Source organism: Myotis yumanensis, unplaced genomic scaffold (genome assembly GCF_028538775.1).
Source record: "Myotis yumanensis isolate MYYU_CA2020_CCGP unplaced genomic scaffold, mMyoYum1.0.hap1 SCAF_1, whole genome shotgun sequence".
In the NCBI taxonomy this organism is placed as follows: Eukaryota; Metazoa; Chordata; class Mammalia; order Chiroptera; family Vespertilionidae; genus Myotis; species Myotis yumanensis.
Window position 1 is genome coordinate 33,324,404 of NW_027223752.1, and position 144,179 is coordinate 33,468,582.

The 144,179-nt window shown below is 45.0% G+C and overlaps 2 protein-coding genes across 4 annotated transcripts; one reads left to right on the forward strand and one right to left on the reverse strand.

Moving 5' to 3' along the window:
• Positions 1-348: 348 nt before the first annotated feature.
• On the reverse strand, positions 349-98,807 carry SUSD6 (sushi domain containing 6). 3 transcript variants are annotated; one of them, XM_070417549.1, is made up of 6 exons: positions 98,531-98,804; positions 52,500-52,699; positions 11,122-11,319; positions 10,007-10,145; positions 6,148-6,575; positions 349-4,252 (listed from the first exon to the last, which is right to left on the reverse strand). In XM_070417549.1, the coding sequence occupies exons 2-6, from the start codon at positions 52,618-52,620 to the stop codon at positions 4,227-4,229; spliced, it is 912 nt and encodes a 303-aa protein (XP_070273650.1). In that variant the 5' UTR covers positions 52,621-52,699; positions 98,531-98,804; the 3' UTR covers positions 349-4,226. The 3 variants fall into 3 exon arrangements, with proteins under 3 accessions (XP_070273650.1, XP_070273633.1, XP_070273642.1); XM_070417532.1 differs by lacking the exon at positions 349-4,252 and having other exon boundaries at positions 6,101-6,575; positions 98,531-98,807; XM_070417541.1 differs by lacking the exons at positions 349-4,252; positions 98,531-98,804 and adding an exon at positions 98,192-98,271 and having other exon boundaries at positions 6,101-6,575.
• A 23,992-nt stretch (positions 98,808-122,799) lies between these two features.
• On the forward strand, positions 122,800-129,579 carry CCDC177 (coiled-coil domain containing 177). Its single transcript, XM_070403671.1, has 2 exons — positions 122,800-123,109; positions 124,006-129,579. Exon 2 carries the CDS (start codon positions 124,034-124,036, stop codon positions 126,134-126,136), a length of 2,103 nt encoding a protein of 700 aa, XP_070259772.1. The 5' UTR covers positions 122,800-123,109; positions 124,006-124,033; the 3' UTR covers positions 126,137-129,579.
• The last annotated feature ends 14,600 nt before the right edge of the window (positions 129,580-144,179 follow it).

A 144,179-nucleotide genomic window follows, 5' to 3' on the forward strand; every position in this document is an offset into this window, starting at 1 on the left:
CTCCCTTACACTTCCCCGATCACACTGTCATCAGGCACCGTTGTAACTGCCTGCCTTCCCAGCACATTAGAAATCCATGCAGGTCTTGCTCACTGCTCAACCCCAGCATGAAAATGGTAGTTGGCCCACTGAGAGCGTTTTTAAAGAGAAAAATGTATTCCCACTTATGTTTGTGGTCTCTCTTCCTTGTGGCATGGACCGCCTCCCTGTCCTATCTCCATCTCCTGCCAGGCACCTCTCCCCAGAGCTGGTGCTTCATCCCTTCATGAGCTCCTACCCACACACAATCTTTTCAACCTAGGGTTTCTATAAAAATTTTACGGAAGGATCACATCTCTCACAACTGCCTCATAAGAACTTTTTTTATTATTTAGAAATGCAGTTATATACATAGAATTAAAATTAAATTAAACTTTGTACAAATATTAAAATACTATCTTCACACCCACTGCAATGTACAGGATACCAAAAAATATATATAAAATAAAGCAAACCCAAACTGACTGACATCCTGCACATAGTCAATGATGCAAGTGTTGTTTTAAACCATTATGTGAGTACCATTCTGCAAGGTTCCATAGTGGTGTGATAAGCCAGGGCAGGGTGTGGTAGCGGCCACACAACCCGCGTCCATCTCTCCTCCCTGCTTGGCAATCCAAGTGCTCTGCCCCTGCACCCTCTCCAGAGAGCTCTGCTGCCTGGCGCAGGGTTTAACTTTGAGGTTTCATTCAAAATTTTACTAGGTTTTCAACAGGAGATTACGAGTTTTCCAGCAAAGCTGAGCCTGCCAAGCGAGGTCCCTCTGAGCTCTTCACTGATCATCAGTAATGTCTGTCCCTATGCTGAGCCCCAGGAGGCCTCGAGAGAAGCTCCCAGCCAGTACATCTGGGGTTCAGCTGGAAAGCCTGCATACCACTTCCCTTCTGGGTCCTTTATTCTCTTTGAGGGGAGGGGGAAAAAAGAGCAAGGATGTAGAAATGTTTGCAGCATATTCTGCTCTTGATGTAAGCATATAATCTGGGAATGGAAGTGACATTGTTACGGGGGAAGCAAGTGGTCTGAGCGCTCAGCTGAGACTGGGAGGGAGAGGCTGAGTGCTATCGTCCCTGTGCCACCACTAACGAACGAGGCAGGAAGAAGATACCTTTGTCAGTCTTGCCATTCCACAGAACTTGGGGGGGGGGGGGGGGAGGCAAGATGAATGGGGAAGATAACATTAGTTCCAGTTTTATTTGCAAATGGAGTGTTAGAACACACACTGAAATGCCTTAACCCAAAAGAACTCACAATTGGCCAGGATTCAGCCCATTTCACAGTTCACTTTGAGTGAAATGGGAACACAGCACACAAAATCCAGAAATGGCAAAAGATAGAGCCTACTTGCTAAACTAAGGCATGGAAAGGGATGGAAATATATGTGATCTTCACCAAAGACTGGCCCTTGTAAGTCACTGGAATGTAACTGCAAGTTGTCAGGACATAAAACCTGCATTGAGTTATTAGCTCATGTGTGCAAAAAATACCTTTTCAAATAAAGTCCTTTGGTGCTGACCATTCTCCTGGGCAAGCCCTCTGCTGGACTCCCCTACAGGTGAGCCCAGAAAAGCCAGGCTATGGACAGTTTTCCCACCCGCTCCAGACTCCTCTGACAGCCTCCTTCCTGGCAGCTATAAAGTCCCTAACCCCTTGCAAGGGACAAAAACCCAGAAGCTCCTGGACAGCAGCAAATGGCTGATGGCAAGAAACTGCTCCAGGGAAAGAGAACGAACAGCTGTCATGGATGCCAGCAGGATGAAGCCTGGTTCCTGCACCCACAGGCCCAGAAATGGGCCTCATCCATGCCAGTGACAAGGGAGTGAGGGGAGGAAGTGAAGAGGAGAGGTGGGGCCAAAACGGGAGGCTCCCATTTACCCTTTTGTCTGTGCCCCCAGGACAGGGTTGATGGCGGCTGGCTGGAAGAACGCTGCAGAAGGAAGGCTTTTCATTTTTCCAAAGCCTGAGCCAGTGACCTATGGGCTGAATAATCCCAAAACAAAAAGTGCAATCTCTTAGGGGAGGGAAAATGCCAGAGTATGCTATAAAAAAAGAGTAAGATCTCTCATTAAAAGAAAAAACTCGGCTAGAATTCAGGTTTTGGATAACTGGGAATAAGTCAGCAGGCTCAGCAGACTCCAAATCCCACACCATGTGCCCTTTCTTTTTTGGAGGAAGACAAGGGCACCCCTGCGGGGAAGGAGAGCCCACGCATAGGGAGGCAGCTGGGTCACGAGGGACCCACCATCCAGATAGGCCCAGAGCCCATGACTGCTGGCAGGCACTCTTCTGGAAATGGCCTCTTTTGAGGCTAAAGGACAGCCCCCTGGTACATTTCATCTCCCTCAAAGGCTCTGACCTCTAGTTTTGGCATCTTTGACAACCTGTTCCATGCCTAACCATGCTGGCCTGGGCTTCAGGCACAGAATTCTCAGGCTCCTGGGTGGGAGAGGGGGGAGGAGGAGTGGCTAACAGGCACAGCAGGCACTGCCCTTACCCTGAGAAAGGAAGACAAGACAGACAGAAAGAGGCCAGGAATGAGCGGGTAGTAAAGTGCGTGTGTGAGTGGAGGCAGGAGGCTGAGAGGAGGTCATTCCCCTAATCTTCCAGGCCACCCACTCCTGGAGCTAGCCTGCTTGGTCAGGTATTGAAAAAATATTGGGCTCTTTATTACTTTTACCACCGAGAGGCTCAAGGAAGGAGCGGAGGGGCAGCATGGGGTGGGGGTGGGACCTCTGAAGTTCCCCAGCCCCAATGTTTCAGAAACAAAAGTAAATGCCACGTTTTTTAAAGATGGAAGCAGCCTGCCTGAGCTTTGCCACCCCAGCCTTGTCAGCATTCACGACGTGGCTAAGGGAGAGCCGAGAGTCGGAGAAGCATCTGGAGCACGGAGCCCACTCCTTCAACACCAGGGCCAGGTGCCAGGCTGCTCTGCAACCCTTCACCCACAAGGATGTGTGTGTGGGTGAGGACTGCCTCTCAGCCTCTCCCCCTTGCCCAAGACAACCAGGGAGTCATCTGTCAGCTGTGAGCAGGAAGGGACAGCAGGGGAGGGCAAGAGTAAGTAAAGCAGCAGTGCAGCAAGCAGCAGGACGCTTCCTGGACCAGTTACTAAGGCACGTGACTGTGGTGAGGAGGACCCTCAGGACTGGGGCTGGAGCTGCCTGCAGCTGCCTGGGGACTTAGTCTGTGCCTCTCAGGTACCCCTCCGTCACCACAAACCCAGAACGGGCAACTTGCCCTGTCAGTAAGCGGATGGGCAGTCCATGGCATCTCAGCGAGCTCCTGACCCAGGGATGATTCCCCTCAGAACTCTGTGGGCAGCAAGGTAGCAGGAGCTGCCGCATAAACCCCAGGTGGCAGCATGCAACTTCCCCTTATACTCCAGAAAAAGAAAAGCAGAGACCAGGAAGCCATGCTGAAGTAGGAGGTGAGAACTTGCCTATTAGGAAGACAACCATTATCAGCCACCTTCCTGCCCTTCCCTGGGATCCCCTGGAAGCTCAACACAGCAGGGCCAGGAACTGGCACCTCTGAGCTGGACAGCCGGTGCTGGGTCAGCTTTGGCAGATTTTCCACATCCTCCGTCCCCAGCCAAGAAAACATGCCACCAGTGTCAACCAAGGGCAGGCCAAAGGACCCACACTCTTGCTCCAGTTAGTCCCTCTTGTCTCCCCAGCTCCCACTCTTGGATCTGCTCCTGATAAGCCCTCAAAGGAAACAAGCCAGACCCAGGCCCACCCCTTGTGTGGCAGGGGGCAGCAGTGCAGCCACTAAGGCTTGTAGGACAGCAACAGACCTGTGTGACAGGGAACCTGGACAGGGTGGGGGGAAGGCACAAGTAAACATAGCGGTTCTCTGGCCCATGTGGGCTGGTTGGGGCAGCCACCAAAGAATTGGCTGGAGGGCTCCCAGAGGCCCAGGAAAAGGAAGGGTTCAGTCCGGCACATTCAAACATGTTCCCGACACAGATGGGAAGGCTGGACCAGGCAAAAAGCCAGTTCCTCCAGCTGTCAAGCAGGCAGATGGCAAGAATCTTCCTTGAGTTTCCAGCAAGGTGGGCCTGCATGCCCTCAGAGATCCACAGATCCACAGGTGGCAGCTCAGCTAGCCGGGTAGGGTGCTCAAACCCACAGGGAGAGGGAAGAAGGGCAGAGAGGACCATTGCAGAGTAGAGAGGCTGGTGGCAAACCTCATGCTTCTTTCAACAGCGGGATATCTACAGGAAGAGAAGGAAGCACAGTGGTTACCCCATGTAGGTCTCTGCAGCACACCAGATCCCACTGTAGGGGCCCTTAATTTAAAGAAATAAAATGCACTACTCATACTCTTCTAGGTAGTCTAAATCCCTTCCCCCAGCCCCCCACCCCCCTTTTTTTAGCACTTTTTGCTCATCTCTCCCCCTGGCTATGTGATAACATCTGAATGTTCAGACTGGTATTCAAACCTTCTGATTTCACCAACCTGAACCCTCCTCTCCCTTAACTGCTTGTCTGGTTGCTTCTCTTTCTGTCCTAATCTCGCCCTGTGGATAGTACTGAGCTCTGTTCAAGTTCCCTCTTCTCCTTAATGTCATTGTCCAGCTGTGTGATAGTGAATAACTGACGCTTCGGGTCCTGACTCCCTATGGTGCTGTCAGTCCCAGACAGCTTGGGCATGGCCTGCAACAAACTTGATAGCCTATGTGTTTTGTTTTCTGAACCCCTCATTTTGGCATGTACTCTAGCATTCTTGGTTCCATTATTTTTTGAGGATAGGCCCCATCTTCCCAGGTGACTGACAATCCAAGCAGGCAGAGAGAATGTTTTCTATTTTTTTGTATCAACCCTGAAATCTAACCTGGCACTAGGCATAAGACGGACTCTCAGAATGCTTGTTTGGTACATGGAACAAAGCTAGGTAGCAAGAAGGGAAGTGCTGGCACCATCTTGGCTCCTTAGGAAGGGCAAGGGCTGAGATTTGCACTTGGACATTTGTCACTCTGTGTGGACACACAGTATATGTGCACTTGGACAGACAGTATGTGTGGCTGGCTGCCCATGGGGTCAATGGTTTCCACCTTTAAACCTTGGTCAACAAGTTAGTTGACCTTTCCTAGCTCTATATCCTAAAGAAGGAAGGCATGTTGCTAATCATTGAGAAACTCCATAAACAGGATCTGCATTCAAGAATTTCCGATTTCCTTGCTTTCATATATGCTAACTGTGCCTGGGATTCCCTGGAAGCATAAAGCTTTCTTGGGGGCGGGGGGAGGTTTGTAAGTGCACAAGTACTTGCTGTCAAAAGGGAAGCATCTAGGTTTTGTCTGTATCCTGAACCACACTGGGATTTCATGTAAAATGATATAGAGTCAATCCCAACATTCAACTCTCAAGGCCCTGGCAAAAGCAGAGATGTCAGGAGGTGGCAATTTCATTCTACAGCTGGTTTGCCACAAAGGACCTGGAGTCATCTGGGAGGCAGCATGGTACCAAGGCTGCCTAAACAGGCTTTGGAACCGATCCACCTGGCTTCATATCCCAGCTCACCAATTACCAATGGACAAGTACCTTAGCCTCTTGGAGCCTCCGTTTCCTCATCCATAAAATGAGGACAGTAGCATGTAATACCTACCTCTCAGGATCACTGTGAGGCTTAACTGAGATAGTGTAAGAAAACCACCTAGCAAAGGCCCTGGCATAGTCCTATTTAAGACAAAGCAGCTGAATGCTATGGAAAAGAAACAGGCGCCAGTTTCTCTGTCATATGACCCCACACACCTCCCCGTAATTTCTGTCCTTTCAGGAATATAAAATTACGTGAGGACAGACCTCATCCTCACCTCCAACCAGCTGTTTACCCTTTGATTTAGCACAGCCCTGTGGCCATGAATAATTTTGGAGACTCCAAACTATCAAAATTCACAGACCACAATGAAAGTCTCCCTATACAGAGCCCAAAGAACCACCTAGAACTGAGGGTAAAATCCTATTTTGCAGGCTAATACCCCAGGTATTATCTTTCTTTGTCTCCCTGCTCCCCTAATACACCAATTATTAGAGAGGCTCACAACTTTTCTTATTCCCAGGAGGGCCTGGAGCTGCTAGTAATTCATGATCGGTGCAGACCACCTACCGTCTGTGTAGTCCTCCGATGTGAGGGATAAAAGGCTTTGTATGTCACTGTTCTCTGAATCCGGGGCTTCTTTGTGTGCCAGTTGGCTGTTCCCTGAGCCGGCCACCCAGGAAGAGGTGGTTGCCTGATGCACTATCACAGTCTCTGAGCCCCGGGAGCCCCAGGCTTCACACAGTCCAGACTGGCCCGGGGCCTCCTCCTCTCCACCTGCAGAGGAGCAGGCCCCCTGGTCCTGTAGCTGCTGCTCCCTTGGCCCATTCCTCCCACTAGGCCCAGACCCCTCTGACAGCACGATCTGTACTCTGGGGTCAGCGGGCGGCACGCAGTGACCGGAACTGCCATACACAGCCTCCTCATATGACGGTAGTGCAACTTGGACTCCATCCACCATGATGGAGACCTGGTCCCCAGATACCCCCTGGTCACGCCTGCATCCGGAGGAGGAAAAGACAAAGGAAGAATTAAAATACACAGACAAATAAATACCTTAATATTGTACTAACAACACTAACCATTTTTGAGTATTTACTATGCGCCTGACACAGCACTAAGTGCTTTATATACTTTATCGCACTGAATCCTCACCTGAGCCCTTTCAGGTAGAGCTTCACCAACAATGCAGATGAGGCTCAGAGAAGTTAAATAACTTGCTCACAGTCAAGAGCTAGTAAGGGAGGAAGCTGGGATTTAAATCCAGTTCCACCTGCTTCCAGAAACTATCTTCTTTACCTCTGGGTACACAGGCATCTAGCCCTCTGGTCCTGTGCAAAACTAGGAACCTAGAAATAAAGCCATTCATTCAGCACAGCTAGAATAAGAAGTGAGAAAAAGATGGCTGCTACCTGTGACTATAACTAAAAACGACTGTCTGTATGCGTAAATGAGTACAGTGAATGATGTGTAAACTGTATCTCCGTGCCCAGCCGGCGTGGCTCAGTGGTTGAGCCACCTGTGAAGCAGGAGGTCATGGTTTGATTCCCGGTCAAGGCACATGCCTCAGTTGTGAGCTCAATCCCCAGTGTGGGGTGTGCAGGAGGTAACCAATCATTGATTCTCATCATTGATGTTTCTATCTCTCCCCCTCTCCCTATCTCTCTGAAATCAATAAAACTATATTTAATATATATATATATATATATACATACACACACACATATATATATGTATACATACCCATAAAGTGGTTTTTATCTATTTTATTTATTTTACTCAACATTACGTTTGTGAGATTTGTTCATGCAGACACTTTTTGGGGGATCACTTGTTATGAATATACACACATACACACTTTTTAAGAAAAATCTGAACCATTTTGAAAGTTGAAGACATTATTCAGTATACACCTCCCAAGAACCTTGTCTCCTATATACAATTATCATTACATCCCAGAAGTTTGACATTGGTATAATACTGTAACATGAATTTCCCCATAAATATATTCATTTCAGCTGTTGTTTGTTTTCATTCAGGACCCGTTTAAGGATCATGCACTGCATTTAACTGCCCTGTCTCTCTACTTATCTCCTTTAGTCTAGAAAAGTCCCCTGCAGCTTTTCTTTCATGACAATTTTTTTTCCTAGACTCCAGGCCAGCTGTCTCCTAGAATGTCCCACATTCTGGACTTGTCTAATTGTTTCTTTGGGATTATGTGCAGGCCAATTTTTTTCCTGGAACACAACATAGGTGATGTGTCCGCAGTGCATTACAATTGGAGATGTATGGTCTATGGCTGGACAGCATTATTACTAGACTATTATTAGTTCTCAATTTCTTCATCTGTACTTGGAGATAAAATCTGTGCTACTCAATTCAAATAGAGTACACACTGTAAGGATGACAGAAGTGGCACTCATAAAGGTACTTAGAGGTTTCTGGAAGGAAGACAAACTTTGATGGCAAGGTGGCATTAGAAGGCAGTGTGTATTCTGGCATGTGCTTAACTTTCAATGTTTAAAATAAATTTTTTGTTTAAAAAGTAATACATGTACACAGTACAAAATGTAAACAGGGTCTCAAATGAAAACCAAATCTCCCTTCCACTCAAGTCAGGCAAAATCAACCAGTTACTTTTAACAGACTTACTAGTTAACTGCAAAAAGGAAAACCTCCCTAATGTGAATGAAATGCCAAATGCAGTTGACTTTATGTGGAAATAGCCGATTCCTTCAAGTAAACAGTCCCTTCCAAATCCTCTTTACTCTACTAACTGCTTAACAACCTTTAAAAATAGTGGTTAGACCATCAGCCCATGCACTGAAGGCTCGAAGGTTCGATTTCCAGTCAAGGGCACATACCTCAGTTGAGGGTTTGCTTCCTATCCCATCAGGGCACATGCAGGAGGCAATCAGTCAATGTGTCTCTCTCACATCAACAGTTCTCTCTCTCTCCACCGCCCCCCTCCACTCTCTCTGAAAAGCAATGGAAAAAACATCCTCCTGTGAGGATTTAAAAAAAAAAAAAAAGCTGCTATGCCCAGCCCCAGCCCCAGCCCCAAATAAACAAAATAAAAAGAAAACCACACGCAGTACACAAAGGTTAAACTGAGCCTGGTCCTTGTCTGTAAATTCCAAATCAGAAGCATTTTATTTAAAGCAGTTTAGCCTGTTGTTTCATTCATTTAGCCTGTGAGTGACAACAGTGACTGATGAAGGGCTTGAATGAATAGAAACTGTTCCCGAGAGAGGGAATGAGCTACTGCAGAGGCCATGACAGCCTGGGAGAGAAGTCCATCCTAAGGGATCCACTTGGGGCCACTCCTCACCATTGGCCAGCCTCTCCCCAACCACACCCACCCAATCTGGAATGTGGCTAATGCACTCAACTGGAAAAAGTCAGGCAAGAAAACACCTCCTGTTTTAGTATGGTATAGTGCACTGGCTCCAAGTCCTAGCTGCACATTGGAACACACTTAGGAACTTCGTAAGACACTAGTGCCAGATTCCCATTCCAAACCAAATAAATCAGAATGGCTGGGGCAGAGGCCCAGGTGTTGGTATGTTTTCAACTCCGAGCAGGAGTCTCTATGTGCAGCCAGGATTGGGAACCAGGTATATTGGGCAGTGACTTGTAAATATGAGCCTGCATCAAATCACCTGGAGGGAGTGTGGAACCCTGGCATTGAGCCTCAACCCCAGAGTTTCCAACAGTTGGTCTGGGGTAGGAACTGAAAATCTGCATTCCTAAAAGTTCCCAGATGACACTGATGCTGCTGGAACCACACTTTGAGAACTACTGATGTAAGAAAAAGGACATGGTTTTGGAGTTGGACATATATGAGTTCAAATCTCAGCTCTGTCATCATCTAGAGCAGCGGTTGCCAACCAGAGGTCCATAGACCAGTGGTGGTCCGTGAGGTCTGAAAGGTTGGCAACCACTGGTTTAAGGAAACCTTTGCAGCAGCGGTCACCAAACAGTGGACTGTGGACCAGTGGTGGTCCACAAGGTCCGAAAGGCTGGCAACCGCTGATCTAGGGCAAGCATGTCAAATTCATGGCTGGCGGGCCGCAAGTTTGACATGCTTGATCTAGGGATGACCTTGAGTAAATGACTTAACCTCTCTGAGCTTCAGTTTCCTTATCTGCAATGCTCCTGTGAAAAATTTTTGAAACAATTTATTGGGGTTACATTGGTTGATAAAATTATATAGGTTTAAGGTGTACAACTGTATAATACATCATCTGTATATTGTACAGTGGGTTCATCCTATGAGGATTAAGATAATGTATGCAAAGCAACAAGCACAGTGTCAGGCACATCAGCGGATGACAGAGCCCGCCCCTTCCCTGGGCACATACAGGCCAGCAAGTAGACATGCCAGCCAAAGGCCAGTCCCACAGTGATGCCTGCCATCCGTGCTCACCTGCTATGATGGAACGACTTCAGCTTTGGCTGCAGCAACACAAACAGCACCACAAGGAGGAGAATGAGTGCCACGGAGCTGGCAGTGGAAGCCACGATGGACAGTGTGGGGACCCCAAATGATGTTTTGGTGTCTTTCTCTACAGAAACAAGCCATCATCAGAAGAGATTTGTATCCAGACAAATACAACATGAGCCCCACAGCTGATCTTATCAAAGGCCCCCTGCATGGTGCTGTGCAGAGACATACATTGGCCAAGGACATTTTTAGGAGTAACAGTGCAAAACAGTTTATACACACAAGAAAAGGGATCATCTCCCTATCCTGTTCCTGAATCTAATATTCCCTTCACTGTGGGCCTTGGAGGGCCATCTGACACCTAAACTCACTCACCTAGAGATCTTACCTTTTTAACCACGTCTGTTACTGTCCCCAGTAGCCAGCTGGTAGACAGCAACCATTTAAATGAACACATCAGTCCACCATTTTAAGTCCCACCTATCTTTTTCCCTATGTGGCAGAAAAATTTTAAGAACTGGGCTATAATAACCTTACCCTGTTCTAAGATCATGCAGTTTTAGTTGTTAACTCTCAGGCTGGTTCCCACCCTTCTCTGGGATGTGATGGCCTCAGAGCCCGAGTGTGAAGCACAAAGATGGCTGTATACTTTCCTGCAGGCAGCTGGATTTTCCCGTCATGCATGACAGGAGGTGGGGGAGGTCTTCTGTCCAGCTGGACTATAGCTCCATAACAAAACAGTTCATTACCATTCAAAAATAATAATATAAAAGAGACACTATAGAAGGTGTTAGCATGGTGCTCTTGTGTTAGCAGAACACGGTCAAAGGTCACCAGCACTTGGCTAGGCAAACAAAAGATCAGGAGCATCAAAGGGATCTTACACAGCCCAACAGATGCCTCAGCAAAGCTACTGAGCTCCTTGGTGGTTCAGACGAACCACAGTGGGACACACACGAGCAACCCCAAAGGAAGGGAGTCTGCAGGGCATCAAAGGGCCCATACTGCCCCACAGCACAGGATGCTCAGGAAGAAGTGGGCACCACTTCCCTTGAGTTAAAAGAAAACAGAACCCCTTTCTCATCTGCCAAACTGACCCTCGTTAAGATGGCAGCTAATCTCCATGGCTGGTTTCCATTCGCCATTCTTACACGTCAGGTATTTGTAATCGCCTTTTAGCATGTAGCCTTCAGCACACAGGTACTCGATGACACTGCCTGAGTTCAAGGGGTCTCTGCAGGGCCGGGGGTGGCAGACGTAGCCACCATTCTCTGGCTCCGGGGGCAGGGAACACACTGCAAAGACAAAGAGAGAGTGAGAAATAGTGGTGAGGTTTTCCAGTGGGAGTTCTCTCAGTGACTCAGAGGACAGTTCCAAACGCTCCAACAAGAAACACAAGGAGTACAGAGCCAGTGTCTTGGAGAGGCTGTTGGCCCAATGTGGAAATGCAGGTTGCCACTGAGAGAGTGAAAGGCGCTGGCAATGATTTTAGTTTGGCTGATTCCAACACTCCTCTCCCCACTGTTCCCACAAGCGAATGGTAGACTCTGACGAAGTCCTGAACTTACAGAGATCTAGCACATAATACGGCTTTAATAACACCTGCTGAAACACACAATGAATCAGTGAAAGGTGGTAAAAAAAACTCTTAACTTGCATGGGGGGAAATGTTAGCCTTATTTCCGGTATCAATACCATTGTATAATAAAAATGTGCCTTCTCGCCTGGCTGGTGTTGCTCAGTGGTTGAGCATCGAACTATGAACCAGGAGATGACAGTTCGATTCCCGCTCAGGGCACATGCCCAGGTTGTGGGCTCGATCCTCAGGGTGGGGTGGGCAGGAGGCAGCTGATCAACGATTCTCTCTCATCATTGATGTTGCTATCTCTCTCCCTTCCTCTCTGAAATCAATACAAATATATTAATTTAAAAAATAGCCTTCTCAGTGGCAGAGGGGATTTCTAATGGATTTCCTGGGTGCACCTCCCACTTCCTGACTATAATAATTCACTGGCATCACTTGTCTCCAGCCCATAGTAAATCTTACATTTTTCTTGTTGGGGTAAGACTGTCTAGTTTTAAAAGCACCTTCCACAATATAATATACAAATGGTATATCTTACTCCTTCTGACAACTCCATGAGGGATTCGTTCTGACATCCCCTTTGAAGATGAGGACAGTGAGGCCCACAAAAGTTAAATAACTTTTAGCCAAGTGTATGCAGATTAAATAGCAGACCTGGAAGCAGAGTCAAGTCTTCTGGTTCTAAAACCTGTGCTCTTTACACCAGCAGACACTGCTTCTGCCCCATTAGCTGAGTGGGCCTTTAAGAAGTGTCAAGTGTATCATTCAAACACTGGGAACCCCAGTGTAGAGAAGTTGCAGTAATGATCAGTCAGAGGAGCTGGAAGGTGGGAGGTCCGAGCAGCCTGGAGGGGAGATTCCATGGCCTGCCCTTCTGACCCTGGACAGACACCGCAGAACTGAAATCCCAGGATGTGGATTAAGTGGTGTACTTAGCCAAAATAGGAGGGGCACAGTGTGGGCACTAAGGGATCATTGTTTGGAAGACTAAGCTGGGGGAGAAGACCCACTGGCTGGATGGCTAGGCACCCACAAACTTTAACTTTCTGAAGCCTTACTAATGTAAGAAAGATAAAAGTTTCCAAAGGACATTTGATTTTGCTAACACCCTGCCCCCTATTCTGAATACCACAAGGACATCAGTATTGAGAACAGGAACTGTGGGTTTCTTGTGGGTTTTTTTTGTTGTTTTTTGTTTTCACTTCCTCTAACAGACTTAGAGTCTCTCTGTCTGTCCCAGATATGGCGATCTCCCATTCAGAGGCCCACCCACTATTCTCTCACTCAGAGGTGCCCTTACAGCCTCTCACCGAATACCACTTCCCTTCAACCTACAAAATGTTCTTAAGCAAGCTGACTGTTGGTGAGGATAGAGGATGGCTCCCTGCTCTCTAGTTGCTTATCACTAAGATGGGGGCAAACTCCATTTTAAAAGAGCTGTTACTAAAACAAAGCTGGGATAGGTGCCACAGGGATCAGGAGAAGTCTGAAACTACGAGATGAGTCCACTAGGAGATGGGTCCACATGTCTCCTCGGTCCCAAGGACACACCTTCCCCAGACTGTTTCCAAGCCACCAGGACGCAGACAGACACCAAACACTCCTTCTGGTGCCTCTTTAAACTTCGGCCAAATAGTTCAAAGAGCTGGCCAGCTACATTTCCAAAGAAACCTCAGCAAACTGCTTCACCCTTTACCCCTTTTGTTCAGGCAACAAGCCTGCCACACAGATGCCTCCAGCTCTCCTCTGACTGTGTCTAATTGGTTCATTTTCTCAGCATAATTAATGCAGAGCATCCCTGAAGCAGGCAAGACCCCCACACAGGTCCAGTGTGTTGGGAAGGATGGTCTCCAGGGAAGAGCTGATTCTAAAGCCACTCCTGCTTTGCTGGGAATTTATGCTCTTAAAGCCCACATCTTCACAGGATCTTTGAATGAGATCCTGAAGGTCACCTAGCACTCATTTTTATAAGTAAAAAAGTGAGGTCTACAAAGAAGTGACTTGCAATTCAATTTCATTTCAATTCAACTAATATTGATTGATTACTGGGTAGGGGTCATTGTGCTATGCTCTGAAAAAGGATAAAAACATAAGGACTTCACCCCGCCAGTGTAGTTCAATTGATTGAGTGTCATCCCATGCACCAAGAGGTCACCAGCTTCATTCCTGGTCAGGGTACATTCCCAGGTTGCAGGCTCGGTAGGGGGCAGGCAGGAGGTAAATAATCGATGTTTCTCTCTCAATGATGTTTCTATCTCTCTCCCTTCCTCTTTCTCTAAAAAAAAAAAAATCAATAAAAAAATATTTTTTAAAAAACACATAAGCACTTCAGATACTTGTAGTCAAATAGGGATATGACAAATAATTACATACATATATTTTGAAAGTCATTTTCTTTATAGCTCCCGAGTTTTGTGTCTTAATGACACTTTCCTTACTCTGAGGTTATAAAAATATTATCCAGAACTTATAGATTGGATCTTCGTTATGCAAATAATACCTTTACAGGGGGAAAACACACAGTAAGAATATATACGTAGTATAAAATTTAAAAACTAAGATGAGTGTAGAGTCAAAAGTTAGCTCTTCTCCTGTCTCCTAGTCACTCAGTTCCTCTCTCCAAAGGCACTGGATGAGTATTCTTTCAAAGATATTCTACACACAGATTTATTCCAAGACATGTCAAAGAATGTGAATGGTGCCACAAGAGAGGGAGCTCAAAGCAGGAGAGATCACATCTTGTGTGGGAGAGATGAGAAAAGGCAGCATTTCAAATGGGGCTTTATTTTCTTGGGAAAGGAGGTGGTAGTTTGAAGCAAGTTCACTGATGTAGGAAAGTGTAGTTGTTAAGCCCAGCCAACATCAAGTATCCCACATTAGCTGGGTTGGATAATAAAAAAATTTGGCCCCCCCAAAATGTGAAGAGCAATGAAACCATCTTGAAGAAGGCCTTGATGGCAACAGGAGATGTCCGCGCTGTAATAAAAAGAAAAGGGGAGCCTCTGCAGGGTCTTGAGAAAGGCAGAGTTATAAGAGGAGCTGAATTTGATATAAGATGGACCAGAGGTAGAGACAGCCTTTACAGTAAGTCAACAGGATAGCTACCCTATTAGGGTAAAAGAAATAGTACAAAAGTTCTTTTATGGTCATACAAAGAAAACAAGAGTATATGAGGTTCACCATCACAAAAAGGCTGTCCCAGGTCCAAGGAAGGAAATAAGGAGGACTCAAGAAATTTTTTTTAAAGTATTTCAAGACAACAAGAACCTAAGGGGGGAAAAATGGCCCCCTTGCCAATTCAAAGAGCAGAGTGGGAGTCTTGGCAAAGGGCAGGTGTTGGAGCAGACCCCCTCAGTGACGCCTGGGATTAACAGGAAAGGGAAGATCAGGAATAGCAAATAAATCATTGAGTGACTTCCTGAAGCTACTGTTTTGGGCAAGAAGCTGACTTAATCTGAGCATCAGGCTTGCTCTCTGACAACCCTGGTCCGCAGAGGGAGTTTCAAGCTCTGTTGTTAACCCCAAGAAGACAATGAACTCATCTGATTTGGCAAAGCTGCATAATTTTAAAAAGAGAGTGAGAAAGCCAGAAGATAGAAATTTTACAGGAAAAAAAAAAATCAATTCTCCTTACTTAGCTTTCTTCTCTGCTTTACATTATCTCTCGCAATCACTTAGGCTTCCAGTGAGCACAGGAAGCAATGAGATAATGCTTCAAGAGGGCCTGGCAGTGTGCCTGACGCACAGCAGTCATTCAGTGACAGACCATCCAACCACTGGTGAGGTGAGTGTGCAGACAGAAGAGAAGCAAAATGATCCGCTGATACTTCTACCTCAATGTCTCTGCAGCCTCAAACTCTCAACAGAGATCAATAAGAACAACCCTCAATCTGCTCTTCAACGTTTTTTGCATTTGTTGTTTTGGAGACCAGCTTTTTTAGGAGGAAGAGGCAAATTAAAAGAGAACAAACCTTCATAAGATTACATAAAAAGCAAATCAAGCCCTAGCTGGTTTGGCTCAGTGGATAGAGCACCGGCCTGTGGACTGAAAGGTCCAGGTTTGATTCTGGTCAGGGGCACATGCCTGGGTTGAGGGCTCAATCCCTAGTAGGGGGCGTGCAGGAGGCAGCCGACCAATGATTCTCTCTCATCATTGATGCTTCTATCTCTCTCCCCCTCTCCCTTCCTCTCTGAAATCAATAAAAAAATATATTTTTTAAAAAGTAAATCAAAACAAGCTGCAGGGAAGACTTGGGCGGGGTGGGGGGGTGGGGGGGGGTTTACAATGTTCCATTTAACAAACTGAACAAATACTTGAGTCCCTTCAAAACGAAGTGTGGGGAGTAGTCGTGTGCAGATCAGCTTGAGGAAAGAAGCAGACATTTAAATACCCAGTGGATTTTAAAAAGATCTCAGTAAAAGAGGTTTCAGGCTGATGACAGTTATCAAGAACACACGACACTCCTGAACAGTGATGGGGGGTTTAAGAAATCGTGTCAGTGCTCACTCACAGGTTTGAAATAATGTAGTTTTAGATGAAATCAGTGCGGTAGAACTCCTGGGCACACAACAACCGTGTGCTGAATAAAAGTTTGGCTGGAGAAAGATTTCCTGGGAATTTAGGGAAGAACAGAGGTTCTCCAAACCAAGCTACCAACATGGCCGTTGTAATCATCAGGGACACAGTTGAGGCAGTATCATAAATGTCCCTATTTGGTTGTAATTCCACAAAATGATTAAAGCAGACTTCTCCACATAAGATACCCTAGGAGGGCCACGAAACTGAATGTGACAGGACTATGCCCTCAAAAAGTTTACAATCCAGGGAGGAAACAAACATGCACACAGCCAAGTCCAACGTAAATCAAAGAAGGAAACACTCAAAGATGTGCTTTTCTTTTTTTTTTAATCCTCACCCAAGGATATTTTTCCCAATGACTTTTAGACAGAGTGGAAGGGAGGGAGAAGGGAGAGAGAGAGAAACATCGACACAAGAGAGTAACATTGATCGGTTGCCTCCTGCATGCACCTAGACCAGAAAATTGGGGATCGAACCCCCAACTGAGGTATGTGCCCTTGAACGAGCACACCTGGGAAGCTGATGAATATTCTATTAAGACCCTATCTTGAGACCTCCCCTAAGATTTCCACCTCTGAGAGAGAAAAATATGCCCAGGTCAAAGGACCCAGTGACACTTTCTCCCTCCAAGGAGCACACTGTGCCATTCCCCAACAGGCACGTATCCCGCAACCTCTAAGGGACCCCATGACACTTGCAACTAGGGAGCAATGGGCAGCGGCAGCTCGTCCTGGGCTAATTCCCTGAATCTGTCTCCAAGGCCCCCTTTTCTCTGACTTCTCAGTGAGCCAAAGCAGCCCAGCCTAGGTTTTCCTGTTGCATCTTCTATGCCCTTCACTGTTTCACTGTCCTAATAAGTATTTTTGCTGCCATCATGGACTCAATACCTTTTGGCTTAGTGCTGTGTAGCCCTTCCCTTGGATATCCCCATCTCCCATAACCTTTTCCTTAAATAAATTCAAGTTTTCATTATTCACCATCTGAGATGGTTGTTTAGCCTCCCCGTGCACTGCCAACTTGAACCTTTCATTTATTATTAATCCTTACTGGAGGACATGCTCAGAGAGAAGAAGAGAGAAAGAGAGAGGAACATCAATGTGAGAGAGAATCATTGATTAGTTGCCTTTCAGAAGCTTCACAATTGGGGATCAAACCAACAACCCAGGAATGTACCCTGATCGGAAATTGAACTGGCAACCCTTTGGTGTGCACGGAACAACACTCAACCAACTGAGCCACTCAGACCAGGCTAAAATGTATTTTAATAATATATTTTATTTAACCCAATATATATGAAAGATTATAGATTACATCTTAACATGCACTCAACATAAAAATTTATTAATGAGATAATTTATAGCTTTTTTCATAATAAGTCTTTACTTAAGGTAGACTAACTATATTTCAAGCACATCTCAAGGCAGACGAACCACATTTCAAGTTCTCAGTAGCCAATAGGGCTAGTGGCCACTGCATTGGACAGCACAAGTGCTCAGTGTGTGATAAGTCTGGGTCAGAGTCACAGGATGAGCCTGGGGATCTAGAAACAGTAGAAAGGGTTCAGAACCACACCACAGGGCATAGAGTATTAGGATAAACAGCAGATGTGGAAAGATAACAGCAATGAGCACTGAGGGTTATTTTTAAAAGCACCACGTATGTGCTTGCTCTCAAAACCCTTTCTTGATATATGAAGGTCCAGTTTCTACTTCTAGTCCTAAATGGTTTGTTAGGAGCAGAGAGAACCAGAGAAAAAAGCAAGGTGAAAACAGAAAAGAAAACAAAAAAGGTGTTTAAATGAGCACATTTCCCCGGGGTGGCAGTGGGGGGTGAGGGGAGGGGGGAGAGGATGGGACATAGACACAGAAGATAATCACTATAGCCGAAACCGGTTTGGCTCAGTGAATAGAGCGTCGGCCTGCGGACTGAAAGGTCCCAGGTTCGATTCTGGTCAAGGGCATGTACCTGGGTTGCAGGCACATCCCCAGTAGGAGATGTGCAGGAGGCAGCTGATCGATGTTTCTCTCTCATTGATGTTTCTAACTCTCTATCTCTCTCCCTTCCTCTCTGTAAAAAATCAATAAAATATATTAAAAAAAAAGAAGATGATAATCACTATAAACAGTGTATTAATGTGCCAGGCACTCTTTATAAATAAGGACAATGAGTCTTAGCTGAGTTGAGTAACTTGCCACAAATCTCATTTTTGTAAATGATAAAGCTGGATTCAATAGGCACTCTGGCTTCTAAGCTGCAGGCTTGACCACTAAGCTAACGTGGGCTGGCTGAGCAGGGCAGGACACCAGGTTCCATTCTGTGGTTCACTCTCTGGAGCTTTTGGAACATCTAGCTCCTCTGTGTGTGAAAGGGAAAGTCATGTTATAGTGTGAAAAGGCTAGTCCAAATGGGAGGTGATCCTCCTTAAGAAAGCCTCCCAAGAAAGATGAGATTGGGCATTTCAGACAAATGCAAACGAGGGACAAGGGAGGAGAATGAACACATATGATTACAGTCAATATGTTTCTTCTGAGGCCTCCTTTAAATCTCAGTTATAACATGTTTATTGACCACTTATTATATGCCAAGCATTAGTCAGAGCACTTTACAAGTATAATGCATTTAAGCTTCTCAAAAATCCCGTAAGCCCTAGCTGGTTTGGCTCGATGGATAGAACATTGGCTTGCAGACTGAAGGGCCCCAGGTTCGATTCTAGTCAAGGGCACATGCCCAGGTTGCAGGCTCAATCCCCAGTAGGGGGTGTGCAGGAGGCAGCAGATCAGTGATTCTCTCTCTCATTGGTGTTTCTCTCTCTCTCTCCTTTCCTCTCTGAAATCAATCTATATATGTAAAAGGCTAATGTGCTAGGTGTCTGACCGTCTGACCGGTCACTATGATGTGCACTGACCACCAGAGGGCAGAAGCTCAACATAGGAGCTGCTGTGATGTGCATTGGTATCGTGGACCTGGTGCTCACAAAGCAACACTCGGCTTCCCCCAAGTGGGACACAGGCCCTGCCACCACCCTGGAGTGACACCCCACCAAATCACAGCCGACACTGCCAAGACCCCATGTCACAAAATGCAGCCCACAGCCCAGCCCAGAAACGGTCACTGTGGATGCCAGGTAATGACTTCACGTAGCAACGTTCAGCTTCCTCTCCCTAGCTACGACTAGCCTCCTTGTAGTTTCTTCAGCCCAGGAACACAACTTGCTTTATAGCCAGGTACAAACATTTTACACTTTAACCAAATGTCTATGAAGCGTTTTCCCCTGCCTCATCTCATTTGATTCTTACAGAAGTCCTGGAGTAGGTAGATAGGAGATTCACTGGAATCCCATTTTCTTTTCATTAGCCGGAAAACAGAGATTTAGAAAGTTTAGAAACTTGACCCGACTGAAAAGAAGAAATGGTGGACCTTGAAAACTACTTCAGGTTTTCTCACTGCACAGAATATAGTCAAACACTGCTGTAGTTAATATTTTACCCTTTGTTCTCCCTGCGTGATCTACAATAATAATCTGCTTTGTGTTGATATTTACTGCTGTGTTGCTGACAATTACCTGAAAGAGAAGTTGAGGTGCTTCACTGGGCTGGAAAAAGTTTAGCTACATCACAAAGCAGGTCTAATTAAGCAAGTTTATTCTATATATATAAAAGGTTAAGTTGACTCGTGTATATGCCATTCATATAAAGCTCTCAGTGGCACCAATCGCACGTGTGTTTTAATCTGTCATTGTCGATTGTGAATTTGGTCGATACTTCTATTATAGAGAAAAGGTGAATAGCGATATTAAAATATTTCTTCTAATTAATTTCCTTTCAATGTGCACAAATCTGTGCACCAGGCCACTAGTAAATAAATAAATAAATAAATAAATAAATATTTATCCTGTAAAAAGAATATTACAACAGCCCTGGCCAGTATGGCTCAACTGGATGGATCATTGTCCTGTGCACCGGAGGCTAACAGGTTCGATTCCCAGTTAGGGCACGTATGGGGGTGGGTGGGATTGATCAATGTCTCTCTCACTGCCTTCCTCCCTCTCTTAAACAAACACACACACACACACACACACACACACACACACACACACACACTATAACATTAGACCAGTGGTTCTCAACCTTCCTAATGCAGCAACCCTTTAGTATAGTTCCTAATGTTGTGGTGACCCCCAACCATAAAATTATTTTCGTTGCTTCATAACTGTAATTTTGCTACTGTTATGAATCGTAATGTAAATATCTGATATGCAGGATGTATTTTCATTGTTACAAATTGAAAATAATTAAAGCATAGTGATTAATCACAAAAACAATATGTAATTATATATGTGTTTTCCGATGGTCTTAGGCGACCCCTGTGAAAGAGTCGTTCGACCCCCAAAGGGGTCGCGACCCACAGGTTGAGAACTGCTGCATTAGACAGATGAACAAATTGAGAGGTGAAGAAACTTGCCCACAGTCACTCAGCAGGGGGCAGTACTTGATCATGGTCATAATGGCAGTGGATAGTAACAAAGAATTTCCAAGCCCAGCTTCTCCCACACTTACATCCTGGAAGGGGAGCTACAGTGAGAGGAGCCCAGTGACAAAGACAATCTGGGCATTGCCTGCGGACACTAGCCTCTCAGGGCCTGAGTTTCAGTACATGAAGGCACTGAACCAGATGACCTCAGTGGTCTCTTTTGAGATTTGCAAATTTGCCTCAAGTTGGGTGGGTGTCTTGGCTGTCCTGTTCTTACCATCTATTTGGGGTTCCTTCACAAAAGTCCTACTGTGGTTTTTGAAATGAGCATAGGGTGTGAGAGATTTGAGAAGCATCCTGTATGTGCAGAAGCTACTGCATCTGTCAGGGCAGGTGGGAGCAGGGGAAACAGGCAGGAGGAGTTCTATTTCTCAAAAGATGCCCAAGGGCTCTTCAGTCCCTGGCTCTCCCTGGCTGCCTTCCTGGTCCTCCAACTCAAATAGTCAAAAGTCTAAAAATGGGCTGCAGCAAGAAAGAAAAGATTTCTCATGCCATTTGCAACCTTCCTCTTCTCTCAGATAAACCTTCCTAGTAGTGAGACAGGAAGCCCATTGTCCAGCCAGGATCCCTTTTCTCATGAGAACTTCCCACACGATGGAGGAGGGCCAGCCTTTCCCAGGGTGTGGCCCTGGGGCAGGGGTGGGAAAATAGAGGGAGAAATCACCCATGGCTTAGGGTGCCCCTGCAGCTCCTCCTAGACCCCACCACCACTTTCCTAAGCCTCCAACTCACAGGAGAGGGGAAATGCCAGTCAGCAGCTGCAGAGCCAACAAGAACAACGTTTTCTTTACTGGGCCCTGGCCCAGACATGAAAACTTGTCACCTGGAAGCAGCCACCAAAGTTCTTAGTCATTTTGGAAGAAGTGTTGTTTCTCTCCTCAGCCTAGAAACCCTGACCTGAAAGCACATGTGGTCAGCTGGAAACCCCACCCATCTTTCAAGATTCAGAACTGTCTGCCACCAAGAAACCCAAACCAACCCAGCGAACACCAGAGAGAACTAAGCAGCACAAGGTATAGCTTACCAGCATGGGCCTAAAATGAGAGTGCCCCGTTGTGAACTGCTTGACAGTTACCCACAGTGTGGGTTTGGGCAGGTTTTCCTACTCCTCAGTTCCCTCATTGCAAAATGGGGATACTAAAGGTGTCTACCTCACAGGGTTCCTGTGCAGATTAACCACAATTTTGCAGGTAAAGTGCCTGGTGTTGGGTCTGTAGTTTTATTATTCCTCTGTGTTCTAGAAACATCTTCTTCACTCCTCTCTGTAAACTATCACCACACTGTCTCTGAAATTACTCACAGGTCAGTCCTTCCCCCTCCTCTCTACTAACCCCCACCCAACACTAACCTCCACCCACCAACACTGTAGGCAGTTGTTTTGCTCATTTTTTATCTCCAGTTCTTTGCACAGAATCTGACAGAGGGTAGATGCTTAGTAGAAAACTACTTAACTTGCAAAATTCTGCCCACATTTCAAGGCACTGTCTTATTTCCAACTGCAAACGATCACATGGTTTCTGATTTGAGATAAGTTTCAAGAACAGAGAACAGCAAAAAGGCCCCAGGATCAAAGCCGGGGGGTGCTGTGGGGTGGGGTGGGGTGAAGTGAGGGATGTTAAAGCATGGTTTTGCATTAGACAGATGAATCTGGGTTTGAATAGGGCGCCTGCTCTGCAACCCTGTCAACTGCCTGAACTCTCTGAGCCTCACTCTTTAACAGCCAATACTCACCTCTATGAAGTATTTGTAAGGACAGATAAAAAACTGCATCATGCCTAACACATACCAGGCATGGATAACTTTTGTACATTTATTTTCTCATAGCAAACCAAACCCTCACCTCTGGTTTTTAGAATGGGGGAGGGCAAAGAAAAGAAAAAGGGCTGTTACAGACATTTCTGGATACTGGAGAAGAGACACTCGGGGGAATCTTGCTTTGCTCTCTTCTTGCTCCAGCCCATTAATATGCCAGCCCCTTTCCCTACTTCCCTTCTCAGCAGAACAGACCAGACTGCTCTTGCTGACAAATGGCTTCCATATGGCCTGTTACCCTTTCACCTCCTCTTGTTCTCAAAGCTCAGGAACTCAGGGGAGCAGGCTGCCAGCTTGGGCCGCACCACCCTTCCCTGCCCCTGCCAACCCCTCTGTTTAACTGCTAAAAGAAGGGCAGGCAGGGAGGACCACTCTCTTTCATCTGACTGCTCCAGGTCTGGGTCACTCAGTGTCTAAATCCATCTACCCAGTGCAGTGACCTACAGAGCACAGCCTACAGTTGTTACCCAGTCTAATCCCTAGGTAGGTGGGAGGACAGAAGAGGGAGCCAGGCCATTCCATGTGCATTAACAAACATTACTATGTTCCTCTTGATAGTGGTAGCTAAAGGATTAAGAGAAAGCAAATGATGTTTATTTACTTCCACATCAGCACTTGCTACTTGTTGGTCTTCTTTCCTTCACCATATCATCTAAGTCAGTGGTTCTCAACCTTCTGGCCCTTTAAATACAGTTCCTCATGTTGTGACCCAACCATACAATTATTTTTGTTGCTACTTCATAACTGTAATGTTGCTACTGTTATGATTCGTAATGTAAATATCTGATATGCAGGATGGTCTTAGGCGACCCCTGTGAAAGGGTCGTTCGACCGCCAAAGGGGTCACGACCCACAGGTTGAGAACCACTGATCTAACTAACCTCTGAAGGAAGGCTCCAGTCAGCTGCTAAGGCACTGTCCAACCTCAAAAGGTAACTGGTGAGCAGGTGATAATTAATTTAGGAATCTGCCTTGGAGTTTAAAACAGGGTTGGACTCTTGGGTACAAAAGTCACAGCTATGGTTTCATTTCCAACTCCACAATCTAACTGTAACTCCTAATGCCAAGTCCAGTGCCAAGAAACACATATTTAAATTTAAAATAAATTTAAAGATGTCTGCTGCTCAACAAGGTAGAAGTGAGGAAAAGAGTTAACATTTATTACCAGGCACGACACTGGACACTTTAAAACTGCCATCCTCTTTAATTTTCCTGCCCTTAGAGGAAAGTGCTATAATTACTCAATTTGCTCAGATTAAGAAATAGGCTTTGAAAAACTTTATTAAGAATCTAAATATAAACTCTGGCTTACCCTTCTCTCTATGATAGGAAAGTCCCTTGTGATTATAGATGCCACTGAAAAAATTTAGCCCAAGTGTAGCATGGGGTAGAGTACATCTGGACAAAAGTTGCAGTGATTCCTGTTGGGAGAAGAATGTGGACTGGTGAGTTTACTTGAGCCCAGAGGACTCAGCTCATATCTCAAGTGGGGCCACATTTTTCCAGAGAAGAGGGGGGGGGGGGGGGGGCTGGGCTGGGGGGAGGGAAGGTAAGACAGTTTCCTTCATTAATCTCTGAGCACTACAAACAATGGAGCTATTCAAGCATTATGGATACCAAAGCTGCAAGTGAGAAAGGTATAGGAGAGCATTTTCAGCTGAGAACACTAGTCTTCCAAGAGGGATATATGAAAAGAAGGATGCGACCTAGACTTATATAGAGGGCTGTTTTTCTGCCAGCTGCCCAGAATATACAGGGTCACTGGAGCATCTCTACCGAAGCCCAAAATAAACAACCTCTGCCATGAACCAACAAAAGGTGAGTCAGGCAGTGTTTTGCTTCTCCCAGATGCTCAAAAGGCCACTGCTTGGCACCGAGGCCTACACAGCTGCAAAGAATGAAAGGAAATAATTGGCAAACTTTAGTTACAGATGGTTGCAGAAATCTGCTGAAGTGATAGCCTAAAACCAGCAAAACACCATGGCTGTTTAAAAAACACCAGTCACTGAAAGGTAAAGGTCCAAATGGAATTTTCTAAAGAGATGTGATTGGGTCTCCTGTGACAGACAGGGTGTATCTAACAGATCATGATACTAAGCCATGCCATGAAGTGATCCCTGTACATTCTGTGGGTGCTTGTATCAGACCTGACATCCCCAGGAGACAGGGACTAGGAAATATAAAAGGGAAAAGAAAATGTGGATTTTGGGGAGGGGTGTGTGAATGAAGTTGCCAGGGCTAAGGGTCTTGGTCTTGCCTTTATCACCTCTGAACCAACTAGGATAAGAAACACTGACAAGTGAGCATGGATAGACAAGTCAAAAGTTACAAAGGCCACTGATCTGGACATCCTTCCTCCTCCATCTTGTGGGGGATGGGGTTCTCTCTTTAAAGCACCCATCTTAAATCACCCTTTCCCATGCAGCCACCACAGGAAAAGCAGCTTGTCACATCTTGGTTTCCTTCTTGAAACCTCCTAGAAGGGGAACTTATCACCCTGTGTTATGATCAACTGATCAAGGGCAGGGAGGAGTCAAAGCCACCCAGGGTTTGTTTTTTTGTTGCTGGTGTGTGTTTTTTTTTTGGGGGGGGGGGGGGGGGGCGGGGTGGTTTTTGCTCTTCCTTACTTCCAACTTTTGGGTCTTTCTAAAGAACTGGACTATATGGGGCAATGAAGGTCAATCAAAGGGCTGCATGCCACAGAGTACTCCTAGCAGATCCCTTTCCTCTACTAAGTAAGGAAGAGCCTCTCCCTTCCTGTGAATTCTTCCCATAGTTTCTCTGAGAAAGCCTTACTTAAGCTTCTTTAAGGAACTTTGAAAACAACAGCAATCCAAATAAACCTGCTGTGAGGTCCAGAGCAGGGCACTTGGCCCTTAAGGTGCTTTCCCAAATGCCAGGGACTTGCTCGCCTTTGATTTTAACCTGTGCATTTATCAGCCTGGCTCTAGCATATTGTTGAGATACCTTAATCACTATACAAAGCAACCTCAAAACAAATAGATTAGTAAAACTTGGGCCTTGATGTGGTTAAAGTCAGCAGTAGACTCTCAACTCTGCCTTCCTCTCTCAATCTTTGGACTCTTGACTCTGGCAAGCCACTTTTGACTGATCAGTACGAATTCCTGGTCAGAAGATGTTGCCTGTTGCAGCCTTACCCATTCCATGAATCAATAGATAACCATGTTCAAATGTCACCCAGCTGAACAGAAAATATACTTTAATCTTTCGTCTTCCAAAGAATGGGTTTAATAACTTTCACCCAGAAGAGAGTAAAAAAACATTTAGAAGTATTGATTCTTATTCTCTCTGAGGTCCACTTTCCTAATAAAAACTCCTTAATTAATTTAACAATTATCTACTGAGCACCTAGCAATGTGCCAATGTATCAGACTTTAAGGGGAAGTAGGATTGTGACTATGTAAAAGATAGTGACTATGAGGTTGTGCCTGTGATAAAGGAGAGTGGGAACATGCAAAGAAGAGATAAGGATAGGAGCAATGGCAGAGAAGCAAAAAGAGGTGGTATGTGTATGGAAACGGGCAAATGATTCCAGGTTTAAAAGGAGAAAGCTGGAAATTTAGAAAATTAGGCTGGCACTAGAATAAGGAGGACCCTAAATACAAGGCTCGGGGATGAAAAATCTTGGTTTCTTCTTTCACAGAATGAGATTTTAAGGACCCTTCCAATACTAAAATGCAAAGTCACATTATTAATAAGAAAGTGAAAGTCCATCCTATAGTACTAATCCAGCTGAAGAAATCTGCCTGGGGACAGGGGAAGGATAGGTAGATTCATCATGTTTCTCAAGTTTGCCTAGGAGTGGCTCTGGCTGGGTAGTTCAGTTGGTTAGAGCGTTATCCCCATATGCCAAGATTGCAGGTTCCATTCCCAGTCAGCGCACATACAAAAATTAACCAATGAATACAAAAATAAGTGGAACCACAAATCAATGTTTTTTTCTCTCAAATCAATAAATAAAGTTTTTCTAGGATAAAGGGGCCAAGAAAGAACTGGAGGGACTGGAGCAGAGGAAAGAAATACAAAGACACCTTGTGGTCATTTTCTTTTCCCAGGGTACCCTCACATGGTAGCAGATGGTCTATGCCTGGAGGACTGGATCTCAAAAAGCAGCTGATTCTAACAGTTGGGGTCACAGGACCTCTCTGCACAAGCCGAATGCCAGAAATCAATGGGTTCCATTGTGCCTCCATGCATGAGTTCTCATATCCAGGCCTATGCCCTCTGCCTGCCTGGAACAGAGGACTGGGGAAAAATAATACTACATCACTTTGAAAGACTGCACTTGCCAATCAATGGAATACATGGTAATTTTATTTAAATTACCTTGATTTTACTAGGAAACTACTGAGATGCTAATAATTTGAGAGATAAAGGACTTGCCCATAAGAGGTCAAGGTGGTGAGGCCTTTGGGCAAAGGGGCAAACCATAACCAGAGGAAAATCAATAACTGCCTCTGGTCTTCCTCTTCTTCCTGCCCAATGCACGGAGAAGTCTGGCTCCACCAAACCAACCAAAAAAACAGGCTGCATGTTTCATGTAAGAAAAGGGGATAAAAATCCATGAAATGATATGTGTGTACACAGAGGAGTGTAAGTGTATGATTACATAATTAGGCACATTAAAGTATTTATACTGCAAAGACTAAAAGCCCCTACTCAAAGGCATTCCACCAAAGTTGAAAGGGGGAAAAGAAAACAGAAAATAAAACATCTAATTGCAATCGTTCACAGAGCCAGACATCCCCATCTGGTGCCACAGCTGAATTCTCTTAATTAACATGTTGTAATGCAAGTATGAAAGACACTGTATGCTTATCAACTCCATGCTTCGGCCAGCCAGCATGGGAAAAGCCCACAACACTGCTATAATTAGAGTTTTTTCTCTTCCTATTCTAATGGTACCCTGGTGTGGGGATTCCCCCCCCCCCTTAAAAACTTAGTTGCTTAAAGCACCAACATACAACAACTCTGTACCCACAAAATTAGGGACTGAGACTGAGAAACATGAAGTTTACAATCTAAGACAGTGATGGCGAACCTTTTGAGCTCGGCGTGTCAGCATTTTGAAAAACCCTAACTTAACTCTGGTGCCGTGTCACATACAGAAATTTTTTGATATTTTCAACCATAGTAAAACAAAGACTTATATTTTTGATATTTATTTTATATATTTAAATGCCATTTAACAAAGAAAAATCAACCAAAAAAATGAGTTCGCGTGTCACCTCTGACACATGTGTCATAGGTTCGCCATCACTGATCTAGGAGCTAGTTTGTTGGTGGGGGTTTTTCTCTTACCTCCCCAAACTTGGGGCTTTACCAGATAGAGAAAGCTAACAATGTTTGAGCAGCCTAACCTTTTAAACAGAAGCCCATCTGACAGCTTAAAATCATAGATTAAATGTATCTAAATGGAAAAAAGGTAACAGAAATTATCATATAAATGAGTACAATGCAGGGGAAAGGCATTACTACATCAAGAGAGCAGGTCAACATAGAATGTATTCCAAAGAACAGACTCTCACAGTTTTGGAGGCCTTGCACACTTAACAAAAAGGGTTTTGTTTTTGCACAACTCTTGGTCACACCAGAACCTGGTTATAGGTAGTCAGTGCCCCCTTTTCCTTGAAAAGGCTCCCCAAAATTAAACAATAGGTTTATATGAGAAAATCATGTTCTCAGAAATCCAAACAAGATCATAAAATGCCTAATTATACTCTGCTTTATAGATACACTCTTGTACAATATAATTTGGGCATTCTATACATTATTCTTTAAGTCTTTCTTTGTCTTCACAACTGAGCAGGGCTATTGTCTTACTGAGTCAGCAAGTGTTCAACTGACACTAATGATTCCCCATGCTCACTGAATTTCAAAATCTTTTCCTCAATCGTATCAACTTTAGAAAACCTACCCTTCTTACAACTACCACCAGCAATGTTATTTTTCCATGTTCAACTCATCCTTAAAAATAAAGGTCCCAAAATTCAAGTTTCTGCTCCAGCATCCATGGCCTTACAGACTGGCCCTGGGGACACTGCTCAGAGTGTGCTGTAGGCTGGCAGGCAGCCACACCTCAAGACTGCTCAAGAGGTTTTCTCAGCTTCTGCACAAAAGTCCAAATTCATTACACAAAGGCGACTGGGGTGTCAATTTACAACATACCAGAAAACAGGTTGTTCCTAAGACAAATGTTTAAAAGCTAACTACTCAGTATTGCTTCAGAACCACCTCATGAACTATCAAGTTTTATTTCTTGCCTCCTCACTCCCCTAGATGCAAAGGTGCAGAATCATTTGGTGAGCCCAGAGAAAATATATTTAATAGGCCCACATAAAAATGAACAATGTGTCCAGAACCAAGGATCTTTGGCACTCAGCAACAAACACACACCTGCATTTTACAAAGAAGCCAGGACTGCATCCAGGGCTCAGAGGTTTGCATTGAACCGAGGGAAGTCAAGCTAGTCAGCACCTGCCATAGGCCTGTTACTCAGCATGACAGCTCATCCTGGGTTTCCCCAGCCTCTACACCAGTGATGGCGAACCTATGACATGTGTGTCAGAGGTGACACGCGAACTCATTTTTTTGGTTGATTTTTCTTTGTTAAATGGCATTTAAATATATAAAATAAATATCAAAAATATAAATCTTTGTTTTACTATGGTTGCAAATATCAAAAAATTTCTATATGTGACACGGCACCAGAGTTAAGTTAGGGTTTTTAAAATGCTGACACGCCGAGCTCAAAAGGTTCGCCATCACTGCTCTACACCTAGTTGATGGAAAAGACTTGTCACCTGTGCAATCAGGAATCCAAGGTCCTTGCAGATGCCTCCAACCAGACCTTACAATAGAATAATGTTGGTAGAACAACAGTTCCTTCCCCAACTGGGAGCAACTTGGCCTATGGGAAACAGAATCAGTGTGCCTCACATACTCAGTGCAAGTGGGTAGTGTCCTCTAGAGCTAGTCCATTTGTACTTGCAGCCCTTCTGCAAAACCAAACGAAAGCATATACCCCACATGGCAGAGAAGTTGCAGAGCAACTGATTCTGGTCTGCTGCTTTCTCCCCCTACCAATCCTCTATCTTCCCAGCTAGCTTAATCTCTCAGAGGGACAGAGAAAAACAAAAGCAAAGACCACTGGGCTTTCTGCAAATGTGAATAGCACCACTGAAACTCAAGCCCTCTTTTAGGAACCACCCTGTTACTCAACTGTAACAAAATGATTTAGTTCAGTTTATCTACCAGCCATCCAGAACAGAGTATCAGGGGCCTTTAGCTTTCACAAAAAGGTAAAGAAACTACTGGTCTTTAAAGGCAGCGACATAAGGCAAAAGCTCAAGATTCAAAGCTCCAAGCTAGGTGTTCCTCACTAGCACCTCCCCTGTGCAGGGGCCCCAAACCCCTCAGCAGAGAGGCTGGCAGTGAAGCCTCTGCCTCGCCTACACCCTGGCCTGGCAACAGGCTGGGATGATCCCCAAAGAGGAATTGCTTGCTTCCCAGGGCTGCAAACATGATGTTTTGCACTGGCCATGTTGTGGGTCTGTGCCAGGGAGTTTGGGGTGGGTCAGCCAAGAGTGGCAGGCTTGGCCTAGGCACAGCAACTGGTATTGAAACTGTCATTATAATTTTCCAGTACCTGGGCATTACCTCCCATGGCAATCATTTCTTTTTCTTTCCTACTGGAAATTAACAGATCTTATGGAAGCATAACACCCCACTGACACAATCTTTCTTAACAAAAATTTATTTTCTCAATTTCCATTTTTCACTAAAAGTAGCCACTAGATAGATACTCCATTAAGAAGAATATATATTTTTTTACTGGTCTTCTTTGATTTTACTAATAACCTAAAGTTACCCAAATTCCTTATTCAAAATTATTAAGGGGATACAGGGCACAGGGGAAGGTGATAATACTGCGCATGGGGGCAAGGGTTTTGGAAACAAAACTCTTCCACTACTGATTAGGTGTGGTTACTGGTGTCACTTGAACCTAAGCAATAATCGCTGGCCAATCACATTCTAAAATGACCAGCTAAAAGCTTGGAACCTACTGCATATTATGCCTGGGCCCATTGGACTCACCAGGAAATATCACCTCTACATTGACGAGGGACTGATCAAAGCTTTACTCCAGGTGGCACAAACAGCTGGTCCTACTCAGCCAGCAACAATCTTATAGCCTGAGTTGCTGTGCCTGCCCGGGGGGCGGAGGGGACGGACTGTAGAGGGCCATAGGCCACACATAATGGGGGACCATGTTTATGCAAGACAGAAGAAGCCTTCTACCAAGCCATTCCTCCCCCTAGTACCTAATATCACAACTTCCTTCCAAGAACTATGGATGAAGTAGGGCTCCCTCTTTAGGGCTCCCTCTTTCTGTACACCTGGAAGCAAATCCAATTTACTCTGGTAGGCTAATATTCCTCCAAAATACATTTTCCCTAATGACACTCTCTTGTCAGAATATTTAAAAGGTCGTCAGTGTCTTCCTACAAGTCTAAAAATGTTTCTGCTGGATATGCAAGGCTCTCCACAATTTGACTTACTCCATTTCTCTATCAAGTCCCACCAGGCTACCCCCACAGACGTCACTCACTCATGATCATGGCCTGAGATGAGTCTCCTGGCTCTTCTCAACTCCTTTTTCTCCCCCTCTCCTCAATATCCTCCACTTTTTCCTCTGTGAACTCAAACCCAACACATAATGCAAGGCCTAATCTTAGTGCTCTCTTCTATAGAAATTTCTTCCTCTGAACTAAGTAGCCATGGCCACACAATTACGTATCATCTGTCCACTGTGGCTACATGTGAGCTGGTCTAGACCCTCCAGGGTACCATGAACATCTCAAAAAGCAGAGAACCCACCCTCACCAGCCTGGGCACATTTAAGGCACGAGACAAATATCTGATGTAGCCAGTGTACAAAAGGACTGATAACCTCTTACAATATGGACTGACTAAATGCTTAAAAAGACCCCAGCTCTTGCATCCCATGGAGTCTCTCTTCTCCACATTCCACTCCTGGCAAACTCTGAGACTTCTGCCTGCATTCACAGCATTCCTGTTAGAGTCAAAGTGGCAGACAAAGGATTTCACAACACCCTCATACCCCCTCAAGCTCCAAAGCTCTTAAAGGGCGCTCTGTTTAAACAAGAGGTGCAGTATATTTTTGGGAAATGATGAAACAACTTCCCATAAGAGGCAAGAAAAAAATTCCCCAAGTGCAAAAAGGCTTCTCGGAAAACAAATAGAACAGCTTCCCTGCCAGGACAGAGAAAGGATTTGACATCCAAGCTCTTCATCCTTGGCAAAGGAGCCTGTTGTGCAGGGCACAGGAGAGATGAAAGTTGCGGGGGGGGGGGGGGGGGGGGGGGGGGGGGATTCTTATGACCAGATGTAGACCTCAGCATAGTTTTCAGAGTTGTAGACCCAACCGAATGCTTCATTCGATACTGCCCAAGGTGCCAGGAGGAGTTTCCCGACGGTCTCTTTCTCTTACACACCTTAAACAACAGATGTGATCCTAAAAACCTGGGTATGAATGCAATCATATTTTACATACCCAGGAACACTTGTTATTTAAAAACAACTGCAGTGATTCCTTTGGTGGATGGTAAAATCCTTTTGCAATAACAATGCTTTTTTAAAAATTGGAGGGGGTATAATTTTCTATTTCATACATTTGGTTTGATTATGAGGATTGTTTTGTCACTTACTCTAGAGTGCCTGGGTTTCTCAGAGGAGAGGGCATGGGCAAACTAAGGTAGATCGTTTTTGCTTGATCTGCAAAATTTATCTAATAACCACTTCTCATGTTACACTTTTAAAACCTACTACTAACCAAACATTAAGCAACATTAGCTACACTCTTCAAATAAGAACAAAGAAAAGCATCACCCACAAAGAAAAGCTCTCAGGTCCATGTCAGTATAAAGACTAATGTCAGTTAGTAACAGCATTTGTGACCATTCTCAAGGAGTAATAAAAGCGCCATAAACAAGTTGCAAAGAAAGTAAATGTTTTCAGGTGCAATAATGATGGGGAAAAGGTTCCTGCAACTGTAGTCTCTGGCTTGGTTCCCCCCTGCAGAGATTTCCCCTTCTCAGTTCTCCACTCCAGCCCTTGTATTGTAGGCCACTTGGGCCTGCCCATAGTCTTTCAAGCAGAAGGAGCCCCTTTTATCCATACCCATGTGGATTCCTGCTATAAAGCTTTTTTAAAAAATCTACCTAATTTCCATCTCTAACAGATTTCAAGGGGTTGTGAAAATTTATTTTTTAGGCTGCTGAAGGGGGAGGGAGGCTAGATGGGAGGAAGCAGCACCATGAAGAACTCTGTCCTCAGCAGGGCTGGAAGCATTAACTCATACATGCAACTCATGCACCACTTTTGAAATATGCCAGTCACTTTAAAATAAATGTCAATTCATTATTTTTCAAAATGAGCAATAACTTAATTGGTGGTGGGGAAAGTGAGGGACTAGCTGTTTCCATCCATAGACTTGAAGACAATCTATCAGATGTCTGTATCATCTCCATAACCACAGAAAAAAAATCCCATTCTCTTGAAGCTACTAAAAGAACTGGCTACAAAATTACTGGGACCAATCCTGTAAATAGAATTTATGCAGAAGAAACTTGTGGGGAAGGGATGTAGACGTAGCAGTTGTCCCTTAACAAAGCCACAAATGAAACAAAGACTAATAAAAATTAACTCTCAGTCTTCATTTTCCTTGGAAAGGCTGAATCAGTTGGGAGACCAAGATGAAAAAGGAACCATCCTCTGCCCTGGCCGGTGCTGCTCAGTGGTCAGAGCATTGACCTGCGCACTGAGGGGTCACTGGTTTGATTCCCAGATCAAGGGCATGTATGTACCTGGGTTGCAGGTTCAATCCCAGCCCGGTAAGGGCGAGTGCACAAGGCAACCAATTGATGTGTCTCTCTCAGGTCAATGTTTCTCTCTCTCCTCCTCACTCCCCTCCTTCCTCTCTCTCTATAAATCAACAGAAAAAAAATATCCTCGGGTGAACATTAACAACAACAAAAAAGACCTTACTGAGTTTTGTGGGGTCTGAGAGTCAAACAGGCTGCCCTTCAACAAGCAAATGGAGAACATTTGTGAGGAAGGGAACAATGTAAGTGAGGCAGTGAAGCACATTCCATGGTGTATCATGAGAATAAAATTCCTGGTAAGGTCCCAGGACAGAAAACAGAACAGGGAAGTGGCTGGGAAGCAAGCTGAAAGCACAGATGGGTGTTATGTTGCTCTGGAGTATGGACCTTAATATAAGCCTTATAAAGAGCCCGAGTTTGTTTACTTTTAAAAGAGAGGAGTATCGTGCTTAGTGTCTGAGGTTTTGAGTTACTATGATAGCAGGTTGGAAGACAGACTTGAGTAGAAGGATGTGGGTAAGACACTGGAGAAACCAATGAGTCCTGTGAGAAATAATGAGGCCTTGGATGTCAGCAGTGTTAGTCCCTCCTTTTTTCTTGGAGGGACCATCATTCATACCCCTGACTGCAGTTAACTTGCTGGCTGGCTGCCCACCCACTGCCACCACTTACCCAGGCCAGCACAGACACAACAGGGACTATACTATGCTTTTATACTAACAGAAGCTCAAGTGTCCAGTGGAAATGAGGGTTTTGGAGAGGGGGTGTGCTTCCAGAATCCCATCACTGGTAAGTTCTGATCTTCTGGACAGCAAGCTGCAATGAACCAATGAACTCAAGGATCCAACATGAGAGTATACACCAGTGGTTCTCAACCTTGGTTGCACATTAGAATCACCTGGGAATCTTTTTAAAATCCTGATTTCCAGAGGATGAGGCCCAGAAATCAGGATTTTAAAAAGATTCCCAGGTGATTCTAATGTGCAGCCAAGGTTGAGAACCACTGGTATACACCATTTCAAGGAGAGTCTTTTGAGAAATGCTAGGAGGCTCTCTTGAACAAATGGGGTCTGGAGAAGGTGACAAAATCCCTGCCTAGCATTCCCTCATCCTCCCACACTTTCCTCCCCCTCCCTCAAAGGAAAAGCTCAAAAAAAAATCTATTATAAGGTTAGGTGTTGATTTATTGATAGCCATTCTGACAAGTGTAAGGTGTTATTTCATTGTGGCTTTAATTTGCACTTCCCTGATGACTGGTGATGTTGAATCTTTTTATATGTCTGTTGGCCATCTGTTTGTCCTCTTGGGAGAAATGTCTATTCAGGTCCTAATTAATTGATTTTTCACTTTAATCTATTTCAGGTTTTCAATGAAAATTTTCATTCATTATATAATACAGACTAATATCATATGTGGGTATTTGCCACTCAGATTAATATTTTGCCATGTTTGCTTCAGATCTCTTCCTCCAGGGGTAACTAGTAGCCTTAGCTGATGCATATCCTTTCCAACCATGTTTCTATGTTTTTATAGATTTACATGTGCATTTACATTTACAGGTTTTACATCTCTAAAAATGGATTCCTAAGCAATACAGAGTACTGTTTTGTATGTTTTTAAATGTATGGAATGTTCCATAGCCTCCTTTTGTTCACTCAGCATTGTTTTTGAATTTAGCCATGTTGACAGGATAGTTTTACCTGTAGTATAGCATTCCATTGCGTTAACATACCAAATTATTTGCGACGATTCTCTCATTGATGGGTATATAGGTGACTTCAGTTTTTCACTGTTAGAAACAATACTGTAAGGAACATCCTGTACATGTATCTTAAGCAGGTATACAAGATTCCTCTGGCATATACATCTCTAACAGTGGAGTGCACCATTTCAACTCTTCATATTGCCTAATAGGTCTCCAGACTAGTTATATTACTTTACACCAGTAGTGATGTAAAAAAAAAAAATTATTAGTTCTCCACATGCTTTGCAACAACTGGTATTGTTAGATATTAATTTTTGCCAATCTGATGAACATAAAATGGGATCCCAATGTGGCTTTAATTTTGTGTTTCCTTGATTATCTCCTCCCAAATTGTAAATTTCTTAAACTTTCTCTATGGCAGTGGTTAGAGTCCTTGAAATCCTTTCAGGAGATTGATGTGGTTCAAACTATTTTCATATTAATACTAGAGGCCTGGTGCACGGATTCATGCACCACCGGTCCCTTGGCCTGGCCTGCGCCCTCTTGTAATCCAGGACCCCTCGGGGAATGTCGGAGAGTCGGTTTTGACCTGATCCCCAGGCCAGGACGAGGGACCCACTGGTGCACGAATCCATGCACCGGGCCTCTAGTATGCATATAAGATCTTTGGTTAATCTCTTCCCTCCCTCCCCTTCCCCCCCTTCCCTCTGAGATTCATCAGTCTGTTCCATGTTTCCATGCCTGTGGTTTCCGCTCCTATGTTGAGTGTCTGCCTCCTGGTGGTCAGTGCATGTCACCGGCTGGTCAGCCAGTCACTTGGGCTTTTATATATAGAGATTAAGGTGATATTTGCCAGCACGTATTCTTTCACAGGTGTGTACATGTTCCCTCTGATATTTACTGTTCTTATTTTTTTAAATGAATTTACAAATAATTTTTTTTCGTTTTATTTTCAACCGTGGTATATATTGATAGATGTAACACACATACAACTCTTTGAAGGTCTTCAAAAATTTTCAGTTGTGTAAAGGGACTTGTGAACAAAGAGTTTGAGAACCACTGCTGCTTTACAGTTTCAGCTTTATTAATATTATTTTCTTTCTGGAAGTACTGTCAAAGCCAGTCATTAAAATCAAATAAATTGATAATGTAAAGAAAAGGGAATGAACCCTCATACACTATTGGCGAGATTGTAAATTAGTGTAGCAACTATGGAGAATAGTATGGAGATTCCTAAAAAATGAAAAATACAGGTGCCACACAATCTAGCAATTCCATTTCTGGGTATTTATCTGAAGAAAACAAAAACTCTAATTTGAAAAGATATATGCACCTCTATGTTCACTGCAGCAATATTAGTAATAGTGAAAATATGAAAACAATTTAGATATCCATCAATAAATGAATAGGTAAAGATGTGGCAGAGCCTCACCCACCCTCCACCTGCTGCACCCTCCCACCTCCTCCGCCACTCCACTCCCGCACATCCTCACCCCTTACTACCACCTCCCACACCCTCCTCACCCAGCCCCACCCAAAAGAAAAAAAAGAAAAAAAAAAAAGATGTGGCGTGCACACCACACACACACACACAGCACCTTCCTGGATGATGTCAGCGTTAATTATCTTCTTTCTAACAGTACTCAGTACCTGAACCACTCCAGGGGAATAAAGATATATTCCATCTTATCTTTGCCCCCAATTAGACTGTGAGGTCCTCAGTTCCTGGCAGAGGGCCCAGTGTATATGTAATAGCTTCTTAACACTTAAGTGATTGAAATAATGCTAACAACAAAGGCATGGGGAAGACAGTATTAAAAGCACACACGTACACGATGTAGTACCAAAAAATTTTGATTTGCATGGGAAGAGCTGGGTGCAAATCCCAGCTTTATTCTTTAATAGCTGTGATACCTTTATTGTGAAGATACCAATATGACATAATACAAGAAAGTGTTTTACATCTCGTCAACTGCCAGTAGTGGTAAGCTGTTATAGCTATTGCTACCCGTTATTTCTCTGATCTCAAGAGGTGGTTCATATTATTTATTTCTCTTTAGAGCAAAGAAAGGAAAGGTACAGAAATAAGCATTACAACCATAAAAACACAGAGAAAGAAAGCCTCAGAGACTACAGTTCCTAAGGTCTGTGGGTAGCCACTACCCGGCTGGAACTTAGTCCTCTGTGCTTCCAACAGGGCAGGGAGGAGAGGCCAGGGAAACATTCAGTAACTGAAACAGTGCCTGGCACATTCCAGGTCTATAAATGTCGAGTGATAAAAAAAAAAGTTGCACACACTGCCCGGGACAAGAGAGCATTCATGGTGACTCTTTCTACCTGCACACCAAGAACTAAGTAAGCAGAGTTTTACAGGAGCAAGGTGAACAGGACCAAGGCTCCTAAGTGAGTGTAAACTTAAGCACAGCAACAGTCTTCACTTCTGGAAGTACTGTCAAAGCCAGTCATTAAAATCGTCTTCAAACCACTCTTCCAGTAAATGAAAAAGCAGAGTGTAGTCTCCAGCTGTCTCAGATTAAAGCAGGGTATGGGGGGAAATGAGAGAGTCAGGATTTCCCATTACTGTAAACAGGGGGTGTTCCGAAGAGAGGAAATTAATGGACTCATCAAAAGGCTGGTGATTTCACTTAAAATGAATTAAATTGATCCAATCTTTCCCTGTTTCAACAAAAACCTCAGGTTAGTCAGTGCTTGAACTGCCTGAAAGCTGCCCAGGAAGGATCAGAGGGGCTAAGTGACCGTTAACCAAGGCTGGAAATCTTCCTTGCGCTCCTTCACACGGAGGCTGGAGAGGTAGGGCCAGACAATGGTTCTGAGACAGGATGTGCTTGTGTCCTTTAGCCTGCCAATACCAACAGCAGGAAATAAAAGGCTGAAAACAGGGTCAGATTCACTGTGAGGAACAGCAAACTTCCCTAAAATGGTGAAAACATTCTGTAACTCACAGATAGCCTAGATAAAGTGGGCCGAAGAGAAAAAAGGAAAAAGCCACCTGGTTGTGACCCTCACACAGATAGCTTAATAAGTAGGATTATTTGTGAACTCCACAGGCACACCCCAACCCTTCACACACTCGATGTACAAACAACAATGGCCAGTTCTGCCAGAGTGCAGAGGACTTAAAGTGAGTGCAGAGGACTTAAAGTGAGTGCAGAGGAAGGAGAGGAGGAGGGAGGGGGAGAAGATGGAGGGGAGAAGGGCAAAGCAGGACAATCATACTAAGTTAAGAAGAAGGGAGAAACTAAAGGAAAGGAAAAGAGGTACATGGATACAACCTTGTATTCCACCCACCCAGCAAATACTGACACAGGCCTACCATGAACACAGGGCCAGGCAGGGGAGAACGTGGAATGACAATCCCCAGCACCCTGGAAATTAGAACTGATAAGACAGCCTGAGAAACCTTCCCGTCAAATGCAAGGATCTGAAGGAAAGGGAACAGGGCGCAACAAGGATGCTAAGTCATTCCTCTCTGGACACAGGTTTTATGGAAACAGCATAATTGCAGAGGCCAGAGACTCTCTAAAAAGAAAAGTTACTCAATTCCCAAATGTTTCTCTAGTTTCACTTTCAGTAAGCCAGTCTCCAGATGGGATTCTGATTCCGTACTGCTTACCAACAGAAGATCTCACATACACATAAAAAATAAGAAAACAAGTAATAAGCAAGCAAAGTTCCTGACCCTGGAAGAGGAAGTAGTCAAAGGAGTTCAAAGGGCCTTGGAGAGCTAGTCCACCCTCCCTTCACCCTTGAGCAAAGTGAAGGGCCTTTAGTTCCTGCTCATTAGAGATGGTACTGGGGCTCATGTCTGGGACCCCCAGCTCGGGGCCCTGTTCTTCATACCATGAGCCCAAGCTGTGGAAAGATTTCCTAAAATGCAGACTTTCAGAGCTTGTTGCTGCCTAAGAGGCAGAATGAGAGGAGGGAGAAGATGCCCAAGGTGACCAGCTAGGGACTCACCAGTCTGGCTCCTCTCTCTGTAGGATAACTGACAAGGACCAAAGCCAGCCCAGAAAAGATAAGAGATACACCTCCCAGCATTATCCTTAATCATTTAATCTTTTCCATTTTCAAATTAGGTTGGTCCATCTGAAGCATCCTACTTCTGAACCACCTCTCTCTCCAGGGGGTTTAAGGCCATTCCATTTCTCTGTCCCCACCTTACCAAACAGAACTTGTTCTGAAAAGGGTCAGATGGGCTTGTTCACCCCAAGTGTAAACTGGTGTCTCAAAGCATGGGCCCCAGATCACCAGCAGCCGCATGTAAGAACTTAGGAGAAATGCAAATTCTCAGTTCTCATTCCAGACCTGCTGAATCAGAAACTCTGAAGGTGGTGTCCAGCAATCTGGCTCCTCCAGGGGATTCTAATGCATGCTAAAATTCGAGACCCAGTGGAGCATATAACCTAGAAGGTTCAGCCTGCTGATTCTCTCACAAGTATGTGACTACTAACTGGCACACTTAAATGACCTCTAGAATTTCAAGCCTAGGAGCCCATATAGCTGCCACTGGATGAAGGAGGAGCATTCCAACTCAGCATATCCTTCTCTTGCTTCCAAGGTTCAAGACAAACTGTCCTTTAAACTTTGACCAGAGGGAGGAAAGCACGGGCTAAGGAAAAAACATCCTGATGACCCTGATGGGCTTCATCTATTAAAGTGAAAAAAGTAGAACCTCTCTTCACCAGACCTTAGAAGGGATAAAGGTGGGCCAACAGGCATAGGCCTCCCCCTGACAGGAAGATTGACATGAGGCCAATCTGTCCAGATGCCATCCTGATAAATGCAGTGCTTGTTCTGCAGTAAAACTGACCTGGGCCAGACAGTCACTTAGGGAGATTCCTGAATCCACCTCCATGGGGTTTCACCATAGGAACTGCAGAATATAGTAAGCACTTTTTGAGTGTCCTACTGACACTTCCTGAGGCACATCAGAGTGGCAGGTGGCTTTCCAATGGTGTGTACCAGGAAGTTGGCACTGGGGTGCAGAATTTGGCACCTCAGGTACCACCAACCACAACCTAACAGAACAGAATGAAGAACTCTTCCAGTCCACTTTCTGCTTCCCTGTTCTTTGCCCCAAACCTGCTCTGATTAGCCCTCTGCTTCTCCAGTTTATACCTTCAGGACTCTGTGGCTTCTCAGTGAAAAAGGGATGTCAGATTTCCAGATCCCTCAATATCCTGACTATGACACCCTTGTCAGGCATGACCAGTTGTCTGTGAGAAAACAAACTTTTTAATGCTCTCCTCCCTTTCGCTTCTCACCTTCTTTATTCTCAGGAATGAGGGATTATCATATTCAGAGGTTTACTCCACAGATTTGGGCTTCAAACTCAAGATTTGGGGCTCTGTTGGAAACTTTAGTTTTTGATCTTGTATACAAAGGAGACTATTAAATGTCAGCCTTCTGCCCAGAGATGGATGAAGGATTAACCAGGTAAGTGTTAACTCAGTGCTTTGAGCAATTCAGAAGAGATACTGACTAAAAAATAGAGCATTATAATAATCCCTTCCACTGAAATAGACTTTTATTGTTGACCTGGCAATTTTACATATCTCACTTAATTCTGTTATTCACAATCTTAATTATTCCTGCAAAGCCAGGGTCTGCCAACTGGCAACCGAATTTCTGAATGCCAGGGAAAGGACTACAAAGCCTCTAAACTGCCTAACAACATGGTACTGAGAACAATAGCATGGAGAACTGGTTCCTTTGCTAAAAGCCACTCTAAAGAACCTGAGACACACCTCTACTGGAAGTCACAACAGTTCTCTGCACCCCTGAGCACATCAAATCACAGGCAGTCCTCACCCCAATGTCTCCAATTACCCTGGCCTGATCCAAGATGAAGAGTCCAGGAACACATCCACGGGCCCTAGATGCCAGCTGCTCCTCCCTCTTCTTCCTTCCCAGTCAATTAGGAACCTCTCACACTCTCTAGGCCTCCCTGCGGAATCTGTGACTCCATCTAAGACCACATAGGATCCTGTGTGGTGTGTCAGACTGGCTGAAGTATAAGGAGTCCTTGTCAGACACACCTCCCACGGGCTTGTTGGGCTGAGGCAGAGGATGAGGGGCCTGCCCTGAGTGTGTCTCTCCCCCACGCAACCTTAGGCAGGCTGGAAAGGCAGCCTCACCTAGCCAGTCACTTCCTGTTCCCTTGGGCAAATAAGAGCTCTACTCCATTCTTCTCATCCTCAATCTTCTCCATAAATTGTACCAAAATCAACACCCTCCTCCAGCCCTCTTTATTTCCCTGTTTGGACTAATTCAACCCTAATCCATTAACTGGTGTTTGTTTTTTCTTTCGCCCTGTGATCTTTAGGACACTCCTGCACAGGGAGCTTTGGTCCTTCTCTTCCTTTCTCCTCCCTCCCCTGGAAACTCTGACAACTCAGGGAAGGTACCTGCCTCCACCAGCAGCACCTCACCCCTCTGGGTGCTTTCCCCAAACTGTGCTTTTGGTGATGTTCAGCCTAATTCTCTGAAATCTTGGGCTGAGACTAGACTTTATCTTTCTTTTTTGAAATGCCAGCTTTACAACTTACTCCAAAGTAGAGAAGACCACTCATTCACCCACCAGGGCGAGAGGCAAACCAGTTTGGGGGATAGAGTATATTGGGCTTCCAAAATTTCAACAGAAGTGACATGGCAAGTTTCAAAGGAAGGGAATGTCAGTGAACAGAGCAGACATTATCTAACTCTCTTTCTCTCCTCCCTCTCGACTGTGCCCAACATGGCCACTGGTAAGGTGCCACATCAATAAAAATGATGGTAACACCACAACCCTATATGGTATGTTATCACCCCAATGTCACACACATGAAAACCGAGGGACATCACCTTTGAGAAACATGTTCAAAATTACACAACATGTTAGTGGAAGAATTAGGATTCTAACCAGCCTGTTTTGGTCCAAGAGACTACATTCCTAACCTCACTATGCCATCTTGTCTCCCCTACTCCCTGGCCCCTAATTTGCTGCTAGGTCTCAGTGTACATTTCTCTCCCTCACAGAAGTCTTCCATGTCCATCCCAATCTGAGTCAGGAGCCCCTCATATGTATATTCCAGTATGGCTCAATGATTCCCTGATCACAGCATGTCTCACACCAAACTGTAGCTGGTATAGTCTTGGCATTCAGCAAACGCTCAACAAGTAACTGAATAAATCACAGTGCTAAACCATCAGCTCTGTTTCTTCCTGGTGTAGAGCACTGTTTCTGGCTCAGGTGCCCTCCTCTCACAGGCTGACCACAAAGACCAAACTACATGTAATAGCTTCCATCAAGATCCAGGCCAGTATCTTGTCCCAGAAAGCTCTCCATGGCATTATGTATCTCCTACTGTCCTCCCTGCCCACCTTATGTCAAGACATACTGGCTAAACTAGTTAATGCCATTTATGAAAATACCAAACCAAACCTGTCCCACAGCAACCCTGGCAACCCTTGGTGGTCATTAGGAGCAAGTCTATAGGATTTGTGTATCATGATCTGCAGAACAAAGGGTTCTGCCTCAGCCCAGTTCCCAAAAGCTGCAATTCCCAGAAGTCTTTTGTTGTTGTTGTTAACCTCACCCAAGGATATTTTTTCCATTGATTTTTTTAGAGAGTGGAGGGGAAGGAGGGAAGGGGAGAAAGGGGAAGGAGAGCAAGAGAGAGAGAGAAACATCGGGTGATTGCCTCCTGTATGCACCCCAACCCGGGGCCGAGGATTGATCTGCAATCCAGGTCCGTATCCTTGATTAGGACTCGAACATGAGACCCTTCTCATGAACAGGCTAATGCTCTAACCACTTAACAACACCAGCCAGGGCCCCATAAGTCTTAATGAGCTGTCCAATCCTTTCAAATTAAAGAGAGTTAAGATTCCTGGAAATAGAATCCTATTTATAGGAAACCTCTCTGACATCTTCCCAAAAGAAAGAACTGAGACCAGGAGCTCCTGCTAATTCTATTTAAAAAATACACACAAAGCCTACTCTTCTTCCTTTAGACCCTGCTAATTCTAGGAGTAAAGGGATGGGTGGTGTCTCACAGAGGAGGTGACTATGAACTGGATCTAAAGGATGAAGGGAATTATGGCAGAAAGGGGAGAAGGCAGGGCACCAGCCACAGGAAGAACAGGGTAAGAATAAGTTTGAAGGTGCTGATGTTCAGGAAAGGGTAAAAAAGGAGTCTCCTTAGCCTTGACATTAGGGAATAAGCTAAAGGGAACTGAGAAGGGGAAGCCCAACCATCCAAGCCTTCCTCTGGCCCTCTCTAGTATCAGGATAGATTTTAGAGCCATCCTGGTTTTTACTAGTACATACATTCCTCCACATAACCTTCACTCCCCATGGGCAATAAAGGTCTACTTTTCCTCCGTCCTCATGACCTAAGAAGACCTGCACTGGGTTCAAAGATCTGCATCCAAGTTGAAAGTTTGTACACGCCATGATAAACTCTTCTGGGCAGCCTGCCAGCCCCACTCCTTTCCTCTCAGAAGAGCCCCAACACCTGCATCCTGAGGCATGAAGACAGTTTCACATGCTTCTCAACTTGCCAGACTCTTATGGGAAACCATCAATCAGAAGGGAGGCCCCACAGGCGGCTGCCACTCACAGGGCTGTGGACTTTTCCTGTTCATCCTCCCATACAAGACAGGCCATAATTCTGCACAATCCTGTCAGGAGTGGCACCCTCCCTTCCCCCAGTACTTTCTCCAGGATGTGCTTGTTGAGTCCACCTGGGGTGATCATTGGTCTAGTTATAGCAAAGTATAAAGAACTTTGTCCCTGCCTTCAAGGAGCTTATGTGCAAACATGAAACCAAGAACATAGAACTAGAACCAAGCCTGAGAGACACATGAATATAAGAGAAGGCCTCAAATATCAAAGACTGAAGGTGTCTACTGTACGAGGGGTGTAAAGAAGAGATCCACACAGCCTACTGAAATCACCAGCTAAATTCACAGGCCAATAATCAGTAATCCTGAGCAACCACTGATGGTTATCAGGAGCTTTAGTGTGGCAGCTTTGGTTCAAGTCACCATAGGGTCCTCTGCATTCTGGCCTCCAAAGTAATGAGATCAACCTGGAAGCAGAAGCATCCAAGGCTTCTCCCCTGTCCGTCCCACATTTCTCTGTGTTTAGCTCAGTGCTCAGTAAACACTGACAGGCAGCACCACACGCCCACTCAGTCCTTATTCATTGTGTGACAATCCCAGCAACATTCTCTTGTACCTCCTACCACTGCCAAAGTCAACAAGGCCAAACTGTCAGAACACAAGCCAGTGACAATAAACACACAGGTCCTGCCCTTTCCCAAGGAGACTTGTGTCTACTACACGTGAAGCACTGATCATCAGGCCCTTTGTATTTAATAAAGTGTCGTTTGTTACTCACAATAACATAGGCTATAGCAGAATTACTTTATAACCCTATTTGTAGTTGGCCATAATTTCCTGAAACACATTTCCTCTACTGGGTTGAAATGCCTAAAATAGTTTTGTGAATTTCAAAAGAAAAAAAGCTTTGCAAAGAAAAAATCTTAAGGGGAATCTGTTTATCTTCTCTGTACTACGTGCAGAATTTTGAATGATTAACAATTGTACTTTGAAATATTTGGCTACTGGGAAAGCTAATAAGTCAAAGAAGTTAAACAAGGGAGAAATATCCACCTTTGAGGAAGCAAATGAATCTAGGTGGGAAAGGCTCTTAAAAGAAGGAATGCTGTCAAATATTGCTAAGAAAAGTAGAAGGAGGCAAAAGACTACCAACTGGAGAAAAGAAGATTTCTTATTTTTTAATTCTAATGTTGTATTCTTCCAGATGTGTTTAGGAATCTTTTGAAATGTAATCCTTCAATCACATCTTGGTGCTGATAAAATGAAACATGTCTTTGAAAGAACAGACCCTTAGCATTCTAAAACTTATAAGGTTTCAAAATGATTCCTAAAGTTCCTAACAAATAGCAGCTTTAAGGAACCTGGGCTCTGAAATGTCAATAAGACAGCCTCACGAAGGGCATGGCTTACTGTGAGGTTACTTAACTGACCCCCCACCATTACTACTCTTTTCTATTTGTCTTCATGTGTGGAATGCTAAGATGTGGCATTTGAGAATTAGAAACACGAATTATGAATAACTCATACAGAATGCAGGATGTATTGAATCAAATCCAAGAGATAACAGAAGAAACAAGGCGCATTTTCCAACCCCGAGTCTGTCTAAACTAGTTAGCTGTGATGTCAGATGTACAGGCTGTACCAACTGGTGCTAGAATTTGATCTTCCAACTTGGGAATTATTCCTTTGTATGCCAGGCATTATCCTAAGTGCTTTACGTATATGTACTATCTTATTCAATCCTTGCAACAATCTTATGCACTATTTTCATTCCTATTCTAGGGCAACAAAGGTAGTGAAGTCAGGATAATTATCCAAGGTAACACAGGTAGCTAGGAGTACAGGTAGTACTCAAACCCAGGCACTATGACTCCCGAGTCCATGCTTTTAATCAGACTACATGCCTCTCTAAAATCCAAGGGATTGGGTTGGAGCATAATGACAGCTAGTTATTATATTCAGCTATACTAGTGATCTCAGTGGCTCCATGAGAACTGCAGGTGCAATTTGCCATTTTAAAGCATTTATTAATTGAATCCTATTCCACTGACAAGAGAAACCCTAGGGTTTTTCAATAGTTGTAATCTCATCCTCATCTTCCAGTGAATTCACATTTCATGCTTTGGGTTTGCTTACAGTGAGGTAGATGAACAGGGCTCAGAGAAGTCAGCAGTCAGCACCTATCGCACTCACACCACAGGTTGTCTCTAAATGCCGCTGTTGCTCTAGGCCCCAAAGCTAAACATGAGGTGAGCCAAGGTCACTCTTGATCTCGCCACAGTCCAGGCAGCCAGCCACACCAGCACAAGCCACCTGGACTAGGAGAGTTGCTCAAACCCTCTGCAGGCTCATGCTTCTGAGTGATGAGGAGGAAGAAATCTTTCAATGGGTAAGAGGTGCTAAAAAGAGTTTATCTGCAAATCTGCCTAGAAATAAATAAAGACTGAGTGCTAACCCTAGTGTTTTTTTTTTTATTAGCACTCTGTGTCCCTCTTTTGTAGGAAGAATTGGGCAGGTAGGAAGGGTTGCTTCCAAGCTCTAAAGTTAGCCCAGGATAGAGGGGCACCTTTGCTTGGCAAATGGAATCTGTGTTTAATGAGGGCTATAACCCACTCAGGTTTCAGGCTGGTGGACTCCTGGTTTCTTTTGTTTCAAAAGTTACAGTGCAAGGTTTGTATCATGCGTTTGCAATGTCCTAAACATGGCACAGCAATTAGCCTGCAGAGGGTAATTTCTCAATGTCTTTTCATGACACCAGAGTGTAACAAGCCCTCTAATGATCTATCCATCCTCCTACCACAATCCTCAAGTCTTTTTATAGTCACAGATAATTACACCATGGAGAGATTACATCACTTTGTCAGCAGTGTTTGCAGCTGACAGGAAGATGCTCTGTGGATGTTTTGGGAACTACATCCTCATTTAGCAAACAATTTGCTGTGGTCCCTATTGATCCTTCCCAGTAATAGAACTGCCTTGGCAAATCTTGTGCCTAAACTGGGAACCAAACAACCAAGGGCAATGGTAAATGAGGACAGAAACAACCACAGAGGGAAACATGGTAACTCCTACAGCCTTTACCCAGAAGAAAAAAACAGATGGTATCTTTCTTTGTCAAAATAATCTTCTGAAGGTTGAGCACAGTGCTCCAATAGAGCAACACAAGGAATGGGTCTCAGAGGAGCCTGCAACTCAGCACAGGTAGTGTGGTTCTCAGCAGACCACAGGACAACAGAGTGACAGACTGGGCACAAATCCCAACCAGTGTCACTCCTACAACTGCCTATCTTTGAGCAAGTTATCTAACCTCTCTGTGCCTGAGTTTCTCACTTGTAAAATGGATACATGATCAGCTGGCTCAAACACACTCTGAGATCTTTAAATGGGATAACACAGAGCCTGACAAATAATTTTTTATATGCATCAGGTTCCTATCTGTCCTCTTCTCTTAGTTCAGTGTTCACTATCTCTGACTCCAGGTCCCTCAGAGATAGGGAAGTGAACCAAGGCCACCTGCCAACATCTTTCTGCCATAGTAATGTTAAGGGCCACAGCCACATCATCCCCCTGAAAGCCTAGTTCTCAACATTTTCCATCTTCAATGAATACTAAGTAACTGGCTTTCTCTCTGCCATGTATGTATAGATGGTTGCTTTCCCTGCCATTTTAAATTTACATTAGGTGCTTATGTGATGTTTAACGTGGTCTAAAGTGTTATGGCAACATTTTAAGGGGAAAAATTCATAAACTAATAAAATACTGAGTTTCTTCAGTAAATATGCTAAGGAGGGGGTGGAGTAAAATAAAAAGCTTTTTATATGGGCCAGCAAGCCAGTTGGGTTGAGACCATCCAACTATGCAAACATAGAAGACAAAGGAAATTCCAGAAATATTCCATCCTTCCTGGTCAAGTTTGACACCTTATCCTCAACCCAAAAAGTGACTTTACATCTTCAATTTGTTTTTGAAAGACAGTAAATTATGTCGTCTGCATAAAGTCTCCTGCCCAACATGACTCAACAGTAGGTCACATACCATTTCTGTTGTTGTTGTTATTTGGGAATTACACCGCATTATTTTATATGTCAAGTGCCTTCCAATTATTTTTATTAGTCTACACACCACCAAACTAGCATCCTTAAGTATCTTGTTTCTATTTTATAGAAGAGACAAAGAGGTCAAGTGATTTGCCTAAGGTCATATAGCAAGTTTCTTAAGATCACAGGTAAAAGAAAGGAGTTGTGAGATCTGGGAGAGGCTGCTACATTAACTGGGATCCTAATTCTTCTCTAGCCCCCCACCCTACCCCCAAGGCAAGTTGGGTAGTATGTGCATAAATCTTATTTTTAATTCTAATCTTCCCCTGTATGATGGACCAGGTATGAAGAATAAGATATGCTTCCTTTTGCCACTCCTAAAAAGGAAACTTTCAATAATTTCTCTCATCTCTGCTAAAGGAATGACCTGGGTGGAATCTAGATCCTATGACTCTCTTATAACAATAAACCCTGAGTTATAGATAAGAGAAACCAGGATGGAAAATTGAGCCCCAAACATGATATAACTTTATTCTAGAACTCTCAAGTGCCTCTTTACACAATTCCTTTCTTCTAAACCTGAGCAAGTATGACCAAGACTAAGGAATGACTCTGGTATTTATGACCAGAGACTATGCAGACAAATTGCCCCCCAGAATATGCCCACTTCCTATGTCCAGTGGGATTCTCACAGTCACGAATGCACAGGTACACAAACATATTCAGGGTCTACTAGAGCCCACTGGATAACAAGGCTGTGAGTTTACAAGCTCCTCATTTAAAATGCCTCTAGAATGGGTGTTCAGAGATAGCTACAGAAGAAGGTTAAGAAATGCAGGAAGAGGAAGACAGGACCTTTCCTGAACTAAATTGCTTTTCCCTAACTTCAGAGTACCTGAGAATCTTAGTTTCTTGGCAAACTTGCTTGACACGTTGCTCATGGCAGGCATGGCCATACAGGTGTGCTCTGCATTTCAGGCCAAGGACTAAGCACCTCCTTCCTCCAGAAACTACTCCAGAGAGAGAGAAAAATATTGGCAGCAACTTCGTACACTAGATCTAAGAAATGGTGAAACCCTTTCCCCTGCATGCACCCTGCTCTGTGCCAATACAGATGTTTTATGGGGATTAGAAAGACTTGGAGGGTGGATGCAGGGGAGGAAGGATTCTTTATAGATGGTAGCAAGGAGGTAGAAAACAACAGAGGCAACTTTCCCATTCTGGACTAAGCACACACTATAGACATGTATTTTCCCACACTGTAGAATAATCCCTTTATCCAGCCAGTCTAGAATCATCAGTCCCTGATATTGATTTTGGACTTTGGATGGAAACTTTGAATGGTGTGGATTTTTGGAAAATGGGAGGGAGGATGCAGGGGGGAAGCCCATAAAAAGGAAGGTGAGGTATGTGTGTGTGTGTGTGGGGGGGGGGTTAACAAAGATAAGGAAACTAAGACTTCAGACACAGAAGGCAGACCCTAATACTGCCAGATAACAAGCCGAGACAGCTTCCCTAACAGAGTCTTGGAAGAGGATGGTCATCATAGGTTCTGGTCCTGGCCCTAAGACCCTGGGCAAGTACACAACCTCTAAAGTCCATCCTAGCTCTGACCAGTCCTAGCTTCCTTCCTTCCTGCTCTGATAAGTCATTTCATTCATGCACATACTTATTGAGCACTATTTGTTCTGGGCTGGAGTAGGATGGCAAATCTCTTCTACAAAGGGCAAAGTATTTTAAAGTGTAAATATTTTAGGCTTTGGGGGCCACACAGTCTATGTCACAGCTACTCAACTCTGCCATTATAGCACAAAAGCAGCCATAGGCAACATATACACAAATGAACACTGCTATGTTCCAATAAAACTTTACTTATGGATACTGAAATGTGAGTTTCATACAATTTTTATGTGAAATATTATTCTTTTGACTTTTTCCCCTAACTATCCTATATGATAAAGAGGTAATATGCAAATTAGCCCTCACACCCTCACAAGATGGCTGCCTATGACCAGGTCGGCAGGGGAGTTAAGTGAGGGATGACCAAACTACTGAACAGCAGGCTGCGTGGGGCGACCAGGCCGGCATGGGGGGGGGGCGGGCAGTTAGGGGTGATCAGGCAGACAGGCAGGTGAGCGATTAGGAGCCAGCAGTACAGAATTGTGAGAGGGATGTCCGACTGCCGGTTTAGGCCCACTCTCCGGGATTGGGCCTAAACTGGCAGTCGGACATTCTCCAAGGGGTTCCAGGTTGGAGAGGGTGCAGGCTGGGCTGAGGGGACCTCCCCCTCTATGCACGAATTTTGTGCATCGGGCCTCTAGTTTAAAGTTATAAAAACCATTCTTAGCTCACAGGCCATAGAAAAATGGACAGGAAGTAGGATTTGGCCCATGGACCAGTTTGCCAACTCCTGCTCTAGAGACACAGTGGTGAACAAGAGAGGGCCTCCACATTCTAGAATGTAACTACCATTCTAGAGGTCTCCTCTGGCTTTGGAATGGCCCTGTGAATGTAGGCCATGCTTCATTTTATTGCACATTGCTATAGGCTGGCCTTCTGTTCCTTTGCAACCTCATATAACCATCATGTCCTAACCATTTGTGGCCCCCTTGGTTGTTCCAGGGGGTCCTCATAGACAATGAGGTCTCAGATTTATAGGAAAGGTTTGGGTTAAGAGTCAGAATGAGGTAAATGAGAGGGATCAGCAGAAGAAATCTGTGTGTGGTGAGGAAAGCTATAACAAAAGAATCAGTAATTGTTCCTCCCAACAATTCAGAAAAGGCAAAAAGAAAAGATTAAATAAGATTTCACCATTATTTGTATGTGTTGGGTAAGTGAGTGAAAGTTGATAGAAAGGAAATGAATAACACTGAACTATGGAGACTCTTAAAAGTCATACTGTATCACACCAGCCTTCCTCCAAGACCCCTTCCAGAATCTAGCTGAGATCCCTCTCCAGAGAACGCTGCCCAAAGAAAACTGTCATATACACATATCTAATGAACTCTGATAGGGACACCATTTCTGGTAAGCTCAACCATAATTGTCTGAGACCCCTACTGGTGTTTGCAGATACTGAGGCAGGTTCTGTAGCATCACCCAGAGGCCTATGATACACACCCAAATATGTCCTTTCTAAAAAGGATACCAGGTCTCGAGGACCAAATGAAGGGAACCTATAGTGTTTTTAGAGCACTGCTGAAGGCAACAAGGACCATACAAACCCTAAAGGGCTCACTGCTGCATTTGTAGTCCATTAAGACTCTTCTAGTTTATAATCTTTAATCAGAAAGTCCTTAGAATCATGAAAGTATAGACTGAGGGAACAAGACCTGACCTTAAAGGTTATCCAGGTCAACTCCTTCATTTGATGCAGAAACTGAGCCACAGAATGGTTAAGTAGCTTGTCCAAAATCACAAAGTTTGTAGTGTCAATGACCAAGTCCTGCTTCACTAAATTACAATACCTTAACTCTGTACTCATTCTGAGAAAAAAACCAGAAAGACAAGAAACAAATAATAAAGAGCTAACAGCCTAGCCAGTGTGGCTCAGCAGATGAGCATCAACTTATTAACCAGGAGGTCACAGTTCAAATCCAAGACAGGGCACATGTCTGGGTTGTGGACTTGATCTGCATTAGGGGCATGCAGGAGGCTGCCAATCAATGATTCTCTCTCATCATTGATGTTTCCAACTCTCTCCCTCTCCCTTCCTCTCTGAAAGCAATCTATAATAATAAAAACATAATATGCTAATTAGACTAGAAGTCCTTCCGGACGAAGCCAGGGCTGCGAGGAAAGCCTGGGTCTGGGTGCCTGCTGGCAGCCAGAGGGAAGCCACGGTCCCGGTTGCTGGAGGGAAGCTGGTGCCGGCAACCATGGGAAGGAAGGCCTACTCTTGCATGAATTTCGTGCATCGAGCCTCTAGTACAGCGGTAATCAACCTTTGGGAGTCTAACGACCCTTTCACGGGGGTAGCCTAAATACATCCTGCATATCAGATATTTACATTATGATTCATAACAGTAACAAAATTACAGTTATGAAGTAGCAATGCAAATAATTTTATGGTTGGGGGTCACCACAACAAGAGGAACTGTATTAAAGGGTCGCGGCATTAGGAAGGTTGAGAACCACTGCTCTAGTAAAAGATATTTTTTTAAGAAAAGTTAACAATCAGTAATGTTTATTACATTCTCTCAGACAATCTTCACAACCACCTTATGAAGTACATACTATTATTTTGCCATTCTGCAGCTGAGGAAACTGAGGTTTTACATAAGTGAAGAGACTTGCTCAGGTCACAGAGCCAGCGAGTAGTAGGGAATGGGCTATGAACATGGGCATCTGGTTCTGAGAACCTGCACCCTTACCTGCACATCATAATCTGAATCCCACACCTCTGTCTTGCCTGATAACTACAGCAGGGAAGAGGGGTGATAATGTCATCACCAGTAGATTCCTACACAACTGTCCTCCATCTGGTTCATTAGGCCCCTTGGTGCCAAACCAGCGTACTGGCTCCCTGCTATACCACAGCACAAAAGCCCCCCACCCTGCTCTCCCTGTAACTGCTTAACAGACAGAAAATTCCCTATCCCAGCTTTTAGGAGAAACAGGGTATTGTGTATTTTCCTTCCCACAGACCAATGGCAGCAGGCCAGGACTCACCTGAGGCAAGTCCGTCTCCAAGGAGGGTGCTAAGGATCACCAGCGGAAGAAACACTCCATGTCCCACAGAGGCCACGGCAGACGCTGAGGTGCTCTTTGGTGCTATCCTGCCATGGCACATCTTTTATCCGTCCAAGTTATTTTAAAAAGAAAAAATTAAAAGCCAGAAGAATTCTAAAGTCAGCCAGGTGTAGATTCACCTATAGAAAACAAACAAAAAACAGACATAAGTGAAGTGAAAACTTTATCCATACATTTACAAGTAGGCATTTTACTCTAAAGAAGCCATAATCATATACAAAGTTGAAAGATTTCTAGCAACTGAATTCCTGCTTTCAGAAGAGACAGCACATAAGTAGCTTTTCAACTCCTTCCTGGAGAAATATCCAGGGCCTGCAGCAAGCTGCCATCAGCGTCAGCATCTAGGAGCCAGATCCTTACGATAGGACAAGGAGACAAGCACGGGCTCACCTGGAGATCTCTGGGTCACAGAAAGGTTTCAGAGACTGCCCTGGCTCTGCTTGGCTGCCTGCCTCAGAGGCTCCAGCACAGAGGCAGAGAGAGGCAGCAGTTGACACAGAACTGCTATACCAGAGTGTGGCTTCGCCTTTGCCACCTGCCCTCAGAGTAAATTCAACTTAACCGAAAGAAAAAGAGAGAGAGAACACGTATCTTAAAGGGAGAACTACACCGCCTAGAGAAGGAATGCAGCAGTGGCAGCCAAGGGCCCCTAGCTTGGCCTGCTCAACTGCCTGAGGCTGGATGAGCCCTAGGATCTGACTCTGACTTAACAGCTCAGACAACACACCTGTGACCCCAGAGGCCATACTTGTTGGCTATACCTGATAATGAGTGGGGGAGGATGGCTACAATTGTTAATTAGCCCCACCATCCATTCTAGTTCAAAGACTTCATAAGAGTAGGAATCAGTATCTTAAAAAAAAAAAAAAAGAAAAGAAAAAATCAGAGTTCAAGACTTCTTTTTTTTTTTGTTTTAATCCTCATTGGAGGATATTTTTCCCATTGATTTTTAGAAAAAGTGGGAAGGGGTAGGGGGAGAGAGGAGAGAGAGACAGAGAGAAACATCAACGGAGAGAGCCACATCAATTGGCTGCCTACCGAACATGCCCCAACGAGGGGGGTGACCTGAAACCCAGGTATGTGCCCTTAACTGGAATCAAACCTGCAATCCTTCGGTTCCGAGGCTGACAGTCTAACCACTGAGCCATGACAGCCAGGGCAAAGGTCAAGACTTTTAAGAAAGCTTTTCTACATGCCTTCAGGGAAGCAGCTGGGTTGATGATACATTATGATATGGATCTTATATTTTACTTAAGTCATTTGATTTTATTTATCCTAGTTTATAACAGGTATTTCAAAAATAAGATTACACTTCTTTTTAAATTTTAATTTCATACACACCTCCGTCTCCATTAAAAAGACCTTATGTAAATAGACAGGGGAGCCTGCCATCTACAATCCTAATAAAGGATGCCCCTGAGACTGTCAGGGATATTGTCAGACCTGACTTCAATCCATGTCTTGTAGCCGTGACTCAGTTCTATGCTCCCCTTATAAAAAGCTACTGCAGCCCTAGCCGGGTGGCTCACTTTTTTTGGAGTATCATCCTGTACATCAAAAGGTTGGGGTTCAATTCCTGGTGAAGCACATACCTAGGTTGCAGTTGGGACACATAAAGGAGACAACCAATCAATGTTTCTCACCTCTATGTTTCCCTCTCGCTCGCTCTTGCTCTCCCCCTCCCTCTCTAAACATATTCTTGGGTAAGGATTTTTTTAAAAAGAGTGTTACTGCAAACAGCAAACAGCAATGAGCTGTCTCAGTCCAAAGAAAAAGCATCTGTCACAGTCCTCAATGAGTAAGACCCAGGGGTCCAAGAACAGAGTTAAACACTGGGTCCTCACCCACTACCCACAAATATTTGTGACTGTAGTCATCCGTCCCTAGTTTTTACCCAGACTCCAACTTGAGCCTTTACAGTTGTAGAACAGGATGGTTCATGAGAGTTCTAGGGGTGGAGTCTGTGAGTGACCCGAAACAGTACACAAAACTGTGGGTATGTAAATGTGTGGAGTATGTATACATTTATGTGGCTAAGAACCATAGAGTCAGAATGCCAGAATTCAAATATTGCTTCTATTATGGCCAAATTACTCTCTCAAGCCTTAGCGTTCTCTTCTGTAAAATAGAGACAGTAACCATACTGTCTTCATAGGGTTGATATAAGGATTAGTATTAGACAAAGTATTTGACACAGTGCCTGAACTTTTCAAGTCCTCAGTAAACACTGCCAGCTGTTGATACCATAATAATAAGATCTGAGCCGTGGGACCTTGGAGGTTATCAGGCTTCACTTCCTCATTTGACAGATACCAAACCAAGATCCGAAGAGGTTAAAGGACATGCCCAGGGCCACCAGCCAGTTAGCAATGGGCCCTCTGGTGCTGCTGTTTTACATACAGCCACAGCAGGTGACCCTACCAGGCAGTCACCTTTCCCTTAAAGGAACAACCAGTGGATCATCAGGAATGACACCTGAGAATGACATCACAGCATGCACACAACAAATAATTCTGCAGTGAATGGACGAGGCTGGATCAGAGTGATGCTTAGATGATCTGTGCAAGAGAGGAGGTGCTGCTAGGTTCACTGCAAAAGGATGTGTCCAATGAAAAAGAAGGGGGGAAAAGGAGATACATACCAAATACAAGCGGATCAAAGCAATGGGAGCACAGCACTCCTGGCAGAGGCTAGAGGCTAGAGGCAGAGGAGAGGATAAGGCGTTTAAACTGTATCCTGAAACCATGTGGAGCTTATGAGGATTAGAAACAGGGAAGTTATGACACCAGATTCATTTAGAAAGCTCACTCTGGCAGGGATTTTAGAGGACTGGGGAGGAGATGCTAAGTGCTATAAATTTAGTATTTTATGATTAATGTAAAACTCCTTGGACAATCTGTGAAAATACACATAATTCTACTTCTACTTCTAAAATCTTTCCTCAGAAATCACATGTGTGCAATGACATATATGCAGGATATTCACTGCATTATTTGTACTGGCAAAAGACTGAAGGGAAACTAGTTAAATAAGTTGCCATACAATAGAATACTATGCAGTAGTTTAAAAAGAACTGGGAAGTTCAGTCTGTAGTAGTATGGAATGACTTCCAAAATTAGTATGTGAAGAAAACCATTTATGTGTATGAGTGTACTTTTAAAGCGCACACACACACACACACACACACACCCCAATATGCACTGAAAATCTCTCTGGTATAATGCACAAGATAATGCACATCTCCTTAAGTGTTGTATCTTGTGCATGCATTACTTATTCAAACAGATAAAATATAAATAAAATTAATGTAGCAAGGCTGTCCTGTAGACCACCTGTTTCCTTCCTCAACAAACTGACATTCAAATAAACCTGACTGCTCCCTCCGCCAGGAATACAGTCATAGTCAGGGCTCAGCAAAGACCATCTTCCTACTCCCTTCAGTAGAACTAACCCCCTTCTTACCCCCAAAGCGCCACTCTGATTGGACTCATCCATTCACTACAGAAATATGTGTTGTGTGTATGTGCTGTGACACAAGCAGGTGTTATTCTTGATGATCCACTGGTTGTTGCCTTAAGGAAACGGTGACTACCTGGTAGGGTTACTTGCTGTGGCTGCATGTGGAGAAGCCAGTATAACTTGGGGGAAAGATGTACACTTATGAACTCCTGTTTTATTTTGTTCTGTTTTAAAGAAACAGCTGGCTCCTTTCTTACTGCCAAGGGACCAATTCCATCACGAAGACTAAGACCTAATCAAGTGCACAACAGATGGGATGATGAAAATGGGGCTTTGCAAAAAAGAGAGAGAGAGAGAGAGAGAAGAGATGAATGGAGGGCAGTCAATGGAGTATTTTTACATGCAAGTCTGAGCCAAGGGTCAGTGCTTCAGAAATAATACAGAGAAAAACGAATCCCCACAACAGGAGAATCCAGCAACTGTGGAGAAAGGGTCACAACATGCATCTAATAATTTAAAGAAAGAATCTGTTTTGAACACAGGAAGGAAGGGAGGGAGGAAGGAGAGGCCAGGAGGGAGGCAGGCAGGCAGGCAGCAGGCAGTCCTGTCCTTGAATTGTGGCTTTACACCAAATCAAAAGAAAAACACTTCAGAACAAATTAAGGCTAAGTATTCATTATCCCTAGAAAAACACATAGGCAAAAACTTAAGAAAAATAAGAGAATACATTTTACTTCAGTATTCCTTTGGCACGTTAGTGACCACTTCCCCTAATTAAAAAAAAAAGTATAATTAAGTAGAAACAGAAAATAGAGTAGTGGTTATCAGGAGGGTGGAATAGGAAGTTATATTGTTTAAAGGGTACAGAATTTCAGTTTTGCAAGATGAAAGAGTTATGAAAATGGATGGTGGTGATAGTCACACAACATTATTACTGTACTTATACCACTGAACTAGACACTTAAAAATGACTGATGGTCAATTTTACTTTATATATATTTTACCAGTTTAAAAAAAAAAAAAGGGAAAAAATTAGGATTAATGAGGGACCTGGAACTCAGCTTCATTTTCAAAGTCTGCACTCACCCACCCTAACAAGGCATATAACATCTAAACTTAAGAGGTGAGAAGAGAGAGGAAGGTCTGGGGCTACAGTTAGTCCCACCTCTGCCACCAACTAGATGGCTGGTCATATCTCTGGCTTCCATTTCCACATCTCAAAAAGGGTCTAAGTTCTCTCTCAGCCACAGAATTCTACATGGCACCCAAAATTCTCTTTATAGAAGCCATCTCTTCCTCCAACAGCCAGTTTTTCCCTCCAAAACAAAGGGTGAGGAGTCATGGGAAATCTGCATTCACCCTTATTTTCTTTCTTGGAACTAGAGCTGCTGTCCCAATAGAATGTGGCAAAGGGAGACCCCATGAGCTAGACTGTCAGCCCCTCAAGGGCAGGGTCTGGCCTTTCCCAACTCTATGAACCCAGGACATCAAAACCTAGGTGACTGTGCTCTGCTGAATGTGATGTCATTGACACTCATTTCCTGTCCACAATGACCCTCCAAGAGGAAGAACACTGCCCTTAAGCCACAGCCCTGATCTTGGGGAAGCCACTTACCTAATTTCTGCCTATGTTTTCTCATCTGTAATTGGGGCTGTTGCTTGCTTTGAGTATCTCTCTGGTCTCTAGTGAGGCTCCAAGAGACACAATATGAGGGACTACTCTATAAACTGGAAAAGACTCAGATCTATTACAGGCTTAGGCCAGAAGCCATAATAGCAAAGGGCTGAGAAACTTCTCATACAAATGATGATGACTAACAGGGTAGGTTTATAGCTTTAAAGAGAACGTGGAACACAAGCCCAAAGTTCACATTGTTTGCTTTCTTGTTATTGCCATAGATGCTTCCAGATTAACTAAAGAGCCTGCTAAGATTAAAGGTGTCCTGGAAGTCATCTTCAAAAATGGCTCACAGCCTGGGAAGACAGCAGCAGTAGGTGGGGCCAGCAATGAAGCAGCAAGGACACCTTGTCCCCCAGACACCCTGGGGCCTAGATTTCCTCAGGCCATGTGCCTGGTTCTCTACCCTGCAGAGAATGTCATAGCTCTGCTAGAGGGACATGGTTGAGTCACACTCTACTGAGCTCTCCTCTGTAAAGGCAAATGGTCCAGACTGTCAAGTTTGGCTCCCAGATCCTAGGTGGGTTTCCCTACAGTTCTGTGAGGTCAGCCTAGGATAAATTAGTTCCTAAACCTAGGCCCGTTTCTCCATTAGTTAGGAGAGGCAATTGGGTCAGTAAAGCCAATATAAATCATTTTCTTATCTCAAACTAGTCCAAAAAGGGGATGGTGGTGGTAGAGAGTCTAGAACAAGGAAGTTTATTACTTTGCTTACTCATCTTCCCTGACCTTATACTTCCATGTGATGTGGAATACAAAGAATAGTTCATGAAGTGTGAACAGAATTTAACAAGTTAATTTACATTTCAGAGTATAAGGATAAGAAGTCCTAACTCTGTGACGTCTAAAGTTCCCTAAAGAAGTGTAATAAGGAGAAGTGACCAACATGCTAAAGAGGTCTTCCCCTTACCTCTCCTTTTCTTCCCTTCAATGTCTCCCCTCTTCACTCCCACCAACCCTAAAATGGCTGGGCCACAGCAGCAAAAGATATCTAAACGTTGATCAAATCCTAATGCCTCCCATTCTTCCCCCCCTTCCCCCCCAAAAAATAAAATTAAGTTATTTTTAGATGTCTTTAGTTTATTTTCCTCCCTGTGGGATAAATGTCTCCTTCCAATCTTGCTCATCTCTATCTTTTCCCTTCTTTTGTGCCACTGAGTGCTTCAATAGGCACAGAGTCTTCTGTTGGACTTGGAGATCAGTGAGAGCCAGAATGGTTACTTTAGCCATTACCTTTTAATCTCCAGTTCCAAAGCCTACAGACACAAACATCAAACTGTTATTAAAACTCACTTCCTACAAATAACTCTTGGCTTTCCCCTAAGTCATCTAAAACATGGTAAAGCCAGGTGTTATAGAGGTTTTTTTGAATTGCTCTGATTTTTCTTGCTCCCAGACAACTGCTCATCACATCCTCTGGTCATCACACTTTCCCCCTACCCTATTCCTCAGGCTTTAGACAGCAGGAACACCAGCAGACACACCCTATCACCCATGGCTAAGCCTCTTCTAACAGTCTCCAACTTCTCTCTTCTAGAACCTAACAGCAGGATGACTGCAGCATGGACCTGAATGTGGAAGGGAGCCCTAAGTCCCAGCTCCACCAACCCACAGTGAATCAGAGGCAAGTCAATCATTCTTCCTGGTCCTGGTATGGGGGAAGACTGGATGACCCCCAAATGCCCTTTCAGTTCTGAGAAATCTGGAATGTCTTCTAGGGAATAGGAGGGGCCCAGAAGTATTTCCTCTGAAAACATAAGTCAATAAAGTTTGACTGGAAGGAAGAAATGTGAAATTCAGCCTCTTTATTCTGCAAAACCAATGGTTTCCCCCCACATCTCCCAAGACACATCCTAGCATCTATCTTCCTCTGCAATGCAGCAAACTAAAAAGATTCCATTTTCCCATTTAGAGCTTTATCAATCCATCAGTACATTTGTATAGGCCATCTGTACACAATGTTCCCAAACTGTTTTCCAAAAATAACAACCAAAACAAAAAAAAAACACACACAAAAAAAAAACCCAGCCTGCACATACTAGGGTTACTGCAGAGCTGTAGTGGTCCAGAGAGAAAGAGAAAAGATGCGAGAGGACAAAAGAGAACAAAACAAGACTGACTCAGAACAGAAAAAGGGAGAGGGAAGGCAAAGTGCCTATGAGGAGGAACTTGGCTCAGGCATAAATTTCCAACCCTGAAGGCAGGATACCACTTCTCTAGGCCCAGCTTCATCAAGGACTGATAGGCTAAATCTAGGACAAATCACTTCCTCTCTCTAGGCCTGTTTCCTCATCAGTAAAATGAAACAGTTCAACCAAGTATCTCTCAAGGAGGCAGCCATTGTGGAATGATGCTGGCAGACTGGGCCAGAATCTCTGGTCTGCTTGGGTATTATTTGTTTGGTGGTTAGGGCAAGTTATTTTCAGTTCCCATCTATAAATTGGATAAACAATACCCACCACACTGAGTTGTTGCTGGCTAGAAATGAAGTAAACATGAAGGATGCAGGACAGTATCTGGAACAGTGGGCCCTTAAGTTTGTGCTAAGAGCCCCTCCCTGCTCTAACAGCCTGTGACTGAGTCCTCACTTGACTCCCAAAGGGCACTCTTCCAGCTGGGATGGAAATATAGGCCCTGAGACTAGGCTCAAAACACAAAGTTAGTTTAGACAAAAGAACAGCCAACAGGTTAAACAAGTGAATTGCCAAGGTTCTTTCCCATGGCTTTATAAAAATATTTTTAAAGAACTTAGCAATCCCTCCCCAAAAGTTAAGTAATTGTGTATATGACTATACTAAAGTAGTATTTTTGTCTCAGGGGACCTAGGTGGTTTTCTAGCCTGAATATGTTGTAGAGAAGAATGAGGGCATGGAGCTTACATGTGTGTTTTACACACACACACACACACACACACACACACACACGTGTGCGCAGAGTTGTTACTTCATTAAATAGGTGCTATTACCCCCATTTTACAGATAAATGGAAGCCAAGGGGCCTAGAAGTCTTTCCTCTTGCTTTTCTATTACAAAGGGCTCCCTGCTCGTTTGTTTTCCAAATACAAGTTAATTGCCTCTCTTCTGGGAAAACTCATCAATTCCGCCCACAAGCATGAATGCTCTTCTGAACCTTTAGCAGAACTACTTGGACCATGAATGGGATAACTAATCATATCCCTCCCCAGGATCCACTCACAGTTACTTAACTGTTGTATGCTGCATTTACTACAGGCAGTAAGTTCCTGGAGAGACCACCAATTCAGCCTCTTTATGTCCCCCAAGGCACTCAACATTTACTTGTTCTCTGAAGGGAGAAAAAAGATAACTCCAAAAGACAATTTGTGTAGGCAATACCAGATGGCAAAGTAGCAGCAGATTTAAAAGAGGAGGGCAAAAGGATATAAATCCTAAAGTTTTGGCCAAGTAGCAAAACAGATGCTTGGCAGAGCAGCTATAATTGGTCCATAGACCCCAGAGATGCATCTATGTGTCATCACACCCCTCTGTTTGGCTCCCATCAGAACTGCCTGGAGCAGGCTTCACTTGGCAAATATGTCTGGGAAGCTGATGTGCTAAAGCTGACTTCTTAGGATTCTGTATTTGCAGCAACTATACTACAATTCAGCAAATATTTATTGGCTGTCTTCCGTGCAAGGCTTGGGTGATCACAGATGAAGTGGGGTATAATTCTCAAGAAATTCACAATCCACATGAGAGGAATTACATGTTTATCTGTATAGCGCTGTGAAATTGTTACTAGGATCCAATAAAAAGGTTTTTAAAAGTGCTATGAGAACACAGAGGAGACAGTAACAAAGACTTTATTTTAGATTAGTAGAGGGAAGATGAAAGAGGAAGATTTAAGCTGGACCTTGAAGATCATGCACATATTTAGTGAGGTCTCAGGACAGTTTACATGCACAGTGCTAATTATAAAGAAAAGGAAATGGAAGACCAACTCACCAAAAGGATTGGGGGGGAGGGGGATGTGTAATAATTTTGTCTGCCAAGACCCATGGAATGCTGCTGTCTGGTAACAAGAAATAAATATGTCTATATACATGGTTACTCAAGGGGATGTTTTAAGTGCTACATTTTGGTTTTCAAAGTACTCATAGCTGTGCAGGAAACACCTCCTCCAGGTCAAAAATAGCGAACCCAAGAGAACTGGCTGGTGCAGTTATGTTTACTTTTTATCATCTCTGTGGATCCTTTCCAAAGGCCTGCAAGTGGGATGGTATAAACAGGTCTGTGTCACTTCCTGGTTCTCAGGCCTTCTGCTACATTCCCAGTCAGTCTGGGAAGACTGCCTATTTAAAAATAAACTTTAAAACCTCACCAAAAACCCCCAATTCTAAACCACTCTTTCCTCCTCTATTTCATTCAATTTCACTAAAATTAAAAAAGACTGAGCAAGAAATGAGACAAAAATGACCAGAGAATGAATTCTCATGTCAAAACAAAATTATATGCTCACTGAGTTCAAGGTCAGAAGATCGGGATTCAATGCATGTCTGCCTCTAACTGGAAAACTTGATTTTGATGAAGCAAGATGCTTCATCTTTCTGCCCATAGCTGCTTCAGCACACTCTTAACACCAATGCAGTTATCCAATCTTTCTGGACCTCTAAAATAGCACTAATAACATACCTCATAGGGCTACTTTAAGTATTATATGAGGAAATGCATATAAAACATTTGGCATAGTACCTGACACTTAATGAGTCATCAAAAATGGTAGTAGGTATTACAGTTATCACCATCTATCATTATTATCATCATCATCCTCTAAAAATGTAAAGGTTGAGCTAGATGAGTGCTATTTTAAGAGCTTCTCTGGCTCCAAAATCCTATAATTCTTTAAGTCACTTTCTGTTTCTTTTCTTTCTTGCTTTTTCATTAGGGGGCTGGATGGAAAAGAAAGGAGATAAACTTGGCAAAGCATGACAGCCACAAACACTTGAACACACTTGTTAAAACACAACCAGGTTAGAATACAACCAGGAAATTCATCAGTAAGAAAAAAGAGTGCATATTACCCTCCTCAATGGAAAAGTCTTAGTCTAATCCTTGCATTAAACTCACAGTATGTGGCAAGTTCACTCACAATACACTACCTCTACTCCCATGAGCACCAAGGACAATGCCCTCCTGGGCCAGCACGAACTGACTTCACCAACTTCATCTTAACTATCCGCAGCTCCTTAGAGCAGCCCTAAAAGATAGCACAGTGGCCAATCCACCCATTTCTAATGACTAATCCTTCCACAAATTATTTCTGTAAGTGCCTTTTCCTTAATATAATGTAAATGTTGCCAAAATCAAACATCCTTCCCAAAAGTTAGCCTATAACAAGAGGTGTTCAGCTTTATCAAAGCCAAGGTGCTAAACTGTAATTAAATTCAGATGAAATTACATTTTCTTTTATCCATTCATTCAATGTCCATGATGTGCCAAACACAGAAGATGCCAAAAACTAATAGGATGGGATAAGTGAGAACAATAAAGATGAGGCCTAAGTTTTTGGCCTAAGTGACTGAGTGAATGGGAAAAGCTACCACAGGAGTAAAAGAACACAGGTGGACAAGCAGATTTTACTGAAGAATGTAATGAATTTCATTCAGGTTATTCTTGGATATGTTGAATTATAGGTACTACTTGAACAAGATTCAGAGAAAAGTCTAGCAGGCAAATCAGAAATGAGTATGAAACTCTGCAGATTACTCAGAGCTTGGGATATAGCCCAGAATTATAAGCCTGTGAGTGGTGGTTGAAACCATGCAAAATATAAGAGCTTGCCCAGGAAAAAGAGAGTTGAGAGAGAAGAGAAGAGAGTCAAGTACAAAATCCAGAGAACACTAACTTTTTAAAGAGGCACATTGGGGAAGGAGAGCCTTGAAAAGACACTCCAAAAAGTACAAAGAAACCAGATGCATCAGTCAAGGGAAGGACAGAGATTCAAGGAGGATGTAAGGCAAGCACGTTTAACTTGTGGCCCGTGGACCACATGTGGCCCACAATGAATATTTTTGCAGCCCAGCCAATGTAACGGTATGTAAGAAATGTTTTAATAACAATTTCATAACTTAATTTTTACAATATCCTGTTCTACATAATTATTAACACACTACAATGTTCGCTAATGACTGATTACTATAATCGTGTTGCGTTCATTTCCCTTACGCGCCGGCGCACCATTTCTCTCCACTAATACTAGCAGCAAATATTTTAGCAGCCAATTGCCATGCCATTAGTCTTGGACTGACTTGTTTGGTGTCCGCAACAGGAAATATTTCGCTTTCAGAGAACAAGAAAAAATAGGTTTATTTGCGTTATGCTTATTAATTTGTGCAGTTATTCAATGTCTGGTAAGTTAATGTTCAAGAAAAAATATTAATTTTTATTAAAATGTTCTATTATTTTTATGTTAACAATTACTCATTTATTTCAGCCCTTTGTATTCAGCATGTCTCTATTGAAATAAACCTACGTTTCTATGAAAATTGAAGCTTTTGTTTTTTTTGTGGCCCACATAAACTTAAACCTTGTTTATTTGGCCCGTGTTAGCCTTTGAGTTTGACATGCTTTATGTAAGGGGTACTTACAGATACAGCAAAGGTCCAGTAAAATGAAGACTAAAAAATGCCCATTGGACCCAGCCACCAGGAGATCACTGGTGACCTCATTAAGAGCAGTTTCATTAGAGTGGTGTTAATGTAAGAAACATTTAAACCTGTAAAAAAAATTGAGTTTATTTGAGCCAAACAATCAACAATTGCCAGGAAGCAGAATCATAATGCATTGAGATAATGCTCTGGAGAATGGAAGCTTTTCACCTATTTTTATAAATTATCATCAAAGGTGGAGACATAAGTGGATTACATGAAATCCACTGGTGAAAGATTAAGGAGGCGGGAGAAAACAAAGCAGGGAAACCTCTGGGATTGGATAAAAAGTAAAATGATAAACACATGCTTCTTTTTCATAGGTGGGCATAGGATAGTTAACAGTCAACAATTAACAATAACAATGAGGGCCTGGCCGGCATGACTCAGTAGTTGAGCATCAACCTATGAACCAGGAGGTCATAGTTCAATTCTGGTCAGGGCACATGCCCGGGTTGTGGGCTCAATCTCCAGTAGGGGGGCGTGCAGGAGGCAGCCAATTGATTATTCTCTGTCATCATTGATGTTTCTATCTCTCTCTCCCTCTCCCTTCCTCTCTGAAATAAATTAAAATATATATCAAAAAAGCAAACAAAAAATCAGTAACAAGAAGGAATTTGTGGTCTGCTCCTCAACGCCATTTGTTGTGCCCTGAGAGGTTCTGAAAAAGGGAAATTACATGTTACCCTGACATTCCACAGGTATGTTATCTGAGATGCAAAAAGACTCAGTAAAGGCTCAGTAAAGATCTTAGTTTATCTTTGTCGGGGAAGTTACTGGCCTGGGACATGCCTACCCACCATAGACTGCTTTTTAGTTAAAGTTTTAATTTTCAGACCATCCTTTGTGGTTACTTTAGGTCTCTTGATTTTACAAGACCACCACACAGGCCTTCCTTGAGTTAGTCAGCTTAGCATGTGGCCACTTTTTGTCCACAATGGTAAGGGCAGATCATTCTGACTTTACCATGAATTCAAAGAGGGCAAAACTATTAGATGGTGGGAAGAGAGTTGGAAAAGAAAGGAGAAGAAAGGTTGGATAATGGCTAGAGGGAATTTATATCTTGTAAGTTGTTCCTTCTCAGTTAACCCAAGGACTTCAGTTAAGACTTCTTGATGGTCCCAGTTTCTGCCATTTCCCTCCTTTCTATTCAAATATCACCCAAGTATTTCCTCATGAGGTTCATTCAGGTTCAGGATTCTAAGAGCATGTTTTTCACCTCCATCTACTGAAGATTAACAGCCCCAATGAGTACGCACTTAAGCCAAACAAGACACCATCTTCTCCATCTTGTATAAGTTCCAAGAAGCCTCCTAATTTATAACCAAACCATGACTCTTCTTGTCCTCTTCCTCACAAATTACCCAAACATCCTGTGAGCTGTCAAAGGTTGTACTGTGAGGCCCCAAGCAAAAATGAGAAGCAGGAACTTGCCCACTATTCCTTCCCCTTTGATTAATCGTATGCCCTGACCCCCAATTGTGCCCTTCCTTACTTAATCCTCAAATTGTACTGAGTCCCTACATCAAAGCCTCTAGTTCTAGCTTCAATCATTGTTTTAGCTCTCTCCATGTGACGCTCTAAATCAGGACCCTAGAAGAAAGGAATTTGATTAATTCACAAGGGATAGTCCCCTAAATCCCCAAAAGTAATCTCAAATTAGTCAAAGTTGAGGCAGAGGTACCAAATGAAAAACTTCATAAAGTCCAGGTAACATCCTGGAAGATATTAAGAGGGATTATGATAAACAAAGCAAATGAGAAAGAATCATAAATTAATGAGAAGGTCTAGTGTTTCCCTTCAGACAAGGCATCTGGACTCATTTCTAATATATATCTTCCTTAAGTAACTTACTGGCGTCATTCAACAATATATTGAGCACCTACACAAGTTAGATTCCACAAAAGATAAAAGATGAAGGAAATTACATGCCATTAAAGAGTTTATAGTAAAGTTGGAGAGATAAGACACATACACAAATAACTACAATATGAGGTAGAAAGTGAAAACACATGGGTGATATATAGCCAAAGCATCAAAGACAAAACAGGAAAGTAAGCTGGAACCCAGAAGAGGGAAATTAAATAGTTAATGACAGGATCAATCAATGTGGGTTTTAGAATCACACAAAAGGGAGTTCAAATCCTCACTCTGTATCTTGCTTCTTACAGGTCTTAGGTGTACTGCACTGCTGTGAGTCTCCATTTTGTCACATATAAAATTGGGGTAACAATATCTACTTCATAGGATTTCAAAGTGTCGGTGATTCACACATTTAAAGAGTTTAACACAGTATCTGGCACAGAGTAAGACTAGGTAAGATGGAAGAGTAACTGCATATAGAATGTTAATGCTCCTTCCTTTCCCCATAGGGCTGTTTGGGCCTAATTAATGGAAAGGCAGCCAAGCACCTGCTATTTGTCCATCAACTATGCTTATCAGTTCAATGAGTTGCCCAAGTTCAGTGGGACCATGGTCAGGAGGTATAGGAAGGAGGTTCAAAGTTGTGTGAGTGTGCATATTCATGCGAGAATAACACCTGGAAACATATGCCAGGCCTTCTGCTAAAATTGCAACATTGGAATATAAGTAAAGTTACCTACCATGTACAGTGTGATACTGAACCATACTAATCTTTTGTACACAGTATGTGTTCAATAAATGTTTGGAAAATTGATCTGACCTGAACCTGGATGATTTCTCAATAAAATCTATCTCAATGGATCCATTTTCAACAAGTGAACACAGGATGAAAAAGTCATCCAAAGTTAAAAATTGATCTGAGGTATGATTTCACTTATATGTGGAATCTAATGAACAAAATAAACTAACAAACAAAATAGAGACAGATTGTGGATACAGAGAACAGACTGACAGCTGTCAGAGGGAGGGAGTTGGAGACTGGATGGAGAAGGGCAAAGGGATTAAACAAAGAAAAAAAAATACTCATGGACACAGACAACGGTATGGTGGTTGACAGAGAGAAGAAGGATGGGGAAGTAGAAGAAGGTAAAGGGGGGATAAATGGTGATGGAAAGGGACTTGACTTGGGATGGTAAACACAACTAGAAAGCTCCATAGAATGTATGAAATGATGGTTTTCAGACATTCAACCATAGGCAGCAGCACAGGGCAGCAATCCTGAGAAAAGGGAAAAGAAATGCAGTGAGCCCTTCTAGTGGCCCAGCTAATTCCCTAAGGAGTTTCCAGGCTACATAGTAAGAAGAAACCTGAACGAGTCCAACAATCTCACTGAGTTGAAGAGAGAGTTGAGAACTTAGGGCAGCTAAGGTGGCTAGAATTTGCAGGGCAAAGTAATTGAAAAGAGGGAGCTGCAAAGAGAAAAAACTCCAATTTGCAGAGGGATCCTCTTAAGTTTTTAACTGAGTACTGATCTGACCTGAAATTGATATGAGGAAATTAGCAAGGTAGGGAAAGAACCAATGGAAAGAGGTAGGTGGTATAACCACAAGGATTCACAAAGAGCCAGAAATAGTTCATGTTTCCACCAGCCAACGTGGAAAAAATCTCCCAATACACAGGGCATCGACAGAATTATTTTCAGAAGGGTTTAGCCTCAGTAATAGAACCATCCTAGCCTTAGACTAAAGACTGTTCTGGACCTATCCTAACAAAACTGGAGAGCAAGCCTTTAAAGGATCAAACCAATTCCAAGTAATTGGACTTGCTTCTGAGAACAAAGCCCAAAATTTATTTAAATGACTATAAAAAGTTCCAGCACTCAGCAACATAAAACTCACTGTGTCTAGCTCAAAAAAAAAAAAAAAATTTAACAGGCATTGCAAAGAGAAAAAAAAAAAAAAAAAGACCATCACTATAATAATAATAAAATAATAGAACAGACCTAAAAATGACACAAATGATAGAATTAGTGGACAAAGATGTTAAAATCTCTATTATATATTCCGTGTGCTCAAGAAAGAAAAGGAAGACATGAGTTTGATGAGTATGATGAGGAAATAAATAGAAAACATAAAGAAGACCCAAAATGGATTTCTAGAGAGAAATATATGAGATAGGATTAACAGATTAGACACTGCAGAAGAAAAAATAATAAACTTGAAAACATAGCAATGATAAACACAGAACATCAGTCAGCAGTGACAGAATATCAAGAAGCCTAACATATGTATAATGGGAGGACAAATACATAGGTACACACAAGAAATATTTTAAGAAATAATAGCTGAAAATTTTTCAAATTTGACGAAAACTATAAACCCACAGATTCAAGAACCCAAGGAAAAGAAGTACAAAAGGAAAATACAAGGAACATCATAATCAAAATGCCGAAAACTAGTAAAAAAATAAAGTCTTAAAAGCAGCCATGGGGGGGCGGGGGGGGGGAGTTAGGGTAAGGAGAGACACACTGCATTCGAAGGAACAAAAAATTACAGCAGGTTTATTGTCAGAAACAATGCAACCAAGGAAGCAATAGAGTATCATGTTTAAAGTATTGGGAAAAAATTGGTCTGACACTGATTAAGGCAATGTTGACAAGAACTATGAAGTTCCCATCACTAATCCTTTTTGTGGTCTGGAATATTTTTCAGGGAGGCATGTGGGGGGGGGGGGGGAAGGGGGGGGGGCTCGGCAACCTTAAAAACTTTTTTAAGTACAAACAGCCTATGAAGTGTAAAAAGGGGTAAAGACCCTTTCTTTGGCTCACAAAAGACTCATTTACCCATGTTTTATGCCTACGTACTCAGAACATTACAGACTGCAGCTCTTATGTAGTCTTATGGCAATGTTGCTTAGCCTACTGGAAAAGATACAAGAAAGGTCTGTTGGAGGATTCATCCCAAAGTAGAAGAAAATCAAGTTAGAAATAAAAAGTAAATCTCTTTAAGGAATGAGTTAAGCCTTACTAGCATTAGGTTTAAGTAGGCCTCCCTTTCTTCAAGTGTAAACATCTATTGGTCTATGTGTCTGGCTGACCTCTACAAATTCAGATAAAATGTTTTTCAGAATGGAAGAATGCTCCTTGATAAGTAGGTAATTATAACTCAAGATATGAATGTGAGAGTTGCTCAGTTCTTAGCTTTACCACCCAAGGCAGCAAAATCTCTTCCTCATTAAGTACCCTGAGCTGGCATCCCATTCTTCAGAGTCCAGCTTGGGCTCTACATCCTGGAAGGACCATTAAGATGGCAATTTATCTGTTCCATGCATTGGTTGGTCTGGTCTCCTCGCTAAACAGTAAACTAAACTGTAAGGTCCCAGGAAGGCTGGGCTCCATCTGTTTTATGCTTTCTTTATAACCCTGAGACAAAGAAACATTTAAAAAAAAACAAACAAAACAAAACAAAAACAGAGTAAGTGCCTAAGAGGGACCGCCCCCACCCCCTCCCCAAATTACTTGTTGTCTAACTAGTGGTTCTCAACTAGGGATAATTTTACAATCCCTTCTAAGATATTTGGCAACATCTGGAGGCATTTTTGAATGTCATAACTTAAGTGGGGTTCTGACACCTAAGTGGGTAAAGGCTAGGGATGCTGCCTTTACCCACACCCCGTAACAAAAAATTATTTGGCTCAAAATGTCAACAGTGCTGCAGTTGAGAATCCTGGCCTAAGTGAATGAATGCTGAGCTGCATCAATAGACGCCTACAGATCTACCTTAGCTGTGCATGTAGTACAAATTCTCTCACACCACTGGAAGGCTTCTTGTTCTACCTCCAGTCATCTAAACAACATTTCGATTCTCCAGTTGTCCCTAACTCAGAGGGAGAAGCTCAGGAGTTTAGACATCTGGCTTTTAATCCCAGCTCTGCTACTGGCTATTTGATTCTGGACATGTCACAAACTTTTCTGGGCCTATTTCCTCCTCAGTAAAATAGAAGGATTGAAAAAGATGATTTAAGAGTTCTTCCAGCTCTAAAATTCTACTTGAAATGCTGTTTGGCTTTATCTATTTACAATGAGCCAAAGAGAAAGAGGAAGAATCCAGTCTTGTTGTATGCACATCCACCCTGTGAAGGATAGAAGTTATTATATTGTGAGAAACCAAACTGGGGCAAGAGGAGCTCCAAAGAAACCAGGGACCCAGGAAAGAGCTCTGTAATCACTGGCTGAAAGACCAAACCAGGCTCTCGGGTTTAAAATATTAAAGTCCTTACTAGTCTCCCTCCTGGCTTTCCCAGGTCAATCTTTTTAATCAGAGTTAAGAGGAGGAGGAAAGCTAGGGACTTGCTATCAATGTATGGGTATGGACTATGGAACAGCAGCACTGACATCAGGGAACTTACAAGAAATGCGGAATCTCGCCCTAACTGGTTTGGTTCAGTGGATAGAGCATCGGCCTGCAGACTGAAGGGTCCCAGGTTCGATTCCAGTCAAGGGCATGTACCTTGGTTGTGGGCACATCCCCAGTAGGGGGTGTGCAGGAGGCAGCTGATCCATGTTTCTCTCTCATTGATGTTTCTAACTCTCTATCCCTCTCCCTTCCTCTCTATAAAAAAAATCAATAAAAATATTTTTTAAAAAAATGCTGAATCTCACCCTTTATCCCCAATGTACTGAATCAGAATATGCATTTTAATAAGACTGTCTAGATTACTCATATGCTTATCAAAGTTTGAGAAGTCCTGGTTTAGGATTTGCTGCCCTTCTATTCCCTGCTTTGTTACCTCTTCACTTGGTACAGATGACTTTTAAAACTGTCCACATTTTCCCCTGATCTGCAAACCCAAAGACATCAAGAGTAATGGGGGTAGGTTATGTTCACACAAAGCCAGAAAGAGGCAAGGCTTGAAGCACAAGAAAAATTAGAGCTCTTCAGAGTAATTCCACCCAACCCTGCCATTCAGATTCCTTAGGGGGAGTGATGGAAAAAGAGGTTGGTGAACCCCAAGGTACAAACTCGGATGAAGAGAGATTCATCATCTGCATCTGAACAGAGACCAATAGGGGTGCAAAGTTTTATTTCTAAAGCTGGTTGTTGTTGTTTTTTTGTTGTTTTTTGCTGCTGCTCTCCTGCATTACATAAAGATTCTTGGGTGCCTGGGCTAAAGGGCAAAGCACACACACAGAGTAAACAAAAACACAGCAAGTGGTGGGGGGAAACAGCTGAAACAAAAGCAAGACCTTGACTGAGAGTAGCTTGACAGAGCCCTGGGAATAGAGGAAAGAATGTGGAAAGAAGGGGGGCTGGACTCTGCCAAATATTCAGAGCAATGAAGGAGATTAGATTGCTGCTCACCCCTCACTCCACCTGCTGTCACAAGCCAACAGATGGCCCAGCCCCAAGCAGCTGGCTGAGACAGCAATCTGCAAGTGCCTATCTGCCCCTACCCCAGAGCTGGAGATGGACAGATGCAGGGCAAAGTCTGGGATCCATCCCAGGTGGAAGCTACACCTTCAAAGAGCACAGGGCAGCATCACCTGATGCTTTGCCACAATGAGAACCTCGAAAACAATTCTCAGCATTATCGGAGGCTCTCTAAGCACCCACACACAGTTTATCAGAAAAGGGGCCTTGGTGAGTTGGGGTTTGGGGGAAGATCAAGAACAACCCCTAGAGTGGACTGGAACGTACTGGCCTCGGAGGGGGTCATTTAATCATTCAACATGTGAGATATATATATGTATATCTCACATTCTAGGCACTGCACCAGCCAACAACTGGGGATACAGCAGTGACAGCAGATAGTCTATGACCTCTGCAAGCTCACAAAAGGGTTAAGAAGAACAAAGAAGCAGATAGTAATTCAGGGGGGTAAGTGCTGAGCACAGACGATATGGCAGCACAAAGGAGGAGTACTCCTACCAGTACAGGCAGTACTCTAAGCTGACACTGACTTTAGGAAGGTGTTAGCCAGGCATAGGAGAAAGAAGTGAATAAAGGGAGAATGAGATATTCCAAGGGGAAGGAAGAACATATGCAAAAGCCTGGAGGGAAAAGAGAACTGAGAACTGCAAGTTCTATCCCAGCCTTTGCTGCCTCTGGTTATCCTCATCAGGAGCAAGCTCATGGGTTTGTCTTGTAAAGTCCATTTTTTTCCATTTTAAGAGGGGAACTGAAGCCTAGAGATGGACCATGACCTGCCCAGGAACACAGGGCTTATTAGTGACTGAACCAGAACTCAGTCCTCCTAACTCTTCATAAGCAAAGTTTGCTCAAATATCTCCCAATCAGAATCTGACCACTGAGCCCTCTCTGAGTGCCAGCCCAGCACTGTTCTGCGCTCTGCTCCATCCATTCTGAGCACCCAAAGGATGGCTCATGTCCAAGCCCCTGTCAGATGAGGAACTCCAACATGGCAGGAGCAGCTCATGAAAAAATAAGAGTGGCCACCTGCCTTTTCTAGAAAGGAGGCAGAAGGCACATTCAGTAATACTCGAGGTAGATTATAGTTGTGTGTGTGTGTGTATTTTAACAAAAATGGGTTGTTCTGAGACCTGAAGGGAACTATCAACCAACATAGAAACAGAAAGTGAGTCTGAGTTACTGCCAAACCAGGCAGGCTTAATTAAGAGTCCTCCATCCTCTTCTCCAAGAAGCCCACCACCTCTCTCTGGCTGGTCACACTAAACTACCTGGAAGAAGCAGTCATTTCAGGGAAGCTGCAGGCCTCCCTGTTGGCCCAGCCACAGGGGACTGATTGGCCATTAGCCAGGGGGCCAAGCTACTGGGCTTCAGGGCACAGCTCCCTTACTGTCACCTCAGTATTCACCTTCAATGGCACCTGCTCTATGAAGGTCCCCCAGACTCTAGCCTGCCACGCACTCTAGATAAGAGTGTGTGCTGAATGGAAGAAAGTGCTCATTAGCTTTTCCAGTGTAACCTCTATAGAATCTGAATAGAAGGCACAGTTACTCAACTGCAAAGCAGAATTCCCCCTCTGCTCATAACAAAGATGCACATCAACAACCAGCTAGCTGGTTAAAACAGAGCAGAAAGAGACTAAGGAGCATTAGGATTAAGCTCATTTACTAAACTCATCCAAATGCCTGGTGAACCTCAGCTCCAAAGCCTTGAAGCATTGGTATGATGAAAACATCCTAATCATCACAAATCTTTCCTGCCCAAAATGTTCTCAGATGTTGCCTCTGACCCCACACTCAAATGCAATCACCATAGACTGGTCCTAGTCTTCAGGGCCAACAACCAGCCCATGGATACTCAGGGCAAGAAAGTGACCTGTCAGAAAAACTGACTGAAAAGCAAGTACAACAAAGGGGCCATAATGGGCACACTCTGTCCTAAACTTCTTCACATCTGTCATAAGCAACTTCTGGGTAGAGGGTGTGTATGTGTGTGTGGTGTGCACTCAGGGTGTAGCCAGACTTCCTTCTTTTTCACCCAAACAACAACTTTTTAGAACTTACCCTCCTGAAAGGCAAATGCAATTCTGATTTCCAAACCTCACTGTTTGAGAGAACTTCTTGTTTTCTCTCTCACTTTTTAAAATAGATGAATGCTTCCCTAGGGGAAAAGCAGCTGTAAATACAGAAGAGGGTAGAAATGAATCCTGCTATAAGTTCCAGGGGAACCATTCTGCTACTGAAAACAAGCTTTTCAAAAGAAGCAACATATCCCAATCTAAATAAACAACACACAACTTCGTTCAAAGTACCTCTCTAAAGTGTAACCTTTGGGCAGATAATTTCTCTATACTCCATGGCTGCTTCCTCCTCTACTCAACACTAAGACCTTCACATTTGTAAAGTGAGTTTCTTCCTGGGAGGCTTAGAAAGAACTCACCTCCCTGACAGGTTTGCTCAGTGTTGAGAGTGTTGGCCCACGGACCGAAGGGTCATGGGTTCGATTCCCAGTCAAGGGCATGTACCTTGGTTGCAGGTTCAATCCCTGGCCCTAGTCGGAGCACAAGTGGGAGGCAACCAATCAATGTGTCTCTCTTTCACATCAATGTTTCTCTCCCCTCTCTCTCCCCTTCCCCCTCCCTTCTACTCTCATTAAAAATCAATGGAAAAAATATCCTCATTCCTGGGATGAGGATTGAAAAAAAAAAAAAAAACTTGCTCACAACTCATTCAGTGTACCTGCTACCGAGTGTCTTATTATGGTGAATGAAAAGGGAGCTATGCAATAAACCTGACAGGCTAAGGGGGGCTATATGGCAGGCCTGACAAATTCAAAGACAGAAAATAACCACACAGGATGGTCTGATCACAAATTCCTAACTTTGGGCAGGTCATAGCAGGTAGTCACTTCCAAGCTTAGGAGAAAGGTCAATCTTTACCTTAAGTGAGCTCTGCCCATTGTTCTTATACATCTAGGATAACATACCTTTAAAATATTAGTAATTGTCTTTTCCAACTCCTCGAAAGCACAAATGGTGGCACCAGAGCAGGAGACCACCACAGAACCACTCATTTTTATCTTGTTCCCTGCATACCATCTCTATCTGCTGTAAATGTTAACTGTTAACTATCCTGTACCCACCAATGTAAAAGTATGTGCTTCTCCATTTTGCCTTTTATCCAATCCTAGAGTCCCCCCACCATGCTTTCTCCTATCTCTTTAATCGACCAGTGAATTTCATGTAATCCTCCTTAGTCCTTTGATTCTAATGTATAAAAGTAAGCTACAAAACTGCATTTCTCCAGAGCATTTCCTTAACCTGTTGAGATTTTGCTCCCCAGCATATGTCACCAGTTTGGCTCAAATAAAATCATAAAATTTCTCTACAAATTTGGACATTTTCTTATGTCAACATCATCATCACCAACACTGAAGGGCTAAACTTCATTACCAAACTATTATAGACATTTAAATAAATTTAATATTTCATGTTTTTAGGCAGACTGAGACCACAGTATTTACTAATTGAGAATAGAATGGGAAGAGGGTATAAATCTGGGATAGGCAGCCTGGCTTCTGCTCTTACTATTTCCTAAAAGGAATAGCATTTTCCAAAGGCTCCAGATTCTGGCTTATTATACCCCTCCATCACAACAGTAAGGAGGCCACCACCCTAATACCCATTTGCCAAAAATAAAAGATCTAAAGAGGTGTTTCAAAGAAAGTTTGTACAAAGAAAATTCAAGCTGGTTTTATTTTCATAGAAGCTACAATGAAATGGCTTTACCTTTGCAACCACACTTCCGACCTAGAATTCCAGTAAGTTTAGATATACCCCACAGATTTAAATTGGATTACAAGGAATTTAGTTGGCTGTAACTGGTTTCAGCCCACAGATGTTACTAACCTAGTTCACAGTACTAGGTGGGTCTGAGAAAAAAGGAGATGGGGAGAGGGAAAGTTGGAACAATGCTTAAAAAGCTGCTCAAGTCAGAAGAGGAAGATATTGCTTTTAATTTCTTGCAAGATTCTATCATTCAAAATAAAATGCAACATCTTATATAATAAAGCGGTAATATGCAAATTAACCCTCACACCCTCACAAGATGGCTGCCTATGACCAGGCCAGCAAGGGGGTTAGTGAGGGACAACCAAACGACTGAACAGCAGGCTGCGTGGGGCGACCAGGCTGGCAGGGGGGGCAGTTGGAGGCGACCAAGCCAGCAGGTGGAGTAGTTGGGAGCAACCAGGCTGGCAGGGGTGGGCAACTAGGGGCGACAAGGCCGGCGGGGGGGGGGGGGGGGTGGGGGGGGGGGGCGGCAGTTAGGAGCAACCAGACCAGCAGGGAGGGGGCAGTTGGGGCGACCAGGCCGGCACACAGAGGCAGTGAGGGGCGATCAGGCCGGCAGGGGGGGCAGTTAAGGGCAACCAGGCAGGCAGGCAGGTGAGCGATTAGGAGTCAGCGGTCCAGGATTATGAGATGGATGTCCGACCACCGGTTTAGACCCAATCCCCAGCAGTCAGACATCCCCTGTGGGGTACCGGATTGGAGAGGGTACAGGCTGGGTTGAGGGGACCCCACCCCATGCACGAATTTCATGCACCGGGCCTCTAATAAGCCTATAAGCCTCATCAGTGACAAAGGAAAAAAAATGTTTGTATTTGCAGAATACAATCAAATCCTCAAACTTCCCAGAGAAATCAATACAAATGTCATTAATACAAATAAATCAAAATCTCAGTCTGACATGTCTGCTCACTATTGCCTCTTAATTATTGTTCCCTTAAGCTATAAGCTTCCCTATAGCCACAGACCTTTCACACCCTCCTTTTGGGATTCGCCCCACAGGTATCTGGCCTCACCACAATTCCCCAAGAACCCTGGTTAACTTCTAGGATGAACATGTTTTCCACCAGGGTCTTAACAGAATCTCAAGAATGAATTGTGGACAAAAAGGAGCCACATGCTAATCTGACTAGCTCAGGAAAGGTCTGTGTGGTGGCCTTGCAAACTCAAAAGACCTAAAGTAACCACGAATGATGGTCTGAAATTAAAACTTTAATTAAAAAACAGTCTATGGTGGGTAGTCATGTCCTAGGCAAGTATGTTCCCTGACTGAGACTCTTTACTGAGCCTATTGTCTTTTTGCATCTAAGACAACATACCTGTGGAATGTTAGGGTAACATTTAGCTTCCCTTTTTCAAGACCCCTCAGGGCACAACAAATGGTGCCAGGGAGCAGACCAGAGATTCCCTCATTTTATTGCCATCTGTTAACTGTTAACTATCCTACACCCACCTAAGAAAAAAAGTATGTGTCTATCATTTTACTTTTTATCCAATCCCAGGTTTCCCCACTTTGCTTTCTCCCACCTCCCTGATTTATCACCAATGGAGTTCATGTAACCCACTTACATCTCCTCTTTCAATTGTAATGTATAAAACAAGGTGAAAAACTGCCATTCTCTGAGCATTATCTCAATGCATTGAGATTTTGCTTCCTGGCAATTGCTGACAGTTTGGCTCAAATAAACTCACAAAATTGTTTACAAGTTTACAATGTTTCTTACGTTAACATTACCTGGTGTAGTCGGCAGGATTCCAAAGAAGCTCACACTGGACCATCCCACGGACCCCAGCATGGTACTAGGATCCAGCAAAGGGTCCTCTGAGACCGCCGGTGCCCCACCCATTGGGTGATATGTCTCTTGGATCCAGGACCCCTTTTCATCCACAAAACTCTTGGGAGACAAGTCTGGCTCTTTCCATCCTTTCCATTTGCTCTCAGGTCTTAATGTCCACAGTCCTAAAACTCCTAGATCATCTTCTGGCCTGTAGCCCCTGCTCTGCTCCAGGCCATCCCAAATCCTGCAAGGAACCATACTCCCAAAGCACTGTCAGATCACCTTTCATCTTTAAAGGTTCACCTTTGTCTACCCCATGTATTATCATTTCCTGACCTTTATAGACAGCTTGCAAAATGCACAGAAGGCACAGGTCCCAGCCCACCAGAAATTTTCAATGGAGTTGGGGAGGCTGCATACCCAGGCAGCAAACAAGGCACACAATAAGGCAGGAGTATCTATGTAAATATCCATGTGGGCAGTAGAATGCTAAATCATGAGGTATGAATAATTAGAAATAAGGAAGAACAAGCAGCTACTTGTGAGTTACAGACAAAATAATGAAGGGGAAAAAAAGAGAAAGATATCTGAACCAAACAAAGAGGGCCCTAAAAAGTAAGAGAGATCTGACTGAAAGTCTTGAATACGGAATAAGTATGGAGAAAGTAAGAGAAAACTTATGGAGCTGGAGGCTGAAGTAATTAAGCATAATAAATTGGGGGGGGGGGTGAGGTGGGAATGGAGGGCTGGGTGGGAAAAGGAGGGGGAGAGAGGACAAGAATAAGGGAAGAAGAGGAAAAAAAATTCCACTTGAGATCCTTCAGGGCAAGGGATAATTCTTATAGTTTACCTAGTATCTATCACATAGCAGACTGGTTATTCCACAAAGTATTAAGCATTCAACTTTCAGTAAGGCCAGTTTGTAGAGCCATGAAAAACAGGCAGAGAAATTCAGTCTTGGATCAGTTAAGTGGAAGGGAGCCAAAGAAAGGTCTTGAGGAGGAAACTTGACCAATTCAACAAGCATTTATTAAAGGCCCACTATGTGAGAGGCACCAGAATACATGGTCCTCACCCTCAAGAAGTATGTCACCATGGGAAGGGCTGGTAATACTACCTCCCACACGCACAGGGCTTCTTCAATCTTTTACCTAGTCTCACTTGAGACAAGAACAATGTTCACAGGACAAGGGAGACTAAAGCAGCCTGGGAGGCCAGACAGGATGACAAGATCTGACCAGGGTGGTGATGCTGACAGAAACCTATAAAAGAAAGAACTGGCACAGGGTGTTTAATGACTGAAAAGGAGAGGCTCAGTGATGATGACATAAAAGTTTGAGAACAGGAAGACTTGGGTTTCAATTCCCAGATGGTGACAATATCTTCAAGCCATGCTTTGGCTCCCTGACCACCAAATTCTAAGGTCAGTCAGTCTGGCCACTCTGCCCGGGAATGGGAGTTACACATTCTATCCTTTCCGTATGCCCAAGGTTTTTTATGCTAGTTGTGATTTCCTGTAATTCCCATTTGTAAGGGGGTAAAGGGGATCAATACAAAAGAGTTGACAATTCCTTTGTCCATCACAACAGTAATAAATACATCTCAATAGTCCTGCACTAAAGTTTTACTAGCAGCTTTTATTCTGGGAAGAAAAGAAGAGAGGGAGGAAGCATTACATTTTTAAAATCTTGAGGCATTGTTCTTCTTACCCAATGGTTGGCAAACTCATTAGTCAACAGAGCCAAATATCAACAGTACTTCTTCAAAATAGACCCAGGCTGAAAACCAACTTCTGCGCATGGGCCACGAAGTTTCAGTCACACTGTATGCGCACCTGCACGTGGTATTTTGTGGAAGAGCCACACTCAAGGGGCCAAAGAGCCGCATGTGGCTCGAGAGCCACAGTTTGCCAACCACGGTTCTTACCCAATGAGTTTTCCTCCTAGGTAGAGCCTTCTCAGCTGCATTTAGTGAGGAGGAGGGATGAGACAGCAAAGTATCAACCCTGAGAGGCAGTACTAGTTCCTACCGCAGAAAAAAGGCCCAAGATCCCTCACTGTTTGGCTATGTGAAAATGAGCACAAAACCAGGAGAGCAGAATCTACAATGAACCAGGACTAATATCTGAGTATGCAGCATCACTGAAAACCTCACTAAGTGCTCTGAAGGGGAGAGAACACTTTGAAACAAAAGTATTGTTGAGTGTCTGTCCCCAAGTAGGGCTGCCCAGTATAAGGCTATGAGCCACAGGAGGACCTCCCTCTAATACACTGTGGGCCACTCTGCCATCTCGGACCCTCCTAGACTGAAGTAGCAAAATAACAAGTGAACATTGAGTGAGCTCTGGAAGGGAAATAGCATGACTGAGAGTAATCTGTATTTCCTAATCTTTCTTCAAGAAACAAATACAACTAAAAAAACAAGTTTATGGGGAAACTGAATTTAACATGTGTACCTTTACAAAGGAAAAGTACAATGAACCCTCTTTCCTAACCATTAAACAATAATAGTCGGGGGTGAGGAGGAATGCAGATTGAATGAAGAACAAACAGGTAGTTAAAACAAATTGGTGTAGTGTCTGACATTTTCTAAACAAGTACTTCCTTCCTATCTATGACAGATTCTGACTACCTGAGAATAGTCACACTATACTCTTCACACAGGGTCCTCAGAGAACTAAAACTTGAATGTGACTGAGATGATCTGTTATCAGAAAGCATTTTCCCAGTGTTCTGCTGAGGCTTTCTTTGAATGGCAAAGGTCTTTTTATAATTATGCTTGTGTCTGGCTGTGTCAATGTGGAGTGAGGTGTTTGGTCATCCTGCGGGACTAGATTCTGTAACGGGTGGTTACTAGTATACTTGCAGTAACATGAAACCTCAGGATAATAGCAAAAGCATCATTATTAACTGACCCTTGACTGCTTGGATTTAAATATTTTCCATCTAATATCTAATTTAATCCTCACAACTACCTTAAGAGGTAGATACTATCACTATCTCCATGTTTAGACAAGATAGAGAGGTTAAACTTGCCCAAGGTCATACAGATACCAATTCATGAGGCCAAGGTTACAAACTAAGCAATCTGACCCCCAAAATATGCAATCTTGGTAGAGGTTCAAATTTATTCCATGTTAATGTAATTCATTTTAAATATTAAAATTATCATGGATATATTATGAAACAGGAGCAAAATTCACATTCATTAGAAAAAGAAAATAGGAAGCTTTGAAGATTGTTCACACTGCTCCTTGCAGCTATACATCTTGAGGTGGGCTTGGGCTTGGCTTCCCAGCTCTATGTCAGAACCAGAGCAAAAGCAAGCGTGTTTGGATACCAGGGTCCCATCCACAGGGAACTGATTCCCATACAGGGTAGGTCAGGTGATTCTAAAGCACACTTTGAGAAACACTGCTTTAGGGTATTCTAAGAAACTTCTGAAGCCATCGCAAGATTTGGAAACTAGGTCATGAGACGATGATGGCTAACTCCCTTTAACTGCTAATGAGAGTGGTACTTCGGTCATAGGGACCACAAGCTAAAAAAGCTGTTGACAAATGGAATGGAGTGAAACAGGAATTCAGAGACATTCTCAGACCTTATGACATGCATCTGATGAAGAGATTGCCTTCTCCATCATCTGCATAAATGTTTGCCCCAATCTTCCCACACTGGAAATACCTAACTAGAAGTTGCCTCAAAAAAGGACCTTGAGCCCTGACCGGTTTGGCTCAGTGGATAGAGCGTCAGCCTGCAAACTGAAGGGTCCCAGGTTCGATTCCAGTCAAAAGCATGTACCTTGGTTGTGGGCACATCCCCACTAGGAGGTGTGCAGGAGGCAGTTGATCGACGTTTCTCTCTTATTGATGTTTCTAACTCTCTATCCCTCTCCCTTCCTCTCTGTAAAAATATCAATAAAATATATCTTTAAAAAAAAAAGGAGCTTGATTTCTCTGGAAAATAACTGCCAAAGATGGATACAGTGCATATTAATGATTGAACACATATCCTTAGTAGAAACTTCAACAGCAATAGGCTGAGAGGAAGAGTTTTGTGCATTTTTTTTTAATGTGTGTTCTTTCAAAGACCCAACATAAAGCACACTGCCTGGGTCTTTGCACTGGTGTGTAAATTAAAGAAGCACTAACTTTAAAATTTTGCCTCTGTTTTAATCAGAGTAAATAATTGTCCATCCACATACTATGTGAGCTCATCAATTGTGTCCTTCCTCCTTGACTTCAATTATCTATTTCAATTGCATTACTACCCAAGAAATATGGCATCAAGTCGGAACCAGTTTCAGTAATTAAGTTTGTGCAGAAATGCTAATGCTTTCTCAAGCACAGCCTGACCTTTCCCTGCTCCCTTCTGGTCTCTGAGGGTAAGTCCTGGCTGCTGCCTCTACTTTAGATAGAATCCCCTCTCCATTCTCTGACTTCCCCAGGGTCTTTACAGAGGCCACAAGGTGTAACAAGAGTTCAGACTGTCTGGTTCTGCTATTACTTACCATTCTGTGCATTCTAGAAGGGTGTTTTCAATTCTCTTTTAGCATCATTTTTCACCACTATAAAATGAGTATAATATAAGCAACCTACTTCAAAATTGCTGCGAAGATTAAATAAGCTAATTCATATAAAGCACTTAAAACAGTGTCTGGCATATAGAAAGCACTCAATATGTGTTATATTTTATTATGAGTCTTCCTTGTAATATTAAGAAAGTTTTGCATGAATCTAGAGCTTTATATTTTTCAAAGCAGTCTTCAATTCATTATTACTATAATCAATCCTCACAATCATTTAAGTTAGACAAAACAGAGTTTGTGAACATTTCCTGCTATAAGAAAAAGGAACTAGTCCTACCATTGGAGCTGTTTACTCAGCATCCCCCTCACTGGGTCAGAGACCTGTCTTAGTCATCTTTGTATACCATTCCCCCACACACATACTATACGTGTCAATAAATCAGTGTTGAATTGGACTGCATGTAGGGCAAAGCAACCCCAGCCTTGTGGCAAGGAACTAGAAACAAATCAGAGTCATCATTCCAGGGAATTCCTGGCTACCTTGAACACAGACACAAAAGGCTACCTCTCCCAGTCCTGACTCCAATTCATCCCTGAGAGGAAAAGGAGCACCTGCAGGAAAGGCTGCAGGCAGAGGTCATTTAAAGGGAACTGTCCCTGCACAACCTCTGAGGCAGCAGGGAGTCATGATAATATAACAGGATATTACCCAGCCTCTCCAGCTGGGCCAAATAAGGATCTATAAATGCAGTGTGTCAAAGGCAGATAACGCTGTCTTCGCTAACTGAAATGGGAGTTGCCTTTCAGTGGAGTACAGACCAGTCTATAAATACCAGGGTTAAAAGGCTTCCTCCAGGGCCCAACTGCCACCTGCAGGGCTTCCTTTAGAGAAGAGCTGCCATCCTACCAATGGTATACCCGCCCCCAAGTGATAACCCACCTTATTTTCCCCTTCAGTGTGATTTTGTTAACCAACCTCTCCTTTCCACACCCTTCACTCAGGACCATCCACTCCCAAGCACCCCTCCACTGCAGCTCCAACCTGGCCCTGCCTTCCTCTCTCTAGGCATTTGTCCTATGTCTCCCTCACCATCTCATTCTCCACCCCAACTTCCTAATCCACATATATTTTATCTGCTATGAAAAAAACACAGGCTATGTACCAACTCCAACCTTGGTTCTAGCTCCCACCCAGGAAATTATAGTATTTAACTTTTTAAGCTTGGTTTTCTGATCTGTACAGCATCTACCACAGCACATGCACTCAATACTTCTGCGTTGACCCAATCCCCACAGGATTTTTCTTCTTTCTTTTCTGGGCTCTGTGACCCTGATACAGTCACTATATCCAAATGTCCTAATCCACAGGAATAACTCAAGTGATGAACATTTTCATCACCAATGTTATCTGTGTAGCAGATACATTCTGGCACATGGTCCCATCAACCACCTTCAAATTACACTGAGAGGACTAATCACTTTATATCTCTCCACCACAAATGACCCATTTAGTGAGGAAAGTAACCAAAGGGGATGGGAAGACACAAAGTTGAAAGTCATTTCTGGCCAGAAGCAAGGGATAAATAAAGGCAAGGGAGCACTAGAACCCCAAAAGGGAGATTTCCATAAGTCTATATTTACATGTAAAATTTTTAAAATTAATTCTGATAGTAAAAACATCTGCCAGTTTTACTAGAAATACCATCTGGTTCATTTCTGATAATGCCCAGGCTTCACATCACATAGGCCAAGGACTGCCTACAATACAATTCCCAAAAGATAGCATTCTAGATGATAGATGCAAGGCAGTGTGCCATTCCTCTCTTCCTGGTGCCCCAAAGCTGCTCCTGCAAGTTCATGGTTAAGCCTGAAATAAACCCAGAGCTTCGTTCTTTTATAAGTATCCCCTACAAAACTTCCAGGCATCACCCTTATAACCAGAATGAATTTAAGCAAGTCTATCTTCAAAAACCGGATAAATACTACAGAAACATGATAAACAGCCTGAACAACTTGTGTTTTAGAGGGGTTTTCATAAAGTAGCTGGGAGGGTGGCTTCTCTACTGAAGAGTGTGATTTTGCAATTAGCTAAGAGTAGGAGGGTCCTTTCCATGAGGTCTTTCAAAGTCCTCCAGGAATCCCTTTTGCCAAGCCAAGAGGAAGCATTTTGATGCCATAAATAAGGAAAAGAAACCAGGCTGGGAGTCAGCCAACTCGTCTACATCCTGATGAGGAATTATAAAATGTGATCTCAATACCAAGTATATAGTCCAAAGAAAAATGGAATAAAGGTTTGCCAACCACCACTAACTACAAATTTGGGAAAAGGTATATTTGAAATAAACAAAAATTATCAAGTGCAATAGTCTGTATAAATATGCACACTCCTGTGCAACCACTATGGAAGACAGTATGGAGTTTCCTCAAAAAGCTGGAAATGGAACTCCCATTTGACCCTGTGATCCCACTTCTAGGAATATATCCCAAGAAACCAGAAACACCAATCAGAAAGGATATATGCACCCAGATGTTCATAGCAGCACAATTCACCATAGCTAAGATCTGGAAACAGCCTAAGTGCCCATCAGTAGATGAATGGATTAGAAAACTGTGGTACATCTACACGATGGAATACTATGCTGCTGTAAAAAAGAAGGAATTCTTACCATTTGCAACAGCATGGATGGAACTGGACAGCATTATGCTAAGTGAAATAAGCCAGTCAATGAAGGAAAAATACCACATGATCTCACTCATTCATGGATAATAAAGACCATTACAAACTTTTGAACAATAATAGATACAGAGGCAGAGCTGCCTCAAACTGATTGTCAAACTGCAGTGGGAAGGCCAGAGAGGGTTGGGGGGCAGAAGGGAGGGGAGTAAGAGATCAACCGAAGGACTTGTATGCATGCATATAAGCATAACTAATGGACATAAGACACTGGGGGGTAAAGGAGGGCAGGGGATTATCAAGGGTGGGGGGGGGAGGACACATATGTAATACCATTTGTAATACTTATTATAATATTTTTTAAAAAGAATAAAAAATATATATATATTCAAAAACATAAATAAAAAAAAATATGCACACTCCTTCATCCAGGCCAGTAGGCAAACTTAGATAGGTACAACTTTTGACATTGCATCGCCTATATTTTTTACCAACTGGTAAGTATTCCATGACCCCTGTGAAGGAGAGAGCAAGGCAAACGTGGTAAAGTCTGATAAAGAGAGAAATGACAGGGTAAGGGTGAGAAGTATAAGTACCGTACAAACCCAAGATGAGAAACTGGGGGCATAATCTGCTCGGCCCCACAACTGAGTTTGGAGATGAGAATTTCTCATTCCCTATAAACAATACTGGGCTGACATCACGCAGCGTTTTTTCCTCGCAAAATGTGGCTATACAGAACAGGACCCCACAGCAAAACTCAAAACCTATTTCCCACCAAGTCTGGCTTCAACTCAACCATTCAACCCACAAACAGGTAGATAGTTTCCCACAAACACAGCAGGCAGAAAACTATGGACAGTACTAAAGTGGTATGGAGAGAAGCCTTGCCCTAGAGAAGCTGAGCCCATCCTTGTGAAGGCCTTCCAGGATGAAAGAGGGAGAAAAGAGAAGACTCAGAACTGTGAAGATGTTAGTGTAGACTACAGCAGCAGGGCAGTTTAACAGAGACTAGACCTGAAGGAGTTGAGACACAGGAAGCTTCAAGGGCAGTAGTAAGGAGTCTACCACCTGCCAAGCCAGGAGGATGTAGAAGAAAGAAGAGAGAAAACAAGCCCCTCCTTTTTGTCATTCTACATGTGGTCCATCTGCTTTGGGGAGTAGAGAAAGGACCTGGTCCTAAGCTGGCCTCTCCACATCACTCAGCTCCACAAAATTGACCCTCAACAATCCCCTCTACCCAGATCAGTGGTGCCTTTTCCATCTGTGGCCCTGGCCAGTGCTGATAACAGTTAACCTTTACTGAGCAATTACTATGTGCCAGATACCAGGCTAACTGCTTTCCATGTCTCTTCCAAACCCTCTATATGTAGTAGATACTATTGCAATCCTCCATTTTCAGTTGAAGAAGCTAGGGCTTAAAGAAATTTACCCAAAGCCATACAAATTAGACACAAAATCTAACACTACAAGAGCAAGGATTGACTACTAATTAATATCTTCCCCAAATAAACTGCCATTTGAGTATCTTTCAGTTGTCAGGTACTATACTTAGTGTTTTAAATATCCCGTTTTACTCTATTTTTTAAATTGATTTGAGAGAGAGGGGAGAAGGGAAGAGAGGGAAAGAGGGGGAGAGGGGGAGAGGGGGAGAGGGGGAGAGGGGGAGAGGGGGAGAGGGGGAGGGAGAAGGAGAGAGATTTGTTCTTTCACTTATTTATGTATTCATTGGTTGCTTCTTATATGTGCCCTGACCGGAGATCAAACCCACAACCTTGGTGCATCAGGACAATGCTCTAACCAACTGAGCTACCTAGCCAGGGCTTGATTTTCATAATACTCTCAGGAGGGAGTACTTTTAAACATAATTTTAATTAATTATTTAAGTTAGACATATCAGTAAAAAAATTTTAATGACACAAAAAGGAAGTTTAAGAAGTTATAGTTTCCTGTTACCCTTCCTGACCCCAGAATTCCCCAGCCCAGGTAATCCTTAATATTTTGGTAGCTACCCTTCTAGAGAGAGGTAATGTTGACATTATCATCTCCATTTTACAATAAAACTGAGGTTCAGAGGTTAAATTTACTCAAGGTCACACAAGTGGTAAGTGGCTGAGCTAAGACTGAAAGCACGATCAGTCTGGTTCCAAGTCCAGCTGTCTCCCACTGCTTCCCACTCAGTACCCACTCCTTAAAACAATTGGCCATTTTCATTCACCACAGGAAAGGGGGAAACTATGTGTGGCCCACAGCCAGTCTTACTCCTCCACTTTCCCAACTAAATGGAAAACACAGACAGAGCTGGTCAAGCACACCCTGTCCCTGTAACATTAGCACTGCTTTATGCTTCCTCAATCTAAGCTGTCATGGGTGAGGCAGAACATTCACCTCTAACCTCCTCATGGCCAACCTAAGGCTCATCTGGCTCTGAAAACAAAGGCAGGGCAATGGGGAAGAGAAGGTCAAGCCTCACCTACAGGAGAGCCTGGGTCTCTGGGTCAGCAAAAAAAAAAAAAGGAAGGACACTCCTTCAGGAACCCCAATGAGTTCTTAAAAACAGCACTGAGGGGGAGGGGGCATCTCAAGGAGGCCCCAGACCCACCTTTGCTCCCTGAAGTCAGAACACACTTTCTGCAGAAAGACAGAAAGAAGACAGCAACAAGGCATGATATAGAGTAAGTTTGCAGAGCCACTCAAAATCCCCATCACAGAGCCCTCAGAACCAAAGGAACTCAGAATTTCTGCTCTGGCATATCCCCAAATGGACCCTCTAAAAACCCAAAAACTGCATGGATTTCTAGATGCCAGGGTTTTATCCCTATGGTCTCCTCTCCTCCAAAGAATAAAAATAAAAGCCCCTTGGGCTATATGGAGATGCTTTTTTCCCATAGGAGATGAAAGTTGCCCTTTCAAATTATATACATTTGCACATTTTTGTGACCTTGAGTACCTATGCTGAGATGGGGGTGGGGGAACAGGGAATAAGTCATTATATTGCTTTTCATGAGGAAGTTAAAATTTATCCAATCTGCATTTCCAGGAGGTTTCCTATTTCCCTGCAAGGGATAACAAATGTATGATTAAGCCTGAGCCCTAACTGACCCAGCATCACTATTTACATGTACAGAGAATGATAAATGTCTACTGGTTATCAAAGGCCTTTTTCCCCCCATTTGTAAAATCGGACTAAAACCTTCCTCACAGTATTTATTATATGATGTCTTACCTGAAAACACTTTGTAAAATGAAAAAAGTCTTTATTGCTATTAATATGGATACCCCACCTGCAGAGGGAAGCTTAAACCAGGCTTTTCCATCCTTAAGGGGCTTGAAATCTATAAGGATAAATGAGACTAACCAAAACACTAGAGAACAATTCAAAAAATTTGTTAACTTGTGTGCTGAAAAGAATTCCTAGGAGGCATGGGGTGATTATATGGCAAAGAGCATTCAATGAATATTTGTTCAATTAATAAATGCATTCAGATGCACTGCTTGAAAAATACCTACCTTGTTGCTATTCACAGAAAGTTTTACCAACACCAGAGCCTCTGAAATCTGTTTATTCTACTGTTATATATATACACCAAAAAAAGAAATCAGTACTTATAGAGAGCAGCGTTTCTTTCAAAGATGTGATTTTTTCAACAGCATACACAGACCTTCAAAGGAGATGACCCACATCATTATCCTATCTAATAAAAGAGTAATATGCAAATTAACCATCACTCTGCGGCAAAGATGGCGGTGCCTTTGTGGGGGGGGGGGGGGGGGCACTGGCGGCATAGCCCCTGCGACGTGAGCCCAGGTCCCACACCCTGGCTGCACGGAGGGAGGGTCCTCTGGCCAGAGGCCAGGGTACGGGACGCTGGCGTTATTGCAGGCCAGGCTGAAGGACCCTGCACGAATTTCGTACACCGGCCTCTAGTATTTTATAATTCCAGAAATAATAGAACCACCCCCAAAAGATTCTGGAGAACAAATAGAAACGAGCCATCCTGTGTTAACTACTTTGGATTCACAGTGGATGCTAAATATATATGTAAGTAAGGCCAAACTAAGATGCACATGTGTAAATTAAATTTAGGTCGTGACTAATGCCTCCAGAGGCTTCTAAATGAATGATAAGAGTTCTAGAAACAAAGACCTGCACCTGAAAATTAGCAAGGGTACTTTCTGCTCTTAGATCAAATTCTTAAGGAGTCCTGTGTTTATGACTGACCTTGCTAAAACATTCTGAACAACCTCCAACACCCCCTCTTTCCTTCACCTCCTCCCACCTCCATGGTTCCCGAGCTGTCTTCTTTTCCTGGTACCAGTCACAGTGAACTTGGTGAACATTAACAGCATTATATCTCCTAGTTTATATTAGTTTTTCATTCAAAGCACACCTCCCTCCAAATGTCTCTTTTAAAAAAAAATATTTTTATTGATTTCAGAGAGGAAAGGACAGGGAGAGAGAGACAGAAACATCAATGATGAGAGAGAATCATTGATTGGCTGCCTCCTGCAAATCCCCCACTGGGGATTGAGCCCACAACCCGGGCATGTGCCCTGACTGGGAATCAAACCGTGACCTCCTGGTTCATAGGTTGATGTTCAACCACTGAGCCACGTTGGTCAGGCCCGAATGTCTCTTTTTAGAATTTCATTAATACTACCACTCTAATTCCTCCTCATTAAGGCTCATGTCCTCAAAATTACCTTGCCCTCTCACCTTTTCCTTTAATCGTCTACACCTGATCACTCACTTATCAGTGAACAAATTAATCCAGGAGCTGAGTACAAAGGATTGGATGAGACAATCACTGACCTGAGGTGACTTTCAATCTCAGCCTGGAACCTGGACCTGTACAGAGATGACTACCCAGTCTGCAATCCTAGGAGCCCTTAGAACCAAAGGGCATTTATTGGGAGTCTCATTTTTGCCGGTATTGTATTAGGTCCTTTACTGCCCCCAGCAGGTTAGAAAGACACAGATATATTAGGATGAGAGATATCACAAATCAACATTTATATCTAAAATCTGAGGCTTGGGAAGATGGGAGAAAAAAGATTCCCAAGGAATTCATGCTACTGATCCTATCTATCCATTTCTCTTCTCCCAATTTCTCACTGTTGAAGCCAAAACTGCTTTCCTCTTAAAAAAAAAAAAAAAAAAAGTTATTTCAGGGTTAGAAAATGTTCCCACATGAAAAGCTGATTGGTTATGTAAAGCCAGAAAACAGGCATTCTCACACCAGACCAAATTCCTAGACCTAGCTCACTCTGCAGTGAAAGGCAATTTGCCTTCTTACTTGGGAGTCCAGGAAGAATTCTCCAAGAATATTTTTTAAGCGCTCCTCCCTTCCAGGGTGATTATTGGTTTGGGGCACAGATGTTACTAAAAAAGTCAGAACGACTCCTTCAGAGTAGTCAAGCTGAAAGTTGACTGTACACAACACATTCCTCCATTACTCTCAAATTAAATAATCCAAGGGTATTCCCCCACAGTGTTAACTCCTCAAGGGCAAATATCGCGTCCATTTTGTTATCTGTTTACCATCCCCAAAAGAGCTCAGGTGGGTATACATACCTGGCACCGACCACAGGTATTCACTAAATACCTGCCAAACAAATGATTAGATTTACTTCCTTTTAGTTTCTGTAGCAATCAGGCACCCACCTCCCACCAGCTTGATGTCAAGCCCAACCAGATTATCAGCACACAAATTATTATGGCTTCAAGGTGCAAGTAAAGGGAGGGAGATGGACCAATGACCTCCTATGAAACCCAGAGCCTGTTTTTCTTGTCATACTGCTGTGTAACAAGCAAAATCCCCACAGGACTGAAACAAGGAGGTAGATGGCCTTCCCATGGCAGAGTTTCTACCTGGAGGCGGATGGGAATCAAGGACTGGTAAAGGTGTGGCCCAGCCAACATACCATTTCTTAATTCTCTAGAAATGTCTTGAGCATGCCAACTGAAAGATCAGCACCCAGTGAAAACAAAACTGCTCAATGGTTTTCGGGATGGGGAAAGTTTATAGCATATACTAGAGGCTCCTGTGCACTGGTAGCATTCCATGGGGTTGGTGGTGGCCAGCCAGGGCCTCCCTCCCTTTCCCCAGTAGACCCCGCCCCCTGGTCTAACTCCTGGAAGAACTCCCAGCCTAGGGAACAATTTGCATACTATACTTTTATTATATAGGATAATCTCAGCCTAGTCAGCTTATTTCCTTCCTGGCTGGTTAGACACACAGCCAGAGATGAGTGTTCACATTGCATTTGGATGGGTGGCTGGTCCTACATAATATAAACCTGAGGAAATCAGAACCACAGCCATGAAGGGTTCCAGTTAATGGGGTGGAAGGGAGAGAGCATCCAGCCCTCCCAGACGGCATGTTCTCAATTATCAGGCAGTTCTACTACACCTAGATGTCACCAGCTCTTGCCACTGTCCCAGGCTGGGCAAGAGGGACCCAAAGGAGGAAATGACTCAGAGGACACATCTTATTGGCTTAGAGTCAGATGTTGTTTTCGAACTGCAAAGAAGCACAATACAGAGGTAAAATAGTTAAGCAGGCCCAACCTAAGAACAACAGTACCCATTTTAAGGACAGTTCTACCCTTACTAGTAAAGACTCATTCCTCTTTGTAGTTTCACTATTAGACTCAAAACCACAATCACAGAAGGGGCATGAATTTGTTCCTAACAATATGAATCACACACCATGCTGGGCTCCTAATCCCTTTTCCTGGGACAGGCCCAGAGAAGAGAAGTCAAACAAACTGGGGTAGAAAGAACACTAAACTAGGAATCTGGAGCTCTGACTTCTCTCCTGGCCCTGTCACTACTCAGGGAAGTCAGCTTCTGAGCATCCGTTTTCCATTTTCCCTTCTATAAAATGAGGTAGAATGAGATGATCTCCAAAGTTCCATCCTTCCAACTCCAGCATCTCATGAGCCTACAGAGTCTCTCTGCTATACAAGGAGTTTTGTAGTAACATTTGGATACCATAGTCAATAATTCAGATCTTCATATAATCTTGTCTCACTTCACTCAGCCTTTTGAGACTCCTAGGACTTGGGAATAGAATTTGCATGAATCCAAACTTTTGGCAATGACTTGTGGCAGGGAAGTTACGACTGCATTCACACACACTTACACACACACACACACACACACACACACGGACGGGAATTTTCTGGAAGGACTGATTCCTTGGGCTTGGCTGCAGGCACAGAAACCTAATACAGGTATAGGAGGAAATAATTCAAGTTCCTGGTTTCTGTCCTGTTTGTTGGACAAAGCACATGTGCCCTGTGACCCACATAGTTCTCTGAGGTGGAACCATCTTGACCCTCTAATAAAAAACTCAGGTGGCCAGCATATGCACGTTTGATCTAGGAGCAGAGAAAGCAAGACCAGCTACTGCATTATTTCAGTAACATGGCTGGTATGATGTAAAATCAACCAAGGGTGGATCCCATAGAGGAAATGACACTCCCAGCAGCACCATCTGTTCCTCTTTGTGTCTGGCATGATCTATATTTTTAACCTCCGGTGCAAATGAGGTCCACAAGTAGAGCCCTACCCCCTACTTCAACGGTTGGCTCTCTATTCAGTAAGCATTCCACACCCCAGCCTAGCAGAAGCCTCCAAGCAGGTGCCCAAACCCTGGCATGGGATTTTTCATAAGGAAAGGAAATGCTTCTGAAAACTAAAAATTATATTTGATAAGGAAAGCTCTGTGGGATTCATGGTAAAGCTCTCCATAAAACACAATGATGTGATTTAGAACGGAGGCTTCATGCTGAAAATCCTTTTTTAAAAAAAGCAGCAGTACATGTGCACTGAATTTAGACACTATTGCATCTCTCAACTCTCACTACTGTTTACAGTTCTCACCAAAGAGTTGGAAACAATGCTATTAGAGAGTTCAAACTTCATAAACAAAAGATTCTCTGTGTTTGTGTGTATAACATCTTTTCTTAATTCAGGGCAATATCCCCAACACCAAGAGATTTTGCTATAACACTGTCCTTCCACAAACAAACTGCATAACCAAGTACAATGGAAACTTCAAAGTAAAATTTGAATGCAGCTTTTAAAATATCTCCCTGAGAAATAAAAATATATAGCCACAGAAAAACTTATACATGGATGTTTATAACATCATTCCTGGTCACCAAAAACCATGCAACCCAACTGTCCATTAGCTGATGAATGGATAAACAAAAGGTGTATATAACAGATTATTTAGCAATAAAGTGGAATGAAGTACCACTACATGCTACAACATGGATAAACCTCAACAACATTATGCTTAGTGAAAGAAGTAAATTACTAAAGACTACATATTGTAGGATTCTGTTTATATGAAATGTCCAAATAGGTAAACTATAGAGAGAACAGATTAGTTATTGGTGGCCATGGGCTGGAAGCACTGTAGAGGAACAGGGAATGACTAAAATTGGGGTTTCTTTTTGGGGCGATGAAATGTTCTAAAATTAGATTGTGGTGATAGCTATACAACTCTGTAAATATACTAAAATCTATTGAGTTGTTCACTTTAAATGGGTTACTTTTATGATATATAAATGGTCTCAATAAAGCTGTTTTTAAAAAATACATATTAGATTAAATAAAATCACCCCTCTGAAAAAACTCTCCTTGAGCAAACCTAGAAATGATCTAGGTGTATAGAAGATAATATTTAAATCACAGATTATCTATTTGATGGAATATTATAAAGTCATTAAAAATAATTACAAAAGGCTACATGCCATAAGGAAAGTGTTTATGATATAGTGCTAAGTTCAAAAAACAATACAAAATTGAATGTACTCAGATTACCAACTAAAAGAAAAAAACAGAATACGTACATGAAAATGTTTGGATAGTAGAATTATGGTGACTTTTTTCTCCTTTATTTTCCAAGCTTTCTGTAAAATTGTCTCAGTGTACTGATATACACACACGCACACACCTCTATCTTCCTTCAGAAAGTTTGCCCAGCTACAATTTAAATGCAGTTCAGTAGTTGAGTGTCAACATATGAACCAGGCGGTCACAGTTCAATTCCCCATCAGGGCAAATGCCCATGTTGCTGGCTCCATTCCCAGTAGAGGGTGTGCAGCAGGCAGCCAATCAATGATTCTCTCTCATCATTGCTGTTTCTCTCTTTCTCTTTCTCTCTCTCTCTCTCTCTCTCTCTCTCTCTCTCCCCTCTCCTCTCCTCTCCCTTCCTTTCTGAAATCAATAAAAATATATTAAAAAAATAATAAAAAGCAAAATAAGCAAAACCACCTTGTTCTCTTTTTCAAAGTTCCCATTCTTAAACCTCCACTTCCTTAATTCACTGAGATCACCTCAGAACAGCCCAAAAAAGGAAGAATGGGATAAACACTCCTATCTCATTCCCAGAAGCCAGTTTCATTTTACTGGCTATTTCAGAAGCCAAAGCCTAGTGTAGCCAAAATTTGAGCAAGGAGAGTGCACACAGAGCAATTCCACGCCCTGATCTTAAACTTCTGTGGGTGAAAGCAAGTCACTGCAGGCAGGAGTTTGGACTTGGAAAGAGTGGACATTCCCCTACCTAAGAAAAGATGGTAAGAAAAGAAGAATTGGGACAGAGCCCCTATTTGTGTCTCTTCTTATAAGATTTTGTGCCCAATCTCCAACTACAGAAGAAAAGAACCCTGAATCATTTCATTTTCACCACAAAGATCTTCTTCTGAGTAATAAAGAATTGTCAGTTACCAATGTTGCCACCTGCAAACCCACTGAGAACCTATTACTGTCATCAGGAATCCCAGGCTAACATTCCCCAAGTCAAGGAAAGGGGCCCTGCCAAAAAGAAAAAAGAAAGAAAGAAAAAGTATGTATTTATATATGTGTGTGGAAGGTATAGTATATTTAAGGACACATAGCTATCAAGTAATTTTTAAGGATTTACTAACACTGCCGACAGTAACAGGGAACTGCATCTATTTCTGCTTGAGAAAAAAGCTTCAACAATATTCTGTTTCTGATTCTTGCATATATAGCCTTTAGATGTTTCAAGGGTGGCTATTTTCCTTTTTTGAGATGGTAAGAGCCAGGGAGAGAGAATACATCACAGGCAACATCAGAGTCTGTGAAACCCATTTATTTTTCACTACAGTTGCATTTTCTGCTGTTGCTATACCAATACCTTCACAGGGACTCCACTGTCCCCCAGCCCTGACAATAGCACAGGTGGCCTTTCCTGGCTAAAGTGAACCAGTTTGGCGCCACTACAAGGTCTACCAGCAGAGTGGAGACTTCCACACTCAGGTAAGAATCAAAGGATGAGAGAACAAACAGAGGGACCCTGCTGCTTCCAAGCCAAAAGACTAAAAGAGAAAGAAAAAGGACACCATCACAGAAACACATGAGCACTAGAAAAAGGAATCATTCACAGGTGCCTGACAGGCTCCGGGGCTAAAACCTAAGCCTTGTAAAAGGTTATTCTTTCTCCACCTCTACTTTTTCAGATAAAGATTTTTACTCAGAGACCGGAACTTACCATCACCCTAGGGAACAAAGGCTGTTGCCTTGAATCCAACCCAGGGTGTGAGTGAACAGATCTTGATGCTCAAGGACAATCACCCCAACGCTTTCCTGAAATTGCTTCACTGGTCAGATCCACAGCTGTTAGCAGCTTCAAATACCCATTACAAAACCCCCAGCCCCATCCTCAAATGGCATCTGTCACTCCCACCAATAGGAAAATAGCCTTCCCACATTACAGGCATTATTTCTCACTGCTTTAGTTTTCAAGTTTCCTGCGATATGGCAACCTAACTTAAGAATATTAATTTTAAAAAAGACACATTCCATTAAATGCAATCTCACTACAGTGGAATATGTGGATGGCCCCAGACTGAAGCCATCTTGAGGAGAAGTTGGGGGAGAGTCTCTATCATCACATATGCATTTGTCCCAATGCTTACCCTTAACCCAATTGTCTTAACCCTCACCACTCAAGTCTGCATCAGAGCAATATTTGCTTCCAAAGTTTTTTGTTGTTGTTTTTTGAAAGCACTGGGCTTCTTCTATTATTCATTTCTTTTCATCTTTCTCCTACTGCTTGATGGAATGTCCCCTAAATAAGACATCCCTAACTGTCCAGGCAGATAGAAAAGGGAAAATGAATACTGCCTGTCACCTTCAACTGGGGATCACATGACAGCTCAGGAGCTTAGTAAAATGCTTCATGCATGCAATTACATAACCTGGCCCAATGGGTCTGCTGACATGCAAGTCTCCGAGTAGGCATTTCAGACCCATAAGAGGGCATTATAGCCCTGCTGCTACCTCTTGGTAAGTGGGGAACTAGAGGGAAAAGACATGCACATGTGCTGTCTGACCTTCCTTCTCTGCCTACAAGCAGCTCTGCTAAAGACATTCTCCCCAGTTCACTTGTTTGGGTAAGGAAATGAATAAAATCATGCGACTCTGTAATTTTTTTAAAAGATATTGTAATTCTCTGACCCCACAAACAGGTACCAGTAGTTACCTGGTTGTCAAAAGAGCTAAGGATATGGAAAAAGAGCGCAAGGAAAGATTTAAAACATAAGGCAAGTTTTCATCTGGGGGATGGAAAAGCATAAAGAAAGTGAAACAATGCTTAGTGGCAATAAACCTAAAGTAAGTTCTTACTTTTAACAAGCCAAGTGACTTACTAACTTTGGAAGTTGCATATGTGTGTATGGAGGGAGAGGATAGCTATAGGAATTGCTGCCCCAGCAACAGCAAAGCAGGAAATCCCCTGCCAGGAGGTGCACCATTACATAAGAGCACACGTTCAATCACCACGAGATGGAGACTAAGCAGGAAACCAGACAAAATGTTAAGGTCTCTTCATCTGCCAGCCTGCATCAATAACATCTTTTGTTTTTGTTTTGTTAATAACATCTTGTTCTACCTTTCTTCCTCTTCTTTCTGTCAGCCCAAATTCAGGGCTCTGAGGAGGCACACCTCAGCAAATAAGTTGAACTCTGCCATTTGACAGTGAGTTTGCTCTCAGGGTTTAAACACTGCAGAGCAGAGGTCCGGGCAGGCCCGATTCTGAGCACCCGGTTCCTGTTCCAGTCTAGCTGTAGGTGATGACTTGTATCACATGCCATATCTACTACAGTATCCAAAAAGTCGCAGTGTGTACAGGGAAGTCCTACCCATCAGGCCTCTAGTTAATTCATTGGGCACAAGTTCCTTTAGCAGCAAATGGCCACCAATGAAAATTAACAACATAAACAAAAATGACTTAAAGAGTGTGAACTCCATGAGGGTTCTGTCTTATTTATTCCAGTATCCCCAAAACCTAGCACAGTGCCTAACATACATTCTGTACCACATAAATACCTGTGAGTACTGAATGGAAGAATAAACAAACACATGAATGTTGTACAAACATACCTTGGAGAAAAAGTTAAAGTGCTCAGGATTTGAAAAGTAGCCTGAAGAAGTAGTGCTGTTGAAAAGACTCCAAAATGACTCTGGTTTTACCAGAAAGTAAGCAAACTAGAAACTAAGAGTAAAATCCAGTAGGTTACAGTGTGGGCTCCACCACAAGCTATCTTTGTGACCTTGGGCAAGTTATTTGTTTAGCTTTGGTCTCCACTGGAAAAAAAAAGGGGGGAGGGGAGGAATAATACCAATACCTACCAAAAAAGTTTGTTGTTTATTTAAAGAAGATCAAGAAAGTAAAGTTCTTGGCACAAGGCTCGATACATACTAAGTCCTCAAGAACTTTCCCTATTAATGCTATTATTGTTGCTTTATTGAATGCTTCCTTTACTGAGGGGGAAGTGGAGCGCCCCTCCCAAACTCTGAAAATTTTCACTTCTGGTTGAATATGCCTCTAGCCAAAAATGCAAAGCCCATACATTCAGAACTGAATGCCAGGCACATGTCTCTACTAGCCTCCACTAGATGGTGAGAATTTAGGTGTGGAATTCCCAAACCAGAAAGGGTGTGTGTACACATCATTCATACATACATTTCAAACCAGAGGAATGAAAAGAGCAAGAAATGAATTAGCCACTGTGAAAGGTGGAAAGACCCACTTTCCCACCTCCGTAGATCTAGAAAGGGAGTCAATACCTGCAGTTTAATTGAACTGAGGAGGAGTTTTATTGCACCTCTGTACAAAGCACACACAAGCCCAGTTACCAAGAGCAACAAAGCCCAACGAGTCGCCTGCCAGAGAGAACATTCTGTGGGAACAGCAGCATTAGGCCTCTTTGCCAGAACATGAACTTCCCTGGAACCGGCCAGGGACCTGGTTGTGACGCCTCTTTTCTCCCGGGTCTTACGGTCCCCAAAACCACCTCCCCCTCCTCATCTCCTTACAGGTAACTTTTTTCCACTTTCAGCAACTTCACAGCCACAACCCTACCGGAGGGTCAGACCTACACGAATAAAATAAAATAAAAAATAAAGTCTACATCTATAAACAGGAAACGGTTTCGGTGAGTCTCAACCGGGATAATAAGAGAAGTTTTTGAGATTAAAGACCAGAAGGGGCGCCGGGGCTGCAGAAAAGTCCCGGGCTCACACGAACTCCCAGGTTCGCTCAGGAAATCCACCGTCGCTAAGCAAACCCTGCCCCCGTGCGGGACGCGCAGCTGGAGTCGGCCGGCAGGGGAAATAATAATAGTAATAAAAGAAAGAGGGCCTCAGCCTACCTCCTTTCCAGCGATGCGCCCACTGCGGTCTCCACCCTGAACTCCCCGGCAGCGAGCGCGACCCCGCACGCCGGGCGAGGCCAGGCCGGCGTGCCCCGACCCCCGCCACTCAGCTCCCGGCTGCAAAACGGCCGACTGGTCCTCCCCGAGGCCTCGGCACAGCCTCCCCGGCCCCGGGCCCGGTCGGCCCACGCCGGTGACAGCGAGACAGCACAGAGCAGCTGACGCCGGCGTCCGCCCTGGACGGTGCGCGCCCACTCCGAGCCCCTGACAGCCAGCCGGGCGCGCCAGTGACACAATGCCGGACCCCGCCGCTCCCCGGGCACGGTGACAACTTACCCCGGGAACGGCGCGGCGACCTCCGGGAGGGGGGCGCTCGCAGCTTCCGCGGCGCCGGGATCCGCTCCGCCGCCTGCGCGCTCCCGCAGCCCTCTCGGGTGTAAGCGAGGCCCCGCGTGTCCCGCGTGCCCTTGTCTGGCTGCAGCTGGCCGGCGCTGCGGGAGGAGGAGGCGGGAGGCAGGGCGCAGGCTGTTGCCGGCTGAGGAGAAAAAAAGAAAATAGAACGCGGCGGCAGTGGCGGTAGCTCCCGCGTCACTAGCCCAGCTGTACGGCGCGGGCGGGGGAGGCCCGGGGAGGGAGGAGGGGGAAGGAAAGGGGAGGGGAAGGGGCGGGGCCACGCGCGCACGCAACAAGCGCCGGCGTCGCGCCGCTGCGACCGCCCTACTGGGAGGCTCAGGCGTTCGACGGCTGCCAGCACGCACGCGCTGCCGGCGGGCCACGTGCCCCAGGAAGGTGAGCCGGGTGGGGGGGGTGGGAGGGCCTTAAAGGGACCGTCACCTCGACTGCGCTGAAGTGCCTGGGGCAGTGGTTCAAGTTCGGGCTGTGCTGTGTTTGCAGTTCGTCCTCCAGATCTTTTACTATTATTATTTAGATTTTTTAATATATTATTTGGATTATTGGATTACTATTATTTGCAAAGAACTGGTTTACTGTCAGGTTCTCAAAGCACTTTCTTGCTTGTTGCCTTATTAGCTTTTAAATCACTCGCCAGACCTATCACCAAGGCAGGTCATTATCTCCCAAACCATGGCGCATAGCCTGCCAACGTCAAAATTGCTCCGAGGGGTGGAGTGGGTGTAAATATACAGATTTGGGGGCCTCACCTCCAACCTTTCCGATTCTGTAAAGCTAGGGTCAGATTCAGGAATCTATTTTAATGAGCATTCCGAAGTGATTCCCCAGCACGCGAAAAGCACACGACGAATCTCAAGGTGACGAATCTCAAGGTGACGAATCTCAAGGTTGAGAAAACCGAAGCTAAGCGTGAGCACAGGCAGAGGCGGGGCTAGAACCCCGCCACACTGCTCTCTCTATTTCCTGTCCAGAGTCTCGCCGCCTGAGGCTATTTTCCAGCACCTTGCTATATGAGTAGTTTGTGCACTGTGGCTACATAAGTTATTGGTGATCGCATTTCGGTCCTAAGAGATAAATGCCCCGCTGATGTGTTTACAGGGCTTGTGGCTCCTCGGTGGCAATGATTGTGACTTTTTATCTTTATGCCCCAGGGCCTTGTACAGCGCCTGTCTAAGAGGCGCTCTTACTTGAGAATCAGTGCCTGCGTCTGCACTTGGACAGACTTCGTCTTTGCTGCAGCTTGTAGAGAAGTCAATCATCTCTATTTGCCTGGGGCTAAGGGATTTCAAGGAACTAAGACTTCCAGTTCTAATATTAGGATAGTCATGGGCAAATTGAGATAAGTTGGTCACTCGTGTGGTATGTCAGAAGGCACGGTATTCCCTCTCTCTCCCAGGAATCTAACAGGTAGCTTGTGCTTGTACCACTTAGAGGGCACGAAAGAGGAGCCTGGCTCCCTGAAAGTGCAAGAGAGAAAAGGTTCAGAATTAGTATATTGTATCTCTGTTGCTATTTTATATATATATATATATATATATATATATATATATATATATATATATATATATATATGGCTAGTATGGTAAGTGTCCGACCGTCTGGGTAATGACTTCAGGTAGCAACACCCGGCTTCCTCTCCCTAGCGAGGACTAGCCTCCTTGCAGTTTCTTCAGTCCAGGAACACGACTTGCTTTATAGCCAGGTGCAAACATTTCACACTATAACCAAATGTCTGTGAAGCGTTTCCCCGTGCCTTATCTCATTTGATCCTCACAGAAGTCCTGGAGTAGGTAGATAGGAGACTCGGTGGAATCCTATTTTCTTTTCATTAGCTGGAAAATGGAGATTTAGAAAGCTTAGAAACTTGACCCGACTGAAAAGAAGTAAGAAATGGTTGACCTTGAAAATGACTTCAGGTTTTCTCACTGCACAGAATATAGTCAAACACTGCTGCAGTTAAATATTTTACCCTTTGTTCTCCCTGCATGATCTACAATAATAATCTGCTTCATGTTGATATTTACTGCTGTGTTGCTGACAATTACCTGAAAGAGAAGTTGGGGTGCTTCACTGAGCTGGAAAAAGTTTAGTTACATCAGAAAGCAGGTCTAATTAAGCAAGTTTATTCTATATCTATAAAAGGCTAAGTTGACTCACACATGCGTGATACATATAAAGCTCTCGGCACCAATCACACGCATGTGTTTCCATCTGTCATTGTTAATCGTGAATTTGGTTGACACCTCTATTATAGAGAAAGGGTGAATAGCGATATTAAAATATTTCTTCTAATTAATTTCCTTTCAATGTGCATGAATCTGTGCACTGGGCCACTAGTTACTTATAACAAGAATAACAGCATATATTATTGAGCACCTACTGTGTGCCACGCACTAGGTAGGGACTTTTATACATGTAACCACTGTCAAACAAACTCAAAAAGATTCTGGAGGCTTTGCCTAGAAATCTATACTAATAATAGGGTAATATGCACATTGGTCGGGACACCATCACAGTAACGACCAATCAGCAGGCTGCATGCGCAGCAGGTGCAGTGGGCAGGGACTTGCAGCATCAGGGACAGGAGGGGGCCATGGCAGAAAGGCCTCTCCGCGTGCCTGCACCGGGGGTCTGCAAGTGCACAGAGAGGCCCCTCCGCCACTGCCCAGTTCAGGGGTCCATAGGCCTCCCCCGGCTACGGCCTACCTCTTTGGGGCAATCCATCAAGGAGCCCCGGATGGGTGGGTGGGGCCTACCTCTTTGGGGCAATAGATCATGGGGCTCCCGCACTACGACAGGGCACAGGCCAGGCTGGGGAAAACCCGCCCCCCCCCCCAACCCGAAGTGCACGAATTTCGTGCACCAGGCCACTAGTAAATTATAAAGGTCTTAGGGTTTGTAAACCTGAAACACAATTAGGCCATATCCAGAGTGTTCCAAAGAAGGAAGAAAAGCTAAAAGTTCTTATAGTAAAAAGTACATTTTTGAGAAGAAGCAGTTATGAATTCTTAGACTGTGGATTGATCTGAGATGGTAATCCTCTAGATCAGCAGTCGCCAACCTTTCGGACTTCATGGACCACCATTGCTTCGTGGACCATCGGTTGGCGACCACTGCTCTAGATGACCTGTGGTCTAGATACCTGCACATTTCTTACTTACTCCTTCAGGAAATCATCAGAGGGTTATTTTAAGGTTTGATATATATCCAGGCATTGATGCAGGACTAGAAAGTTCAAAAGTTTAAGTTCCCAAGCTAGTTAAAACAAGAATAGAATTGTTTCCTTGTGCCTCAACCTACCTGATTTTAGTATTTAACAGCTTGACTATAGTGACTCCATTTTCTCTCTTCACTTTATTATTCACAGTTGATTTCGACAACCCTCCTAGTTAAGTATCACTAACACCATTTTACACATGAAGAAACAGGCTCAGAGAGATTTTTATAACATCAAAAACTGCATAGCATGTATGTTGTTGCAAAACCAGAACTCATTCTTGTTTGTTCCAAAAGTCACACTTTTTTCAAATTAAATGTATGACCCCTCTTACCCCCAATCAAAATAACAAATAATGACCTAAATTATCATTACATATCTCTTGATCTTTTAAAAAGTTCTGTCTTGCACGCCAGCTCATTTTATCCACACAACATCCCCATAAAATTATACATTACTATTCCACAGTTTTAACTATAAGGAAGCTGAGGCACCAAGCAGATGACTGGCTTGTCTGACCTCAGACAGGAGTTAGCATGGTGCTTCCCTTGTTTTGATTCATGATTCTTTAGGCAGCCTTCAAAGCCCCAAGGAAGTAAACAAATAAACCTGCTTGAAGAGGTAGAAGTATTCAAGCCATGTCACCTCAGAAAGTCAGAGTCCATGACGGGTGGACCTGCAGGGCTGGGCCAGCACAACTGAGAGGCGGTTACCACTCCTCGGAGGAAGATCCTGAGCTCAGCCGGTTGTCTGAATACCTGAGCCTGAGCCATCACCTGGGACACCCCTCCTCTGACATGTCAGGAACCAATGAGAGACAGGCTTGGTGACCCAGTCCTTGTTGGCCAGTGGTCTGAGAAGGCTTGGCAGAGCTCAGAGCTCCAAGCAGGGCTGCCCAGAACAGGGACTATGATTCCCTGCACACCCCAATTCTGAGCCCAGCCCTGGAAAATGTGCGCCTGACAATGCCCAGTCAGTCAGCAGGTATGGGTAAGAGGTTGATCCAGCCCCTCCTGCTTTTTCTGAAGTCTAGTGACAAGTCTAGTGACATTTTTATCTCTGACACAGACCGGGTAAGCTGAGCAAAAGTATGAGCCCTATTTTACACTCAAGGATAAGCCAAGGTAGCAAAGAGAGTATCTACCTGCTGTGTCTTCATAACTGCCCAGATCCCCCTCCAACATGATTACCTGCTTCTCCTCCCTGCCTTTGCCCAAGGAGGCAGCCAGCAGTTCACACAACATGGATGAATCTCACAATATGATTTTGACTGAAAGAAGCCAGATGCACAAAAAGCATACACTACGTGATTCCACGTATATAAGGTTCAAACACATAGACAAAATTCATGTAAGGCGATAGAAGTGGTAAAAAGGATGGTAGTCACCTTTACGGGGGATTGTGACCAGAAGAGAATATGACGGGACTTCCGGGTGCTGAGAACGTTCTGTTTCTTGATCTGAGTGCTGGTTACACAGGGGTGTGTTCGCTTTGCAAAAGTTCAGAGAGGTTAATACTTTATGACTCACTTTTTGAAGTATGTGGTTATTCAGTATAGAGTTTACTTTAAAAAAATTAATCGATCCAATGCTTGCACCTAAAATCAACATGACTTTGGCAACTCTTAAGTGCAGATGGATGTAGGTTTGTGGTTTTAGTGACTTGGATGCCTTAAGCAATGTTGCTGCCTATTGTGTGATTTTTCTGAAATGGTGAGCTCTTGGGGAAGTGCTGAAAAATAAAGCACATTCTTCCTGCAACTTACATGATACTCATATTTCTGATAATTATAAGCAGGTTTTTTTCCTCCTACATAAACATCCAGTGGGGCAAGAGTCTGTGGAACACATGATGGTTCCTTGCTGTGTGGGGCTGTCCTGTCTGTTGCAGACCAACCAGTGCCCGTCCCACAACAACACTTCCACTGAAATGGGGATGATGGCCATATCTACCTTGTAAGACTGATTGTAAAGATTAAAGGGCCCTGGCTGGGTAGCTCAGTTGGTAAGAGTATCATTCCCATATGCCAAGGGTTCAGGGTCAATCCCTGGTCAGGGCTCATACAAGAATCAACCAATGAATGCACGAAGTGGAACAACAAATCTCTCCCCCCACCCCCCTTCCTTCCTTTCTCTCTCTAAAATTAATAAATAAATAAAAAAGATTAAATGAGTTCATTTCAATAAAGTACTTGGAACAGAGCCTGGCACACAATGAGCACAAAATAGATGCCTGATATTATTTTTACCACCCTGTCACCCCACCCACTAAATGCCAATGGTGCCTTCAATCAACAACCAAAAACAACCCTGCAAGTGTCCAAACAACCCTACAGGGTGACACTGCCTAATACAGACCATGGCTTTAAACCCACTGGTTAACCAGAGCTTATAAGTAGCAGAAAAATAAACTCATTCATTCACTCATTCATTTATTCAGTCACCAGGTAGGTGCTGAGGACTGCTTTGTTCTAGGACCCACCAGGTTGACTGGGGAGACAGAGACATCCACAAGTAATGACAACACAACACAGTAAGTGTTAACCCAGCCCAGCAGCAGCAAATTGTCTATGGAAGGCCCTTGCCTCCTGCAGAGGGGTTTGGTCTGCCTGGTGGTTTGTTTGCTTTAATTTTTTATTTAGTTGCCAGTATTTGAAAATCAGAAGATTTCACATTAAAAATCCAAATTTTCTGCCAAAACCGGTTTGGCTCAGTGGATAGAGCGTCGGCCTGCGGACTGAAAGGTCCCGGGTTCGATTCCGGTCAAGGGCATGTACCTGGGTTGCGGGCACATCCCCCGTGGGAGATGTGCGGGAGGCAGCTGGTCGATGTTTCTCTCCCATCGATGTTTCTAACTATCTATCTCTCTCCCTTCCTCTCTGTAAAAAATCAATAAAATATATTTAAAAAAAAAAAAAAAAAAAAAAATCCAAATTTTCTGCTTTTCTTTAAAAAAATCAGAAGATTTGTAAACACTGGGCCTGCATTTGTTTATAGGGTCAGGAACCCAGCATTTGCCAGAATTCTCACCTGACCTTCATTTACTTTCCCTCCCATGAAGACCCTGGAACTTGGGGACACTGTCACAGATCTGTCTGCTGTTGTTATCAGGGCCAGAGGAAAACTGAAAGCTTCCAGGAGGGGCAGACAAATGAGTCCTGAAGGCTCAGCCAGAGGCAGTTGAAGTGGGACAGATCATTGTGAAGGAAATGGCAAGCTCAAAGGCTGTGCTCTGGAAACAGTGGGGTGCTGGAGGGCCAGTCCCTAGTGTGTGGAGGCACAGCACAGAGTCCTTAAGCCCAGTACACCAGAGGGCGGCCTGGGGCCAGCTGGGAGCGGGCCAGAGCTTTAACATTCCCAGGTCTGCTGTCTTTTCTCTGCATACTTGCTTGACAGAGGTACAAGTTCAACACCAGAGAGTGCCGGGACTGAAGTGCTGACTACTCACAGTGTTCTTGTGCCTGGACCTGCCTGTCACATGCCTCTGCTGAGGGTGGGGGGAAGGGGTGCTTGAGAAATGAGCAAGAAGCATGAGGAACGCGTCAGCAACAGCGTAGTCCTTGGGGACTCTATAGGGCTGGCATGACCGCAGAGGCAGAGAAGGGCTCCCTCCCACACCTGAAACATACCATTGAGATTCACATTCCCTAGCTCAGTGCTTCTCAAACTTTCATGTGCACGTCAATCACCTAGGGATCTTGTTAAAATGCAGATTCTGATTCAGAGGGTCTGGGATGGAGACTGAGAGTCTGCATTTCAAACAACCCTCCAGCGATGCTGCTCTGCTAGCCCAAAACCACAATGGAGACTCTAGATCAGGTTTTCTCAACGGCAGCACCATTGGTATCTCGGACCGGATAATAATTCCTTGTAGTGGGACTGTCCTGTGCACTGTAGGATGTTTAGCAACATCCTTGGCCTCTACCCACTAGATGCCAGTAGCAGCCCCCTAGTTATGACAACAAAGAAGGTCTCCAGATAGTGCCACATGTCTCCTGGGAGAGGGACAAAATTGCCATCAGTTGAGAACTACTGCTTTGGAGTCTAGAGAAACTCCAAATAGAAGAGTTTATATGTCTATGCACTTTGCTAGGAACTAGAGAGCCTTCAAGGAACTGAGGCAGGGCAGAGCACATGATGTTGGGGCCTGCAAAATAAAACTCCCTTGTTCAAAGAGTAGGAAAAAATGCTGCTCAAAGTATAGAATATAAAGCTTTGCCTTTAGAAATATTTTATTACTTACTAGAGGCCTAGTGCATGAAATTCGTGCAGTCAAGAAGGGGCCCTCAGCCCGGCCTGCGCCCTCACAGTCCAGGACCCCACGGGGGATGTCCGCCTGCCTAGGCCAGCAGTCAGACATCCTTCTCGCAGTCTGGGGCTCTTACAGTCCTGAACCCCTCACTCCTTACCACCCACCTGCAGCGGAGGCAGGAGAGGCTCCCACCACTGCTGCTGTGCTCGCCAGCCATGAGCCCAGCTTCTGGCTGAGCGGTGCTCCCCCTCTGGGAGCATACTGACCACCAGAGGGCAGCTCCTGCATTGAGCATCTGTACCCTGGTGGTCAGTGTGCGTCATAGTGACCAGTTGTTCCGCAGTTCGGTCAATTTGCATATAAGCCTTTTATTATATAGGGTAATTTACTGACAAAGTTTGCTGCTCGCAGGCCAGCAATTTCTGTCCATGAGCTTAGGCCAAGAGTTACTTGTACAGACATTGCAAGGATAGGCTCCAGGGTCACAAGTGGTGCTCCCTCCTGGGGTCCTAATGCTGCCTTCCTGTAGAGCCCCTCCACTCTCCTGTGATTGCTGTTGCCACTGCCACCACTGTCGCTGCCACCAATCTGAGCCCAGGTCTGGCCCAGACACATTGGGATCCAGGAGAGCCCCAGACTTCCCAGGCTTGCATGTATGTACAGGGCCACCAGGCCTATTGCTCTGTATTCCTACTGCCTGCCCTGCCATGTGCCTTAACTCATGCATGCTCATTGATCCATTGGATTTCTCTTGCAAAACACTTACCTATCTCAAAATTAAAATTATTAAGAATTTCAAGATGATGACAGAACAAGAACATTAAACCACGGCAGAGTCCTTCTGAGCACGGGACCTTGTACAATCATACAGATGGCACACCCAAAAGCCCGCCCTGCACTGGGTAGCGACAGGCAGTGCATGAAAGGGGCCTTCATAAAGAACCTGTAGGCCTCTCGGAGGCAGCTGGAGGGCATATGGAAACGGGAGCAGAAGACTCCATGGGTAAACGTGGCTTTGATTTTTAGAATTAACACAGAGGCATCCCCTGCACAGCTCCTTGGGGCAGGCCGCTCTGCATCCTCTCGGGGACAGGAGTCCCTGGGAAAAAGCAGTTCCATGGGGACTGCTGGTTCCCACCATTACTTAGGGAGTGACCCTCCTGTTTCAGTCACCTGCAGGGTCACCTCTAACTCCCCATCACCTGTAACTCCCTGCACGGTATTTGCTGCGCTCACACCAGTTCCTCTTTCTCACTTGACTCCAGCTTTTTCTCTCCTCTTCCCTCTCTGACCTGCCCCCTGTGCAAATTTGTCTGGGGGCAGACCCAGGTCTTCCTTGGTGGTAAGAAATACTTCCAGAGAAAGATTAATTTCAGGGGAGCTAGAAAAAATGAATACCTTCTCCCCAAGGCCAAGAACCAAATAGAAAAAAAAAAAAAAAGACAAAGAGAAACTGGCCTCACAATACCTTTTAAAGCCTTCAGTGCAGTCCAAACCTCCAGCCTCTCACAGCTTGTAGGGAGTGACGCAGCCTCAGCCTTGCAGCCTGGACTTCTGAAGTCATGGCCCCAAGACAAGCCTGGGGTTTGGGCTGAGATGAACAATGACAGCAGAGAGAAATGTGCTCGCTGATGGAACATCCCAGCTCCAGACGCACTGGCAGGGATGACTTTGGGGCCGTGGCTTCTTGGGGGGGGTGGGGGGTGGGGTAAAAAAGCATGTTCACATTCACAACAGCCCTGTGAGGCAGGAAGCATTAGCCTGCTTTCACGATGGGAAATGGGGGCTCAGAAAAGTCAAGTAACCAGCTCAAAGTCACCCAGCCAGTGTCAGAGCCAGGATTCAAACCCGGGTTGGCCTGGCTCCAAATCCAATATTCTTCTCCACTCTCAGCCAAGTGCATCTTTCACCTGGTCTTTTCAGGCCTCCTGCCCGCGCCCCCCCCCCCCCCCTTTTTGCTCTCTTCTTCTTTGCTCCCCTAACTGGCAGTGGCGGAATTTCAGGCATTGTCACATGCCCATGGAGGGAGAGGTCCTCCCGTTGGCCTACCTGTCTGGCCCCTCAAAGCACCTCCTCGAAAAGGTAGTAAGATCAGGTCTGTCTCAGTCTCTGGGCTTTGTGTGGTTTATGGAGATGGCACCTACATGATCTCTACCATTTCTCAAAGCCGGACTTCTTTGCACACTTCAGGAATTATGTTGTTCCCATTTTTAAAATGGGGAGGCCGAGTATAAAGCTAGGAAAGGAGCCCTACCTAGCCAGTTTGGCTGTGGATAGAGCGTTGGCCCTTGGACTGAAGGGTCCTGGGTTCAATTCTGGCAGGGCACGTACCTCAGTTGCAGGCTTGATCCCCAGCCGTGGTTGGGGTGCATGGGGGAGGCAACCAATCGATGTGTCTCTCTCACATTGATGTTTCTCTCTCTGTGTGTCTCTACCCCTCCCTTACACTCTCTCTAAAAAATTCAATGTAAAAATATTCTCCGAAGAGTATTAACAACAACAAGAAGCTGGGAGAGGAAAGAACATCCACTGAGTACTGTGTGCAAGAGGTGTCAGGGAGGTCTCCATGGGGACACTTGTTCTGTGCCCTTTCTTCCCATCTGAAATGACTCACTGTGATTCCAGTCTCTTGGCACTGAGCAGGCTCCCCCAGGGACTCCTCTGACAGCTGACCCTTCCTCGGCCTTTACATCAGTGCAGTGTCTACAGATCTTTGTTCGCTGGTCCTGTGAGCTATCCAAACCCCAGTCCACGCCTGCTGCCCACACAGCTCTCTGAATGCTGGCGACTCACAGGCAACATCTGCTCCAGAGGCTTGCGCTAGCATTTGGAAGGTTTCCCTTCCAAAATCGCTGGCCTGGCACCACTCCCAGCCCCCGTCAGCAAAGAGCTGCTGCGTTTATGTGGCTTTTCCAGCAATGGCTTTGTATGGTCTAGGGAGCGGCTTTGATCTCCACGGAGCTGGCGCTGGAAGGGCCGGGGATGGAGGAAGAAGGCCCCAAGATGAGAAGGAGGCCTGCACACACTTGCTCAGGCTCCAGGCCTTCCACCCAGGACTTGAAGGCTGTGTGCAACCCTGAGGGAACCAACAGATGTGACTTTAAAATTCAATTTTGATACCAACCCTCAGGCAGAAATAGTTGTCAGCTCTAGTGATCTATTGTGGGATTTGGAGTTGAAAGGGATGTCTATAAGTGCACCTTTTCATCTGGTTATGGGGCATTGGAATATCCTGTGGTCATATTAACAAAAACACTCTTTCCGGAGCACTTCTCTCTGGGGTCCCCAGCTTCACAGATTACAGAGAAGCATTGCTCCTATAATATGCCCGGGAAGAGCACAAGGCTTTTGTAACAAGTGATGGCACAGATGCTCAAAAACAACTAATAGTTTGACAGAGGTCACAGCAATTTTGCAAAGAAAAACCGAGTATGCTTAATGAACAATCCAATGGCTTGCAACGAACAATTTAACTAACTCAGGGGCCCAAGACCCCCATGGTCTCTCTGGCCTCAGAGCCCTGCCACAAATCCTCCAGGCCCCTCTACCCAGTTCCAGCCCCCAAAAGCCCTCCTGCTCATTCCCAGGGGGTCCTCTGTCGCTTTTTAGAAGCACTAAGTGTTCACTTTGGGAAACCATCCTAGGATCTCTCAGGCTTCGCCCCACCACGCGCTGTCCTATAGCCTGCCTGGGCCCAGCCCTCTAACCCTAGCCCTCTAGATGTCTAGTCCAGCCCAGGGCCCCTCAGAGCCAAGGCTCTCAGCAATGCCCCTCTGCGTGCGCGCGCGCGCGCACACACACACACACACACACGCACACACACACACACACGCACACACACACACACACACACGCACACACGCACTCCATCCCCTGGGTGAAAGCCCATCACCACTCGCTGGCCATTTTTTTGCACATTCTTCAGGGAGACAAGGACCCTCCTGGGTTCTTATACCCACACCCTAGAGGCCTTATCTCTCTCTCCCTGAAACTGACATTATTGGTTAGAAAACTGAGCGGCAATAAGACTCCAGAGTGCTTCTTTTCCATGGCAAGGGCTCAAGCTCTCATGGAAGCTGAGGGATTGCTAGTTCGCTCCTTCCTGTTGGGCATGTCCTTAACGTCATCAGAACATCTCCATGAGTACCACATAAGTGGGTTTTTGTGTGCTCTTATGGGCTTTTATGACACTTATAATCTTCAGGCAATTTACTAGACCATTGCTTGAGTTAGTATTACCTTTAACAGAGATGTAACTACTGTGGCTTTAACATGCTCAAGGTAGCTGCCATAGCTCCAGCCATCACATCCACATTCAGGCAGTCAGAAGAAAATAGGGTGGTTTCCTGGAAGCCCCACCCAACCACTTCCAATTACATCTTATTGGCCACTCTTATTTGCTAGGGAGTGGAATATTTTAGCTGGGCACATTTCTAGTCCGAATAAAATTAATCAGGGTTCTGTGTTAAGCAGGATATTGGGTAAGCAATTAGCAATCTCCGCCCTCCTACTTTTTATACCTAAGTAAAATAAGGCTCTTCTTCCTTGAAGAAGTTAAGTAACTCACTCAAGGTCAGTAGCTGTAAGTGGTGAAGCCAAAGTTGAAATGTGAGTTTTCTGACTCCAAAGCAAGTTCAAAGGGAAAGAGGCGTGTAGGAGTCCGACTTGGTATGACGATGCCCAGAGCCACACTGAAACAACACAGGAGTGCCTACTTAGATCGAGGTCTGCTTCAGGTAAGTCTTTAAGGCAAAGTTGTTGTCTTTGTTTGTTTGTTTTATTGATTTCAGAGAGGAAGGGAGAGAGAGAAACAGAAACTTCAATGATGAGAGGGAATTATCTATCAGCTGCCTCCCACATGCCCTACACCGGGGATTGAGCCCACAACCCGGGCATGTGCCCTGACTGGGAATCGAACCATGACCTCCTGGTTCATAAGCGGATGCTCAACCACTGAGACACGGCCAGCCAGGCAACAAAGTTTTATAAATATACTTTAAATGCACACGGATAAACTTAATTTGTAAAGAAACCATATGTTATATATTCCCAACAGTCCAAATGCCTAGTCATTTATTTCTTATATGGTCCAAAGAGCCTGCCCTTTACCACTATATATATAAAATTATATTTTTATATTACATGTACATGGTATAAAATTCACAATGTACCAAAGTGAAAGTAAAACCAGTTTCCCACCAATTTTTCCCAGAGACAACTGCAGTGATGTTTTTGCATATCTTTCCAGAGATGACCCCTAACTTAGAAATTACCAAATGTAATCAGTGGTTGCCTCTACAGAATGGGATTAAAAGTGATTTATTTTCCTGCTTTAGAAAATGTCTGCACGTATTCATTTTATTTATTTTTGTATTTGATTGGATTGCTTATCTTCCTATTTTTAAGTTATATGAGTTCCCTATACATTATAGAGATTAAGCCCTTACCAGATGTAACAATGGCAAATTGCACATATTCATTTTATCAGCAGGGGAAAAAAATCCAATTTCTTAAAACTCCTTCCCATAGATCCTAGATTTTTCTGGAGACAGCTTACATGCCTCCCTAAATCTTCTCTACCTAGGAAAATGATGTTCCTAATCTGTTTTCTTCTTCTCTAGGATGTAAGTGCCATGAGAACAGGATCTTATCTGCCTTACTTCAAACAGTGCCTGGAACATGGAAGGAGCTCAATAAATTATCTGTTGGTTGAATGAATGAATGAATGAATGAATGAAGTTTGTTAGTGCTGGTAAAGAGCTTTAGATGGTTTCCCAAGCCCATCTCAGCACTTGCTAGCCGTGTGACCTTGAGCATTTTAACCCCTCAACTGGGGGCACATGAGAAATAATGCCCACTTCTTGGGGCCATTTACTTGAGCAGTAAATAAAAAGTAAGAAATATGTGACCAAGTGAACTATGCCTGGCATATAAATGCTAGCTACGATTGCTTTTTAAAAAATATATGTTTTGTTTGTTTTTTTAACAGAGAAGAAGGGAGAGGGATAGAGAGCCAGAAACATCGATTCAGCTACCAAGGTAACCAAGGTACATGGCCTTGACCGGAATCGAACCTGGGACCCTTCAGTCCGCAGGCCGGCGCTCTATCCACTGAGCCAAACCGGTTAGGGGATAGCTACAATTGCTTTTATTCTCTCTCTGTCCGCATTAATGTCATCTGACCACCCTGTCTATGTACAAGTTGTGGGTAAAACCCTTGAATAGCACAGCATTCGGGACAACACTGCCACTAGAGACGACACCATCTGGCTATAGTCTGACCCGGAACACACTTCCCTGTCCCACCCACCAAGTGTATCTGGCAGCATTGCCCTGATCTGGCAGCCTAGTCAAGAAAAGGAAATGAAAGGGGGGTAAAAAAAAAAAAAAAGGAAATGAAAGCAGCCTGGCTCTGCTCTTGGTGAGCCTTCTTTTTCTTTCGGAGGCTCACAGACCATCTGTTGGCTGATTTCACCCAGGGCTGACATCAAGTTCACTTTTGGCCCTGGGCTGGGCTGGGCACTCGTTGCTCAGCAACAGAATACCTGTGTGCCCCCTCAGTCCCCTGGGCCGCCCCAGACCCTGGCCTCTGCCAAAGCAGGAAGGACAGACTCTGGGTCTTGCTGCTGGGTTGCTCTGGTCGGGGAAGCTAATGGGAGAGAAGAAAGACTGCCCTGTGGGCCAGAAGGCTGTGCTCAGGATGGAGTCAGCAGCCATTGTGATTCCCCAAAACACAGCCAAGAAGGTGCCAGAGTCTCCGTGTTTGGAATCTCATTTAAAGACAGTTCCTCTGTATGCATCTCTGAGGAGCAAGCAAGTGCTCCTTGAAAGGGACACATTTCTCAGCTGCCACCTTAGAGCGACTTCCTTGGTGAGAAGGAGGCTCCAGCTCCTGCAGTCGGTTGAGAAGAGGGCCAGTGGGGCTGGGCTAGGATGTTGGGGAGGCGACCCACAGGTAGAGCTTTGTGACAGGGAGCTCTAGGCAGAGTACCCACGTGGGGCACCCCACGAGTTGGTGGGGAAAGAAGATGAACTGCGGTGGAAGGATGGAAGGGCTCTCTTCTTCCCATGCTCTTGGCCTGCTAATTCCCATTTTTCCTTTATAGCTTCAAGGTCACTTCCTCAGGGAAGCCCACCCAGCCCCCAGACTAGGTTAGAGCCCCGTTATTCCCTCTCATAGGCCACCCTTCTCATTCATGGCCTATCCCTTGTCTCTCCTTCCACCCGCTCCATGGACACCACAGGCTCTCGGAGAGCTGTGGCCAAGCCTGTCCACCACAGAGCCCCAGCACCTAGCCCCGTGCCTGCACACAGAAGGCACTAAAAAATATGGAGTGTTGCCCTAACCGGTTTGGCTCAGTGGATAGAGCATTGGCCTGCAGACTGAAGGGTCCCAAGTTCCATTCTGGTCAAGGGCATGTACCTTGGTTGTAGGCTCGGTTCCCAGTGGGGGGCAGGGGTGTGCAAGAGGCAGCTGATCGATGTTTCTCTCTCATCAATGTTTCTAACTATCCCTCTCCCTTCCTCTCTGTAAAATCAATAAAATATATTTTTAAAATATGGAGTGTTGAATGAATGAAAATGTGAATAGGAGAACTGACCAATAGAACTGGGAGGCACAGTGCAGGGGTCCTGCTGCCCTTCTCATTTTACCTTGGCCAGTCTGGCCTCTGTTATCAGAATCAGAGGGCTTGGGCGTGCAGGGAGGCTGATGTTCCATTTCCTGTGCCCTGCAGGGAAGGCCAGTGTTTCCCAAAGACCCATGTTGTCATTGTTCCAGCCACATAATGAATAACAGCCATTCTTCTCCAGGGATGAAGTCATTTTCCTAGAATAGATACAAAACCAGCAGGAAAGGAAATTAGCATCTATTGCACACCTACTCTGTGCCAAGTAATGGGGTATCTTATTTAATTCTCACAACAGCTCTGCAAAGCAAATAAGTTTTATGCAACTGAGGCTCAGAGATGTTATATATTTTGTCATGTCCATTAAAAGAAAAAACAACCCAACAGCTGAAATTTGGACATGGGTATGGTTCCAAAGCCCACACCAAACTTTGGTGAAGGTGGGTGTCATGGCAAGCCCCACTTAGTCCTGAGTGCTGCTGGGAGCATCCGTGGCTGCTCATCAAAGATTGGAGGTATAGATGGGGACAGTTCCCCAAAAAAGGAGGAAAGAGGGGGAAGAATGTGAATAGAGAAATGGGACCAAGTGTATTTCCACTTATTCCTGAAACCTTTATTGAGTATCTATGTCAGGCACAGGGGCCGAGGACAAAATGTCATAAAATATAAGTCCACTTGTCACAGATGTCACTATCAAATGGGGGAACTGAATACGAAAATCAGAAATGACAGTTCTGCAAGACTGACATTATTAGATCATTTATTCTATCTTTTATGTTTGAAGTTCTCTATAACAAAATGTCATAAAATAGCCCTAGCCTGTTTGGCTCAGTGGATAGAGCATCAGCCTGCGGACTGAAAGGTCCCAGGTTCAATTCTGGTCAAGGGCACATGCCTGGGTTGTGGGCTTGATCCCCAGTGCGGGTGGGGGGTGGGGGTGCAGGAGGCAGTCGAGCAATGATTTTCTCTCATCATTGATGTTTCTCTCTCTCTCTCTCTCCCTCTCCCTTCCTCTCTGAAATCAATAAAAATATTTTTAAAAATAAATAAATAAGATGTCTTAAAATATATTGTAGCTCCATCCAAATGAAATGCTCAGGGTATGTTGAAAGTGCCGAGGAGAGCCACCCAACCCCAACTAAAAGGCCAATCAGGGAAGACTTCACTGAGGAGGTGACTCTGAGCTGAGTTTTGCTAGATGAGAAGGAGTTAATGAGGCAAAGTCATATGGAACAAGTATTGCCAGCAAATGGCACATGCAGAGAGAGAGATACAGAAGCATGAAACCGACTGGCCTGCTTAGAGATTTGTAAGTGCAAGGCAATTCCTATAGCCAAAACGAAGAGGACATTTTCTTCAAGTTTCCTTGTGAAATCGTCCTCCAGGTGCATTGGGCACTCCTCTGGGTTCTAGGGATTTGGTTTGGTGTGTTTAGACCTGGTTTCTGACCTTAGATGAGTACCACAGGCAGATGTGCAGAGGAGGGGCGCCACCTGCAGTGAGAATGTGGAGTGAGCATTGAGTTCCCCTCTCAAAATTACCTTAGGTAAACAAAACAATCCTGCCTTCTACCATCACAGAACTGAGCATCAGGGAAATCCTTTGATCTCCAGGGACAAAAGGTAAAATGAGTAGAGGCTGATGTTCCCAAATGGAGCAGAGGAACTAAAATCCAGGTTAGAGGCATGATCTATAGGAAATCAACCAAAGAAAGCTTAGATTTGCTCATTATTTCATTCAAATTTAATAATGATAATAATGACCTGCCGTTTTATTTTTATTTTAATATGATTTTATTGACTTCAGAGAGGAAGGGAAAGGGAGAGAGAGAAAGATGGAAACATCAATGAGGAGAAAGAATCATTGATTGGCTGCCTCTTGCATGCCCACACTGGGGATTGAGCCTGACCGGGAATCGAGCCGTGACCTCCTGGTTCTTAGGTCGACCCTCAACCACAGAGCCACACCAGCTGGGCCCCCCTTTTTTTGTAAATCCTCACCCAAGAAGTGAGGCTATTTTTCCACTGATTTTTTAGAGAGTGGAAGGGGAGATAGAGGAGTGAAAGAGAAATCGATTGGTTGCCTCCCCCACACACCCTGCCTGGGGGTTGGAATCAAACCTGCAATCCAAGTAAGTGACTGGAAACTGAACCAGCGACCCTCGGGTGTGCAGGCACGCTCTAACTACTGAGCAACACCAGCCAGGGCGACCTGCTATTGTTTGAGTGCTTACTATGCACCATGTACATGGATACACTGTACTATGTACTGAACATATTTACCTCATTTAATTTTCAGCAACAACCTTATAAAGGAGGTATTATTTTAGCCATTTTATAATGAACAAATGGAAGTTCAGGGAGATTGCATAACTCTCCCAGGATCACACAGCCAGGACATGTAAAGGCTGGGGTTAGACACCTGATGAACATGGCCATTAAACAGGTTCAAAGAGAAACTCCTCGTCTTTGCTCAAAACTTGTTCCTCTTCCACCTGCATTCCCCATAAAAGAGTGATGACAAAGCAGAATATGATTAACGTATTACTAATTAATTATTACTAATTAGTAATTATTAGCCAGTGTTGACTAAGTTCTTCAACTCCCCAACCCCCACTGCCACATCCCATTGCCCAAGCCAGAAACCTGGGAGTTTTGATCCCAGACCTAATACCTCACCAGTTTTGTTGATTCTCTCTCATAAATATCTTCAACATTTTTGTATGTTCGCTGTCCTCACTGTTGCTGCCTTAGTTCATGGCTGTCTCCTGCCTGATTAGATGCTCCCGGGAGTCCCTCTCCTCAGCACTGCGTGATGGATTTATAATCATCTCCCCGGTGATTAGACTGCATGATGACAGGGCTCCACCCGGTGTGATTCCAGTGCTTGGCACACAACAAGCACTCAATCAATATTTGACCAAAAATAGCCAGGAATCATTATTTTCATGCCAATGTTATGGGCTGCATTGTGGCCCTTCAAAAGTCATATGTTGCAGTCTTAACCCCCAGGACTTGTGAATGACTCTGGACATAGGGCCTATATAGAGGTAATTAAATTAAAGTGGGGTCATTAGGGGTGGACCCTAATCCAACAGGACTAGTTGGAGAAGAGATTAGGACATAGGAAACGCAGACAGAGGGATGACCACGTAAGAACACAGCAAGAAGGCAGCCACCTACAAGCCAGAGAGACCACAGGAGAAACAAACTCATGGATTCCATGACCTTGGACTTCTAGCCTCCAGAATTCTGAGACAATAAATTCTGTTGTTTAAGCCACTCGGTCTGTGGTCTTTTGTTATGGCAGCCCCTGTAGGCTAGAAAGGAAATCAGATTCGGAGGTTGAAGAACTTACCCAACATTGGCTGGTAATTACTAATTAGTAATAATTAATTAGTAATACATTAATCACGTTCTGCCTTGTCATCACTCTTTTATCTTGTGTACCAACTCTTATAACTGATTTAACTCTTTTAATATTTAACTTCTTGAGTGTTTGGATATTTTCCTTCAACTGGCATTCCGGCAAGGATCCTATCTCACTCTTCTCAGTATTCCCAGACTTTTTAGCTAAGCCTGGGCTCTTTAACAATCAATTTCCAATGCATTTTGTTGTTGTTCTTGTATGGTTGACTGACACATTCAAAAGGCTAAAAGGAGCTCGATGGCCGATTCCTGATCCTCAAGGAAAACATGGCCAAGAGGGGCCACCATCTCCAGCAGTAGGATATGACTTATCTCTGAACCTCCACATATAAACATCTGGATGACTGCTGACTGGTCTAAGACATTATGGAGGGCAATGGTGTGCATCTCTGAGGTTAGAATTGTCCACTTTTTAAAAAAAGGAGTGTGTGTATGTGTGTGTGTGTATATGTGTGTGTGTTGGCAAGTAATGGGAGATGAGGCCTCTGGGGAACAGGAGCTGTAACTTCAGAGTGTAGCCCTTTTGAAAACAGAAGGGACCTACATCACTGAGCAGGCAGGTGGCTTCATGCCAGAGGCAGATGACCCAGTAAGAGAGGCAGAGAACCTGCACACAAGTCCGGCTCCTGAGTGACAGCCCCCTCTGCCGAGCAGACCCATACATGTCTCAGAGACAAAGGCCCATAGGGCAGCAGCCCCAGTGCATGTTTTATATTCAGGAATGAAGAAACTTCTCCGGTATCATACAAAATGAAATGGGGGGGGGGGGGGGCGCCTTACAGAAGTGAGAGAAAATTCCCATTAGATGAATTCTAAGATTCCCTCTAGATTTCCTTGCTGACACACCTCTACTGTTTAGTGCAGGTTGGTCTGGTGTCCCATGAGCAGTTCTCAAACATGAGTATAAGATGCCTAACTCTAAGGATTCTTCAAAGTGGCTTAATGGCTCAGAATATTTTGACCAGGCCAGTTTCATGGTGCATATGGTGGGGAAAGTAGCACTTAGTAGGCCCATTCCCTCTCGCTGATGCATTCAGCAGGAGGACTTACTATGTACCAGGCCCTAACCCGCTGAGAGCAGAAACACACACAGACCTATTCTCCTGCAGCTTCCAAGTCCCGGCCACTTACACACCAACCTGGTGGTCTTTGGGTGATTTTTTTCCTTCCTTTTTCCTTCCTACTGCAATGAACATATGTTACTTCAATAAAGAACAAAATAAAATCCTTTATTTTTTAAAATATTTTTATTGATTTCAGAGAGGAAGGGAGAGGGAGAGAGAGATAGAAACATCAGTGATCAGAGAGAATCATTGATCGGCTGCCTCCTGCACATCCCACACTGGGGATCAAGCAAGCAACCCAGCCACATGCCCTGACCAGGAATCGAACCGTGACCTCCTGGTTCATAGGTCGATGTTCAACCACTGAGCCATGCCAACTGAGCTAAAACCCTTTATTTTGAACAAATATTACCTTTATCTGCTGATTTGTGTCCTAAATCCCTTCAGAAGGTGTTAGTCACAAAAACTGGGAATGGTTATACTCTACGCTACATATTATTCTGAGTCTAATCAGGAGACAGAAACGACACAGTAATCTAAGCACAGGAAGCTTAATACAAAGAGACATTAAGCTATGAACCGAGAGTAAATATAAAGATAAAAAGAGAACTCTCACCCAGTGGGTGTGGCTCAGTGGTTGAGCATCAACCTATGAACCAGGAGGTCATGGTTCGATTCCCAGTCAGGGCACATGCCCAGGTTGTGGGTTGCAGGCTTGATCCCCAGTACAGGGTGTGCAGGAAGCAGCCAATCAATGATTCTCATCAATCATTGATGTTTCAATTTCTCTATCCTTCTCCCTCTCCGAAATCAATTACAAAATATTTAAAAACTAGTCTATGGTAATCTCTTTCTGCTTTCTAAACCTGAAATCACTAAAAAATATATAATAATAATAAAAAATAAAGAGCCTTGGCTAGTTTTGCTTAATGGTTAGAGCATCAAACCTGCTGACTTGGAAGGGGAGCCCCTTGTAAAGGCTGGGGTTCAGACCTCATTGGAGAAGATGTGACTGCAGCACATTGGGGCAGCACAGAATTTTGTCAGGGGAATAGCTGTTCCATAGTTGCCAGGCAAGCAGGAAATAATCTTCAAGGCTGGGATGAGGCTGGTGAGAGGGAGTCACGGCACAAGGCTTAGAGCATGTGGTGTCTGCCTCAAGAAGGCTCAGTGGGGCAGGTGCTCATTAGGCTTGGCTGCAAGGTCACCAAGGGACTGCTCTAGGCACGCAGCTGGAGTTGGATGTGCCCACACACTTGCACCTCTCATCATGCAGCAGGAGCAAGAAAAAGCAAAAAGCACAGCACACAGGAACCAGAAAGAGAAGCACCCTCCTCCTGCAACATCTCTCCGGCTCCCTCTCCTGGCCAACCTTAGAATCGTGCTCACTGGCAAGTAGAAAATGCCTACAATCCTTTATCCCAGAGCAGATAAAGAGTGAATTTGGAGGTGTAAGAAAATAGAGAACTGCCACAAGCTGTTATCAGTAATTAGAACAGGTATTGGCAATATTTTTTTGTAAAGAACCTGACAGTAAATATTCTAAGCTTTGGGAGTCATACAATCTTTGTCAAAACTATTTAATTATGTCTTTTTTTTTTTTCATGAAAAGCAGTATAGATAATATGTAAACAAATAAGCATGACTGTGTTTCAATAAAATTTGATTTACAAACAGCCAGTGGATGTGGCCCATAGTTTACCAATTTCTGATTTAGAACTTTGGAGTGAATAACCTCTATTCTGTGAATAGAATTATATTAAGAAGGGGAATGGAACATAAGTGCACAGAGCTGAGGTGGGTGGTGGGGGATGATCAAAAGGAATTTAAATGATAGTAATGCCTACACTAGATAAGGTGTTTTGTGGGTTTTTTGTCCAAAATAAGTGAGTGCTATGGACTGAATGTTTGTCTCCCCCATCCCCCATTTATATGTTGGAACCCTAACCCCCAATGCAATGGTATTTGGAGATGAGGCCTTTGGGATGTGATTAGGTCATGAGGATGGAACCCTCATGATGTATGTGTGTCCTTACAAGAAAGGCAGGCGAGAACTTGCTATCTTTCTGGTTTCCTCCATGTGAGGATACAACAAGAAAATGGCCATCTGCAAGCCAGAAAGTGAGCCCTCGCCAGGCATCAGATCTGCCCACCCCTTGATCTTGGACTTCCCAATCCCCAGAACTGTGAGAAATAAAGTGTTGTTTAAGCCAGTCAGTGCATGATACTTTGTTACAGCAGCCCAAACTGACTGCGAGCTATTATATTAAAGGATCTAACAGGGTTCTTAATAAATTGATATTTCTAGGGGTGTATCTCGATCTATATTATTCATTCCTCTTTTGAGGGAGTTGAGGCTCAGAGGGGCTAAGAAACTTGCCTCAAAACACACAGCCTGGCTGAGCTGGCATTTGAACGACTAGTGTGTATAACTCTTTTTAAAATATATATGTATTTCTTTATTGATTTCAGAGAGGGAGGGAGAGAAACATCAATGATGAGAGAGAATCATTGATCAGCTGCCTCCTGCACGCCCCCTACTAGGGATCGAGCCCACAACCCGGGCATATGCCCTTGGCCGGAATCGAACCTGGGACCCTTCAGTCCGCAGCCAACGCTCTAGCCACTGAGACAAACCAGCTAGGGCTAGTGTGTACAACTCTTAAGCCTCCCTCTAAAGAAAAGGTTGAACAGGTTTGCTTTAAAACCCCTTTAAAAGATTAGGGTTGACTAAGCTTAGGGTCTTTCAGCTGTGACACACCACACACTGTATGTTCAGTATCTATCTGAGCCCACCTCTTCATTGCTCCATGGGACTTGGGGAGCAAGGTGAACCAACAGAAACATTAACCTTATGCTGCTTGCTGTACCACACGTAACAAAGTCCTTTGTTTCTGATCCAAGAGTCTCATGTCTTCTGCTAGCATTTGTGACCCTGTTCTCATGCAAGAAGTACAAAATCTCCCTACACCCTTCGGTCTTTTTTTTTTTAATGTATTTATTGGTGTGTGTGAGAGAGAAACATCAATCTGTTGTTCCACTCATTTATGTATTCATTGGTTGATTGTTGTATGTGCCCTGACCTGGCATCGAACCTGCAACCTTGCCGTATCAGGACAACGGCCTAACCAACTGAGCTACTCGGCCAGGGCAAACCCTCCGGTCTTTAACAGTCTCATGCAAATGTCAAGAGTCAGTAACTCTCACTTTCTCATCTCTCACTGCACTTCAACTTCCTGTGGTTTGGCATGAGCCCCCAGTACAATGCTGCAGCTGTGTTTGCTGATGTCACCAAAGACACTCTGACCACAGTTCAGTGGATATATTATTCCAGGCAAATCTTCTGGACACACCCTCCTTCTGAAGTGCTCTAGCGTTCGCTTCCATGAGACCACGCTTTCCTGTCTGTCCTCACTGGTCCCTTTTATGGACTCCTGGTCCCTTAGCATCCCCATCAATGACCTGCCCACCTCCCTATTGCTCCACCAGCCCTCCCTGGTGATCTCACTCACACTGTTGGTTTTAGGAACCTCACACACGGTGATGATGCCTTAAACTCTAGATCCAGTCCAGGCCTCTGACACAACTTACCCAGCCACCTGCTGAGCAGCAACACCTCCACCTCAAGGGGTCCAAAAGGAACCCATCAGTCCCTGGCCCTCCACACCAACCACCTAATCCTCCCTCCTGCTTCCACGCTCTCAGTCTGTGATACAACCAGACACCTCATTGCTCCTGTAAGTCATCTTTGACCCCTCACTGCTCCTCACACCCCAGAGCCAAGCTGTCTTTGAGTACTGCTTTACTCTCTATTTTAGGAATCTGTACCCCTAACTCTCACCACGCTGCTCCTACACTGTTGTTCCCCTTCAGGCCCCAATCATTCCTGCTTTGGGTGTGACTGCAATGTCCAGCTAACTGGGCTTCCTGCCTCCTTTCGGCCCTCTTAAAGCACTCACTGCATTGTCGCCAGAGTTATATTCCTAATATATAAATCAAATCATATCACTTCCCTGCTTTAAGCCTTTCACTTGCTCCTCACTGCCTGACAATGTGAAGGTTATTAAAACATGGCTCACCCTGCTCTCTGTTATATCCTACCCAACCTCCAACCCCCTCTCCCTCAAGGACTCCTCCTTCTGACTCCTGTGGCCACTATCACTCAAAATAGGGGTGGAGGGAAGAGGTGTCTCAAAATAATACTCACTAAATGGTACTAATTTGTGTTATCCTGAATCAGGAAGTCCTAAAATGTTGCATTAAACACTAGTCACATCTTATGTCTGCCTCAAACCTATCTGAATGTCCTTAGTTTTTCTTAAAAAATAACATCACAGTTTGGATCAGGAACCATATCTCTCTTCCTCATTATTCACTATCAATTTTGCTTCTTAATAATCCCCTTGAGAAATAAATCAAACTATTCCCTACTTAATGTATTAGAAGAAGTATATAATATCTAAGAGTGTGTGTGTGTGTGTGTGTGTGTGTGTGTGTGTGTGTGTGTTTTAATTCCTCTTCTTCACCCTAACAAACCAACACCCTTGAGTGTCCACCAGGAGGCGCCAGGGGTATAAAAAACCTGCGGTACTTTCATGGCTGGGGAGGTGGCGGTGGATGCAGTAGCGATGGAACCAATTCTCTTTCTGAGAATCAGTGAGAGGAAAGGGAGAAGAGCTGCGTTATTTTAGGGAAACCATATCGCTCTCCCCCTTCCGCGAGTAGGTAGTGTGTGGGGTGTGTGCGGGGGCCCATGGAGAGACGCTGGTGGCGGCTGCAGCGGCAGCTGGGGCTCCTACTGGGGCTGCAGCCCGCAGTAATCCGACCCCGCCGGCGCGGGGACTGAAGAGGCGCGAGGGAGAGCGGCGAGCTGCTAACAAAAGCCCTCCGCGCAGGGCCAGATCCCAGGACGTGCGGTAAGTGAACCGGCCGGGGAACCGGGAGCGGCAGGGCTGCAGGAGCCCCTCAAATCCACCTCGCTGGGATACGGTGGGAGGGCGGGGGGTGGGGGGGACTCAGAGGGCATCTGGGGGCAGGTGTCTGAGCCTAGACTGGGGGGTGGATGGTGCCTTTAGCACATCACACTTGGAGGGATCGGGTGCATCTGGGAGTACCTAGACACCTTCTTCATCCCCGGCAAACACGGGGGTGGTGGTGGGGTGGGGAGGCGCGGGCACAGTTCCCAGCAAACCCTAACCAAGAGGCAGAAGAAAGATCGATCACCCCTCCCGGAGAGGCCTTTTGAGATTGAGGCATTTCTCTCAGCCCTTCCATCCCCTCTGGACCCCATGCCTGGGTCTCTTTTGGCAGGGAGAAATCAACCATAACTTCTTCCCTAGGCCAATGGGGTCTTCGCAGCAGGGCAGTGTGGGGGATGAACAGGCCTCTTCCTTTTTTGTTCTTGAAAAGCGGCATCCCCGGCTGCCCGCCTAAGCTACAAACAAATAGGCTAATCCTCCCGGGAATCCTCCAGCGGCCTCCGTGCCCAGCTACTGCCTGCACCTCGATTTTTTTCATCTTAACTTGCAGCAGGAAGAAAAAGCATCTAACGGGCCAGACGCCCCGGGGAGTGTGGCCACTGCCTCTGCCCGCACTCCGGGGCTCAGGAAATTGAGGCTGCTCGTTGTGCATCCGTACCCACACCCCCACCCTGGGCTGCCTGGGTTTTCAGGGCATCCTTATTATGATCTACGTTCCATGGGCCTCTAAACCTCATCCCAAAGCGGCTTAAGTTGGGATGGAATGGATATGAATGGGGAGGAGGGAACTGCTCTCAAATGTACCCCGCGATATCCCTCCATGTCATTCGCAGAGACCCCACAAAAGGACACGTTTCCGCTATGGTGGACCCCATACCTGGAGAGGAGAAGGCGGGAGCCGAGGCTGGAGGCTCCGGAGGAAACGGAGCCGCTGCGTCCGTGCCCGCTGGCGCCCAAGGGGCCGAGCAGCCAGCGGCCTCTTCGACCTCGGCCTCCGAGGCGGTGCCCCGCAAGGCTGAAGTCCCATGCGCAACAGAAGGCGGGCGGCGGGAGCAGTCCCCGCTGCTGCACCTCGACCTCTTCAACTTCGACTGTCCGGAGGCTGAGGGCAGCCGCTACGTGCTGACCAGCCCCCGCTCGCTCGAGGCCTGCGCCCGCTGCGCCGTCAAACCAGTAGAGCTGCTGCCACGGGCCCTGGCCGATCTGGTGCGCGAGGCCCCAGGCCGCTCCATGCGAGTGGCCACCGGCCTGTACGAGGCTTACGAGGCGGAGCGGCGCGCCAAGCTGCAGCAGTGCCGGGCGGAGCGCGAGCGCATCGTGCGCGAGGAGAAGCGGCGCCTCTTCACGCCCTTGGGCCACGCGGCCGCGGCGGCCTCGGCCCCGGCCCCCAGCGCGGGCAGCAGCAGCAGCTGCAGCAGCGCCAGCCTCCCGGCCTCGCCCGCGCCGCGTGCGGCCCGCAAGGCATCCTCCAGTCCGTCCCCGGCTCGGCCCCAGCCTCCGCCCACCGGCTCGCGGGCTGGTAGAAAAAGTCACTCACTGGACTCACTGTCCCGCCGGCGTGAGGGCGCCCTCAGTTCTGAGTCCGGCGCGTCGTCATCCTCCTACAGTGGAGAGAGCCTGCGGGAGCTGCGCTGGCCACCACGGGCGTCGGCCAGGAGCAGCTGCCCCGCGGGATCCTTGTCCTCTGCCCCCAACCCTCTGGGCCGCCCCTCTGCCCTGGCCCTGGTGCCGCTCACGGCCCGCAGCTTCAGCCTGGGCGATCTGAGCCACTCGCCGCAGACAGCTAAGCATGTGGAGCGCATCGTGCGCCAAGTGCGCGCCGAGCGGGGCCTGCGCGGGGTCCCGGAGCGCGACCGAAAGATCGCGGCGCTGATGCTGGCGCGACACCAGGAGGAGCGCCTGTTGCTGGAGCAGCGCGCCGCGGCCCACGGCCAATGGGAGCAGCAGCGCTTGTGCGCCGAGCAGCGCCGGGAGCGCGAGGAGCGCGAGAAGCAGCGCGCCCTGGAGCAGGGCCGTCGGGCCTGGGCCGCGCAGGTGGAGGAGCGGCGCGGCCGCCGGGGCCGCGAGGAGCGCGAGGCGGCCCGGCGACGACAGCAGCAATGCGAGCTTAGCGAGGAGCGGCGCCGGGCGCTGGCCGAGCGCCAGAGCCTGCTGCGGCGGGAGCGGGCTGAGCGCGCGGCCCGGGAAGACCGGTTGCGCAAGCTGCAGCAGGAGCAGAACCTGAAGCAGCGGGAGGAAGGCCTGCAGGAAGGGCGCGAACGGGCCGAGCAAGTCCGCCGGGAGCGTGCCCAGCGCGTGGCTTGTACCAAGCAGCGGCAGGAGGGCCAACTGCAGCGGGAGAAGCGGAAACTGAGCAGGGCCGAGCAGGCGCGCCACCGAGCGCTGCTTCAAGGCCGGGCCCGCCAGGAGCACGAGGAGCGCGAGGGCCTGCGGAGCTCCCTGGAGGCCAGCTTGGGTCGCGCGCAGGAGAACTACGAGCACTTGGTGGAGCAGCGTACCCGGGAGTTGCGGGAGCGGGCCCGGAGGGAGGAGCTGCAGGGTCGGCGGGCCAAGGAGGCGGCGGAGCGCAAAGATCGCGAGCATCAGGCGCACCTGGAGGCGCTGGCCCGGGCAGGCGAACGGCGGCTGCAGCACGCGACGCAGGTGGCGGAGGAGGCGGTGCAGCAGAAGGCGCGGCGCGTGGGACAGAGCCGTTTGGAGAAGGAGCGAGCCCAGCGTGCCAAAAAGGAGAAGGTGGAGAGGGACGAAGACTGCCGCCGGCGGGAGCTGCTCCAAGCCATCGGGCGCAAGCTGGAGCGCAGCGAGCAGCTGTCGCGGGAGCGGCGTAGCGCGCTGGAGAGCGCACGCTCCACAGCCCGGGCGTCCTTCCACGTGCGCGAGAAGGTGCGCGAGGAAACCAACACGCGCTCCTTCGACCGCATGGTGCGGGAGGCCCAGCTGACCGCCAGCCTGGACCGCAAATGACGGATACCCAGTGAGGGCCAGACTGCCACGCTCAGAGCCCTGCGGGGCATCCCCTTGGCCACTTTGACCAAACCTTGGGGGTCCTCCGTTGGGTCGCAGCACATACACCTCTCGAATTTTCCGACCAATAAGGCAATAAGAGGACTAACACGCCAGGCCTGTCATATTGCAACCTTTGTTTTTAAAAACTGACTTCGTACGGAAATGACAAAGCACAATCTTTGACCATATCCACCCGTAGTGGGAGCTCCGGCACCGGCTTTTGCCTTTTTGGTTGGAATAGAAAAGAGCTGGGAGACAGGGGCTGGGTCGGGACTGGGGGGAAGGCCCCTGGGAGAGAGCGCAGGGATGATTGCCCCTTGATGCAGCAGTCATCCCAGGCACCTCTCATACATTGATGTTTGAGACCACTGCCCTTACTGTAGCTGAGGAGGCATCTCCCTGGCTCCTCCATCTTTTAAAATATGGCAAGTTTCACAAAGCTCAGAGGCCACAGAAAAGCACAGCAACTGGAAGGTGTTAGGCCACACCCAAGTGACCCCCCAAAAAGCTATTGATTTTTGTATACTTGTCTTTGAATCTGCCACTAAGAGCAAATTCTGGTCTTTGTCCTGATAGTTTTCTTTATTCCCCTACATTTTCTAGTTAGACAATCACCTACAAATAATGATCAATTTGTGTCTTTTTCTCCCCTCTTATTCTCCCAAGTGACACACACACAAAAATCAGGTGATTTGGTAACGCTGTATAGCCTTAGTGGAAGCCCCCAGCGCCTGGGGGAGGCGGGTTCCTTAGGCAGCAGTGTTCCACAGGATTAAGCGTACTTGCAGGGTAGTTTCAGGGGAGGAGGGTCTGATGCCCACCTCTTGGTGTGGAGCTCACTCCTCCCAGACAGCAGCCATGCCTTAAGAAGCAGTGCTACCTTACGTGCCTGCCCAGGCCAGTCCTGCCTAAATCTCCAGTCCCGGATGCAGTCCCAAGGCTTGGCCCCGGGGAGTTTGGACGGTAGGGTTCCCTCTGTGAAGGAATCATCACAATGGCTCTAAGGGCAATTGACTGTGGTGGCTGAGAGCTGGAATTGCCTCTTGGCTGTTGAGAGTTGTGCTCACTATGGTCACCAGTGTATCTTCTCCTCTCCCCCCCCCCCTCCCCCCTTTAAATCCCTCCTCACCTAGGACTGAAAGTATTTGATCGCTCTCTCGGTGCCTCACCTTCCCACTGGCCAGTACTCTGCTCCTGGTACCTCAAGGCCTCCCAGATCCAAAGCACCACCTCAGTGTTATTTGTTGGTCTTCTTTGTGCCTTTTTTGACCTGGAGTTGGGAGGCAGGAGGGCTGCTGTTGGCTTAGTTTGTTTCTGGGAATATGGATTCCTAGTGTTGGAAGGAGCAGTGCACCACACACATATGATCATTTAGCCTCTGGGGGAAAGTACTTGAAGACCAGGCCGCTCCCTGGTCCAAAAAGTCCTGTTCAGTTGTCTTCAGGCAACTTAAACCCCTAGAGAGCTTCCCTTCCATGAAGCCGAAATCAGCCCCCATACACTGACTCTGCCTTCATCAGGAAAGATTACTTTTTACATTAAATCAGAATCAGGAAATAAAAGTTACCAAAAAAAAAAAAAAAAGATCAGGGTAGGCATCTATCATGTATACTAGTATTCTGCTGGGCAGAATTGTCCTTAAAATGTCTGGTATTCACACACACACACACACACACACACGCGCACGCGCGCGTGTTTTGTCATTTCCCCCAACCCTGATCACGTGCCAACAGGTACAGGAATATTGTGCAGAAGGACGCTGTGCTTAGGTGTTCGACTTAAGATGTTATGAAACCAGGAAAGGAGATATGCCAAGGTTTATTTCTTGAGTGGGTGAATTTTTCCTCAAATTTTCTTCTTGTCAATAACCAGGATGTTAGTGAGTTGTAATTATTGGCATTATCTGTGAGTCGGGGGCATTTAACTAAAATGTTGGTGTGATACTGGTAATTACCTTGTGGTTCCTAATTTGCTAGAGGGCTTTTGAAACCTTAACAGGAGGTCATACCTAAAGCTCCTTACTTCCAAAGTAGGTGCATTCATATAAGACACAATCTGGTTTTCTAGATAAGGCACTGGAAGATACATAGGGGGTCTTACGTGGCCCAGTTTGTTTTCTGACTTGCTGAGTGACTGGGTAGATCACTTCTCTGTGCCTTGGTTTCACACAAACACTGTGAGGATGAGTCAGAATCAAAGTGGTGCTCTCAGTGCTATGACTTTAGAACTGTAGTACAGTCACTATATGGTCGTGACGTAGTACAGAGAGGAATGGTCTTGAAAAACATGTTGCAGATCATAGTGTCACACATGAGGCAAAGGCCCAGATCTGAATATCACCAAATGAGAGTTTTACACATAGAGAAAAGCACTGTGTAAAGGAAAGAACTTTTGGATTCTTAAAAATAAATAAATAACACCATATAGCTAAGTGGAATTAAAGCAAACACAGAAGCCAAACCTAGTAATAATAAAGAATGGTTCTTCCAAATTTCAGGTGATCCTCTAGAATATAGACCCACCTCTGTATTCTGGAATAAGTGGTCATGTTGCTCTTTGAGGAGGAGCAATTTCCAAGATTCTTTATTGAGCCCTTTACTTATATTCTTTTTTTAAAAAATATGTTTTTATTGATTTCAGAGAGGAAGGGAGAGGGAGAGCGATGGAAACATCAATGATGAGAGAGAATCATAGATTGGCTGCTTCCTCGCGTCCTCCACTGGGGATTGAGCCTGCGACCTGGGCATGAGTCCTGACCAGGAATCGAACTACAATCTCCTGTTTCATGAGTTTACGCTCAACCACTGAGTCACACTGGCCAGGATACTTATATTCTTCTTTTTGAAATTATGCCAGAGAGGGAAATTGTTTCATATTCTAAAAACCAGCAAAAGAAAATTGGAGGTGGAGGTGTGGCAGAGATAATGGTGGAGAATGGCTTGCTTCTCCTGATGTGACCATTGTAACAAGTGCCCAGAATTTGCCTCAGGGCACCATGCTGAAAGTTCTCACAATCCAGTTCTTACCACACAGCTTTGAAGTGGCCCAAGACCTTCACTTTTGCCCCCTTGGAACATCCTGTGAAGTGAGGTGAGGAGGAATGGAAAGTGTTGGAGGAAGCTTTCGTTTGGTTCATTACCAAAGAAAAAAGCGGGACACTGTTTCAGATGGAATCACACATGAAGCTAGCCCAGTGTCCTGCTCAAGCAGTGAACAATACTTACACCACATCTGGACAGGAAGATGGAAATTTACTTTCGGAAGCACATGGACTTTGAGTCTTCAGTGGGAGCAGTAAGCAGGATTTGCCAAAGGCGAACAGTCTGGTGTTTAAAAGGCATATAAGAATGCAGCTTGTGTTCATGCCATTCTGTAACACCTACTATTTATTCCCCCGTCTTTAAAAAGCCCATTGAAACACAGAGGTGACTGACGCTTCATAAGGGGCTATCTCTTGTTTACCATTAATTCCCCGGTAGCCCATGGGTTAGCAGCTCACACAGGGTAAGCACATAAATACTGGATGGAGAGAGGGATAGACGATAGATGGATGATGAACAAAAAAATGGTGACCAGGGTAAATCTATATAAAATAGATCAAGTGGACAGGCCTCCATTCATTCAACAAATTGGTATTGAGTACCTGCTATGTGCCAGGCACTACCCTTGTTGCTGGGGAGATGTTTTCTGATCATTGACCCCGGGAACCATTTACGCTGCAATGTCGTGAGCAGACACCTTTATTTCCCCATTGGGCTTAATTACCTTCCCATCCTGGTATCCATTTACAGGCAGACCTGATGGTTCTAATTTCAAGCATTTTCACTTTCCTGAGAACCATCCATCTGCCAACCAACCATCATCTCAGTCTTTGTTGTTCTCTTTCCCTCAGAAGAACCTTGATTAATCAGATCAAATTCATAAGGTCTTGTACATAAGCTTTAAATTACAGTCAAAAGAGAGAGATTAATTACCTTCAAGGGCATTGGTCTGTGTTCCCTTTAGCAGAGGCAGCATAAATAATGATCGTGGACCTATAGAACCATGCCTCAGGCTGTGCAAAAGCCCACGTCACCAAGATGGGATCAGTTCCATCATTCAGCTGTTCTTGCTGAGACAAGAAACTCAACGTTTCAGAAGCATTTCCAGTTTTAAAGTCCCAACAAAAAGATTTCTGATCAACACTAAATCGAGGAGAAAGTTCAGTGAACCAGAATATCCCAGTTCTTAAGGCTTCCAGGTGATGGGGGTGACACAGAGGTTGCTGTGGAAACTTGCCTTTTTTTTTTTTTTTTTTTCACCATAGGACGGCATCTCCACCCCTAACACATTTGGCAGAGGAACAGAAGGAAACTTGGTAGTTCTTGGCACAGGCTAGCTAGGGGCTTTCAGGGACCCAGCAGAAAACTCATAGTTCTAAAAATGTTGCTTAGGCCTTATCTGTGACACATTTGGCTTTGGGTGTCAGATGCAGCGCCTACAGGATTACACCCGGTCATGTGTTTTGCAGAAGAGCATCTTGTCTGCTCACGTGTTTGTGCTCTGTCTCACGGAGCTCCCAGGCAGTCTCCACATGTGCCTCCTCCCAGCCCCTGCCTCCCCCACACGCCCCCAACCTGGTGCTGCTTTGGTTTCTCCTAGGTCAGGCTGGGACGGGGTAGAGTTAGTAGTGGACGTTAGGATATAGAAGGAGAGAGTGGTTTCTTTCTGAGGAACACTGGTAGTCATTGTTCCCAGTGTGATGCGTTAAATATTGTCATGTCCCACATGAGCACAAAAACCTAGTCCAAAGTGATTTCTAGATTAGGTGTCATTTAGCAGTGTTCGGTGGCATGTTTTTGTCAGGCATCTGTACAATTCACAGGACGGGCAGAAAGATGATCTAGATCTACTATAATGCTGATGCTGGGATTGGTTCCTATTGATGTGCGCGCACACACACACACACACATCGATAGGAACCAATCCCAGCATCAGCATTCTTGCAGAGGGAGGAAGCCTGTGGCCATCTTATTTACCTGGAGATAAGCTCTGGTAAAACTGAGCTGCCCCATGGTGGGGGTCCCTTGATTCACCTACCTCCAGCCCCAAGGCCCCTTCAGGCTCTGGCCTATAAGCCTGGTATCTATATTTCCCAAGTCCCATCCTTGAGCCACAGGGGTGTCAAAGGCTTTTCATACTGCTGCTACACTTCTCCTTCCTTCTACTTGGTGTGAGAGACTGGCTGGGAAATGGAATTTCAAAGCCAAAATGTTGATATCCGGAACATAGTGTGACAGAATGCTAAATATCTACAATATTCTGAAAGTCCAATCCATGGGCTCACCATACCTCCAAAGCAAAGCGTTTGGCAAAGGAGCAAGAGTCTTGATGTATTCAAACAATTACTAACTGTTCCACGGGCCCCTCTCATCATCTGTAAGATGGGGACAATACATTCTACTGGGTAGGGAGTTGTTAAATGAGCTAATGCTTGAAAGCAGCACAGTCCTGGCAGACAGCATTCAATCTGTGGAGACTGTTATTCTGAACTTCGGAGGGTGGGAAGGTAAGGGATGGGGTAGGCTGAACTTCAGCCAGGTGGTATTGGTGGGCACCAGGCTCGGATGACAGCCCTTTGAGGTTGTCTGTATCCTGGCTGTGTGGCATTCCCCCAGCCATTCCAGAGGAAGGGGCTCTGGAGTAATGGGTCCCCAGGAATGTGCTATAGTCTGTGGCTGGGGGAGGGGAAGGGCGTACCTTGTTTACCAGACGTTTGGCAATAACATTGACATCTGATTATAATACTTGAAATGATGCCTAAAATGACAGGAAATTTCAAAATTTACCTATCTTTCTTGGGGGAAAGATGCTGTGTTTCTGTCCGGGTGAAACCCACATTCTATGGAAGCATCTTTAGCAGAACCAAGTGGGAGAAGCTTTGGGAGAACCACTGTTCTGGGGGCCCTGGTGCTGCAGGATATGGCACTGGCAGGAGATCTGAGACGAACAGCCTTCGCAGCTGTGACCACATGGGAATGAGGAAGAGGGTCCAGGACGAGCCCGATGTGGGAAAGGGCTGATGGGCTCACCGTAGGAACAGATATTGGAACAGGAAGGAGAGGTAGGTGTGCAGTAGCATCACTTCATCCTCAACAAATGACTTCCTCTGAGAAGGCTGAGAAAATGCCCAATCTCCTTTCCTGCCACCTCCACCCCCAGCCTACAGACAGCTGCATGGAGGTCAGCTGGACTGGGTTTCTAAAAGTCTGTTTTCCACTCTGAGGTACTGTACAGGTCAACCGGTCCGTGCTAGCTCTCATTGTGCATTAAGAAGTGAGGACACAGAGTCGGACAAGATTCCAGGAGCTCACCTGCTTTGTCATCTTTCTATTCTCCTTGGATACCCTACAGGGAGGCCCCAGTGGATCTTAGAGGCCTCCTGAGCCTTCAGCAAAATAGTAGAGTAGGCAGGCTGTGCCTCCCACAAACATATGCTTGTTTGAAGAGAACTCACAAGGTGAGCAAAAACATAGCCAAAGAGAGCAATTTGCTAATGCTGGGATTGCAGGGCTAATGATAACCAATGTGTACTAAGCATTTACATTGTGCAGATGACTGTTTTAAGAACTGAATCCTCACAAGATCTCTATGACGTAGGTACACTATTATTCCCACTCTACAGGTGAGAAAATGGAGGCACCAAGTTTAAGTAACTTCTGCAAGTTCACACACCCAGTATTGGGCAGAACTGGGCTTGGGCTCAAGTTAGTCTGGCTGTATGGCAAATGCTTATAGCTAGTTTACTTGGCTCAGCCAAAAGCTCTGGCCTTACACTTCAGAGTCTGCCTCCATTGCCACAGGTAGGTTGAGAATTCTGCCTGGGTTCCCACTTCCTGCAGCTGTTGGTGGCGAAACTGTACCAGGTATTACACCTCAGTTCAGCAACCTTGGTACTTGAGTTCTGGCTAAGAAATAATTCAGATCCAAGACTCAAACTTGAAGAGAAAGTTTATTTAGAAAGTGACAGAGGTAGAAGAAGTGAGCCTTAGAAGAAATGGGTTAATAAAACAAAAGAAGGGCCCTTGGAGCTTAAGAGAAAGAGAGAAGCAAAAGGGAAAAACAAAACCACGCCTGGGGAAGGGAGTAGGGAAAGGCACCAGCGTGCTCCATAGAGAGGGCCATGCTGGGTCCTCTGTCCTCAGGGCTTTTAAGGGAAGGATTTCAGGGGAGATCCCAGGGGAGGATCTCAATAGAATATTCATCAGCTTTCCAGGCGTGTCCTTTCAGGGTCCTGGTTTCCACTGACTGGTCGGTGCCAGGGCAGGGGGGTCATTCGTCAATGTCGCTGGTCCTGAGGCAGCCATGGCATCACGTGTCTGGTTTTGCTGCTTTTCTGGATCTGGAGCTGAAAAGCAACTGAGGCCTGGATGTCATCCCTAGGGGTTAATGCTTAAGGGAGTCGTCATCCAAGGACCCATATGGGAGTCACATGAGGCCACTCTTCAGCCCCTTGGTCCTCCTCCAAGAAGGTCTACCACATGACCAGAGACACGCCAGGGGAGGGTCCAAGCCGCATGACCATCAGTATGAAAGGTGAGGGGTCTAATCCACAACCAGCGACATGCTAGGGGAGGAAAGGCTACCCTGGGGACCAGGTCCTAATTTTCCCAGTTTTGCCTGTTGCTGGGCACTCACTCAGGGCTTTCTGCCCTAGTGACCTTCTGTACCTGGCCCGTCGTCCTTGCTCAGCTCATGTCTGTCTAACTGCCCACCACACAGCCGCTAAAAGAAGTGAAAACAAATGACAGGGAGGGAGGGAAGTGAACTTCCCTGGGAAAGGAAGGGATGATCTATGAATGGCTATTAAAATAAGTAAAAGCATCATTATGTCCAAGAAAGGAGAAAATGCAGTGAGTGCATAGACATAAATTAGGGAAATAAAAAGAGAGAGAGGATTGATCAGACCCAGACTGTCAAACCTCAGAGGGAATGTAGGGGAGGGTGGGGGTAAGGGGGAGAGATCAACCAAAGGACTTGTATGCATGCATATAAGCCTAACCAATGGACACAAACCACAGGGGGGTTGAGGGCATGAGTGGGGGGAGGGGAGGGCAATGGGGCGATAAGGACACATATGTAATACCTTAATCAATAAAGAAAAAAATGAAAAGAGAGAGAGAGAGAGAGAGAGAGAGAGAGAGAGAGACTGTGGAATACTAGGATGAATTCATAGACAGAAAACTCCAGGCAGGATCTGAATGTTGTGAGCACATGAGCATGGCTGAGAAAGTCACTGCCTCAGCGGAGGAAGACAGGCTGCTTGCTGCAGCCACCTGAGGCGGCCGAAGAAGGCCCAGGGAGGAGAAAGCGAGCCGGTGCCTTAGAAACTGACAGTTGCTTTTAGGTCCCGACTCAAAATGTGATCATAGTCTACAGGTGTCAGGTCTACAGAGACCAGGGGTGGGAAACCTTTTTCCTGCCAAGGGCCACTTGGATGTTTAGCATACCATTTGCGTAATATAATTCACTGAATATAAATGCATGTTGCTATGAAAAACGCTCCTAGATTTACGGAATTTTGAGTCCTGCCTGTGGTTGCCTTGGCAGGACCCAGACCCAATGGTTTCATGGGCCTGATGTTCCTCACCCCTGACATAGACAATGGTAGGCAAGCTGACTCTAAGGGGCTTTCTAAACGTCACCAAAACTCCTAGCAAAAAAAAAAAAATGTAACAAAAGTAACAAAAGCATACAAGTTTCGTGTGCTTGTGATTAAACCAGTTAATAAATCCGTGAAATCTACTAGAAGGTACTTTTAAGATATTTCCTCTCTCTCTGGCACCAAAAGTGACCTGGTGCCTGCCTCAAGTAGCAGAACACATATACAAAGCTCAAGGGAAAGGCAGTGTGCTTCGTGACCTTGAGGGAGTGACCTTGAGGTACATCATTGGGAAGGTGACTTAAACTGTACACAGAGTGCTAAAAATTAGAATGGCTTAGGCTATATTTGTCAGGCAAGAGAAAAATCTATTACTGATTTTCTTTAGTGTTCTTTTCATCTAGTCCTGAAGATGCCAGATTGACTGGAAACTTTCAATCAGGCTGAACGATATGGAATTGTTGATATTCAACTGTTTTTTGACCTAAAAAAGCAGCAGACAATGGGGTGACTGGTGCCCTAAATGGACTGTCTGAAGCCCTTGCAGGAACTGGGAGTAGGAGTAGGAGGGAGCTGTCCAGGTGGCTGGGGCATCTAGGCTCATGTGGAAAGAGATGTCCTATAAGAAGCTGGCACAGACAGGTCAAGGGCAGCCTGCTGGCGTGCACAGGCAAAGGGCAGCTTTTCTGCCTGCGTGACGCATAAATTTATGCTAGTGCATCTAAATAGGAGCTCACTCAGTCTCCCCCATAGACTGGGCTGAATGGCAGTTCATTTCCCTAGAATCTGCAAACTTTTCTGCAGAGGCTGTCGCCTTCTGCCTGATGCATGCTCCCAGGAGTCCTACGGGAAGCAAGTTGATCGGCAGCTGCTGCCTGTCCGGAATACCAAACAGCCAACAGCAGTGCAGACTCCCAACTCTCTGCTGCAGCCCGCTACCCAGGCACCGGCTCCAGCTCCGCTCTCTAAAAGCCCTTTATCTCCATCCATTGTGGCTTTTCTACAAACCCACTTGTTTCAAGGTGGTAGAAATAAGCCCACAATTCAACAACATGTTTCTAAAAGTTTCTCCATGACAACGCAGGGCCGCAGGCTGCCAGCTGGGAGCCAGTCAGTGAATGGCCCTGGGGGCAGACAACATGGAGACAGCACAGGGCAGCCTGAGATGCCAAAACTGCCTCAGCAGTAAGGCAGTCCAGGGTTCACCTGCCCCAGATTCTGGGGAAGCAGTGAGTACATGTCTACAGATCCCCAACAATAATAATTCACAAACCTTGACTTTAGCTCAGAAGCCAAGTAGTCCAGAGCAGCGTGGACTTTCTTTTGTTTCTTAAATGATGTTTTGCATCTGAACTAGAGGTGGGAATCATGTGACTACAGAAAAGAAGAGCCGGGTTTGTAAAAGGCTGCCAGTGCTTTGTGATGGACAGTTTCTTTATAAATCTCAAGTACTGTCCAGATGGTGTGTGTCGACAGATGTCGCCTCCCCTGACCCCCTCATTTCACTCCCGGCCGCAGCTGATCTCACGTGGCCAGAGCCCGTGAACCGGGATCGCTCCTCCCCCTCCCTGATATTTGAGGACAACAGTAACCTTGCACGGAATGTCGGGCAGCAGAGATGGCTGCTCAAGGCCCACGGAGCAGCTTCCTAGGAGACAGCGTGTAGCGGGGAGTGGGTGTGGGTCATCAAGAGAAATCACAGCCCTGGCCGGGGTGGCTCAGTTGGTTAGAATGCCACTGCGTGAATGGGAAGGTCGCAGGTTTCATTCCCTGTCAGGGCACAGACCTAGGTTGCAGGTTGGACCAATCAATGTTTGTTGTTGTTTTTTTCTCTCTCTCTCCCTCATTCCCTCTCTCCTTCTCTCTCTCTCACTTTCCTTCTCCCCCTCTCTCTCCCTTCCTCTGTCTCTAAAATCAATTTTTTAAAAAGAAAGAAAAATTATAAACAAATGAGAAAGCCAAAGGAGCGAGGTAGGGGCTTATCTGTGAGTTGGAAACAGAAGTGAAGACAAGAGCCAAACCAGATGGCACCGATTTTCCTTCCCAACTCTGCCCTTTCATTTAGTTTCTTTATGACTAACTGAGAAGCAGGGCCTCCAGACCTGCGGGCAGCCTTTAGTGGGAGTCAGGGGCTTCCCCTGACTTCCTCGTACTGCACCCCCCTCCCAGCCTCCAGCCTTCACTCCACCTGTTTAAACAGAGCCCTCCTCACTGGTTGGTGGGTCAATGATTTGGTTTCAAAACAGGGGACAACGGAATGAGAAGGACATACATCAGAGGCATTGAAATCAGACCATTTGCCACCAGTCCAGGCACCAAGCAAATCCAACCTTACGGTGCCTTGAGCCACCTATCCCCATACTCCTGGGATTTTCACATAGGACCAGGGCTCCCTCCATCTCGGTTCCCCTTTACTCTTCTGATGGGGTCAATGCTGAGCTCCTGCTCTGACATCAATACCATCTTTCGCTGCAGGGTGGGGCGTGGACGTCTCCTTTGGGCTGCTTTCTATGGTCAGTTACTTTTCACACAGAGTTCACAAGGGGTGCATGTCAGCTTTGGCTCTGGGGTAACTAATTCATGGCTGTGGCTACTCTATGTCATATAGGGTTATTTTTATCTCCTAAGTTACAGGACCAGTTACATAACTTGCAGTCCCAGTGCAAAATGAAAATTCATGGCCTCTCATTCAAAAATCATGAACAATTTCAAGACAGAGCATTAAACCAAGTACAGGACCCTTCTAGGCCCAGGGTCCAAATCACTGTACCTGGTAGAAGAGGCTGTAGCCAAACATCAGGAGATAAAATTTCTGGAGTTTTAAACTTTGAGAGTAATTAGGACTTTCACAGTGGCAAAGCCAGGCTCATTAGCCAGAAGAAATTCAGACACCCTAACTTGCTGTTTTTCTGTATCTAATTCCCCTTCAGCTCCTTCCCTACACATGAGTACAACGGTAGGGGAGTGTTTTTCTATGACCCTCAGACACGGGTGATAGGACACAGCCTTTCCCAAAGTGGGAGAGCCTGGTTTCTGCCCATTTCACTGAGAATCAGCCCTCTTGCAAAAATTGTTTAGTGGTTAAAATTATAGAGTCAGACACACCTGCCCTTTGGGCCACCTTGGGAAAAATTATATAATTTCCCTGAGCTTCTGTTTCCCCATCTATAAAGTGGGGTCAATAATGGTACCTACTTCACAGGTTGCTCTGAGGAGTAAATGAAATAAAGCTTTTATGATTATTCTCTCTCTCTCTTTGAAGGTTTGGTTTGCATTTACTGTGAAGTGATTACCACAATAGGTTCGGCTAATGTATGTTCTCATATAGATACCATAAAAAGAAAAGAAAGAAGAAAAAAGGGAAAATAATATTCTCCTTGTGATAAGAATGTTTAGGATCCCCTCTCTTAGCTTTCCTATATGTTGTACAGCAGTTTTAGCTATAGTCATCACGTTGTACAATACATCCCTACGACTTATTTACCTCATAACTGGAAGCATGTATCTTATGGCCACATTCCTCTGCCCCCTTCCCCTACCCTCTGGACCTCTGGTCACCACACATATGATCTCTTTGAGTTTGGGTGTGTTTCGTTTGTTTTTTGTTTTAGATTCCTCATAGTGAGATCATATAGTATTTGTCTTACTCCGCCTGACTTATTTCACCTAGCATAATGTCCTCAAGGCCCACCCAGGTTGTCACAAATGGTACAATTTCTTCCCTTTTTATGGCTGACAATAATGCCCTGTGTATATACAGTATATACCACAATTCCTGTATCCATTCAACCAGCAATGGACATTTAGGTTGCCTTCATGTCTTGGCCACTGAGAATAATGATGCCATAAACATGGGGGTGCAGACATATTTTTGAGTTAGTGTTTTTGTTTTCTTTAAACAGTCCCACAAGTGGAGTTGCTGGATCACACAGGGGCAGGCAAAAGTAGGTCTACAGCTGTTCACATAGAAAAAGACATGCAGATTATGATTATAATAATAAAAGAATAAAATCCGTGTTTCACGTATCACAACTATGAACCTTCTCTTGCCCGCCCCTGTATGTTCTACTTTTAATATTCTTAGGATCCTCCATACTGTTTTCCATAGTAGCTGCACCAATTCACACTCCCACCATCTGTCCATCTCCACATCTTCAAAAGCATTTCTCTCTTATCTTTTTGATGATGCCCGTTCTAAAAGGTGTGAGGTGATATCTCATTGTGGTTTTAATTTCATCTAATCACTAATGACTAGTGATGATGATCATCTTTTCAATGTTGGCCTCTTGTATATCTTCTTTGAAGAAATGTCTATTCAGGTCCTTTGCCCATTTTTTAATTGGGTTATTTTTGTTTTTGCTATTGAGTGGTATGACTTCTTTATATATTTTGGATCTTATCAGATATATGGTTTGCAATTGTTTTCCCCATCCCGAAGGTTGTCTTTGCACTTTGTTGATGGTTTCTTTTTCTGTGCATGAACTGGCTCCCGCACACACAGGGGAGGCCATGCAGCCTGAGCCGGGCTCCCTGGGGAGGCAGCACGGCTCTGAGGCCATAGGCAGCCCCTGGGGAAAGGCTTGGTGGCACCCCAGGGGCTCCGGTGCTCCCTGAGGGGGCATTGGACCATGTGCTCCACGGCAGCAACTCCCAGCCAATGGGCCCTCACTCCATTGAGATCTGGATCAAGGGGCCTCTTAATCTCTTTTTTTAAGTAGGTGGCTCTAAAAGTTGAGCTCGGTTGAAACAAAGGTAACCAACTATGAGCTGAATTATTTTTTTTTAGTTTCACTTTCAGAGAAAATGCTGGAAAGGATGCAGAGAGCCTGGCTAGAGGTCTCCACGTTCAACCCAAATCATAGACTCCAACAGTCAGTCCATTGGGGTGGGATCATTCACCCTCAAGCTCTGGGGGTACCTGCCCCATCAAAGCTGAATAAGGGCACTTCTCCTAATTCTCAGACAAAATTAAGTCAAAACTGTCGATCTTAGATTTCTTCCAGTGCGGTTTTTCTTAAGACCTTGGTGCATGCCTCTCAATAGCTATACTCGAATGTAGTGTAAAATGGCGACCACTTCAAACCAACATATACTGAGTATTTTAAAGTTTACGATCACAAGGATTCATGGCTTCCACATGCTTTGTTACCTGGACAAGACGAACATGAACTTTGGAATAGTCATCTTGCAGCAACATTAGCTAATGTGAATCCATGAGGGGTGAGCCGAGGGGATTGGTGGCCCTAGAGGGCGCCCCTGTTTGATGGCTTATTTGACAGCGGCCTCCCCTTCTACCCCACCTTCTCCTGTGCTCCCCTGGGGAGGAAAACTGAGCATGGAAATCTGCACTTAGGAAGCCTAGCCTTTTATATCCCTCCACAAATGGGTGGGATTCTGGCTCAAAGACCAAGGGCAGCCTAACCACCATAATCTACTTGTCACAGTAGAGGTCATGCCTGAGACAAATGTGGGGGTTGGATGCCCTGCTCTGAGGTGGTGGCACCTTCTTCTCCTAAGCACCAGCCTCATTCTTCTTCAAGGGGGCTAAAGGACACAGCCCCCTTACTCTGGGGGCGACCTCAACCCCTACAGACCTACTTATGCCCCAGGCTGAGCGTCCCTGGGCCCACTGAGCCCTAAGGAGAGTGGACGGTGTTTCTGAGCCCACTGAGCAGTGGCATCACAACTGTGCATGTGTGGAGATCAGTTTGGGGGTATGGATGGTGCTGTGCATCCGGTCCCTGAAGCCGAGACTAATAGGAAGGGAGGCAGGCAGACTGCTGTTCTCAACTTTCAGGCTTCAATGAGAACTGCGGTTTGTACAAAGAAGCCCAAAGAAGGCTCTGGCAAAAGAGAAGGAAGCACTAATAAAAAGCAGCATCTAACGGATGCCAAGGCCGATGCTCTTGGGAAGTGTCTTCAAGGAAAGGCTGGCCTGGGGCCAGAGCTCCGGCTTTCAGCGTTGGCTGCGAAGGCCTTGGTCCATCGGATGGTGCAGAGTTCCCTCTCCACAGTGACCAGAGACATTCACCAGACTGCCCCCTCCCAGGCTTGTAAACAGACCTCCATAGCTATATATAAATCAGAAACAAGTGATAAAGGAGTTTGCACACCTTTTCTAATTAAAGTTGATTATGGATTCTTCCCCCACCCCAGCCTCACACTGTTTACCAAGAGGCTCTTTTCTTCCCCATATTTTCAAGGCAAAAATAAACTAGTGAGGGTAACTCCTGCTGTACCTCACAGAACTAGGTAAGAACCAAGGCAGTTTGCAAGTGTGTGGTACTACCCTTGGTTTATTCAACATTTACTAAATGTCTACAATATTCCAGATCCTAAGAAGAGAAGGCAGGTGATGTTGTGGGCCCTGCCCCAAGGGGCTCCCAGTCTGGTGGGGGTTGCAAACAAGCCAACTAGTCTTTTAAAGAACCCTCTGACATGTGCTCCAGTGAGGACATGGATAAAAGCTCACAGTCAGTGCTGGTCCTAGGAGCGTCTGAGGGAGCGTCTGAGAGAGCTTCCTAGGGAAAATGGAATCTACGCTGAGGGCAGAAGGCTGGAGGAGGCTTGTTTTTCTTTTGCATGATCGTCCACAGGTAGGTGGGTGGTCCAGGCTCAGTAGATGGTCCCACTGCACAAGGCTGTCCAAGGTCCAGCTTTCTTCTCTCTTGCCTTGTCTTCTTCTAAGGTGTTTTCCTTATTTGCATGATCAAAGCTAACCCACCAGCACCACTTCTACATTCCAGGAGAAAAGAGGACATAGGAGGCCAACAATTTCCTCTTGTAGAAAGAAGTTGCATATATCACCTTTGCTTCCATCTCACCAGCTAGAACTTAGTCCAGTGACCACTTCTGGCTACCAGTGTGGCTGGAGACTATAGCCTCTGGCTAAGTAGCCATGTGTCAAGCTAAAACTAGGAGGGGATCACTGTGAGCAATTAGAAATCTCTGTCTCAGCAAGGAGAGAATGGTCTATGGAATAGCAAATACCACAGTCAAGGGCAAAGTCCGAAGAGAGTGCAATGGATTTGGGGAAGGATATGCTATGCATTATCTGTACTAAGTAACTTATCTACATTATTACCTTTAAACCTCATCCTATATAATAAAGAGCTGATATGCTAATTAGACCAAATAGCCAAATGACCTTCCGGATGTCCTTCCGGATGACCTTCTGGATGAAGTTGGGGGCTGTGAGGGCCGGCCAAGGCTGTGAGGGCTGACCAAAGCTGCGAGGGCCGAGCCCCTTGCATGAATTTTGTGCTTAGGGCATCTAGTAATCCTATAAATAAGGAGTGTCACCATTTTCATCTTATAGAAGAGAAAAGTGAAGGTCAGGGAGGTTAGGTGATTTTTCCAAGGTCACACAGCTGTAATGGCAGAGCTAAGATATTAATCTAAGTCCACTCAGCTCCAGACCTGTTGGTCTCTCCACAAGGCTGCACTTCCTCTCTGTAAAGCCACCTAGGAGGTAGGAAAGGCTATGGAAGACTCCAGGAGTCACTGGCAGAACGGTGCCAACAGTGGGGCAGGCAGGGACTCACGCAGCCTTGGCCTTGCATGGATTGAACCCTGGTCTTCTGAATTCTTTAATCTGTGGGTTGATGAATTAAACACACCAGCAGATAGGGCCTCACCCAACCCCTACACCTGTGTGGAATCCATCTTCTTCTTAAACGAAGACTAGGAGGCAGGAAGGGGATTGATAAGAGCTGGCAGGTAAATCAAAGAAGCAACTTCTGATAGAGCCATTTTTGAGTCTAAGAGAATCAAAGTTCAGGTTTTGCTTTGAGACCAAATTATTCTTAGTACAGGTAGTTGCATTCTAGAATTTCAAGATGCTCAGATGTGAGGATGATCTTGATTCCCAAGCTGAGCAAGGGGTTGACTTTGAAGGATCATTCACAGGCATCTCCAACCCCACCCAAAGATGGAGCCCCTCCCACAGCATGCCTGATGGCTGCTCAGCCTGGCCAACACCTCCAGTTAGAGTCTCTGTCAGAAACCTCTGGCTCCCCTGGTCCCCTTCTAAAGGGTCCAGCTAAGAGGAAGATGGATTCCACACAGGTGTAGGGGTTGGGTGAGGCCCTATCTGCTGGTGTGTTTAATTCATCAACCCACAGATTAAAGAATTCAGAAGACCAGGGTTCAATCCATGCAAGGCCAAGGCTGAGTGAGTCCCTGCACAGATAATTTCTCTTCACTGTCCTTGGCCCAGGGCCTCATGAAATGGAGACCTTGGACTGTCTGATTCTTTCTTTTTATATTTTTATTGATTTCAGAGAGGAAGGGAGAGGGAGGGAGAGAGAGAGAAAAAAAATCAACGATGAGAGAGAATCATTGTTCGACTGCCTCCAGCACACACTCCACCCCCCTGGGGAACAAGTCTGCAACCCGGGCATGTGCCCTGACTGGGAATCAACTGCAATCTCCTGGTTCATAGGTAGAAGCTCAACCACGGAGCCATGCCAGCTGGGCTGGACTGTCTGATTTCTGATGGCATTTCTAAACTCTATGAATGTTAGGTGTGTTCATTAATCTTTTCACCCCATAACCTGACAACCACAACCTTGAAGAAAAATCACTCTGCAATTTGCAATGGATTTGGCCTATGAATAATTCAGCATGGCTCACAACTCAGGGGAAGTATTCGGTTTCTGATGCTTCTGATCCTACGGGAGACAGCAGGTAGCTTGCCACAGGGATGCGTCTGCTTAGATTTGAGTGAATGGATGGGAGGAGAGAGGGAGGGAAGGAAAGATAAAAGGAAAGAGGACAGGGGAGGATGGAGAGGAGGGGAGGGAAAGTTGGATATAGAATCATTTCCTGCCTCAAGCGGTCTTCAAAGCTCCCAGGGACGTTAGCTCATGCTGGGTGACAAGCTGTGGTCAGACTGTGGGAGCTGCCTCGGGTGACAGGCCACCCTGTCTCCCAGGGCAGCTGCAGGAGAGTTGGTGATTGAGTGTGCAGCTCAGGTAGGAACCTGGGATCAGCAAAGCACCTCACTGAATGTTGGAGGCTGCAGGACCATCCCCTATGAGGGGTTGGCACTGTGCCAAGACTAGAAGAAACAGGGACCTGGGTCCAGAGGCTGAATTCCAGCCCCAGTTCTACCCTTCGTGGCAGTGGGACCTTGGGCAGGTCACCAGTGCGTGGTGTGAGCAGGGTAAGGACAGGATGGCATATCTGGCTAGAGACCCTGTATCCTCCAGCCCTATCCCATCACAGGGCAGAAAAATGCAAACCCTTTATGACTGAAGCTTGTTTGGTGGTGGACCAAGCTGCCCTTTGTGAGAAAAGGTAGGCTGAGGCCTCAATGAAGGAGCCTATTTTTCATTTCTCTTGAATTCACAAAACTAC

Coding starts and splice junctions, on each gene's coding strand:
- CCDC177 (XM_070403671.1), top strand. CDS start 124,034: ATGGTGGACCCCATACCTGGAGAGGAGAAGGCGGGAGCCGAGGCTGGA.
- SUSD6 (XM_070417532.1), bottom strand. CDS start 52,620: ATGTGCCATGGCAGGATAGCACCAAAGAGCACCTCAGCGTCTGCCGTG. Junction 11,320..52,499: donor TGGAGACGGACTTGCCTCAG/GTGAGTCCTGGC, acceptor TTGTCTTTGCAG/TGTGTTCCCTGCCCCCGGAG. Junction 6,576..10,006: donor AAGTCGTTCCATCATAGCAG/GTGAGCACGGAT, acceptor CTCCGGATGCAG/GCGTGACCAGGGGGTATCTG.